Below are 137,358 nucleotides of genomic sequence, written 5' to 3'. Positions count from 1 at the left end.
GAGCGCGTTGCTGGCACTGGAGCGGGCGCTGTCCGAGCAGCAGCGGCAGCGGGGGGCCTGCGGGCTCTGTGCCCCCTGCCTCTTCCCACCCTGTACCAACATCACCAGCCGCTGCCCACGTGAGTCATGACCCCGTTACCCCCACTGCCCTGTCCCCAGGAGACCCTACCCAAACAGAGCCCAGGATCCCCAGCCAAACATAGCTCAGGGGTCCTATCCAAACACCATCCCATGCCCAGAAGACCCTACCAAAACCTCCATGCTTGGAGACTCACCCAAATATTTATTTGGATGCCTACGAAAGCATCACCTCATCCCCTAGAAATCCTATCAAAATGACACCTCAAAACCCTACCCGAACCATACTCTTCCCCTACAGGCTTAACCTACAGTCTTTTATCAAAGCAGTGCCCAGACTCCTGAAACATATCCCTAACTGGTAGAGACCAAGCCCAATCAGTTCCCATCTTATCTAGATTTTACTCAGTCTCCTGGAACTCTATCCAAATAATCACCTGATCCCATATGAACTTTTCGATATTCACCCCAAAAACATGCCCCAGTACCCAGAAGACCCTACCAATCCATGCTGACTCCACAGCCTATCATGCCCCCTTCCCAGCCACCCCAAAGAAGGGTCTGGGGTGGCCTGGGCAGAGGAGCACCGGGAGGACAGAGTGATGCCCACAGCCCTGCTGTCTTTACAGCGCCAGCCGTGCCCCCCACCATGCCCCCCAGCTGCCAGGCCCTGCTGGATGCCCAGGCACTGCCCGAGCTGCCCCAGCGCAACTGGGCACTGAGCCAGGCCTGTGCCCCCTACCAGCGCCTGTGCCCACCTGAGGGGGCTCTGCACACCTGCACCCCACTGAGCGCCCAGCTCTGCCGCCACCGCCTCCAGGAGTGCCGTGAGTGAGCACCCGCACCCCCCGGCTCCTCCCAGGGATGGGAGACCCTACAATAACAAATGGGGTATCCCTTGGGGAAGCTTGGAAGGATTATGGGGTGTTGGGGTGGGCAGAGGGCGATGTGATGGAGTGGGGAGATGATGGAAGTGGGGGTATTGATAGAGTGATGGGGATCTCTGGTGGTATGGAAGGTTGGGAGAGACAGAGGGATCTGGGAAGACAATTGTAGATTTGGGGGATGGAGGCATTTGGAGCAATGAGCAAATTGTGCTGGGATGGGACCTTGAGGGTCTATGGACGATCTGGGATGGCAGAAGTGGGCAAGGGGAGATTGGGGACACTGAGTCACTAGGGGTGACGAGCACTCCCTGGGGTGGTACAGAGGTGTTTGTTCTGGATGATGGGGGTGGGGGGGCACTGAAAGGAACTGGGGGGAATTGAGGACAGCAGGGCTGTGGTGGTGACATCGGGGGGAAGTGTCCCCACATGTCATGACAGCCTGTCCCTACAGAGGCGGTGGTCGCAGCCGCGGGTCCTGACGCAGCAGCGGAGGCGGCAATGCCAGGTGAGCCGGGGCGGCCCCGCCGTGCCCACGCCACCCCCCCACCACGCCGGCGGGCGCTCCCGGGCCCCGGCTGCCTGCTGGGCCGGGGGGCAGAGGTTAGCGTCGGCAGCTGCCGGGCTGCGGGGTGCCCCCGGCCCTCCGCCCGCTCGCCTCCGTGAGCACGATGAGGCTTGACAGCGCGCCCGACGCGCCTCATCTCCCGCCAGCCCCTCCACCTGCCACGGCCATCCCCGGCCACCCGTGCCCACCTGGGAGAGGAGGTGTCCCAGCAGCAGGCCTGCAGGACGTCCCGCTCACCCCGACTTTGTCCCCCAGGGAGCTGTGGGCGCCGCGGGGGCCCAGAAACCAACGCCACGGCCCCCCGAGGACGGATCATGGGCGGCAGCGTGGCCCCGCGGGGCGCCTGGCCCTGGCTGGTGTCGGTGCGGCTGCACGGGGAGCTGATGTGCGGAGGGGTGCTGGTGGGGCGCTCCTGGGTGCTCACCGCGGCACACTGCTTTGGCGGGTACGGTGCGGGCACGGCCGTGCAGGGATGACGTCCCTGCAGAGGGGCGCACGGCGTGGCACCCTATCACCCCTGTAACTGGCTGCCCCCACCCCGCCAGGAACCGGAACGAGCTGGCGTGGACAGTGGTGGTGGGCGACCACGAGCTGGACAAGCCGGGAGCGGGCAAGCGGGCAGTGCCCGTCCGGCGCATTCTGCCTCACCCTAAGGTCGGTGGAGGTGGGCACCACCCTCACCTCCGGGCGCATGCCCCAGTGCGCCCCACTGACACCCCCACATCTCCTTCCAGTTTAACCCCAAGACCTTTCACGGGGACCTGGCGCTGCTGGAGCTGGCGATGCCGCTGGCCCCGTCACCCACCGTCAGCCCCGTGTGCCTTCCCAGTGGCCCCGCGGAGCCCAGCCCCGGCACCCCCTGCTACATCGCGGGCTGGGGCTCCCTCTACGAAGGTAAGAGACACCGTGGGGTGTTCTCCTCTGTGCTCTCTCTGGTGCCCAGTCCCAGCGCACCGAGGCAGGGCAGGAGGGGTGCAAAAGAGAAGGAGATGTCCGGGCACAAGGGACCCTGTAACGAGTGCCTTGCCTGGCAGAGGGACCGGCAGCCGACGTGGTGATGGAGGCGCAGGTGCCCCTGCTCAGCCAGGAGACGTGCCGGGGTGCCCTGGGCAAGGATCTGCTCACCAGTGCCATGTTCTGTGCTGGGTATTTGTCTGGAGGCATTGACTCCTGCCAGGTAACACCAAGCCTGAGGGACTGCCAGCACCCTACTTCAAAAATCCTCCGTGGCACTCAGTACTGGGCGCGTACCCCAGCCCATCAGCGTGGTTGGGCTCCCAGCCCAGCCCAAATGAACGGGCATTTCCCCTGCAGGGCGACTCAGGGGGCCCGCTGGCGTGCCAGGACCCTACTTCGCACCACTTTGTCCTCTACGGTATCACCTCGTGGGGTGATGGCTGTGGTGAGCGGGGCAAACCAGGAGTCTACACCCGTGTCACTGCCTTCACGGACTGGCTGAGTGTCCAGATGGACCGTGAGTGCACCGCGGGGGGGACAGAGATGCCCCAGGGGGTTTTCAGCACTCATGGCAGCGCCGGTTCCCTCGCAGCTGTCCCTGGCAGACGAGAACCAAGCTGCTTCGACCTGCTGGCCCTGGCGCAGCTGCCCCCGGAGCAGCAGTCCCCAGAGCGTGCCCGTCTCTGTGCTTTCTACACCGGGTCCTGCCGGGCACCCCAGGGCCGGGCCACCTGTGCCCGCCTGGCCGAGGAGACCTGCCATGCCAGGACGAGACAGTGTGGTGAGCTGGGGGTCATGACAGGGCTGCGGTGTGGGGAGGGACCCCATTTCTGGCTTCGGGTCAGGGCCACATCTCTCCCTCTATGCCCACAGAGCTGCATTCCTATGCCCAGACCTTGGTGGATCTCCTGCGCAAGGCTGGGGACTTCATCCAAAATCAGTTTGATTTCTCCTTCCTCACCCGCACTCTGCCCCAGCTCTTGGGCAAGATCTACGGGCACTTCTTCCCTCCCCGTGTCCGCAGGGATGCTCCAGGTACTCTCCCAGGCTGGACCACCCCATGCCCTTTGGGGTCACATCAGCCTCCGCTATGCTGGTGGTTGGAGCATCAGCAGCCTACCCTGGCACCCCAATGGGGCTCCTCTAACCCTTATCTCTCCTGTCCTTTTCTTGGCCCCACAGACCTGGCTGTGGCAGGGAGCTACTCCAGCCCCACAACAGAGGGACCCCAGAGACTCCCCAGCAGGTGAGGCGTGGTGGGCTGGGGGGACAAGGAGCTAAAGGGGTTGGGGAGGTGGTCCAGATGCTGGTGGGCACTGACATGCCTTTTTGGGGACAGCCTGAAGCATTGGGGTCCTGTTCCTGCTGCAACCAGGGCACCCCCTCAAGCATGCCCAAGTGGGGTACAAACGGTGGCACTGCCCACCCAGCCTGAGCTCACTCATTGTGCTTCCAGGTGGGGCGACAGACAGCTGCCCCCCTTTGCGGAGCTCTTTGGGGCAGTGGGACCCCAGTTGCAGGACTGGGTGGAGGCCTTGAAGACCATGGCAAGGGGCAGCCACCTGGTGCCAACACCAGACAGGGAGCAGCTCCCTGGGGAGACGCAGCTCTTCCTGCAGGTATGTGGGGAGGGACAGGCTGGGGGACCCCCTGTCCTCTTGCGACTATGCCACCAGGGACCAAACCCCTTCAGTTCCCCTGTGTCCCCTCCTGACATCCCCTGGATCCATTGTCCTCTGTGCAGCCACAGAAGTGGCATCTCTCACTTTGCCACCACTGAGGGGGGCATCTCACCCTCCCCAGCTGAAACCAGTGCTCCCAGTCCAGCCAGTGCAGAGTCAGCCATGGGTCTGACCCCACACATCCAAAAAGCAGTTGCATGTCTCCAATGCCCTGTCTGACACCAACCCATCCATGCCCTGCACTCTGCCACCATGCACCTAGCTGTGCCTGTGGGTGTCCTGTGGGTGCCCTATCACTCATCCTGTCCCCTTCTTCCCTTCATCAGGGTGAGGATGTGGTGGAAGAGATGGTGGGACAAGGACGAGCCTTTCTCACCCAGCTGCGGACAGAGTTGGATCTCGGCACCACTCTGGAAACCATGGAGCCACGATGGGCATCTGGAGAGCTGGCAGAGACCCCGGTGCCAAGCCGTAAGCCCAATGAGCCTGGAGGGGCTGGGTGCAGTGGGGCAGTGGGGTGTCCATCTGCCAGATGGCTCTGTACTTGGGCAGTGTCCCCCAGCCACATCCTTGCCGGGGGTTTCACACCTCTCTTGGTGGCAGGGCCTGCACCGAGGGAGAAACGGGAACTGGTGCCCACGGAGATGCCCAGGGTGCAGGAGGAGGAGGAGGCAGGTGCGGGCAGAGGTAAGCTCCCACAGACCCTATGGAGTATCACTACGGGGACAGTGACAAGTCCAGCCTTGCACCCTTGTCCCGAGGCTGTCCCATTTCAGTGGGACAGTCTTCGGCTATATTGCCCCCTCTGCCCATGCTCCCCTCGTGTCCCCTGAGCAAGGGTGCTCCTCCCTGGGGTGGGCAGCAGCATGGTGCTCCCACGACTGACCCCTGATGTCCCCTCCATGTCTCTCCTGCCTATCCCCGGGGCCACAGCCTGCCCTGGCCTCAACGAGTCGGCGGTGCGGGTGGGCGCTGTGCGGGAGCTCTACGCCTGGGTGCTGCGAGTGCCTGCGACAGACCTGGCCATGACCTTCCAGGAGGTGAGCACCTCATCCAGCCACTCCAAGCCACACACCCTGGCAGCTAGGCAGTGCCACCCCCCAGCATACCACTGTCCCACTCTGCCCCTGGCTCCCCTGGGACTCACAGTGCTGTCATCTCCCCGCAGATCCTGGTGGACTTGGGCTCCAAAAACACCAAGGGACTGTATCGGGCACAGGTTCGGGCCACTGTAGGGGGCCGCCCCACAGCCTTCACTGGCCTCGTGGGGCTGGAGAGTGACTCGCTGGCCCGCAGCATGCCTGGCCTCGTCGCTGTGGCACTCGAAGCGCTGAAAACCTAGTGATGCCCCTGGGGCACCGTGCCTGCATGGGTAGAGAGCACTGGGTCAGGTGTCTCTTATGTCCTTCAAACACATTCCATTCCCTACCTTAGGCTCTTCCACCCTTTTGTCCCCAGTTGTACCTCAATCTCTCTTCCCACCAGCACTTCCTTACTTCCCCAGGGCAATGGGGCCCTGGTGGGTACCTGAAGCATCTCAGCCAGGAATCACAGTCCTCCTCTCCCCTGGGACCCCCACCTTGGCCAGCCCACCCTCACCCCATCTTTTCCAGAGGCACCTGACCTGTTATTTATTTGTACAGAGAAGGTTTATTTTTCAATAAAGAAGGGTTCTATTTTCCAGTAGCTGGTGAGTGTGAAGCGAGTGCTGTGCCATGCAGTGCTGGCAAAGTGGGTGACAGTGCAGGGACTTTCCAGGGGGGACATGACACCCCATGGCATCCTCCCTTCCCATCTCCCCTGTACTCTGAAGTGATGCCCCCAGCCTTGGTTCCTGCTGTTCCAGCCTGGCACAGACTCCCCAGCCCCCTCCCCAGGGGTCAGGGTGTCAACACCCCTCCTGCCCACACAGCACCCACAGCATAGCACTGGTGCTCACCCCACTGACACCCCATCAGGGAGCCACATGAAACGTCGTGATGCAGGGGCCGAGCATGCCCTAGGTCAGTGGTGGGTGGCAGGGTGGTGACTGGGTATCAGTGGGTGCCCTGGGGACCCTGCCATGGGGAGCCTGCCCCTCCGAGCAGAGTCACAGGTACTGCTGAGCGGCAGGGAAGGGACAGCTCCTCCCTGTGCCCAGAAGTGGCCATGCTGGGGTGCCCAGGCTCAGGGTGATGGGCTAACACCCATGGGGCCGGCAAGACCAGCTGTGCCTGTCCATCTTGCCTTCCCTGCATGTGGAGGTGCCGGAATACAGGGGTGGGAGCGGCTCTCTTGTGCCGGTACCCTTCCCCCGCGGCACCTGGCACCATCCATCTCCCCCTCCATCCGGCAGCCGGACATCCGCTCAGCTGGGCCAGGCGGGGAGGCAGCCAGGGCCTGGCACGGCGTAAGGCCACCACGGGCACCGCATGGGGAACCTGCTGCAGCAGCTGGCCCTGCTCGGGGCACTGATGCTGTCGGGTGAGCGGGGTCTGGGGCATGGGTGCCCTGTTGTTCTGCTGCATGGGGTGCCCATGGGGTTATGGGCCCCCTGGGTGGGGTTGGTGGGGGATGATGGTGGCAGGGTCCAAACTGGGCACCAGGGTCCCCAGGGCTGCTTTTTGGGTATTACCTGGCAGAGTCCGTTCACTGTGTGTCCCTTGTGCTTCTTTCCTGATTGTGCCACCCAGACCCATGTCCCTGCCAGGGCTATATGATGTCAGTGCACAGTGTCACTGCATCTGTGTGTCCCTGTGAGTGCCTGTCTGTGCCAAATCTGTGACCACGCAGCCCTGCATGCACTGGGTCCACATCCATGAGTCCATGTGTGTTCTGTGTATGCAGCTACCTGTGTACAAAGTTCCACTGTGTCTGTACCCAAGTGTCTCATGTGTGTGTCCCTCTCTGTGCTGGGTGCATATCTCTGTCCCTCTGTGTCTGTGCCCACGTCCTTGTCCTGTGACCATGTGTGACTACATGCTCCTGCATGCCTGTCATTCCTGCATGTCCATGTCTGTTCTCCTGTGCAGCACAGACACGCAGTGTGCTGGCCTGTTCCTTTCCCCTATATTTTTATACCACCCTACCCTTGCTGAGAATCCCTAGGGGCTGGCACTGGGCCCAGTAACCCGTGTGCCCCCTGGTTTGGCTGACCCCACACCCCCAGGTGGGCTCTGCGTGAACCACGAGGAGCGGCTCATCAACTACCTGTTCAAGGAGAAGGGCTATGACAAAGAACTGCGCCCTGTGGTCTCCACTGATGAGGTTGTGGATGTCTACCTGGCCCTTACTCTCTCCAACCTCATCTCACTGGTGAGCCCCAGTGGACAGGGTTCTGTGGGGTGCCCCCCAGCCATGCCTCACCCTGCAGGGCTGGCTGGGAAGGGGGAGCCCTGAGGCTCCTGCTCCAACCCTGGCTGGTGAAGGTTGGGGATCCTGGGCTGGGGTTATACTATGGCATCTCAGTACCCTACATTGCTGTTGCAGAAAGAGGTGGACGAGACACTCACCACCAACGTATGGCTCGAGCATGTGAGTAGGGACAGGTGTCACAGCATCAGTTGTGCTACCATGGGGTGGCCCAGTGTGGTGAGGGGGTGACCTGGGGATCCTCCCCTCCAGGGCTGGACCGATTACCGCCTGCAGTGGAACAAGTCTGAGTTTGGGGACATCGAGGTGCTCCGCCTGCCGCCAGACATGCTGTGGCTGCCTGAGATAGTCCTGGAGAACAAGTGAGCTGTGCCTCTGTTTCCACTCCCAAAACTTCTGAACTGTTCCCAGTGCATGCCCAGGGCTCCCCTGGCCCCTTCCCAGCCCTGCCATCACCTTGTCTCCCTCCTGGCACAGCAATGATGGGCTCTTCGAGGTCGCTTACTACTGCAATGTCCTCATCTATGACTCGGGCTACGTCTACTGGCTGCCACCAGCCATCTTCCGCACCACCTGCCTCATCAATGTCAACTTCTTCCCCTTTGACTGGCAGAACTGCTCCCTCAGATTCAGGTGCCAGGTGGCTGGGTCAGGGCAGCAGGATAGGCATCCCGTCCCCCCTGCGGTGCCTGCTGTCACCAGCTCCTCTCCTTGCTGTTGGCACACAGCAAGGTGGGGGTCTGCAGGTGATCTGGTGGCCCAAGTCCATCAAGCTGGAGGTCAGGGTGGGTTGGGTGGTGGGTGCCCACAGATCCTCACTGTCTGTCCCCCCGGCTGTGGTCCAGGTCGCTGGCTTACAGTGCCCTGGAGATCAACATGCACTTGAAGACAGACACTGACCCAGACACAGAGAGGTCTTACCCAGTGGAGTGGATCATCATTGACCCTGAAGGCTTCACAGGTAATGCTGGTGCTTTCCACCACATCCTATGCCAGTGGGACACCCTGTAAAGGGCAGGGAAGCACTCTGGAGTGGGGGTACCCTGCCATGGAGAAACCCCAGTAACCAGGACTTTGGTACCCTGGCACTCATCCCACCTTGGAATGCTACCCACACCCCAAGTGGGGAGACTGGTGCTAGTGGGGCTGGTGAGGATGGTCATGGCAGGTGTCCCCCATGCTGTGTGCTGTCCCCTGTGCCCTGGCAGAGAATGGGGAATGGGAAATCATCCACCGCCCAGCCCGCAAGAACGTCTACCCTGACATTCCCCCGGACACCAGTGAGCACCAGGACATCACTTTCTACCTCATCATCAAGCGCAAGCCGCTCTTCTATGTCATCAACATTGTCATACCCTGCATCCTCATCGCCTTCATGGTCATCCTTGTCTTTTACCTGCCTGCTGACAGTGAGTGAGCCCTGTGGCATGTGTGCCAGGAATGGGAGTCACATCCGTGTGTCACCTCTGTGTCCCACACCTGTACCAGGTCCTGGTTTTTGCATGGCAAAACCCTAATGCCCAACATGAGGACATCCTGGAACTGGGATATCCCCATGCAGGACACCATCACCCCAGCCAGGCATCCTGGCAAAGGTGCACTTGGGCACAGGATATCCCATGTGGGACCCTGGGGTACTCCCATAACAGAAAACCCCTATATTGCACTGTATGATGGGATGCTGGAAAGGCAACCCTAGCACTGGGGACACTGGGAAAGGTGCCTGGGGTAGGGTTTGCTCTGAGCTCACCTGTTCTCCAGGTGGTGAGAAGATGACCCTGGTAATCTCAGTGCTTCTGGCCCAGTCTGTCTTTCTCCTGCTGATCTCCCAGCGCCTGCCTGCCACTTCCCACGCCATCCCCCTCATTGGCAAGTGAGTCCTGGGCACTGCTGCGTGCAGTGGTGACATTGTGGAATCGCTGTGGTGCCAGAGGACAGCTCTGCCTGTGCTCAGCCCCTGTGGCAATGCCGACTCCAAGACCATGCTCCCTACCAGGTATCTGCTTTTTATCATGCTTCTGGTGACGGCCGTGGTGATCATCTGTGTCGTGGTCCTCAACTTCCACTTCCGCACCCCCAGCACCCACGTCATGTCTGATTGGGTCAAAGAGGTGCGTGGGGTGTGGGCTGGGGTGGGTGCCCTGGTGGGTACATGGGTCACACTGTGCCCCACGGAGGGCATGAGATGGCACAGCCCTGGCATTGCATCTGTGCCACATAGAGTTTGTGGGCAGAAAGTGGGGACAAGGTGGTGACACACTGGGGAGGTGGCCAAGGGACATCACACCCACTGTTTGTCCCAGGTCTTCCTGGAGAGCCTGCCCCGGCTGCTGGGCATGACACAGCCATCCGAGAGCCCGGCGAGTGCCCCGTGCATCCGGCGCTGCAGCTCTGCCGGCTACATCGCCAAGGCGGAGGAATATTTCAGCGTCAAGTCCCGCAGCGAGCTCATGTTCGAGAAGCAGTCGGAGCGGCACGGGCTGACCAGCCGTGTCACCCCTGCTCGTGAGCTGCAGCCACTCCATGGGAACATGGGGAAGGGTGGCAGCCCTTTGGAGCCCATCTCACAGTCCCCCTTTGTCCCCAGGTTTAACACCACTGGGCATGGACTCGGGTGAGGAGCAGCCCTACGAGCACATCAAACCCGTCATTGATGATGCCAACTACATTGTCAAGCACATGAGGGATGAAAACAGCTACAATGAGGTGGGGCCATGGGCATGGGGAGGGCAGAGGGGGCTCCCTGTGCCTACTGTGCCCCCACACTTCCTGGCTCCCTTCCCAGGAGATTGACAATTGGAACCGCGTTGCCCGGACCCTGGACCGCCTGTGCCTCTTCCTCATCACCCCCACGCTGGTGGTGGGCACCCTCTGGATCTTCCTCATGGGCATCTACAACCACCCACCACCACTGCCCTTTGCTGGAGACCCCTACGACTACCGGGAGGAGAACAAGCGCTTCATCTAGGGGGAGATTGGGGGCCCCATGTGCCAGCCTCTCCCCCACCTGTCTTGGTTTGGGAAAATAAAGCTGGGTACTTCTTGCCATGGGGACTGACCTGGTGGCTGCTCTTGGTGTCCCCTGCTGGGCACGATGCCCAGCCTGAGCACTGTGTGTGCTGGGGATGGTGATGCTCACCCAGGGAATGGGTGGTGTTGGGTGTCCTGAGCATGGTGGACCTCATCTGTGGCTGGAAGGAGTGATTTTCAGAGGGGAGGTGGTGGTACCAGCCCTGCTACCCCTGCGGGCTGAGCATCCGGGGCAGGATGGGCTGGGGAATCTCCCAGCATGGCACCATCCCCTGCAGACCCACTGCAGTGCCCACATTTCTGCCCTGCCCCCGTGATCCCCCAGCCAGATCCATAGTGTTCCCCCAGAACACCCAATCCCACAGTGCAGGGCTGGGGGCCCAGAGAGGTGTTTCCTTCCCTGGCTCAGCAGTGGGATGCCAGGGCTCTGGTTTCAGGGGACACAGCTGACGTTCCCCCTCCGGCAGTGGCCCCGGACAGCTGTCACATCCTCTCCACTGAGCCAGGAATCTCACCACACCCCCATCCTCCCCTCCCCTACACAGCGGCCAGAAGGATTTGAATCCCCGGGGAGGCATCACTTCCCAGACTGCTGTGGTGGGACTGTCCCTTCCCCACCCCATATTTTGGGTGCAGCCATTGCTATGGCAGGGATAGGACGTGCTGGCGGGGGGCATCCCTTTTCCATAACTATGGGCACCTGCACACCGCGAGGAGATGCATCCCTTTGTGGGAGACATAGGGAACCCAAGGCACGGAGCCCTTTTTGTCCCTTGTCCCAATTCCAACCCCTCCAAAATGCCAGAGGAGCTTCCCAGCAAACTGGCCTCACTCCACCGACAGGGGAAGTGGGTGGTCACCCGTCCCTCCCGGGCCCCCCTGGCTGTTGGGAACAGCTGACAGTGGCAGGGGACAGCTGTCCTGTCCCAGCGGGCGCCAGGCCCAGAAGACGTCGGTGCAGGGAGCTGAGTGGAGCCCCTGTGCCCCACGGCACCACCATGCGCGGCCACAGCCTCTTCCTTGTCCTCTGCGCCCTGGCAGGTAAGATCTGCCCACCCAGGGAGAGGTCTGGGGGGCACCTGGCCACCCCCACCTTTGCACTTGGGGTTTTGTCACCCCTGGAGTACAGCACCAGGCACTGCCCCACCGGGCTGTCCCTGTGCTGGCAGCCCACTGTCCCTGTGCCCTGGAGAGGTCCCCGGGTGAGCAGGGTGAGGGCGTGGGGGGACAGGACACACCCTCTGCTTGCGTGCAGGGCTCTGATGGGACTGTCAGGGTCACGAAGAGGGCACACACCCGCAGGGACACACACCTGGGCATCCCCGCCCCATGCACACCCTGTGCCTCACTTCTCAACGTATTAAGTCTTGGGGGCATCAGTGACCCCACTATCCCCACCCCGGGCTGTCCCCATGGCATGTGCCTTCTGCAGGTGTGAGCTGCAGGAACCAGGAGGAGAAGCTGTTCCAGGACCTCATGTCCAACTACAACAGGCAACTGCGTCCAGCCCTGCGGGGAGATGAGATCATCGACGTCTCCCTCAAGCTCACCCTCACCAACCTCATCTCCCTGGTGAGACACCCCCAGCTATCCCCAGTGGGACAGAATTTGCCCCCACATGTGGGGCAGCAGGCACCTCACTAAAGCCATCTCCCTCCTTCCTTCCCTGGCAGAATGAACGGGAGGAGACCCTCACCACCAATGTCTGGATTGAGATGGTGAGACCTCTCCCCTCCAGGCAGGACAGGGTGGCACCCCATGGGAGCTGGCACTGTAACCTGCACCCTCTTTTGTGGGCACCCCCAACTGAGCCCCTTTTGTGGGCAGCATAGCACAGGCAGCTCACAATCTCCTTTGTCTTGTGGAGCTCCATGACCCCTCCTCCTTCTCTCTTTCTCCCAGCAATGGTCTGATTATCGCCTGCGCTGGGATCCTGAGGAATACGACAACATACAGCTGCTGCGGTTGCCCTCCACCATGGTCTGGCTGCCGGACATTGTCCTGGAGAACAAGTAGGTGACAGGGCAGTGGGGACATGTTCCCTCATAGGGCTGGCAGCTGCCCTCCCAGGCACAGTTTGAGGCTGAGCCCACCCTTTCCTCCCCAGCATCGACGGGACATTCGAAATCACCCTCTACACCAACGTGCTGGTGTCCCCTGATGGCAGCATCTACTGGCTGCCCCCCGCCATCTACCGCAGTGTCTGCGTCATCCACGTCACCTACTTCCCCTTCGACTGGCAGAACTGCACCATGGTCTTTCAGTGAGCATGGGCACCATGGCAGCTCCCCCTGGGACCCGGGGATTAGCATGGGATGCCCACCTTTGCCCCTGGGCAGATAAGTGCCACCTACCTGTCCCCTGCCACTTGGCAGGAGGCACTGTGAACAAGCCAAGCACCTCAAAGCAGAGCTGGAACTTTGCTCATCCAGCCTGCTGCATGCCAGCCTGTGCCACCACCTCATCCCTCCCCAGGTCCCAGACATACAGTGCCAATGAAATCAACCTGCTGCTGACAGTGGAGGAAGGCCAGACTGTGGAGTGGATCTCCATCGACCCCGAGGCTTTCACAGGTAACACTGCAGCCACACCCACGGCAAAAGAGTGTCCCACCACAGGGGACATCCAACAGGTCTGCTGCTACACTGGTGGCTGCCAAAAGCAGGGCTGCAGGGACTATTAGCAGCTCCCACCATTACATGGGCACTTAAGTTATTAGTGGAAGCGGGAGTGTAGGAGAGATTTGTTTTTCTAACCCCCCCTGCTCAGGGCTCTCGCTGCCTGGCAGCCGCTCCCGGAGAGCACCGCTCCTGCAAGCTTGATTGATGCTGGGAACGTAGCTGTCATGGCCAAACAATGACGTTTTCCATCACATTTTAATTGCATATTGAAGGAACAAAATGCTTTTCGGGCAGTGAGATTTATTTTTTCATTACCGGCCTGAGTTGCGATCTTGACTGGGAAAAAATCTATCGCTCCTGCGGAGAGCAGGGGAGAGCAGTGTGCTGTCACCCAGTGTCATGCTTGGCTTCCTTCTGTGGCACTGTAGAAATGGGGAGATGGGGGGACCCCAGCCCCACAGCTGTAGCCAGGGAGCCCCCCAGGGGCTCAAGGTGCCCCATTTGTGCCCAGCTGGCCATCCAACTGCTTTTTGGGGTATTTTGCCAGGCACCACAGCACGTTCCACCGTGCTCATCTCCCTCACAAGTGGCTCTAGCACTGTGCGCAGCCCTGTGGGGTACATGCCCATCACCAGTCGTCCCCTTCTCCCCTTCCCTGGACTGGGGGCTGGAGCCCCAGTGCCCCCATGGGGACAGTGGGACTCAGGTGGCACCATTGCAATGCAGAGAATGGTGAATGGGCCATCAAGCACCGCCCTGCTCGCAAGATCATCAACTCGGAGCACTTCACCCCAGATGACATCCAGTACCAGCAGGTCATCTTCTACCTCATCATCCAGCGCAAGCCGCTCTTCTACATCATCAATATCATCGTGCCCTGTGTCCTCATCTCTGCCATGGGTGTGCTCGTCTACTTCCTGCCTGCCAAAGGTACACTGAGGCCATGCTCACTGTGTGTATGGGGATGTGCAAGGGCACAGCAACACTCTAGGAAGGGCTCCTTGTCCCCTGTGTACCTGGGGACACTCAGTGTCGACTCTCACCCCCTCCTGTGATATTTGGATGGGGGGGAGTGTGTAAATTTCTGGGTATCCCATAGTTAAAGCCTCAAGGCAGGACTTGTCTAACTCAGCTTTCAGGTGGGTTTTTTTGCCTGATGAGGGCAATGCCCACAGCACTGCTCTGTGCCAAACTCTGCCTTTCTTCCTCTTTGGCAGCGGGTGGGCAGAAATGCACTGTCTCCATCAATGTTCTCCTGGCCCAGACTGTCTTCCTCTTTCTCATTGCCCAGAAGGTGCCTGAGACCTCCCAGGCTGTGCCTCTCATCGGGAAGTAAGTGACACATGGGAATGGGGGTGCCAGCCCTGTTGTCACACTGTGTCAGCAGGGTGGGCTAACACTTGCCCGTGTTTCACTGCAAGTCACCAGCTTCCAGCCAGGGAGGACACTGAGATGGACCTTGCATGACTGTAGCTTGTGACCCAGCAGTCCCACTGAGGATCTGTGTCCTCTCCCCAGATACCTGACCTTCCTCATGGTGGTGACAGTGGTGATTGTGGTGAATGCTGTCATTGTCCTCAACGTCTCCCTGAGAACACCCAACACTCACTCCATGTCGCAGAGAGTACGCCAGGTACCTGCCATCCTCTCCCTACCCTTTATACAGGGAGAATGGGTTGGGTATCAAGGCCAGGTCCCTTGCAGAGCAAGGTGGCAGGCATGCCTTCATCTGAGTGCAAGTCCTGCCACAAAGAGAAGGCCCTCAGATGTCCCCAGTGGACAACACTGTGCCGCCAAGCCACTCCCAGTACAGAGGAGCAGCAGGTGCCAGCATCCCACACACCGTGCTCCAGGCAATGCCAGGGAAAATGGTTGCCCCCATTGGGTACCCTGGGAGGTGTGAGGGGGACAGATTCCCACAGGTGACGCTATGCCCAGGTGTTCCTGCACCTCCTGCCCCGTTACCTGGGCATGGCCATGCCAGAGGAGACCCCAGGGCCACCGCAAGCCATCCGCAGACGCAGCTCCCTGGGGCTCATGGTGAAAGCTGATGAGTACATGCTCTGGAAAGCCCGGACAGAGCTGCTCTTTGAGAAGCAGAAGGAAAGGGATGGGCTGATGAAAACTGTGCTGGAGAAGATCGGTGAGTGTCCCCAGAGGTTTGGCACCTCCCTGTGAAGTCGGGCTTTGTGCCAGGTGGCTGAGAGTTTGCTGGTGCCCACTGTGCTGACTCTGCTGCTCATAGGACGTGGTCTGGAGAGTGGCAGTGCCCAGGACTTCTGCCAGAGCTTGGAGGAGGCAGGTCCTGAGATCCGTGCCTGTGTGGATGCCTGCAACTACATCGCCAATGCCACACGGGAGCAGAACGACTTCAGCAGTGTGAGTTGGGGCTGGGGGGAGGAGGATTTGCATGGGGGGGCAGCCCTCACCCTTTTTGCACCACTGGCAGGAGAGCGACGAGTGGATCATGGTGGGACAGGTGATCGACCGCGTCTGCTTCTTCATCATGGCCTCTCTCTTCGTTTGTGGCACCATTGGCATCTTCCTCATGGCTCACTTCAACCAGGCACCTGCCCTGCCCTTCCCCGGGGACCCCAAGCTGTATCAGCCACAGTGATGCTCACAGGTGCCCACCAGCCCAGTGGTGGAGATGGGAGAACGGGGAACACAGGGTGCTCATGCTGTGCTGAACATGGAAATAAAGCCTGCAACAGTCTTGCAAGACTTCATGGCATCTCTACTTCATGCCCATCAGCCTTCGAGAGGCTGGATGTGCCACCTGTGCAGGCTAGCCACACACGTCTAAGCTGCAGTCCTGTGAGGTGAGACATGGGAGGGACTGGAGCAGAGTCAGACATCTAATGGCCATGCAGCAGCGCTGGCAGCAAGAGCTACATTATCCCACTGCAAATTTACAAATTCAAGCCCAGGACAAATGGGGACACTGGCAATCCTAGTTGTGGCAATGGGGCAAGAATCACAGCTACAGCTGCCCATTCTGGGGCAACAATGCAGCCATGGATGGAACTAGTGGTAGCTAATTCCTCCCTCCATTTATGCCTTTACTGTGGCTCCTGGGGACAGCTAAAGTGCTCTCCTTGATCCCTAGCAAGCAGCTTGATGTGGAAAGACTCTGGGCCATCAGGCACCCAAAGCCCCTCAGGGATGTGTGCCCCGTGGCATCCGTCCTGCTGGGAGCATCAGCACAACTCCCTCCCCCACCAGCCTTCCTTGCCCTATGGGATAATCTCTGTCAAGCACAGCCCCTTCCCCCCATCCCAGCAACGCTGCATCCCCCTGTGCCCCTCAGTGACCTCTGGGGCCCCCTGGCTTTGTCCCTGCTGGCAGGGAAGATGAGAGGGGTCAGCCTGGAAACAGTGGCAAGCAGCATCTGCTCCTCTATGATGCAGCTCATGCCACTTGCACCTGGCTCCAGGATGTGCATCAGCCCCACAGTCCCAGCACTGGCTGCCTCTGCTGCTGCTGGGACAAAACAAGTTACTGCCCGCAGCTGCCAGGGCACTGCCTGCAAGGGGTGAGGGCACTGCGGGCATGGATGGATGAGGGAAGAAAACACACAGCAGCTGAGACATCACTTCCTGGACGTCTGCAGCCTGGTCATGGCCCAGAACCACCCAGGGCTGTGCCAGTCTGCCCATGCTCTCTGCAAGGTGGCTTTTCCTGCCCTACCCCTGCGAGATGCGCAGGGCCCACAGCACCAGCACCGGGTGAATCTGGAGCTCCCAGCTGGCTCCTTGAAGGAACTGGGGATGGTGCTCCCCATTGCAGGCAGGGGTGCTTAGAGGACCTTGGCTGGGTCCTGCCCCTTGCCTGGGTCACCTCCCATGGCCTTGACCCAGGTGAGGTGACCAGGTCCTGGGGCACAGTACTCCTGGCCACAGTTTTGCTGATAAGTCATGACATTGCACAGCACTCCTGTCCTGCCACAGCAATGTCCTCTCAGTGGCTGAAGGGACAGACCCTCCTCATCCACTGTCCCCAGCCCTGTGAGAGCCAGGAGCTGCCATAAGCTGCCCAAACCAGAGCACCAGGCACGTCCACAGCCCCCAGGCTCTATGCCCCCAAGAAGATGGATGCATAATTAATGAGGTCTGATCTGTCTCTGCCTGGCCATTTCCCATTGATTACTGGCTCCCTATTGCCCTGCTGCCAGTCTAGAGGGCCTGGCACTGTCACCTACATCTTACCACTCCAGGAATGCTGCTGCTTCCAGTGAGCTCAGGCTCCAGCATGTCCATAGAGCACAAGTGGAAAGGGATGAGCTCTTCCAGCCTGCCAGGAGCACATGATCAAGACCACACTCTCCACCATCTCCAAGCAGTGGTTTTACCAGCCCTCAGGAGATCTCTGTGGTTTATCATTCCAGACACAAGAAAAAACCAAAAGCCCAAAAGCAATAGCTGAGATGTCACAGGTCTTCAGCAGCAGATGTGCCTTGCAGGATCTGGTGGGGGAAGACCTTGCAGGTCACCTTGTGAGGTGCTGGGGGAGTGGAGAGATAGAGGAAAAGCCTCCCCAGCCCACTGTCAGCCTCATGTGCCCACACTCCATCAAGAAGCACTAAGACAAGGCAACATAATTCTCCAACTGCTCCCCTCCCAAACTGGGGACTCCTTTCTCTCTGTGGGCTGGAAGAGCCATGAGCCCCCACTTGAGCAGCTGTAGCCAGAGACACCGAGGGCCCATGAGCCCGCCACAGCTCAGAATGCCCTTGGGAAAGAAGAGCCCAAGGGAATGCTGGTTTTGGGCTCCAGGGCTCAAAGCTCTTCCAGTTTCCTCAAAGGCCACTTTGCAGGATTTAAAGAAATTCAAGGGTGTGCAAAGCCTTCAGGATAAGAAAAGCAGGGAAGGTCTTGACTCACCACAGATTTGGGGCTCCCATGGCTAGAGGCTTCCTTCCTGAATGAAGAGGATCTGAAACCTTTGTCTAGAGCATGACAGAAGCTTCTTCCCTTCCCAAACAGTCTGTGTTTTCACCATTCTCATTAGCAGGACACAGCAGACCACAAACCAAAAGTTCAGCTCAAAAACCGGTCTGGCTCCATCCCTCTCCAGGCCACAGAAGGCACCTGGTGCTTGGCACTGATCAAACACTGCTTTTCTCCTGATCTCTGGAAAAGTAGCCTTAAAGAGGACAAACTCCATGCCCAGCCAGCTCACTCACTTCAAGGCTGAGCAAGAGTAACCTCTGCTGAGTTCCTCCAAATCTCAACCACGGTGGCAGTGGGAGGAGAGGCAGGAAGGGCTCTTCCACAGCTCTCTTGCAAAGCATATTTGAGGGCGAGCACAGCAGGACCGCAGCATTTTCAGATTTAATAGCAAGCCTGCACTCATCAGCACCAGCTTAGACAAGGGGCATCAGAGGCGAGAAGTGGGCGAGTACACGAAATAACAGAGGTGGATGTGACGCGCAGCTGGGCACAACAACAGGACTAAAGCCCTAAGTGATGTCATCTGCAAAAAGCTAAATGCGCTGTGATAAAAGGAGCCTGCAGCTAATATTTCAGGCCCGCCTTGCAAGGCTATTTTCGCTTAGATTGCTAAAACGTAATTACAACTAAATCCCTCCTAACAAACACTGGAGAGCAGCAGGGGAGAGCTGTATTTAAAAGGAATCTTAAGTAGCAGCCGTAGTAGTACCTGCTCACAGCAGAGAAAACAAACCATGCCTGGAAAAGTGCACTTGGTTGAGAGCTGGTGACATACAAGTGACAAAAGCAGGAACAGGACCATGGGTCTCAAGAAACACAGAGAGGAATGCCATTACAGCTTGGGGCACAGCTCTGCTCCCTGCCCAGCCAGGTCTAACTGCCTGACCCCATGGAGCACTTAGTCATTGCTGTCAGTGCACCGAATGTCTCTAGAGACAGCCTAGGACTGACACCCTCAACGCCGAAAACAAAGACGGCTGAATATTTTAAACTATTTTCTCTGCCAGTCCCGGCTGCTTTCAATCTAGACTTTAATAGTATGACAAGGAATTTGCAATTGGAGTCATAAGGCTTAAGGTCTCCCAGTCCCCAAGCCTGGTAATTGTCCCAGACATGGGCTGCTGGTTCTGCGGTCACGAGCAGATTGGCCCTAGCAGCCCCTTCTCCTGGGGGACTGCACGGAGCACTGGGGCAGGAGATGTGCCCCATCGCTGGCCACAGCTTCCCCTCCTGAGCCCGAGGCAAAGGCTCTATTAAAAATGAAAGGCAATTGTGCGATTCCCCAAGGAAAAGGAGAAAAGGCTGGAGCTGTTAATGAGTACAATTAGTGTTGTAGTCAAGCAGAATCAGAGGAAATAATTAGCTCCTATTGTTTCCCTCGAATCCAAATTGCAGCCATGCTGGCTTTCCAGGCAACAACCCATCATTCCACGCTCACCCTGGAGGACAGGGGGTCACTCTCAGCCCCTCTTCTGGTCACAGCTGTCACAAAGCTATGAGTGGAGGGCTGGGACATCACCCTATTCTGCTACACCCACTGTGGGCCCAGTTCCCAGGTGGCCAGAGACTTGCAAACCCCAGTGCACACCAGAAGTAGCTTGGCCCTGGATTCAGCCTTTCCTTGGATTCAGCCAGTGCTCCTGGCTCTCCACTGAGACAGAGTGAAGGTAACTGATACCAAACATCCTGTTCTGGTTTAAGAGAAGCTCATATCCCTCTCCCCAACAAACCAGAGGAGGTGCAAGGCACTGCTAACCTGGGAGTATGAAGAAGAGGCAAAGACAAAGAAAGCAGCCTAGAGAAATACCATCCCACCAAATTTCAGACAGAGTCAAAAAATAAGAGAGACTGAAAGAAACAAAGAGACCCAATAATTTATTGGCAGAACTGAAAAGGGGCATTTGAAAACCACAGGGCTGACTCTCAACTGGGATGCTCCTCCCAGCTGCAGAGAGATTTATAATACTGGTATCCCTCAGCAAAAGGCTCTGATGTTGAGGCAGAATCCCAGAGATCCTGCATGCCATGTAGAGAAAGAGAGGAAAGTGCTGCAAGATGTGGCCCCAAGGGCCCGCCGCTAATTGAAAGGCTGCCTCCCGCCCCACTGCTAAAAAAAAGTTTGTGTAAGACAAAATCGGCCTCTATTGTCACCGCTGCTGGAGGGCTTCAGATGGATCCTTCCCCCAGGGAGGAGTGCGAGAGTGGCCCATGAGTCCCTTCAGAGGTCGGAGGGCACTCTCAGTGCTTTCAACACGGAGAGAGGAGCTTAGTGCCAACTCTTGTTCTCACAATGTGATTTTTGTGTTTCGAAAGCTTGAGTTATCCCTGGAAAACAGAGGGAAGAAAAAAAGTGGTTAAAGATGTGCATTTCTTCATCACAGCACCTTCCCGTTCTCCCCACCACAGCTACCAGTGTTGCCATCCCAGTACATCACTCAAAATCAATGCTTGTTAAATCTCCTATGCAGATCTGCTTCCTAACTACAGACTTCTCACACAAGTCAGCTGTCACTCCACAATACTTGGAACAGAGGGAGATCCTGGTTCATCCCCATTCAGTGAGAAGAAAAAACTGTCATCTCCTGTGAGCAAAGCACATGATAGAATGTGGAAACCTCCCTGATAAATTCTGGTGTTTAAACTACTTGCAAGGTCTCTTCCTTACTGAACATTCATCTTGGGGATTCTGCTTGGAGCACAAATACACCATCAGACCAACCTCCCCCTGCCTCTGTCCCTTGTATTTAGTCACACTGTCAACAAGTTTAGCTCTTTGATCTCTCCTACCTTAGAAGAATATCTAATCTGAAAAGGGTGTTTCCCTCAAGTTTAAATAGAAGGGTTTCTTCAGCAGCTTCTACTCACATGAGTACAGCCACGAGCCTCAGGGGCTAATGACCAAGAGAGGAGTGCTGGTCTACAACCTCCCTTTGTACAGTCTCATGGCACTGCAGCAATTGAAGATGGGGCAGGTTACAGAAATCCCTTATTGCTTACTGCCAGCCTGTGAGCATCAGCAACAGGCAAACCATATTTCCACATTAATAGAAAAGTGGTGTGTTGGAACTGAATGAGATTACAATTACTTTGAGAAAATAGGTTTGGCAGCTCTTCCCATAAACAGGGACAGGGGTGTAAGTTGCCCAAGCCAAAACATCTAGGGATACCCCAGGACATACCACACCAAATGGTTGAAGAGCAAAGGCAGCAACTTCAGCAGCAAGGTGCTGTGCAGGACTGAAATTCCACTCAAACCTTTGAGCTATCATTGTGTGCTGCCAGGAGCTGCATGGCAGCTGTACCAGCACAGACTGGAACACCTCCAGGAGGTGGGCTGGAGAACTGGAAGAGCAGAAGGAAGTAAAAACCACTTTTTAGAGAGTTAAAAAAGTTACTCTGCTATGACATGACAGCAAAAACCATGCTGGAAGCCATCTGCAGAAGGCTGGGGTTCACCTTTGCACTTGCCAGCAAAGTAGGCTAGGCTGCCATTTGGGAACGTGATTCAAGATTCATTAACTGGATTTTGGCTAATTTGCAACAATAGTTTGGCTTTCTATCCCATACTGGACTTTCACCCACGCCATCTACCTCAGGAGGACAGAACACTTTAGTTAACTCTTTCCTATACAGATTTCCACATCTTCCCTCCTTCTGCATTTACTGGGGTGCCCCAAGTCCTGTGTTCATCCCTGCTCTCCCTGCTCAGCACAGGCCACCCAGTACAGCTGAGAGTTAAATGAACTCTGCCACTTTTTTCCTATACCCTTGGCACATTTGCTGCCTTCAGAGCCTGGCATGTCATGAAGTAAGCTGGTTTCCTCCTCCGGAAGGACACGTGAATGTCATCTAACAATAACAACACTACCAAGTGCTTGTGAAACATTTTGTAACCAGTGATCCTCACAAAAAGCCAAATCTGTGAGGAGAGAGAGATATTATTTTCACCCATGACTTCAGAGCAAGGTATGAGAACACTACTTGCCCAATGCTGTTGAGGGAGGTTTTGGGATCCCCAGCAGCTCCAGGGAGCTGAGCTGTGTTGGAGCAGCTACATTCCACTGCCCAGCTATGGGAACCAGGCAATGTAAATGCTTCCTTCCAGGGGATTTCTCTGCTCTGGTGCTCAGCAATGCAGTGATCCCACCTGGCTACAACCAATGCAATTCTCATGGCCAGGCCTCTTGGTGGCCCTTTTTAAGGGCCTGCTATCATGGAAGTGGGCACTGGGGGGGAAAACAACCTGAGCTGTGAGACTCCCAGCAGCCCTGGGCTCACCTTGGCTATTTTCTCTGCACATCTTGGCTGCCACTACCAGCAGCAGCACGTGGTCATGTCATTAACCACAACATTCTTGTTTCTACCTACAGTAGCTACTGGGTGTCCTTCCTGAACAAGCTTTTATTGACCAACTAATTTATTCTGCTTCAGCCCACTGTTACAGAGCTTCCAGGCCCTCACTGCCTCTCCCAGTGTCCCTCACCTGGATGTGCTTAGGATTCATTTACCACTCCATACCTGCTTACAGTCAATCCTAGGCAACACACCCAAGCTGAAGACATACCTCTCAGCCTCCTGGGACCAGGTCTGGGATACAAGTGCCTCATACAGAGGAAGAAAACATTACCAAAATAGCACACAGCACCTCAACAGAAAATGCTGGTGGTCTGGTAAAAAAAAATTAAAAAATAATTTTGACCTTTGGAAAAGAACAAATGGCAGAATGGGCCCACCATCAGGCTCACAAGGCAAGAGAACATGCCAGCCCATGGAAAGAAGGTTGGAAGCTGAGAGGTATGCCACAAAGTCACATAGGAAGAAAGATGAGGCCCTACCCTGGGTGTGACAGAGGGGGGGGAGCGTTCGATCAGCGGCCACTGCTGTTCACCAGGCCATGAAACTCCTCCCAGGCCCTGGCAAGCCAGAGGAAAAAAAAAATGAAATAAAAAACAAAAAATAGCACTTCAGATCAAAGGCTTCTTAACTTTTAACGAGAGCAGAAACATTCAATGGCGTTTGAAAGGCACTTGTCTTCAGAGAGCAAGGCAATATTCTCTGATAGCCCTAGTGGATAGAAGCATCCTTAAAATCCAGCCAAACATCTGACAGCACAAGGCAGCTTTAGCGTTCTGCACAGACATGAAGCGTTCCCACTGGCTGCTGGTGATAAAGCCACATTAATACCCAGAGACAGGTATGACCTTCCTTGTCACAAATGGAATATCCATTTCCTATTGCTAATAAAACAGCCCATGTTACGTCTTTCTGAAGGATTATCACATTCCTTGGCTGGTTAAACTCAGCCAGTTACTGGCCTCATGCTTCACCACATACTGCATACGCAGGTAATCCCCCCAAAAGGGGCTTCTTTTAATGCCACACAGCTTAGTTCTTATGCAGTTCTTCGATCAGGCAGCAGAATCCAATTGTTCTTAAGAAGTCTGATTTCCTATTGTAAACCTGCATTGTTAATGATGATCCAGTATAAAAACATCAGAGCTATTTGAAATGAAAATGTTTTTAGATAAGTTAGAGGGACAGGCCTAACGCTGCATTCCCTGGTGGAGAATGTTACTGACGGATGAAGGCAGCAGACTGAAAAATTGCTGCTGGTTTTATGAAGGCAGCATACTGAAAACCCTCTCAGGGAAAAGATGCTGAGGTTAATATGAGCATGACTATTATCTTCTGGGGTCAGAGACATCAAAGAACCTCATAGTTCTCCATGCCCAGCAAAACAGTACTGGTGCCCACAGTACAAGCCAAGCCATTTACTGAAGCAACAGAGCCCCACGGAGCTGGAGGGACCTTAAAGGGAGCCCAGGTCAATCATAAACTCAGATCACCCTCTAAAATTTTTTGCTGGTATTTTTCAGCTACTTCATATTTTGTTTTGTGCATAGCCTCATCAGGCCACTACAACACAACAGGAGAGTCCAGGAATGGAAACCCTGTGTTAGTCAGAACCTGTGCCAAAACCAGGCAACAAACCTGGCTCTTAGCTGAGCCTCAAAGTCAAGCTCCTGATCAGCATTTGCAAAAGCAGCTCAGGTGTCACAAGCTCTTTCCCAGCAAGTCATAGAACAAATATACACAGAGACCTCGGGGTTCAACTGCCTCTCTCCAGAAGAAAGTTAGGGAGAAACTCTGAATCTGAAGCCCTCTTAGTTGTTGGTAAGCTTTGCACATCTCCAGACTTGTCAAAAAGTCTCCACCTTCATGCCTTCCCAACCTCCCTTGTATTTCTATCACAATCCCATCACCCACAATCACATCTCTCTTTCCTCGTCCATAGTTCTCCCAAACTTCTACTCTTCTCCGTAGAAGGAAAACAAGGGCTGATTATTTGTCAACATAATTGATAATTTATTACCCCTTTCAAAATAAGGAGTTCCTTGTTCCAACATCCCAATAACATCATGCACACAGTCCTTCATCTCTGTCCTCATAGAGAAAAAGAGCTCTTCCAGCCAAGAATTTTAAATTCAAGACCCCCATACATATTATAGTACTAATGACTCCAACTATCTGCTGACTTGACTGAAAAATTCCACCAGGATGTGTCTGTCCTAATGTACCTAAACTGTGCTAGGAGAGCAAACTGCTCTCATTCCATACTGAACAAGGCTGCCAGTTAATTTCATCTGGCAGAATCTTTACGACCTGTTACATGCCAAAGGCACAGTGCCAGAGAGTCTAAGAGGTTATTTTTATGTATAGACATTTTTAGTACCTTATTGCCATACTGTCTGCACTGCGATCAGATACTCAGTGAATTGATCCCCAACACTTAGATTATTCCCATTGAACAGATGGGAAATGGAAACATTAGCAGGCTAAATAAAGCCATCCAGAGCTCAAAACTTCCCACCTTCTTCCCCCCACTGCCCAGGGTCAGGACCCAGACAGGGCTCCCTTTAGCTCCAGCCACTATCTCCCCAAAATGAAAGAAAGAAAGAAAGGGGAAAAAAAAAAAAAAAAAAGAAAAAAAAGAGGAAGACTCCAGCAAAAAGAGGAAGGAGGAAGGGTGGAAGGGCAATCATAGCTGCTTCAAGGGACTTTCCACACCATTATTGTGCAAGCAGCACTAGCTGTTTTCTGCAGACACCCTCAATTAAGTCCTAGCAGTTTGCTTTCAGTATTTCCATGTGCAGCCCTGCTCCTCAGCATCTCCCTCCCCGGCTAAGAAAGGATTCAGAGAGCTCAGAGTGCACTTATGGTACCTTACAAAGGGCACCAAGGTCTGTCTCTTCCACCAGCCCATGTGGAACCTCCCATCACACTGACCACTCACTACACTCTGCAGGTGTCCAGAGCAGCACAGCCTCTTTCTGGGTGCTCTCCCTGGGATTTGCTCACAGCCAGACAAGAACTTTGCGACTAATGGCTTGGAAAAAAAATAAAGCTAGGATAGTCCTCTAGCCTGAAATAATTCTTTCTAGCCTGAAATAATTCTTTCACATGAACCCTGGCAGTATCTGTAGCAAAGGCAATATAACACAACTAAATAAACACAACTAAGTTGACCTCCTTGAAAAGAAACACGAAATAAACAGGTTACAGACACTTTTTTGGTAAGAGACAGGCCACCAAGACAAGGAAGCCTTCCATGAAGTCATGGACACTTCTGAATAAAGCATATTATGGTGATGGAGAATGAATCAATGAATCCATCAACTGGAAACCTAGGTCTGTGCAAGTGCTCTTAGACTTGCAGCACCTGGAAACATTACTGGAATTGGAGAATGGAGTAATAAATGAATTAAGCCAGTATTGCAGAAACTCTGGAGAAGAGGACAGCTATCAGATCTGGAACCTTGCTGCTCTCCTCTAGATTTTATTCCTGCTCTGAGACTTGAATGGATGAGGGTGAAACAATGCAGCTCTAGAGCTGGCAAGACCCAAGGCAACCTACCTTTCCCTAACAGGCATCAGACTATTTGTAAGGGTCCCATCTGCAAACCATCTCTCTTGAGGCAAGGTTAACCCTGCCCACACTATTTAAGACACAGTCAAAGGCACAGGTGACACAAGTAGAACAGCATAGCATTGAGGAGTTCTCCTAAGGTTTTGGAAATTAGCAAGCAAGTGGAAACCAGTGCTATAAAACCACAACAGTTACAGAATTAGCTGAACTCTGCTGTGACAAGGGAGATCTCACAAGAACCCTGCTTGTGTAGACAGCTTACTGTCTCACAAACACTGATCTTCTTGCCCAACACCTGCCACTTCCACCAGGTTTTCTCTTCTTAATTTCTCACTTTTTTTGCCATTCCTCTCTTTTTGTCCTGAGAATATTACCCCTGCAGTCTTCTTACAGTGCGTACCCTTATTCCCTCCATTGGATATCCTCGTTTCCTATCCACAATATAGTCAGAGGCCATTTCCACCAACTGCCTGCAGTGAAATGAACCCAGTGCCAGCTCTATTAAGATCAACTATTCTTCTCATTTACTCGAGCCATCCCATTAGTTATCAGTGGTGACTTTGAAAGGAAAGGATAGTTTTATACTCTGCTCAGCTCTCACTGCAGCAGGCACTTACGAATAAGCGAAGCTTTGTTTTCAGAAAAAGCAGCCTTGCTTTTGAGCTGACAGGACGATCCATAACGTCATACAGCAATGAAAACATTTCCACACCAGCCCGCTCAGAGGCAACCTGCTGATGGCCACTGCTCTGGTCTCTCTTGGCACAGGAAGCAGTGTTGCTGAATTTTCCTGGGATTCCTGGATGGTACTGTGGGTGAGAGCTCTCAACAAAGGAGATGGTCACTGACCACACAGCTATCAGTGCAGAAAAGAAAGGCAGATAAGCCCAGGCAGGGCAAAGGTGTATGCAAGGCAGTCAAGAATTCCATGCTGCAATGCTCAAAAGTCAAACATGAAAGTGATCACTTCCCCTCCACCTTTCTCCCAACTGCAGTCCACTCACTACCGATACCTGAATATTTTCAGTGGCTTCAGTGAGACATGGCCAGGCTGTGGTTGGCAACAGTCTGCTTTCAAAAAAGCACAGTGCACCTCCTACAGCAGTGAAAGAGGTTGGGTTTTTTTTTCTTTAATTCCAAGCCACAGGAAGTACCACTGTCCATAACCCATTGCCACCTCTGGACCATGTCACCTCCAAGGCTAACAATGCCGATGAACTGAACCTATTAAGTGGTTCACTGCATCCAAGTGCACCTCTCTCTGTGCACCTCTGAGGGAACAAAGAGAAGCAATTTCTCTCCAGCTACTGAAACAAGGTAGCCCCCAAAATGTCACATATGTTTTCTTCAGGTGCTCAGCGCTGTAACATCTAAGGTGTTAAAAATCCCCTGGAATTAAGCAGAGTCCAAAAGATTGTTCTAGCTCTCTTAGCAAGATTGGAAATTCATACAGACTAGGCTGACCCTTCTCCTCCCTGGGATTTAGGCAGCTTGTCAATATCACAAGCAAGAGAAAGGACAAACACAGGAAAATTGCAATGAAAGATCTGCTTATCTAGCTAAATGCACAAGCCCCACCGAGAGCGGGAAGGACAGAATGCAGAACAGCTCCCTGGAATAGCTGTGACGCAACAGGTACTTTTCAGATGCAGCTTGGCAGCACCACCACTTTCTGAAACAAAGGGGGTTGCAGCCTCACTGACAACTCATGAAAAATGGTGTCTAGAAATGATTTAATATGAAATGCATCATCACAAAAGGAATATATAAAACCTGAAACACAGGGCTCAGGTTCCACAGTGAGAGGCATGGTAGCAATTTCTACAGAAGTGTTCATTTACAGTGTGTCAAAAGCTAATCCAGGTCAATTCACTACCTAAAAGTCAAGGTTTTGAGAAACGCCTGTTCTTTTCTTGCTAAGCATGCTCCCTTCCCTGAAGCACAATCAATGCCAATCAAACCCTGCACATGAGCAGAGCTCTAGTGGAGAGATGCAGCCCATACAAATGAAAAATGCCATGAGCCCCCCTCAAAAGGCAGCCCTGACAAAGCCTAGAGCACAGCTCTTCCATTAGAGCTTTTCATGAAACACAGCCAGAGTGTGAATATAGAGTGCTGGCTAGAAAGCCCTCCCGAGTCATAAATCACATGGTACATGTGCAGCATAAGTGGAGTTTATTCATGACGGACAGTATTTCAACAGGACTTGATAGATGGGCAAGGAAAAGCAGACAGATTTTATGGAGGATATAACTAGTTACACAAGAGATTCTTCATTAGTGAGAGAACCTTAATGATATGAAGCAAAGCCAAGCAGAGTCAGACTGAAAGCTGGGGCTGTCCTGCTCTTCTCTGTCACAAAGCAGCCACCGTCACCTCTCTGCAGCTGCTGCCCCTTGCTGCCTGCTGGTACCAGGCAAAAGAGGCACAAGAGGTTGGTCTGTGCATCACTACACAGAAACTCCACTGACAGCAGTTCTGCTCTGAATTTACACCACTGCCATTGGAAGGAGATGCTGGAGAGCACTGCAATCAGATTGCTGCAGCTCAAGCATGGCAATGGGAAAAAAAGGGGCTTTCATGATGGCCTGCATGGCAGAAGGTTAATTGCTTAGACCTACCTGACTGGGACATCATCAAAGCAATTCCTGACTAACCCTCCCACCCACAGAAGAATGAGTGGGAGACAAGCCAGTCGTCCTCCATTTAAGAATTGCTCCCAGCTGTAATCTGAGCCGCTAAACTTGATACTTCCAACACCTGTTATTCTCAGACAAGCTCATTTTGCACCACACGTCAGCAGCACGAAATAAAACTTGGATGCTATGCAGGAAGAGAGGGCAGCAAGCACAGTATGTTACACTGTTGTAGGGAAATGAGGCCACACTACTGGCTGCACCATCACTCAAGGCCTTGCACCTGCCAGAGCAAGAACAAACATTGCTACAGTGGCATTCTCCGCGCTAGGAAGTGCTGGTGGTGACAGCTCACAAGGGAAAGGCCAAAACATTCCCATTATTCTACACTTACTACAAGAACCACGACCACAGCTTAGGACAGCTTTTCCTACAGACACTGAGAGAAGTCAAACACCTCCTTCCTCTCACCAAAAAGCCACATCACCACAGTCCGCAGTCTGCTGCTGCACAGGAATAAAATACTCTGTTGTGTGTCCACATGAGCACTTTGCTATTTCCCAACATGGACAAAGAGTCCATAGTGCCCTCTCCTGGCAAAAAATGCATGAGAAACATTACTGGCAAAATCACGGGGAAAATCATCTCCTTCCCTTCTCTTTCCCACGCACATAGGAGGGAGGGCCACACAGAACACTAGATGCCTACTGGCAGTTTCATCGAGATCTCTGTATAATTACTAATGACCCACACTCAAAATTGGAAGGCAGCTGTCTGCTAGAACCAGGACTGATCCCATCAAACTGTCTGACAGCAGACTGATGACAGGGTGATTACACGGAAAGAACAAGCCACCAGGATTAAAGAAATTCATGAAAGATATTTGCACCCTCATTACAGGTGAGATTAGAAAATTCACTGCCCTATCAGTGTCTTATTCATTTGTTTCACTTCTCTTTCTGTGTGCATTTTCAAGTATTAATTTAACCAATATGACCTAATCAGTGTATTGGTTTATAATACACTTAAGAAAAAAGGAAAAACAACATATTACTCACCTCTAACTAATACCTATATATGCAATTTTTCGTCACTTTGTGGGAAATAAAATTCACCCTGAATGGCCTGATATGGTAAGCCATAATACATTTATTTAAAAATACAGCTGTCCTCTCTGTGTACCATGATCTTCTAGTCTTGTTAAAGAGCCTCTGTCACCAGGGCCTGGAAGACTTAATATACGACGTTTATTATGATTAGAAATCATTTGTACAGCACTGTAAATTCACACAGCACTTTCCCAAGACCATTTATAAGTCTAATGGCACTATAAATCCCCGTTAGCTTCCGCATTTTATTCCCCAGAATCTCTATTTATTCAAATGATTTGTCCCGTCCCGTCCCCCCCACTGCAATCTTGTCTTTGAATACATCAAGCCACAGTTCCACCCTGGGCTACCCATCGCCTGAGTGACAGGCTACATGGATTGTTAAAATAGCCCTGCATCACACACTTGAAAAGAAAAAAGGTTTTGCTCTTAGAACCAAACACCCCTAACAACAGCACGATAACACAGGAATTTGGCTTTCAAAGCACACTGGCAACAAACGCCGCTGTTTGCACTTCAGTTTGCAGGAGCAGCCCTAACGCAAACGAGCACTTCTGCCAAGTCCTACGCCGTGCACTGAGCTGCTCGAGCACACATGCAACCTGCAGCACCCCCCTGGCCAGCACACGTACTTGATGCTGTCGGTGTGGGTTTTATATTCCATGATGGTGTTGGGAGGTAGGTTGAGCACTCTTCGTAACGTGTCGCGTATCCGGGCTGTCGTGGCCTGGTCGCTGGCTGTCTTGTTCCATATGGAAATGATGTCCTCCTGCAGAATTGCACGGGAGGGAGGGCTAAGCATGGGGCACTTTTTGCAGCCCTGCACATGGAAGCAGGTGCCAGTCCTCAAAAGCACTCACCTGGAATCGGACAGAGACGACGGCCCCACAGATTTCTTCCCCCACCATGAACTGCTCTCCCAACATGGCCAGAATAAGATTCTCCCAGCACCGTGACGCTAAGCCCTTCCGCAGACGGATAATCCATTTACCACCATTTTTGTTGGCATCGTCCTAGGAAGAGGGGAAATAAATTGATTTGTTTTCTCCCAGCTATTTTTCTGCTATGCACAAGACAGCAGAGCCACAATCAGGAGCAGATATTGATTGGGTGGGGCAAGGGAGGTATTTTCAAGCAAAACCATTTTATTTCACTTATCCCCCACACAAGCAAAGACAAAGGAAAACAACTCACTTTGAATACAAAGTACTTGAAACAATGGCCCTCAGCCTTCCAAAGTTCAATGCTCTGAAGACTTGAGCTCTAGTGTTTTGATTCCACTAGCAAAGACTATCACCAGCCTACAAATCTGCACAAACAGGCCCAAAGGCAAGGACCTCAAAATTATCCCTATACCTGAGACTGATTTACCATTATGTAGTTCTGCTTGTAAAACAAAATCCCTGTAAAACAGGAGAACCCCCCTCACCACAGTGCATGGAAGGCCAGGAAAGAGTTTGCCAAGTGGTATCTTAAAAGCAAGTGAAAAACTCATAAACGTTTTCTTTCCACATTTCCAGGAACGGGCTCACTAGCTGTATTAACACAGAAAGAACCACCCTGTTCTCTTGGAACTTCTGACATTATCACACATCATACAGCTGAATGTTTGCTTCAGACTGTGGTGACCCAGGGAAATAACCAAAATGGGGGGAGAGAGAAAAAGAAAAAATTTATGCTAATCACCCAGTCTGTCACCTCAATATTGTGATTCTGTATCTTGAAACTGACAAAGAGCTCAAACCTGCTACAGCCTCCCCTGCTCCCCAGAACACACAGCTATGTCAAAGAGCAGCTCCTCCTCTGTGCAGAACACTGTGGCCTTCTATGGTACAGCACTTTAGCTGGGAAATCTTACAAGGTGAGAGGGGAACAAATTCCATCCAAAGGCTAAGACAGAGAGGTAGGAACAAGTCGAAGAGGTGGCAATTAGGATGGGTAGGGGAAGACAGGTCTAGGACAGAAACAGAGAACAAAGGATGACTCAGAGGGGACTGCACAAAACAGGACATTCCTCTCCAAATCACCAGCAATCTCCTCTGCCAAGCTGAGACACACCTTAGAGATGCCAGGCAAGGCAGCCCAACCCTGCTTAATGAAATAAAGTTAATTTTATTTTAGCCTTAAAGCTTCTCTAGGGCTCAGATAAAACCGAGCATTTGTGTGCTCTTTCAGAGACAGCAAGTGCCAATGAAGCAATCCTGAGAAAACATGGAAGTGTCAGCCTAACAGCAGCATTCACCTGACTCCTACTTTTCAGGTACATACTAAAGCCTGGACTGAATGGGGAAGGCATCAGCTCCAGAAAAACTTCAAAGCATGACAGGAGCCATCCAAATCAACACAAGTTCTAGGAATGTGGCAGACTGCTGTGAGAAGCAAACTACTTTCTGTTAAGTGCCCTTGTTTTCCAAGTTGTGAACATCATAGCCTTTAGACTGGGAGTTGGGTTTAACTCTTCAAACTTTCCACAATGACTAATGGGCATCAGAAGAGACAATGGCATTGCTAAAAACATCTTAAAGGTGGCTTAAGCAGGTTCAAGGCTACAGAGAGAGCACTGATTGGGAGGCAGATGCTGTATCATGTGCTTTATGGTTGTTAGTTTTCTTTCAGGTTAAACAAGCTTCAGCTCAGTCAAGCATTTGATTTTCCTTTAGCAGAATAGTAAAGATCTGCAGCCCAGTAAATCACCAGGGAATATTATGCTTAGTGCTTCCAACTTTACCAGAAAAGGCACAGATGGATGCAGGAAAAATCAGAGCTACACACAGGCACATATGTGCCTACAAGAATGACAGTAACTGAGTACTGGTTTGGAAGAGAAAGAATCATAAAGCCCTACAAAGCATGCAGCAATGGAAGGCCAGAAGTGAGATCTCAGGTCCTCTTCTAGAAATGTAAGAAGGAAGAAGGGCCAGAAGCAAAAATACCAAAGAATCTCTCCACCTCCATCTTAAAATCACTACCAGGAAATGTTTTATAGAAATTCTGGCAGCAATTACTTGGGGACTCTCAGGTTGATACATTGTCTGAGGAGCTTGCTCACCAGGAGTCCAAAGAGGGTTAAACGTTTTTTATAAATTGTATTTGCAGTAATTGGCTATAAAACACCTTGCTTAAAATAATTGCCAACAAGGGTCATATATAAATTTCTCAGGACCAAGCAGTGTAATTAGGTACTTCAGAGCAACACATAAAATCCTTATATTGTGAATACTATTGGTCATCGCTGGAAGCAGGCCAGGAACTGGAAGAATGATTTGCTAGGAAAAGATTTTTTTAAAAAAATTTAAATAGATTTGGATAGAAATAGAAGCAAACTACAGTGCCTTGGAAAAAAAAAAGGCAAATAAAAGGCTAAGCTGTTTTTCCATTTCCAGTTCTGTGTGTAGGCTTTTAACCATATGCACCTCTGCCTTCCTTGACTGAAAAAGGAGGGCTGGTTTTTATAAGATTTGTTGAATTCCATTTAGAGAGGTCCAGTCCTTCCAAAGGAAAGCCCTGCACTGCTGTCACTGGAGGCAGCTATAAGGGGCAAGTGCCTATACTGGGAGGCACAGAGCTTAGCTGGGGTACCCCCTCCCTTGGCATGGGCAGTTCAGCAACTTTTGTGGGGGTGCAGCCAGCAACTTTCCCACTTTCCTTCCCTCTCTGGCAGCAGGACTGTTAGGTTACATGGGACAGGGTTCTGAGGACAAGTTTACAGCAAAGCCAGACAAAAGCACTTCACCCAAGAGAAGCCAAGGGAGCACCATTTAATGACATGAGTCCCTTCACTGTGGAAGGTTCCCACCAAAATATTGTGGGAAAATATCAAGGCAGAAGTGAGAGCTCCAACTCACCTCCCACATGGGTTTGATGCCCTCTTTGAAAAGATGGAAGTCACTGTGGCCTGTCAGGTCCCCAGGACGTACCATGTGACTGTAAAACCGCCAGAACTGTTCCACCTGCAACAACACGAACCACACAATGAGGCTGCTCCAGCTGTCCACAGTCAAGATTCCTACAGACACAGGCTTCCACTTTTACACCAGCTCTCCAGAGCCACCTTCCTCTCTTCTGCTCTACTCTCTTGTCACAGGGGCGTTGATTAGGCAACACAAAAGGCAGCAGTAGGGTCAGAGCTTGGGTGCCAGTTTCTGACTGGCTCCATTACCAGGTGACCACTTGAAGTGTTCAACAGGTACCTTTAAAGTCACCCAGTGTTTGTCTGAAGAAATCTGTGCTAAGGTAACAGCTGCTCTGGAGAACAGTTCAAAATGTATCCTGTAAATCCTACTGACCAAACTTTCAGTCACTGGATATGTGTCAAATGCATCAGCTACAGCCAAGCCTCTCTGCTCTGCCTAACCACTGCCCTCTGTGGCCATGGAAACTGCAGGAGCCTCCTAATGAAACATTTTTCATATTTAATTTTACTGTGTCTGGATTTTAAGACAAAATACATATTCTGGTGCTAGTTTAAGGTCAAAAGGCACTATTCAGAGCTTTTAATTTAGTAACTCTTACCTCCTTTTGCAATCTGCCAAGGTACACTTGCACCACTTCACTCAGACCAGTTCCATTCTGGCACCCCTGTGTCTACTTGAGACAATCTGACCATAAGGCAAGGGACTTATCTTTTTTAGTTCTTAAAAATAGCGTATTTATCCTTTGAGAATCTCTGGGTAAGAAAGGATTTGAGAGAGGATGGATCTTTAAAACAAAACAAGGCAGCAGAAGAGATTGTACTAATTTCCATAAAAGACTCTACTCAGTAAGACAACAGCTATTAGGTAGACCAGCAGCGCAGCTGGAGGGGTCAGACACCACCCCAAGTACTTTATCAGAGACCTTAATGACTTGGTCAGCACTTGGAATTCTGCTCTGTGACCTCTGCCATCCAAGCTGGAATTTGCTTTTATAGCCAATAAAATTATGCACCAAGACTAAGAAGGGGTCAGAAGCAATCTATTTTTGTCAGGCACGTCCAAACACCAGTAGGGAAATCACACTCCCACAGTGAGGGAACGTGCCCTCTAGTGGTTCACATTTCACAGCTTTTAGAGCTTTCCATTGAAAAGCCAAGAATAAATCTGAATCCAGACTTAGCCCAGACAATTCTTTCTGAAGTTTGCTCTTCATTCTCCTAAAACAGAATTTGGATCCAAGCATATTATCTGATATGCTGGCCAGTCCCTCTCCAACCTAACAGAACTGTAACACTTCCAGCCTACAACAGCCCCCACAAATTCTCTGTAGCAAAGAGCAGACAACAGAATATGCAATGTGATATTTTTCCTCTAAGGAGCTAAAAATCAATGTTAAGTCTACACTGATTTAACAGACTGATTTAACAGAAAAGTTATTGCCAGATCATCAAGTGGCAGCCACATTTTTCATCTCCTGAACTGAAAATACTTGCTCACACAGGAAAATAAGAGCAGGAACTACCCACAACAACAGGCTCTTCTTCCCACTCTTATCCTGTGTGGATGCAATCACACAACCCAGCTGCTCAAACAGGCATATTTTTATGCAGCTTCCAGAAGAAAGAAAGGTGTATTTTTATAAATTGTCATATCACAGGGGATATGTACTGGTGGGCAAAATTAACATTTGCAAGAGACCCTGAAAAAACTGGGCAAATACCAGATTAAAAAGAAAAAGAAAGAAATTAACCAACAGACTTCCTGGTCTTTAGAATGGTAATGGAGACTCATTTTGCTTATGTGTCTTGGGCTCTTCAGGGTGGTTTTACACTGCCAGCACCAAGCAAAAACCCAACACTGCCTTTCCAGGACACACTCAAGCTTACTCCAGGAACAAGCAACCACAGAGTAGAAGGGGAAAGGAAAAGCAATTTGCCTTTTAATGAACTTGATTGCAACACCAAACTGCACCCTGTCCATCACTTCCAGACAGACAAGAGGCCACCAGCTGCTTGCAAATACAGCATGTCAGATGCTTATTCTAAACACAGTCTTTGTGGTAGGAATGCAGGTGGAGGGAAGTGTGTGGGGGACTGTACAGAAAACTAACAGAAAAGCTATTCCTTCCTCCTCCTGCTGACCTGTCCACTCCTGCTCCAGCCATAACTGAACTACATGGTTCCTCTTTTTGTTTTTCTATTATTATTCCAGCTACCACCATGCACAGAGGTCTAGCACAGGGCAGAGGTGAACTGCTAAAGACACATCTCCCACTGTAGGCAATTCAAGAGCTCATTTGCCTTAGCAAATCACTCACTGCCCTCTGCTCCTGCCAACACCAGCACGGCCTGGGTGTGCACAGACCCAGCACACAGGGACTGAGCCACGAGGGCCACACTGTGCCCAGGTGACACAGGGACAGCAGGGCAGTACTCACGGAGGCAAAGGTGCCAATCTGTTTGATATTCTGTTCATAACTCTGGGAGCTGGTGGGCCGCCCGGGGGTCCGTCGGGAGTACCAGAAGGTGTAGTTATACTGCAAGGGGTGCTCAGCTGGCCCCGGGACCACAGCCTGCAGAACACAAAAGTTTGGTTACCCCTTGGATGCTCCTCTAAAAAGGGAAGGGGAAAATTAAGTTTACAGCATATAAAAGCAATCATCCAAACCATCAGAGGCATCATTACTGAATTTTTTTTAGTCTGTAACTATGCCTGTCTCAAAAGAAAAAAAAAAAAAAAAGACAAACTAAAAAGGGCAATGTGAAACCTGTAACTTTTTCAAATTAAGAAGAAAAAAAAAAAGGCACTCTCCTCCTCTGGGAAAGATAAACCCCACTTATAATGAACCATGATTCAAAAGCAATTAAAACTCTTTGGTGACACCAACTGCCTTAAGCAACCAACACCCCAGTGCTCAGGGAGGATTAATATTAGAACTTGTTATGTCAGCTTTGGCAGAACCCATCACCAGCAGTGGGCAGAGATCACTTCTCAATTTCCAAAACACTGATTTCTGATTAAAAAGACTTCTAATGAGCACAAAAGAGGCTAATGAGAGCTCATTACCCAAGAGCCAAAACTTTGAGAGAAAAACCCAATCAAAGGCTTTATCTTGTATCACTCAATACTTTTACAGCAGTTACCAGCACTTAAATCTCTACTTTCCTCTTGTGTTTACAAGTTTACAAGGGTTGCATTACTTCAGACAGAGCAGTTTTCCTAAACACAAGATGAAAAAAACCAAACCAGGACAGATATATGCCTCATGCCTTCTTGCCCAGCCTATATTACACACAGGGACACATCTTAAAAGTTATTTCAACAGTGGCACAAACACTGCCTGCTAAACCACCTTCAAGCCACTACTGTCCTATGAGATGGGGAGTCCTTTCCCCATGCCCTCTTCCAAATTTGTTTCTTGAGGAAAATAAAGCTTTATTTCTCATTTCTATTCAAAAGGCTGGCAGGGTACTAGCTGTGTTAGTTAAGCAAGTTAACCCCTCAGAATACAGACCTCCAAAAGTTACATCAAATTATTGAAATCACAGTCCCTCTGTCTTCATTGCAGCAGCAACAGTGCACTGAGACCACAGCCCTCCAAAACATATTCTCCTTATACCTGAACTAAGGACTGACTCCCTAGCACTGCCACACCACACCCTGGCAGTGGATTGCAGATGCCAGCACCATACCTTCCTCTTGGTAGTACTCTGTGGTTTCTCACGATCATTCTTTTCCTTCTCACTGTCTTTCTGTGTGTTATTTTCCTCGTTCTGGTCATGGTCTCCACTATCATCATCTTTCAATCTGGTAAAGAGAAACAGCAAAGAAAGCCATCACACAGCTGAAAAGGTTCATACCAAGCCCAGCTCCAAAGCTCCTCCGTGGCACAAAGGCCACCAGAGTTTGGAAATCTACACTTGAAAATCCACACAGTAAAAACTACTACTTTCATGCTCATCACAGGCATCTTGGGCACGCACGTTTAAGCCGAAGTGAACAATGAAACAGCTTTTTGGAACAAACTCAAGTAGTTTGTGCTAGATACTGATCTGCCACAGGAAACCCCAGGTACTTGTCAGGGTTCCCTGCTGCTCGGGGGACCGACATGCAGACCTGTCACTGTAACTCTGCAAACTCTCTCCTCCCCGCTCCCCACACCCCCCAGCCCAGCAGCGGCAGCGCTTCGGGCGAGCAGACATCGCGCCAGCAGCCAGCACCCCACAGCTCTCCCCGCCTGCCCCATTCCCTGCCCAGGGCCGGGAAACACCAGAGACCAGCGGGGCCACGAGGCGGCCCGCGACTCCCCGGTGCGGGACAGCCGCCGGCCCACCGCCCGCACCCCTCGGTGCCGCGTCCCCCCGGGGCCGGGCCGGGCCCGCTGCAGGAACCGGGCTGTGCGCGGCCCCGTGACTCATCGCGTCTCGCCCGCCCGGCGCCGGAGCAGCGGCGGGAGGCGCCGGCGGGGCTCGGGGCCGGGCAGGTCCCGCAGCGGGGCTCGGCCAGGGGGCTCGGCGGTGACACTCACGCGTCGAATTTGTTGTTCATCGTCGCTCGCTGCCGCCGCCACCCCCGTCCGCCTCAGCGACTTCCGCCCCGCTGGGTCCGCCCGCGAAACCCTTCCGCCGCTTCCGGCGGCGCGGCTACAGCCGCCCGCGTTTCCCTCCGGAGCCATGGAGCGGCGCACGGCGGGCGGGAGGAGGACGCTCTGTGGCGGCCGCCATGTTGGGTGTGGCGTGGGGCTGAGGGGGAGTTGCGAGTTATTGCTGCGATTGACTTGGCTCCCCTAGACACAGTCTGAGGACTCAGTTACCCTTCAGAGGGTTTACCCAGCTTGCCTCCTGTGGCGACAGGGAGCCCCAGCTCGGCGCCCTGCCCGTCCTTGGTGTGCAGTGAGGGGTGGCACAGAAAGTGGGGAAAATATCCCACTGAAGATCCTGCAAACCCCAGTGAGTGATCAGGGACACTTCACAGAGCACAAAGGCGGCAGTGCCTCCTCCAGCATCTCCTTGAACTTCATGAATCTCTTCCCAGGTTACTCCACCAGCACAGAATCTTAGAGTGCTTTGCAAATCTCTGACCAATAATTTCTGCTTTGGGCAGAGTAGTAAGTGGATTTCTGAGCACTGCAGTTTCTGTTTCTGCATCAATTTGTGACGTGGAAAGAGTCAGAAAATTAATTGCCTGTGTAATCTGGGTATTCATGCTACGCAAGCAAAGCAAAGCAAAAAAACCATATTAAATCACACAATATTATAACTCTGTGTAACACAGCCTACTCAAAACTTACTTATTTCTGCCAAACAACTAATATCTCTCAATGGTCTGTTGACCAGGAACATGAAAAAATGGTATTCATCATAAATAAGGCACTACATGTCCTCTCCTCTATAGTGTATCCCTCCTTGCAAAGCACAGTAATGAGATGCTGGTTTTCCTCTCTTACTATTTGAAAGCAAAGTCAATGGATATCTCAGCAACATCCCTGAAATCACAGAAGCATGGCAGAACAGGGAAAAGGGTCCCCCCCAAGTCCTAGGCTAAATATCCTTACCACTGACCCTCCCATCCTGTTGTCTTACGGGCTCAAACCTGTGTTCACAACCTTAGAAGACATTAAAAAATATTTAGAAATAAGTAGTAGCGGAATTAGTTTAAAAACTCATAAAGAATTTCCTGGTTGGGAGCCAATGGGACCCCTAAATGGGGCCTTTGTGCTCTGAAGACCAGCAGTTTACCAAAATATCTCAGTAAGGATGTGTAACACAAATCACTATGGAGACCTGTTCACACAAAGATCCTTTTCACAGAATCAAAAACTAATGACTTAAATTGCCAAGATATCAATCACTCTCTTGAAATTGCCCAGTGTAAGTGCCAACTAATTATTATGGGGTGAGAAACAGGGTCACAGTCTGCTATCTCCTACTTAATAGCTTATTTAGAAATTATTAGGCACTCTTAAAGATTGATTTGAGAGCACCAGAGGATGCAGGAATTACTGTTATCAAACTTGAAAAAAAAGACCACTAAACCCCACTGAAATAAAGGCTTCACACTGATCAAAACCCCTGACTTGGATTTTTATTTGCTCAAAGACATCTTCCCCACAAAGCCACATAGGTCTCATCTATTGGGAAGACCACTTTCGTCAGGTTGGATAAAGATTTAAAGTATTCTGCTGATACAATAAATTACATAAACAGGCAGTGTTTGTCTGAAATTTCTGTGGGTTTTATATTTAGCTTGTACCAGTTTTAAGGAAGCCAAATGTCATTGTATTCGTACCTTTATGCACTGATCTAACTCTTGAGATCCTGTATGGAAAAATAGTAAAAGTAACATCTCTGCAATGGGAGAGGGAAACTGAGTACAGGTTTATTCATATTATAGCATGTAGACAACATCCAGCATCCTATTCCCAGTGAAGAGCTCCTCATGGGCTGTTCAAACTCACCTTTGTGTAGTTTTGGAGCCTAGAAGAAAATGTAAACACAAGATGTGATTTTTAAGTCGGTGAGAAGGATGTAATGCCTGACTTTGCTTTGTGTAAGGGTTGTTCCCAACCTTTGTGGCATTAAGAGATCTCAGTGACAGGGAAGCCTTGCAGTGTGGTGTCCTGGCTCCACACAAACCCTGGGTTCACTCGTGCTGCTGTAACACACTATCTCCTATAGAACTGCTTTTGAATATTGCAGGATTCTTCAGTCCTTGTATTAAATTCCACAGAATGGACAACTGTCAGCATCTGGGGCTTCTTGGAGCCATTCTGAATTAATAAAAAAAAACAACCAAAAAGCAAAACAAAACAAAACAAAAAAAAAAATGTGGTGGTTTTTTGGGGTTTTTTGTGTTTTTGTTGTGTTTGGTGTTTTGGGTGTGTTGGGTGTGGTGGTGGGGGGTTTGTGTTGGGTGTTTTGGTTTTGTGTGTTGGTTTTTTTGGGGTGTTTTACCCAAACCAAAAAGGACTAATAATGAGTATTCAAGAATTGTTGATGTGCAGACTCTATGCAGAAACTCAAAATTCCCAAGACACCTTACGCTGCAGGATTAGGGGAGCTGAGTCAACATGAGCCATGAGCAGGGACACAACACATCTAAGGGCAGCTACACACATTTCCCACCTTGCACTTCCAGATACACCGTCATGGAGAGCTCAGCATGAAGTGAAGTTGGTGTCTGAGCTTGCTGCAAAGAGATCTGTGGTCACTGCACTCTGAATGTAGAGAGCATGTCATGCTTTGCCTGCAGATAGGAGGCAGGCAGTGAGATTTAAGACTGTTTTAACAGCATAGCAAATTTCCAGCAGCAGATCTGTTTTTCATCACAGGCTCCATACTGGGCTGGTGGAGCTGGTAAGACAGCAGCCTGATTGTTCGGTTAAAAAAATATGATCTTGCTGAAGAGGAGGAGAGCACACAGTAAGTTTTCTTTCAGTCTAGAGTGGAACAACATCACTCTCTTTATATTTTAGGTTGAATTAAAAGAAAGAAATAGCTCAACAGTCTTCCAGGAAGAAAAGGAGGGGAGGAAGGAGGAGTGCAGCTGGAAATACCTTAACTACAAGCATTTGAAATACATAGCAGCTACCTAAGAGACAATTACTAGTTACCTTTAGCATCTCATTCAGGCATGCAGCAATGAAGTCCTATGTCTGTGCAGGCACCCAGCTCTTCTGGTGTTGCCTGATCTTAGCCCTAGCAAGAGTCCATAGATCCTGCAGGTGTGTCACTGCCAGCAGCCTTCTCATCAACAAAGGGCTTGAGGGCCTCAGCAGTGATGGGAAAGTGTCCTGGAGCTGCACCTGGAAATACAAGCAAGGGAACACTGCTAAAATCTTGGCTTCACAGTGCATTTAAAGCCTGAATGTTCACAGCTGAGCTGTGCCTAACCATTGCAATGATCCAGATTTGTTACTTGTCTGACTGTAGGAAATGAATAACCACTTAATTATTTTAAAAATTATTTTGTAGGGAACTGTATGTAGGATGACCATTACCATACATTTCTGGATTGCCTGCTTTCCTGTAGCAGCTTTCAGATTTGGCAGATTTAAATGCCCTTGAGTACATTTTTTCTTATATTTTCTAAGTGAAGTCTTTCCTAAATAACCTGTTCCTTCCTAAATTTTAAGTTAACACTTTTCTGCAGTTCTCAAAGCCACATTCATGTTAGCTGGTCCTGTTTTTCCTGGATGGTTCTTGCAGCCCAGTCTAACACAGGAAATCAGTGTTATTACAAAACCCTCCAAGGCACAAGCTAAGAGGACAAACCTGATTCTGGCCCCATGGCAAATTCGATGCTGAATATTATATATGTAAAGTCAGGCCAGTCTCTCTGAAGAGAGCTGTTACAGGAGATTCCAGGATCTGTAGGCAAAGCAAGCCAGGAATGGTTGTAGAGGGATCATTATTGAGAAAGAAGGGGACAGCAGTGAGTGCGGGCTGTAGCAGGGTTCAGTCTTTATTTAAGAGCTCTTCTTCCTCTCTGTGCATTGGCAAAGAACAACCATTCTGTGCCACAACTCACTGAGGAATGCTGCCAGGCTTTGATACAATCACAGGGAAGCCCTTGCTCACCTGAGGCCAGGAGGTGCCATGGAATTCTGCCATGGCCTGGGAGCCTCTGAGCAGCCTCTGGCACTCAACAGCCTCTGTAGTGAAGCATAGTCCAAAATGCACATTCACTTGATGGCAGAAGGGAGTGGAACAGACACATCTAGGCCTACAAACACAGCAAGCTGCATCATTAACTTCTTTTATAGGCTCTGACTCTTTGTTACACTGAGCTCTTGATTTGCATGAGATTACACAAATAGCTGAGCCGGCAGGAATCAAGATACAAACTGGGGTATTGTTCCTCCAGCACCTTTATAAAGAGTGGGGGAAAGACTCCATCCTACAGGAAAGTGCAGAGTCAGCACAATTTGGGAGCCCCCTCGTCTGTCACTTTCTCCCATAAAGGGTTAGTAGGAGAGCAGTGAGTCAGGTGTGATGTTGTAGGTTCCAGTGTGAAAGCATCAGCTGTGTAAACCTCTCATGACATATACTGGGGAAATTGCACCTTCCAGCAGAAAAAGCAGGGCTGGAAATAAGGAGAATGAGTCTATGCCATGAGCACATACAGATCTGTATTTCACCTCTTCCTCTGACAAAGAGCTCAGTGAAGCAGCAAGCTTTGTCCTGGACTCAGGCTTCCAGGATTTTCTTCTCCAGTCCTAGCTTTCTCAGAGTCACCACCCTGAATAATCTCTGCTGCTTCCAGATGTGCCCACTGGCAAAGATGATGCCTGCAACAAAATGGAGAAGGACTGGGGAGAAGATTGGGACTGGTGCAACCCTTGGCATTGACAAAGGAAGGGGTGGGAGAAATTTCGTCCTGCTGTAAGGAAAAAAAAGAAGCTGGAATAATGTTTCACTATTAAAATCTTAAAAGGCTTTCGCTGTTACTAATGCATTGCATTATAATTTATGGTGGTCATTTTTCATGTGTCTGCAGCACATGTAGCCATCATTGCAGCAACGGTGACATGTCACCCAGAAACACTTTAGCAGGATTCCTCCATTCACATTGCCCACCAGAGGTGATTGATGGATACTGCAAAATCATAAATACTGCTTTTATTATCTTTCCCTGATTATTTTGTTTTCCAATCCTACAGCCTTTTCAGTGTATCAGTACTTACACAAGGACCAGCCTCCACCGTTAAAGTAGGAATTATTGCTGTAATTAGCAGGTGCAGCCATTAGATGGTAATGTTTGCTCACTGCTGTGCTGGAGGATGTGGTGAGGCCAGTGGGGCAAACTTTTCAATCAGTCATTGATCTGAAGTTTTCTTTGGAGATGTGTTGAGTACCCTGAACTGACTGGGAAGTATTTAACTCCTACAGATCCTTCTGACTGCCAGTGGTGGTTGAGTTTTCAGTAGTTCTGCAATTTAAGTCTCTGGCAACTATAAATTAGAGACCAACTTTAAACTCTTTGACCTGGGTAATTGAGAAAGACCTAATTGCACAGAGGGAGGGAAGACGAGATAGCCTTACCTTGAGCAAAGATTTGGGATTTCAGATAGGAGCAACATCAGCTAGCCTGTATGGGATAGGAGGTAAGGATTTCTGATCATATGTTTCAGGGATTTTAAAGTATAAAGCAGAGAGATTAATAAAAACCGTGTCTGCATAATATGCATACTTATGTATAAAGTATATATATAAAGTGTGACCTTTTTCTGAGCAGTTGCAGCACTTTGATAATATATGCTGGACACTTGAAAGATGAAAAGGCACCTCTTTGCTCCAGGGATCTTCAAGCAACTGGTGAAAACATGGTGTTTAAGCTGTTACGAGTTTGAGCACAGCTTCAACACGTGTTGAGTTGTCCAGCTTGCTCTTAGGAATGCACTGGTAATGTGTTGCTGAACTCAGAACATCTATAAACAAGACTGCATCTCTCTAGTGGCATATTCAGGCCTCCTCCTTGGCAATTTTTGGAAACAAAGATGTAGCCAGGGATTCTGGAATATGCTGACCATACTGTAAATGCATGCAAATATGATCAGCCACCTGGTTGATATCACTTGCTAGGAGCAATGACTGTTTTCCACAAGGGAAAGTAATTTGAAGAATGTTTTTCACAGCAATTTCAGTCCTATCTTTTACCTTAATAGCCCAAGTAAGGTGGAAAAGGAAGAAGAAACAAGTACTTGAATCCCTGAACTGGATTCCAGCTGGTACCCAAAGAAACTGCAGAGCCTGTTTTTCCTTTTGTTCACTCAGGAAAATAGGAAGCCTCAATGATGCACTTCGTTTCACACACTTCCCAGGCTCCACTTTTTATCAATATAGCTGTATTTCCCAGGACAGACAGGGATGGAGGCATGGCCTGAATAATGAGCATGAATCCTTCCTTGTTCATCTTTGCAGATGCAGTGTGTAGACCATATTAAGGTTTGTCAGTAATATTATTAATGTGCCTCTACACTGTCAAACTTTAAAAAAAGCCAGAAAAGCAGTGTGATGATACCCTACCATACCAAAGAGTATAGACAATGTCACCTGGCTGCAGGTCTGTCTAACTGCTCACTTATGCAGTTAAATAGATTGGGACTTTAACCCATCCCCTTGGTTGTTTTGCAGTGCATGGTGGCTCTGGTGGTTATTGACACTTGCAACACGCTCCCAAAGCAAGCAGAACTCTGGGGAAAAAGAAATTTTGTCTCAAAATTACCTTCAGTATCAGAACACTGCAGGTAACCACACTTTTCTTCATCCTTTCCCCTTCGTTCCTCTCCTCAGCAGCAAGGACTGGCCTGGAGCAGTAGCACCTCCAGTGACCTGCAGTCTTACCTGCTCTGCTGCTTCTGCACTGCCCAGGCCAGGCCACTGCCAAGGAACATTCCACAGCCTTGTTGTGCCAAGACACAGCCATCAGTATTGCCAAAATAAGGGCTACAGAATTGAGTCCTTAAGCAAATAAACTTTGCTTTCTGCCTCTCTTTGAGGAGTTTTGTTTATTCTTCCTGTTTCCTTTCTTTTCCTTCCTCCTTGTAACTTGTGCCATAATAACAGGATTCCTCAGATGTTATTTTTGGCCAGGTGACTGTTCAGTGCTTTACACCACTTCCAGCTGTTGCTACAGGCCCATTCCACTCATTATTAGTCCTCTCTAAAGTCCATCACGGAGACACAGGGCTTGTGTTCTGCCTAGAAAGCTCATAGTTTACACTGAAGCCAGGGAGGAGAAGAAAGGTGCTTTTACATTCTAGCCAAGGACACGTTAGGAGTCTACAGCTGAAATATTCATGAAACTATAAAAATCACCAATACCTTCAAGAGTGTTCCATGGTGAGTTTGGAAGTCTGATGTCCACAGCTTGTTAAGGAGGTAAGTGTCAGTCTTGTAGGCAGCTTTCTTTAGGCGTTCTGGATGTTCAGGAATATCAGAGAAATCCAGATACAGAGGAAGACAAAAACACATACAAAAAGTTGACTTTTAGAAAACACTGCTGTTCCCATATCTCTCCTCACTCAGCAGTGACCTGCTAGCCCCAGAGCCTGCAGCCCTCAGATCCACCTCTCCACAGGCACTAGCCATGTTGGGGCACTTGGACGGCCCAGGCAAATTAGCCATGTCTAGTCCCAGGCAAGTGCATCTGGGCAGCAATGGAGTGTATCCCTTCCACCATGCTCAGAGTGAGCAGGAGAATGGATCAAGGGCACTGAGGTTGGTCCCTTTTCAGCTCACCCAGTGAAAACAAGGCTGCTGCCCTGCTCTGGACATTGGCTTAGACTTTCAAGACCTGATTTGATTCCCCACTGTGCTGCAGATCTCCTCTGTGATCCTGGTCAAGCTGCTTCATGTAGTTTCAAGTTATAATCTGTAGTTTCAAGTCTGTAATCTACCTGCAAGCAAGATGCCTTGAAAATAAAGAGTGCCATCCCCTCATTTTCCCTTTCACCAGGGTTGGATCCAGCAACACAGAGCTATAAAGTGTCTGGATTCATTTAGCTGATCTAGTGGAAAGCCTTTCAGTTTTAGTTTTCTGCTGGCTCAGCAGTCTGAACACACTCACCTGCTGGCTGCTGCCTCACTGAGCAGAGTGAGAACATGGCCAAGGACAAAAGTGGGCAGGACCACCCCTTTTGGCAGACTCACTGATCATTTTAGTTGCAGCACAGAGCCCTGGGCTGCTGCTGTCACAAATACATTCCTAGTTAACCACTCCAGTGACAGTAAACAGAGAACTGTCCTGCACAGAAATTATATTACACTCTCTGTTGATTGTTTCCTTCTAATGCACTAAAGCATCCCCAGCTATAGCCCTAATAAGATTTTGCAGGTATTAAGTGTATGGATGGCTCAGGAATGGAGAGATATAGTAATGGGAGAACTTTATGGAATACTGAAAACAAATCTAATGAATTTGTTATTCCTCAGAAACATTGTGAAAGACAATGAAGCATTGCAAAATACTTCTCAAGAGACCATGAAAAAGAGCCCAGAAGTTGCCAGTACTGTTTTTCTCCCCCAAATAAAACCTTTTTCTAACTGAGTATCTTCAGCATCAGGAATTTGAAGGACATTCAGGCTGTCTACCACAGCTCAGAACAGGCTGTACTGATGAACGACAGTGGTGGCCTGTAAGATATTCCTTTGATCCTGTGTTGCAGCTGTATGTTAAGAATGGGAGTTTCCCCTCTCTCAGTGAATGTGCAATTTGTCAACGCTATTGTCTCATCAGGACCACCCTGGGAGAGGCCTGGGGAACTGGTTGTGCTCACAGCACGTTGTACTCTCCAGTTACCTTACACAGGCTTGTTGCGTGCCTGGCTCCTCTGCTTCCATCCTGACTCTCACGACAAGGAAGAAAGAGTGGGTACTTTCTGCCGAGGTGCAAGGCAGCAAGACGAAGCTGAGGGGCCTGGGTGAGCCTTTGATTCTCAATAAATCAGGTGTGTTTGTCAGATCACAGAGAGTATGAATTTCCAGCTGGATGCAGTTTCACAAGTGTTTACCTTTGTGCTGACCTTGTTGTGTTCTCTGAGAAAGCACAATCCAAGCGGTTTTGCATGTGACCTCATTAGTCTCCCATCTTTTCTGGAATAAGTCAAAATATGGAGCAGTGCCCAGTGCAAAGTGGTCTCTGTGGTTTCTGTTCTTGCCAGAAAGAGGTCGTGGAGAACCCAGACCAGGTTGTCTTTGTCATATTGCAGAGCTGGGGTTGCCTTTAATCTTCAGGCAAGTGGGGGGTGAGTTTAGATTACAGCCAACATTACAGCATATACAGTCATCAACTCCAGATGACTTCAGCAAACAATAGTTTGCAGAATCTCTGATTTTCCAAACTAAATAAATGTGAAGAGCAGTAGAGAATAGTAATATCTTATATGTTTCTGTCTCTTCATGTCTGAACAAAGCACCTTGTCTCATAGGCAGTGTTAAAAACTGTTTTGAATGATAGCAAAATATCAAGATGGAAGTTTTTCAATGGTGAATGTGTCTTTTAGAGATCTGCTGATCTGCTGAATTCAGAACACTTCGTGGGATTTTTCTTGTATCAGTGAAAGCTTTATGACAGGTTTATGGAGTTCCATTACTCTACCACTGTGCTCCCATGCCATCCTGCAGGACAGAGCCCTTGGTGAATGCAGAAAAGGCAGCAGTTGAGTGTTTCTTCCTTACCAGAGAATGTGCAAAACATGCAAGCTTCTGACAAGTTAAAACCTTCTTTTGAAGATCCCAACATATTGAAGTATCCAAGACACATTTTGGCTGTAAGATCTACTTCTTAATTTTACCAAGAGATATGTTTTGACACCATGATGGTGGTTCAGTTTCAGGACAGTGATTATCAGCATTTAGAAATACATGGCTAAAGCACCATTAGGAAACATTCAAAATACCTAAACTGACTACAATAAAACCCCCTTGCCTGTATTTTTCTAAGACATGCACATCCCCTGTGGCATGCTGATTTCTTTCCCTAGGAACCATCTTCCTTATTGGAGAATCATTCAGTTCTGGGTAATCTGATTTCTCCTCTCCCAGTATGATAGGGCCCTTCTTCCAGATGATATGACTTTCCCTCTAAAGGTCTTCATGGTTTTTGCAAACTAGCCATATTGCATTAGAGAAAATACAATATGTGAAACACCCCTGATTATCTGACTCAGATTAAATAGGTTAAATACACTCAGGGGGCTGGATTGTGCCCTTGAAGACAAAACACACACCTTCTTGAATGCCAAAGTTGCCAGTCATTTTCCCCTGCTCTACAAATTTGAGTATCCAGGCCACTTCATGAAATCCTGAAGTCATCTGTCTCTTTTTTTCTCATTCTGGAGAAAATCTCTTACTCATAAGATCACACCAGTGTACCAGTGACTGTATGGGTTACCATCAAATATGACAAAATAAAGGTAGGTCAGTTGGCATGATTTAGGCTGGTGTTTTTTAAGAAGAGAGGCTTAAATAAATCCATATTCAGACTAAAAACCAAAAATATATTGGTATATAAATCCAACATGGATTTCTTTGTTCAGTACTGCTAAATATCATACCACTTTATATCTGTAACTCTTTTTGAACTTGGAAATTTCCTCATTAGCCTGCCTCTGCTTGCAGCAATAAACTAAAGGTTTTCAAATTGACTTAATTGTTCCCCGAGGATGAAAATACTGTTTTCTTAACTGGCTTTTGGCTGAGTCACAAACATTCCATTTTCATTCCCTCTCAGGCTTAGAAAGTTCCCCTAAATCTACTCTTTTTTCCATGAGCTCTGGCAGTGACGTTTGTTTTTGCAAGAGTAAGCTACAGATACACCATTATTCCACATATAACTCCCCTTATTTACATGGCATCTTTATATTATTTTATCATTTATCTGCTAGCTACTTTGAATATTCAAGTTGTATAACTTCCTGCAGATGTCATGCTGGCTGTGGTGCTATCTGAAGCCAGGACAGCCTCTTTTCAGTGGTGGGGAGAGGAGCTGGCTCAGGGGCTCTGCTCTCCTTTTCTCAGCACAGCTCTGGCAGTGCTGCAGAGGAAATTAAAATAGGAGCTGCTGAAAGCTCCCTTGCCTCCTTGCTGCTCCTTGTCTGTCCTCAGTGTTTTTCAGGACAAAAGCTGAACTCCTTTTTCTCCAGCAGTAGGAAAGAGATTTTTCTCCTTCCCACCATTTAGCTTCACTCGTTGTAATTTTACTTTTCTGGAACCTTCAGCAGGGCAGGGGTGGCTGAGATGAAATTTGTTTAATATATGACACTTTCCCACCAGCTATTTCTCACCTAGTGCACTGTAGTCTCTCAGCTCCTACTGAGATTTCCCCTTTTCCCCGAGGGGGGAATTGTAAAAGCTATTTTGAATGGAAATTTCATCTAAATTATTATTCCACTCAGCACATGGAGGGAGAAAAAATTTTAAATCCTTTTGATTCAGTCTAAAAGACAGGGTTCATAGCTGCTGTGTTTTTTAAATTTGATTGCTTTATTTCCTGTGGATGTCTCTGAAGCAAGGAGAAATCTATAGTGAAACCCACAATTTTTTATTCATTTCTGTAAGATATGTTTCCACGTGCATATAAAGTCATTGATTTGCTCTAGCTAATATGAGCTCTGTGAAATCACCTTAACAGATCATTCATACAGATTTATAGTGGCTCCTCAGAGCATCCTGGAGAATGACCCAGATAATTTAGGACTATTTTTCCTGTGTTTTATTGTGCTCACATTTGTCTATGCTTTATTCTATGAATTATTTTCTACATTGTGTCTTCATTTTTATGTTCAGCCAGACCCATAAACCCCTTTTTTCCTCTCAGAGTTCTGCAAGGAATTTAGAATAATTTTAAAATGTCACATTGCAAAGCATGTTCTACTCTTCAACTCTTCTTAATGACCAGGGAGGCTGGTAAATCAAGTCAAGCCTAATGCTAGATCCCTTTGTACCATCCCTGCAAATACACCTTACCTCATTCAGCGAGTATCCAGACGTGGCTGTGAGATTTACTGACATTAATTGAAATTAATTTTCCACACACGTACAGAATGTTACCAAATAGCCAATACAAAGCTGGCCACAGCAGTGAACACAGTAAAGGAGGAGGGTCTAGATGCCAGGAGGGTACTTGCAGCAGACAGTGCACTGAAAGCAGAGTTCCCCCTCAGCCTGTGGTACACCTTTTGGAGACCAGCTACCCCATCTCCCTTCTCTGGCCAAATGTACACCTGAACATTTAAACTTGAGCTCTCTGATGGGATCAGAAAGTTAAGGCTGTCCATTTTGAAGGATAAATTAAGATATAAAAATTGGCAGTTTGTTAATGGTTGCACGGGTGAGTTACATGGATCTTACATCTTACCAAGTTCACTGCTGGGGCACCCAAATCCTGCATGCTGTCTTGCAATTAGTCTGCAGTCAGTCAGGAACTTTGTGTAACATGCAGTCAAAATGTAAGTGATGTTTTGGGGTACTTGTACTCCTAAATAAAGCTGCACTCCTGCTCCTGACTGGTGTTTTTTCCTCTGAACAAGCTTCCTGCACCTGGCTAGTTGCCTCTGCTTTGGGTCTGTGCTATACCTTCTTAATGCCCATAGAATCATAAACTCAGCCCTTACTGTTCTTCTGTAAATCATGACTGTGATCTGGTTTGGACTCAACAAAAAAACCCACAACAATAAGCAAGCAACAACAAAAAAACCCAAACAAACAAACAAACAAAAAACCCCAACAACAAAAAATCAACCAAACAAAAACCACCCAAAATCCAACAAAATAAAAAAAACCAAAAAACAACAGCAGCAAAAACAAAACAACAAAAAAAAACAAAACAAAAAATCAAACCAAGCAAGCAAACAAAAAAAAAATTCACAAAAAAACAACCAAAAAGACCCCCAAAACCCCAAAAACCAGAAAACAACCAAATCAACAAGCAAAAACTCTTGGCTTTTTCAGATTTGCTCTCAGAGAAAGCACCTTCTTGGTAGAACTGATTAGACCAGACCTCTGGTTATGAGTTATTGTTAAAAGTAAGGTGTAATTCACCTCAGCAAATGAGAACTGTTTCTAACAGCATGATTTCAATCTGGAGAGACATCTCAGAGGGCTGGGGGACAAGGGTGAAGTGAAACTTGACCATGCATATTGGAAAAAGGTTAAAGAGCTGACCTTTTCTTAGGTACAATTTTTATCTACAAATCTAATCTAACAGGGAGACTTGCTGATTCAAATCATAGCACTTATATCTCCCACAATTTCATTTACACACAAAACTGCCTTTGCCATGTTTCTAGTGAAATGCCAAAGCTGTTCTTCAGACCCCATGTTTGCCATTTCTTGTGCTCCAGTCACTGTGTGATGTGGCTTATCTCATCTGCCTGGCCTATATCATTAGCTGTAACAAACACCCAAAGTAAACACAATATCCCTTATACAGTCCTACTTTCAAAAGGTTGCCTCTGTTTTATTCTAAAGGGCATATGCAGCCCTACACCTCTCTCTCCCTTCCACTGAATATTTGATTTCACAGTGATTTTTGCAGGTACATCAACTGTATTTTGCATATGTTGAAACTTAAATGTCTTCAAATTTCAAAACACCTTTTCTTATGTGACCCTCACGTTTGTTGTTACTTTCAATTTAATTCAGCTGCAAATGTTATCACTGTAGCATTTCACAATTATAGACATACTGGAGATATGGAAGATAAAAAAGAAGTGAGCATATAGCAACATTTCAGTACAAGGATTTTATGGGGAGGGATTTCTTTGTCTTGGGTTACTCACTGTTCCCAGTTCAAGGCTGCCCTTACAGCGTGGACTTAAATGCAGATATCACACATGATGACAAATGGCTCCTTAACAACGTGTTAAAGGAAGTGTATGTAACCCCAATTCAATTAGCATATTATCTGTCTTTTTTAAACCTGAAATATCGTTTCAGTACTGAAGAAAATCAGATTTCTTGTTCACAATGCATTTTTCTCACCTGAAGGCATTTGGCAAATGAATTAATTAAGCTTTGAAAAGTGATGGAGGCAAAATTTTAGTCAAAGGGAAATGAATAATATTTAATCCATTTTGGCTCATACTCCAGGATTTCAATTGCTTGGATGAGCATCTTTTTCTAGCTCCCAAAGTTATGTCTCAGCAGTCACTTGGTCATGGCACTGTCTGAAAGTAAGACAAAGTTATCCAAATGGAAAATATACAGCTGTGACATAATAGTGACAATAAATGTTCAAGATGAATATGAAACTGTTTTAATTCTGAGTGTTACAGAGCTCACAGCCGTGGTGTGTCAGGTGAAACTTCAGCCAGTCTCATGTTCTGTTTCTGACAGCACATGATTGCAGATGCCTTAGAAAAGTTTGTAAGACAAAAGCCAAACACTGTACTGTTATTAAACAACCTAAAGAAATGTTATTGCCAAGGATCCAATTGCTTTTTGAACAGAAAGAGATATTTAGTGCAAGTCCTGTGATGAGGCTCAGATTACCAACACAGCATGTGCAGTGCAACCCCCTATGGCTCTTTTGACCCATCTCCCTTTTTGTTACATTTGACACATGCCAGATCTTCCATTGGAGAGACAGCAAAAATTTCCTGTTCTTTCACCTCCTGTTTGTCCAAGAGTTTCTAGACTTCCTCAGAAGTACAGAAATAGCTTCCCCAAATGCATGTGCTGGTGCAACAGATAATTTCTTCTTTTCAAAATGTAATCCCATAGATGCCTGGTTCTCCCACTACACACTGTTGATTCACTGGGTCATACCATGAAGCATCCACAGGGACAGTTTAGCCTGGGCTTTCGAAACAAAACAGTTTCCCAAGCAACTTATCTGAACAGAAGTGAAAAATCTACTCTTGCTTTTAATCTCTGGATGGATGCAGAATCTACAAACTTTTACACAAAGCTGTCTTTGTCTTCAGTGTCTGCTTTTTCTTTTTTTTCCAGGGTAAATAGCTTCCCTGGAGTTTGGCACATAGCCTGCTTATGGCTGTGGCACTAACATTGCTACCCAGGAGAGCCCCACCATGAAAGAGAAAGAAAACCATAAGAAAAAAATTAGCAGAGGATCTGGGTGGGAGACAACTTGCCAGTGCTTTCCTGAACTCAGCTCTGTAATTTGCCAGAGCTGAGCACCATATAATGTTAGGCAGCTCTCTCATATCCATCAACATTAAATATTTTAGTCTTTCTGGATTCACACACTCCTGCTATCCTGCAAATATGAAACAAAGCAGCTCTTCTGCAGTTCTGTGACATGAACTCACTTTTCCCCGAAGGAATCACAGTGGTTCAAAAAGCAATACACCCAGTTGCACATCTTTCCCTGGAGTAGACACCTGCAACCTGATTTCAAATCCTTCTAAACCATATTATTAAGGATGACAGTTCTCCCTTACCTCAGAGGCCCGGGGCTGTGGCTGACACTAGTTATAAAATAAAAATAAAGATGGGGTGGAGGGTTAATCACAGCAATTAAAAGAATTACACCACTGCAGCCATCAGCAGCAGGGTGTGCACCTTTGAGCCTGGCAGCTCTTCGATGGCATAAGGCAGACTCGTGCCATGGGACTGGAACCTGTGGGCAGCCCAGTGATGACAGGAGTCAGGGGCTGGGCTCAGCCCTCCCTCGTTCTCTCTCTCCATGTGCTGAGGGGATCAGAGGGGACACAGCTGTGGTTTTGCTGCCAGGCTGCTGCCCAGAGGATTCGCTGCCACTGCAGAGTTCTGTCCTTCACTGCTTCTCTTTACTGCAGGTGTGCCTCTGCTTGCAAGAGCAGTCATTGAACTGGGACCTTTTCAACAGCCAGCCTCACTGGGAGGGACCCTCACCATCTGCTTGGGGCAGCCCGGGACCCTGACCTGCTCCCTCTCTCCAGAGGGAGAGAGAACCTCCAGGCTGCTTGCAGGAGCCCAGCTGCCATTGCCATCCCCAGGAGCTCACATGGGAGATGTGAGAGCCAGGGGAAAACCTGAAACAACCCACTCCCTCCACCTTCTCTCTGCTCCTGGGGCCGCCCAGTTCCCACTGTTTTCTGCCTGAAAGCCCTGTAATTTCGAAGTTGTTATAATTTGGAGAGAAGGGGGTCATACTCTCTATTCCAGGAAGGTTCCTGCCTTCCTTGGCAGACCTGTCTTTTAAACCAAGATACAGGGTTATTGGTGAGGAGCAGGAGTAGGAATTTAGGGTAGAAGAGAAGCTGAGCAGAAGTGTAGAGGCCCTGGAACATTCTTTGATATGCTGTGTGGAGTAACAGGCTGGATTATTTGTTACAGTTATTGCTTTGTGAAAGCCCTTGTTGCCCTAATTTCCCTTCAAGCCCTTCAAGCCAGCCAGTGCTGGGTTGTGCTGGCACAGGCCACTGCCAGAGCTACAAGGCATGCCCGGATCTGGTCAGTTCTCACTTCTTCATAGTAACATTCTCCTCCATTTTAAATTCAGGAACTTCAGATGTACCACAACGATTTAATTATAAATACTTTATATTCCAACATAAAAGCACTTTGGGTCTTCAATACAACTTTGATGCTAAGTTTACAGTAGTGTTTAAAGGCAGCTCTACTCAACTCCAACATTTGAATCCTTTCCAAAAGTGATTTACATACAAGAATTCTCCAGCACTTCACTTTAACAAAGTCACAGCTGAACTTGGCTGTCACCGCCAGCTGTGTGCTCAAACTGTCTCCTCTTGAGTTGAATCAGTGCCAATGAGCAGCTACTTTAAGTAACAGATATTTTAGAATTCCTGCACCACATCATTATTTATGTCTTTTCTTTTACTAGGTCACCTCTAGTGTGCCCTCCATAGTTACTATGCTCTTCTCTCCATAATCTGGAGCCTTAAAGAACAAATATATGAGGTTTTCCAAGCTCCCTGCTGGCCAGAAGGAGGTTTATACACTTGAGAGGAAATTTATGGAGATAAAGGTGACTGTCTCATACTGCTCTGTGGCTACTGCAGCCTAGCGTGGAATGGCACAAATCCTGTAGGGGTGTGGCTGCAGTGTGCCCCCAAAAATGGGCTCAGTGTTGATCTCTGTCACTCCCTCAGGGAGCTGGAAGGTGAATGCCCGCAACAGGTTGGCAAAGAAAATAAAGAGCTCCGTCCTTGCCAAGTGCTCCCCCAAACACACCCGGTGCCCTGCAGAGGAGAGAGGGGAAGGACAGTGAGTATCTAATAATTTTTCAGTTTCATAATCAATCACTTAGTTCAGTCCTGTTGTAAGCAAAGGTGGGTTTTGTTTTGTTCAAGGACAGGATCGTGAAAGCCACAGAACTAAAACTATGTGAATTCCTTCTCAAAAAGATCCCATGCAATGTCCTAGGTTAGGAGACACAAAAATGAAAATTTCAGTGAAAATCCATGAGGCGTCAACATAATTTCTTTCTTGACTCAACAGAAAATTATTTTGCTTTTAAAGAAGATGTTGAACTTCAGGACCATACACAAAAAATCTGACAGCTGTTTGTACATGCTTTAGTGAGTAAACATTAGCAGAAAAAAATTACTTAGTAATGGCATTTGAAGTTGAACAGAGGCTTGGTCACTTTATAGGCAAAGCACGAGACCTACTGTTCATTTCCCAGGATTTCCATTCCTTGGCACCAATGGTGTGAGCAGAAAAGGTGGATATTAAGTTCACATTTCCGGATTAGCAGACAAATAAAAGGAAAGAAAAAGGCACTTGAATTAAGAAACCACTTCTGAATGGACATTTAAGTGACTATCAACAGACAAGCTAAAACAAAACCAGGAACTTTACTGCTACACATGATTACTGTTTGTGTATTGTTATCTTGTTTCCTTCTTTTGCAACTGTATTTTCAGTTCTGTAAGTAAACTTAATCCTTTGTTCATAAGGACGCCTTCTGCTTTTCTTTCAGCTTATTTGTTTAAAAGAGATTGCAATTAACTCCAGTACACACAGGACAAATTACATCTCAGGAAAATAGCTAAGTGTAAAGAATACTACAGACAAAACCTGTGTATGATTGCAGCATGCAGCCAGCCCAAGAGGTTCAGGAGTTTGAGTGGAATTCCCACCAGAGTGTCCTAAGAACATTTTGGGGTGTGACAGCACAGAAGCCTCTCCCTTAGCAGAAACAAGCCAGGAATATTCTTTAAAAGCTGCAAGCAGCAGAGGTAGAAGATGTTATCTGAAGAAATACCATAATCTCATTTTTCTGTATTCATCATCTCATCTGTTGGGTCAGCTCAAGCTGTTAGTGCATTTACCTGCCGAGAATGGTAAGAAAGCTTCTCGAGGTATAAAGTTTCCTTCTTTATCCAGAAAATGGCCAGGGTTGAACTGTCGAGGTGTCTCCCACTGCTCAGGGTCATACAGAACAGATGCTATATTTGGTATAACAATGGTGCCCTGCAAAGAAGAAACTGTTGATTCAGTTCCACCCACTAGTGCCTGTCACCCATCAGTTTATGCCTGATGGATAAAACTGTTGCTTGTTGGCATTTGGGCAAGTGCCAAGCTGGGCAGGGATGTCTCAGCCAGTGCTTTGGCAATCCAGTTTCTCCTCTCAGTCCATCCCCTGCCAAGCAGAGCTGGTCTCTGCAGTTGTGATGATGGGCAGGAGGTTGAGGCTTCCCTGGCAGAGGCTTTATCAGCTGTGTGAGCAACTACATGCTAAGTAAAAGACTTCTTTCGTTCCTGGAGCCACAAATAGTAACACTTCCCCAGGCACCACATTCCTGGGTTTAATGGAGAGTAGTTTATATATGGAAAATGGGTTACAAAACTGAAATGTCTCTCTGCTGAAGAAGGAACAGAAGCTGAAAATGTGTCTGTACCTTTTTGACAGGGAATCCCAGCAGTGTTGTGTTCCTCACACACAATCTGGGGACGCCAACAAAGACAATGTTGCTGAAGCGCTGAATCTCATGAACCACAGCATTTGTGTAGGGCAGTTTTCTCCGATCTTCATAGCAAATTAACTGGGAAGGACCCAGAACAGCATCCAGCTCCTTCTGCACTTTTTCTGTGGAGAAATATTCACCGCTTCAGAGGAGAAAAATGCATAAGATACTTTAACTTGACATTTTTCTTAGAGCAACAGAAAAATGTATTATTTCAACATACTACATTAAGTTTATACCCTGTGATTTAATATTATTTAATGCCTGAGTTTGGTATAGGATAATAAAAATAAACAGGAAAACCCCACTACTCTCACCTTGGACGTCTGGATTCACTACCATGTAGAGCAGTCCCCAGTACAATGTAGTGCTTGAGGTCTCTGATCCACCGAGGAAAAGATCATTTATGACATGTACCAAATTCTCTTCATCATACTTGGGCTTGGCCCCCTCTTTAGACTGTAGATAGTGATAAAAAGTTGAAGTTAAAGCATAAAAATTAGGTCATCCTGTATGCCCTCGGAGTCCTGTGAGAGTTCCACAGCGGGCATGTGCACAAAGAATAGTCAAAGTCACAGTTTTTGATAAGAACTAAGCATTTAGCAGTTTCCCAAATAGGCATGGTAAGTCTGCATTGCTGTCTTTCATGAGATGGATTATTCTTTCATTAAAAAAGGCAATTCTGTGCCTGATGATTTAATCACAAAAACTTCAAAGCACACTACAAGATTGCAGTTAACCTAGAGTGTACTTATAAGCAAGTGCCCTACAACATGTCACTCCTTGGCCTTGGTACCTAATGGTGCTAGCAAATATCAAAGGATAACTCATCTGAATAAAAGGATTTCAACAGAACATTTTGAGAGTAATTTCTTTTCTCAGTTCAGGAAAAATGTTAACTGATGGGAGAGAGGTACCCAAGTATTTCCTTCTGAATAATAAGGGAGTAAAATAAAAATACTACTTGAGAAAATACATTAGGCAAAAACACTTTCAATAAACAGATGGCAATAAATTGCATCCCTGAAACCAGCATTTTTGCCTCTAAAATACTTATTTTAGTAAATCTTGTCATATTCACTCAGGTATTAAGTGTAAGATGAAATATCAGCTCCTTTCAGAGCCCATAAGCCAACACTGTGAGGAGACAGCAGCCTGACTAGCTGAAAGCTTATCACCAGAGGTAGAAGCTACATAAACTTCATCTACCCTAGAAAAGAGATGCTTCTTTTAGCTCCTGAAAAGTTTGAAGCAGAAACCCTAGTGCTTTTAGCAGAGCTTCTATGGCTCAGAGTCACTTCCTACTCTGGAAAATAGCAGCCTTGGCAGGGAGGATGATTAATGCTGATTATGGCATTGTTTGTGAACTTGTTTTCTAGGCTTGAATGTAGGTGCCAAGCCAGCCATGCCTCAAACTGTGGGGAAATTAGAGGTAACATAGGGATAATGATTCCCTGCCAGGGAGGAGCCAGACAGTTATGTGGCACAAGGACAGCCAGTGTTGGATCACACAATGGATCCCAAAGAAGCATGTCCACTATATCAGGGCAATGACTTGTGCATGTGTATTCAATCCCACTGTAAACATGAGGTGTCTTGCTGTAGAAGATGAGCTGGTCTACCAAAGTTACGTAACCTACAGGAATAAACTGTCTCATATTTTTTGTAGGATCAAAGTATACTCATGTATACTTATGGAAAACAGATGAGAGCTCATGGGCTCACCCCCTATCATACTTCATGGTAATTCATTAATGTAACCAAAATACAAAACTGGATGCCTTTCTGAGAGACATGAGTTAGTAAGTCCCAAGATATTGTGTTCATGTTAAGAAGCTTATGAAATGTAAGAAACTATGATGGAAGGGTCATGCTAGGTGATTTAATGGTCTGTATGGCCTTACACTTCTTAACAGTGTGAACAGCCAGAATGAACACTTACTTTCTCAATCTCAGCCAGGTAGAAGTCAATGAAATCCTGTGGTTCAGCTGGTATCCCTCTCTCTACATGTCTTCTGATCTCCTTCCTTGCAAAAGAACTCAGGACATCATAGCAAGCCAAGGTTGTCTTATGAGGCCCAGGGAGGTGACACACCAGCCAGGGCAGGATTTCATACATCTGCAGGAGTGACATACACAAGGTACTGTGAATCCTCTGCCACTGACAAAACTGCTTTTACACACACCAAAAGGCTGAATTGTCCTGTCCAGAAAGGTTGATAGTGGAGTAAACAAATTAGCATTGCTTTGAGCAGATTTTTGTTATCATGTGGGAAAACTTAAATTGATTCCTGGAATGTTTCATAATTTCATTTTGTACTATTACTATTTGTTCCATTCTCGTAACTCCAATCCACGGGGCATAGAAGCTCTTGCAGCAGGATACCCTAAACTCCTCTGTATGTTAAGGTCTCCTGGCTTTGATCATTCACAGATTTAACCTACTTTTGGATTTTTAACTACGGGAAAGTTATATAGTGCTACTCTCATGTGATAGATTTGTTGAAAAGCCTTACTGCCACATCAGCATTTTAGTTTGCCTTGTCTCATAAAACTCAAATGTCAATGAAATTTGCTATGCCATCTATATTTCTCGTTACACAGCTTGTCCCTATTTAAGGGTCTAAACCACAAAGTCTAATTGACAGGGAAAACTTCAAGTGCACTTCAAGGTTCTTCAAGTGCAAGGTTGGTCTATTGTGGGAAGGAGCTACAAAAAATCTCTCACAGAACTTAAATTGTGAGACCGTCAGAGAACATATGTATTGTTTTTGCAATGTGTGAATGGTGAGCTATAATAAGGTAAGGGAAATATTCATAATGAGTATTTTATTACTTGTGAGGGAGGGGAAAAAAAGAAAATTTTTAGCATACAATTTGCATAGTAATAAAAAGCAGAAGAATGAATTAAATTATACCCATTTTTGGAGGAGAGAAGCAAATAGAGGTGGGAGGAGCAGCACTGCAGAGTTCATTTTTATTACAAACTCCAGTCTCAAATTAAATTTAGAGGTTTCTGTTAATAGTCTCGGAAATACCAAAGGACTTAAAGTCCTTAAGCTTACAAAAAACCAGAAGAGTTCTTAAAAATGGCCTCAAAACCTAGGAAGCAGTAATAAGGTCCCCAAGGACACCTCTTAGCTCCCAGCCTGCATTTGCCTGTTGCTCTGTATTTAGTGAAGACCTATTTTTGTATCTGCTCTTTCATTTTCTACCTATTTCAGAAAAAAGCCAGTGTATGAGTTACTCACCTGATGAACAAAGCTGCCTGCAAACCTGAATATTTTCTCCGTAGCATGGATCAGTTCATGGAAGGTTTTGTCCTCATCAGAGAAGTGATATCCAAAAACCACAGCACAAATTACATTTGAAATAGAATGGAAAAGAGGGAAAGAAGGATCCACAGGTCTTCCTGCAAACACAGTAACTGGTATTCACTCTCAGTGTTTTCTTCAGGAGATCCTTATACAGATAGGACAAGATGTTACTAAAGATTACAAAAGATGTTCTCTTTATCCAGATGGAGCATGAATGAGAACAGAGATGGGGCACTAATACAAATTAATAAAAGTAAAACATAGTCTTAGAACAAAGGACACTGTCAAACTGTTTCTTCATAGCTCTAAAACAATTTCACAGCCCTTCCAGTGAAATAATGTTGTACAACTAAGATCTGTTCTAGGGCATCACATCAAATCTGCTGTACTCAGCTGTGAGGAGGAAGACAAATGAGAATGTGAGAAGGAAGTAGTGCCATTGGAGATGAACTAAGGGAAGTCAGTGACAGACATGTTCAAAAATATAAAAAACTAATTACAAGGAAAGACTGAAGGATTATGGGAAAGTTTAAGATGAAAGTTTAAGATGGACAGGGACTGCAAAGTAAACCTAATGAAACTATTACAGTCTCAGCTGTGAGCAGTAGATCATATCTCTGTCTGATGTTTTTTTCTGAAGTTATGAGACAGATATCCATAAAAAGTGATTTGGATAGAAATGATCCTGTCTTGGACTTTAGGATTAATCTGATAATCCACTGAAGTTCCCTCCCACCTCCTACTTTCTTTGTTTCTCTTGCCAATAGTTGCTTAGCCAATACTTAATAAGCCAGACAGACACTAAAATATCCAGGGTACCCAATGTCATTGAAATTTAGGGAATTACTAAGCTCTGCAATATTCTTCAGTTACCCATGGTAGGCAGCCTGAGAATGGTTTTTCTGTGCAGTTCATTGGCTTCATGTCATTGTACTGAAATATCAGAGACAAGTAATCAGCCCATGGAGAAAGAATTTCAGAAGTTCCCAGTGTCACTGAGTGTATAAACGGCTCTATAAGAAAGAAAATCTTGTGATTCTATTCTCTGTCTGCTCTTGGGCTCTGGTAAGTTTGGATACACCACCGTGGATCTACCCTGACTCTAGCAGGGGTAGGTAAGTTTGCATACTGAAGACATGGATCCATATCCAGACTGAAAAGTGCCTGATTTCTTAGCAGGTAGATACCTTTTAGGTTCACAAAAAACTCCACCAGGTGAGAGGCCTCCTCTTGCACTCGATGCTCCAGGCCCTTTTTCCCCATTCCCAAATTGCGTAGAGTCATTATTCCAAAGCGTCTCTGCTGCTTCCAGGAGCGACCACTTGCCAGTATAATACCTGAGGGTGTTCCCTGGCATGTTAATATTTGCCACAGACATGAACAATTCATGTAAATATATATTGTAAAATACATGGAGTAAATCAGAGAATACACTGTAATACAAGTATCTTTAGGTGAAATTATTGGTAACCAAAAAATCATAGCCAAACATACCCAAACTATAACTTGTCCACAAGTTCTTAATATTGAATGTAGTTAATCACTGAAAAGAGCAACCTAAGGATTTTCTGACTGCTCCATTTCTTGATGTCTTAAAAAAACCCAGAAACACCTTAAGATGCCTTCTTAGGAGAAGGCTTTAGCCATCCTCAAGTGATCACGCTCAAGACAGGAATAACTGGATGAATTTCCACAGAGTTGAGTACAGGGCAGGGTGTGTTTGTGGAGATATAGATCAATTAATGTGATGGTTGTAGGCTGAGGTGATGAAGGTGAAGGGTAATTGACGTTTGGGCTCTGTTTCTCCCCTGGAAGAGAGAACACTCCATTAATTGTTAGATTGCACTGGTGGTCACATGGAGAGCCCTGAACTGCTGCTGTGAAACTGAGGCTTCACCCAGATTTAAACCATCTGTGTCTGCTTTGGTCTAGCAAACCAGGGAAAAGAAAAGACTGCAACTGCAACTGCTGAAATACACTAAGAACTGGGATTTCCTGTGTTGGAGGCACTCTCACAATCAAAGGGTATGCACAAAATGCTTAGGAGTGTCTGCAAATACAGCAATGAGAGCTCTGGAGATTTTATAGGTCTCTTGCTCATGGTGGAAAATGTTTGGCAACCATAGTGTGTACAGTTACCAAACAAGCATTGCATCCATGTGATGTGCAGCAAAATCGTGTACCACAATGGATTAATCTGTGATAAAGGGCAAGATTGCTGGGTTCTGAGCTGGATCAGACACATATATCTTGAATACAGAAAAAAGGTCACCTAGAAACAACCTGGGGTGTTTCCCAGGCTGGGGAAAACTCGCTACAAAAGGCACCATGGCAAATAGTAAGATATTCTCAAGAGCTGATGCAGGACTTGCAGTATCTGATGGAAGGTAATTCTGAATGGGAGAGCAGAGTTTAACAAGGCAGAGTAGTTTTCAAGTCAACGTTCCTGTGCACTATTTATGGCAGGAAAATCTCACCCTTTCCTTTGGCCAGTGCTCTGAAGAAAGGTGACACCAGCCTCCCAGAAACATCTTCAGGGTGTGTGGTCATGCCATCCTTCACTGCTTGAAATCCATTCAGTATAATCACTGGGATCCACCCGAACCACAGGGTGTACATGTTACCATGAGTTTTTGCCAGCTGTAAGTGGAAAAGATGCCAGAAAAAGAGATGAAGCCTTGTATATAAATCTTGAGCAGACACTGCACCTGCTATTCACCAGCCCAGTGGACAGCTTTGTGCTGAAAACATCGTCCCCATGCATATGATTATAGCTAGAAGCAGGAAGAAGCTGTTGTTTTGCTGAGAACAAGGCTTTCAGCAGCCGATTTTATTTGCCCCAGGGGGAAGTGGTTTTGTTTTCAAAGCTCATTCTACAGAAGCTCTGCAGCAAAAGAAAGAAAACTTTGTACTTTACATTGCATCACATCCAACCCCAACATTTGCACCTTGGTAATTGAACAGACACACTCTGCCCTTCCTGTACTACAAGAATAAATACACATGCACCATATTACCCACTTGGTGATCAAATTAGGCAATACCAGTGAGAATTTTAAAAAGTATTGCATAGGAATAGCAGGTACAGCTATCACTATAGTGGACACCGCTTCACACTTAACAGTGCAGAAGCTTCTTTTAGATTATTGGTATTCTCCAAAAAGTCATAAACCCCATCCCCAATCAAGCCCATTTACTTGATTTTGAGGGCATTAAAGTTTCTCATGAAGATGACATATTCCACATAAAAAGGTGACCAGAATGTAGGAATCAAATTGATCTTTATATGTCCACATCTTGTCTTTAACTTTCACAGACTTAAAACCTTCACTTTACTTAATCACACTTTTATCAGTCATGGTTAGAAACAACAAATTAAGGGCATCTTAAAAGAAATACCTCCATCAGAAGATCCCGATGAAACTGAAAGTTCAAGTGCACCAAGTTTCCAAGCAATGGCAGAGGAGTTGGTCCAGGAGGGAATTGCTTGCGAGCTTTTCTCAGCCTGAAAAACTCAACAGTTAATAAAAAAATGATCAGGACTACGAAACCTTGAGTTACTGTCAGCATTTCTAAGCCAATTTATCAGCTGATTTGTAGCTGTGTCTATCAAAAAGGAGGTACTGGAACTAGGAAAAAGTAATCTTGCTTCTTGTTCCACCAGTTCTGTCTGCAGACTGTGTTCTACAAAGTCTCAGTTCCCTTCCCTCCCTCTGTCCCTCCCTCTTTATCACTGCCTGCCCTTTTCCTGCACCCCATCTATTTGCCACACTGAGATAGATCAAACTAATCCCCTATCAAAAGCACATCTATCTGCTTACAGCAAGCCTCAGCATGGAAACATGGAATTGCTTGTACTCAAGATATTTGTCCTGAAGCTTGTGTTAGGGAACTGCTGGTGTCTTTTGGGAGGTCTGGATTGGAGGGACACCAGGTGAGAGCCCTTGCTGACCACTGGATATGAGATGAGCGAAACTCAGTTTCCTTTGTCTCGGGAACTTTAAAAACATACTTAGTGATTCATTTTAGAATCACTGAATTCAGATTATGAGTGTTACATATAATTTAGACTACATAGTTACATAGAACATAGTTACAATAGTGTATAGTATATACTTAAAATAGGTTAGATTGGATATATAGTATATACTTAAAATAGGTTCCATTTTCCAGGTGTTTTAGTCACAGGCATTATTTAAATGTGGTTGTAAATGCAAATTTGCCTGCCAATACACACAGTTCACAAAGACAAAAACAAGTGTAGTTACAGACTGAAGATGCAATTAGAAGATTAGATTGCTACATGTGATTTCTGAAAAATTGGCCTTGAGTGTTCAGTCAAACTTTTTTCCCCAGCAAATGGAAAAATAAGCATTTCACCAAGTGAGCACTAATGACACAGTGCTTAAAAACTCAAAAAATTAAAAAATAAAAAATAATTAAAAAATTAAAAAATAATTTTAAAAATCAGAATGTTGCAATTTTTATATTCAAAAATTAATGAAATATGAAATCCCAATTCTTTATATACCTTTTCTTTTAATGTAACTTAATTGAAAGCTTCATGTACCTTGGTTTATTTTCTACTTCTTTTTAGTCAGTTTCAGAATCCTGGCTATTATTACCAGTTCTCAAGAAATTTACATAAAAAATCTGTCTTCTGATAATGAAGGAATTCAGACTGAGTTTGAAGCAAGGACAAGGGGGAAAGCATTGTGTGCCAGTCACCAAAGGATTCAATCTTGCACTGCAGAGAGAGTGTCTTCACTAAAAATGAGTACAAGTCTGAACAAGAAACTACTGTGCCATCCAACACAGACGTAAATGTGGTGTTTTGCAAGTCTTACAGCATGAAGAAAGTAGTGTGACTCAGGAACAGCAATCCATCTCCTTCAGCTGGCCAGACTTTGCAGCTATTGTGGGGACACAGATGCCTGTGCTATACAGTGAAGGCAACATGGACAAGTATCTTCTATCACTTTATCTGTGCATATACCCATTATGAGGCTGAAATCAGCAAAACGTAAAATCAGCAAAATGTGTTTCGTCAAACCAAAATAACAGTTTCAAATTTTGAAAAATTTTGAAAATATGAAGGAAGAAAGGTAGTTCTGTGTGCAGACAACTGAAGTCAGAAGAAACTACAGAAGTTTTATGAATAGACTGAATGCAACCATGTTCATCTCTTCTTTGTTTAGTCCAGATTCCATTACTTAATTTTAGATGTTCCATATTGGTATTGTATTAGTATTATTATTTTGATACAAGTAAATGAATTCACTTCTTTCAGAACACAGATCAGGTTCAATTGGAATCAAATCACCAGAATCAGAAGCAGGACGAAGCCAAACGAGCCAGCCAGCAATTCATCCTGCCAGATGTTACCATTATCTTTCTTTTTCCAGTGTTTTTAAACTCCCCAGCTGTTTGAAACCAGACACATGGACAGTTACTTCCACCAGCACCTGATGTCACTGGATGAGCTGTACTGGAAACAAAACCAGGATCTTGTGTTTACATGGACCTGTTCCTGTCCAATGCTTCCTCTTCTGGACAGACTATCAGCGACATTTGCTGGGTTTGTATTTTTGGCAGAAAACTCAGCTTTCCTAAAAGATGGTAAGCCAAGAAAAGAGCAGTCCAAATAGTGGACACTGTGGCAAAATCAGCAAGTTTTAATGAGAGTTATCAGGTAGCCAAAGTTAGGAGTTTTAGTGGACATAAAAACAGAGTGTGAAGTAAATCTCAGGAAGATTAGTAAAATTCTTGCAAAAGTAAAGCTGTGCAGGTAATGTGACAATTGAACAAGCATGGTCCTGAAACACTTGAGCAAGCAAAGGTATAATTTCAGCTCTGGGACATGGATATTTCAATACAAAGTATAAACTGTAACACATTTGGCAAGAGGGAATGTCAGATAGGAATTAGGATCTCTGAAGCACAGGAACTGTTCGTACACTGGGCACAAAGAAGCAGCCAATTGCCTTGAGTGAGGCTTCAAATAAATAATATTTAGAAGAGGAAATTGCACAATAAATTGCTATGCTTTTTAAATCCTCTCCCACAATTGTTTTCAGAAACTTGCAAAATTCACAAGGTGGAATGAGTTTAAAACCTGGGGGTGTTAAGGCTGGAATTCAGGTGGCACACAAAGTGAGAAAAAACAATATAATTGATGTTAATATCCAAAATAAAAACGAGAAAAGCAACAGAAATGGGACTGGCACCCCCAATCCTGATTGCTGCAAGGTCTTTTGTTGCAGTGGGCTTTCCTAAGAGAAGAGTAACTTAATGTTCTCTGGGTAGATTACTGGGAACTGGATGAGTTTTCTCTATGTAAGGAATAGCTGGATGAGTATTTCATAATGCTGGACAATGCAAAGTACCTGAGATTTTCTCCATGATTTCTGCAGAACAAGCTTGAAGATGCAAACAAAATCCTTCAAAGGGTTAAGAAAATCAACAGGAAAAGACCGTAAAAAGATGTTAGAGGACACACTTTCAAATTTAACATAAAGAACTGGTTTCTGTTTACACAAAAATAGGCTGAAATCAATATTTTTACATTAGGATCCTTTTTGTAGGGCAACAGCACTGTGTTACTGCTGCTACTAAGGGAGGATGTACAGGACTGTTGGGTAAAAATAGAAGTTCCAAGTCTGCAAATACCATCTTTTCAGAAATGTCTGAGAGAAGCACCAGCAAAAATAGGACAAAAAACTGTAAAATGAAATGCTGATGTTATGAGCTGGAGCAGTTTATCATCTCAATCTCTATCAGTGGTTCCTCACAGCATGGCTAATGACTACATATGAAGGCAAGAAATTGCACAGCACTACAGGATTTTTTATAATTAAAATGTATAACGGAGCAGACTTTCTAATCAGGCAAGTATTAATACTCCTAAATTTACATGGTAGGAATTTAAATGCAAAACATGAAAGGCAGAATCAGCACAACTCAATAATGTATTCTAATTACTACACTCAACTTGTAGCAATGCATTAACCCAGATTAATATAAATGGAGCTGTACCAACTCCATTACCTCCCTCCACCTCACGCTTCCCATTGTAATCCTTTGCAGCCAGGTGTTTTCAATTCTTCAAAGTCTTTAATTAGGGTGTGGCAAAGAGTCAAGCAACAGGAAGCAGAAACCAAGGGAAGACTGAAATAGAAGCAGCCACATGGCCATTTTGGAGGGTCAGGATGGCTCATAACCCAGAGGAGGTAACCCATCCTCTGGCCAAAACTGTGACTGGCAGCTCAGTCTGCAATTACACCATCATTCCTCACAGGCTTTTTCTCAAGGAGAGCTCTCATCTATAACATTTTAGATTTGTGAGCAACCTAAATAAGCATCCAAAAAATACTTTGGAGAAAGATTATGGGGACATTTCTGTATTTGATTTTCTATAGCTTAAGTGGGAATAAAACCCAAGCAGAAGCACAAAAGGTTAATAACTCTCCTCCATCACACACTCCTCAGTCTCCAGCATTGTGGCAGGGCAGCAGCCCTTTGAAGTATTACATTAATTGCATTTAGCTGCTAACAGAGAACATCTTTTATTAAAGTAGCAAAGTGACAATTAGCCATGCATAAAGTGCAGGGGTCAGAAGTCTGATTCATGCTTTTCTTCCCTATCCAGGGAAGGTTTTTCTTCTCACTTCCAAGGAAAGCTGAATGGTGGGGACTTGTACTGCAGTAGTGCTAATATGACCAGGGGGATTTAGGGTTATACACTGTGTGTGGCAGGAAATTCCCTTCACAACTGAACCTAAAACTGGGACTGTGCCCTGACAGGCCCTGTTAATCTGCCCTCTCTCAACATCTGCATCTCTGCTGGTTCTTTGTTGCTTTTCTACCAGCTCCCTAAGGGAGGGAGGGAGACATCTAGCCAATGCCCCTCCACATTGATCCAAATCTCCTATGGAAGAAAGCACTTGGACAATGCTGCTCACGGCTTTGTCATCCAATGCCTGCCTCCAGGAAATAACTTCCAGCACCTATGGCAACTCTGCTAGTGTGACTTTCCTGAAAGATGGCAAGCACACTCAGCAGCTTTCAGCATTTGACAATTACTTATGGATCAAAGGGCAAGCTGGGTGGCAGTGACTGCATATTAATTTATTATACAGTATCTAGGGATTAGCAGAAGGGACTAGCAAAGACAATGCAGACCTTTAGACACAAGTTTCCCAATCGATTGCACATGAAATAACTGCAGTACCTAGACACATGCCCAAAACTAAGCAAGAAAAATATTTTTTAAAAAATACCTAGTTTTTATTTATTGCTCCAAGAATGATATTAGTGCCTGTGCAATACTATAGCAATGTCTAGAAATGTCCTTTTCCCTCAAAACAATTCCATGGGTGTTGCAACAAAAAGGACTGAGAAATACCACCTCAGGTGAAAACTGTTACTTCTCCTACAGATATTATGTTGCAAGAAATTTTATTCCTTGCACTAATATTCCTGAGAGAGACCTCTGAGTTTCTCACATAAACCAGGACAGCCATCTACTACTACAGAAAACAAGCTGTGTCCTCCTAAATGTCCATCACTTCTACACATTTTCGCTGCCAGCTTCTCTGCATCCTCTGGTTATGTGTGACAGCTGGAGTGAGGATTTATGGGAGAGAGTGGGGAAGTCAAATACACATGGGACAGCACAAGGTCACAGTTCTGGACCTTGGGACAGAGGATAAAGGAAGCACCCTCAGAGGCTGCAGAACTCTTTCTTCAATTGTCAAGCAAGGCACTGATGTGCTGGGGCATGTCCAGAGAAGGGAAATGGAGCTGGTGACATGTCTGTAGCAAAAATGTGGTGAGGAGAAGCTGAGGGAGCTGGGAATATTCAGCCTGGAGAAAAGGAGGGACAGGAGGGACCTTATCACTCTCTACAGCCCCCTGAAAGTAGATTGTAGCCAGGTGGGAATTGGTCTCTTCTCCCAAGTAACAAGCGGCAGGAGAGGAACAAATGGCCTCAAGTTGTTCCAGGGATGGTTTAAATTGGTCATTAGGAAATATTTTTGCATTTGAAAGGTTGCCAAGCCCTGGGACAGGCTGCTGTGGGAACTGGTGGAGTCATCATGCTTGGAGATATTTAAAAGTTGTGTAGATTTGGCACATGATTTACTGGTGGACTTGGCAGCGCTGAGGTAATGGCTGGACTCGATAGTCTTAGAGGTCTTTTCCAACCTACAAAAACCTATAATTCTATAATTAGAGAAAAGCAGTGAGACATTTTGTACTGCTCAGATTCGTGGAGTACAGGGCTTTCTTTGATTGGATGATGGCACTGTTCAAAGAGAATCACTTTGGTCAACTCTGTGTAAAGCATCCTGTCAAACACATCATAAAGACAAAAGGCACTTTTAGTCCAAACTGATTCCCCTACTGCAGAAGCTCAACCTGGATAAAGACCACCAACAAGATAAAATTGGTGAAGAATATTATGATTTTAAGCCTCATGGATGTGATTCCCACATTTCAAATTGAATAATTACTTTCTTTTTCCAACATCTGGACCTGGTCAAATGCTGCTATCTCATCTAGAGAAAAAGAAAGTTAGTGCAAGGCACACAGTAATTCATTTGGGATTTTCCCTGGTGTACTGCATTCCCTTACATGGGAGACACTGCGAGTATAGAGAAAATTATGAACCTTTTATCTTGATCAGAGAGCAGAAGAGCACAGTCATGGTGAATAATACCCAGGTAATCAAGAAACCATGCAGTCACTGTGTTTTACCAAAAGGTCCAAGAAATCTATTAAGGACATTGTATTGTAGCATTTAAACTTCATCCTCAACCAGTCCCATGCTGTCAGCAGATGAAGGTGTGATGAATTCCAGCATCCCTTGCTAACATGGGTGTGTTCAAGGGCAGCTCTTCCCCAGCAGCTGATGCCCTCTGCTGCCCTCTGCCTGATGCTTGGGAGCTGCTGAAATACCAACATGGGATCATTTTGTGCGGCGGAATCCCTGCTTCATCCGTGCTGAATTAGCCAGCATGCTACCTGACAGCTCTTGGTGCTCTGCTTAAGCACAGACAGCTTCCTTAGCTGCTGCATCAGACCCAACACACATGTCAGGAGGAGATCCCTAAACAGGGAGATCCCTAAACAGGGAGATCCCTAAACAGGGAAGACCCTAAACAGGGAGCTCCCACAGAGCTGTCCCCAGTTCTGGCAGGAAAGGCCAATGCCACAGTAGTGTCAGAGAGTGGCAAGCATGGAATCCCTGAATGTACCTCTGCCTGCAGGTCTCATAATGGCCTGAATTTCTCTAGGATTTTGGTTGCTGTCCATGAGTGCTAAAGCTACTGATACCTTCAGTATTGGGGGTCAGTGGTGATATTTGTCGCTGCCCAAAACTGCCCACAAGCAGGCTAAGGGAAGCTGCCTGTCTTTCCTGAGAAAATAGTCATCCATAGCTTGTAATTGTCAGTCCAAGCTGAATTTACAAGGCAGAGCCAGTGCTCATGTGACTGCACCACTGAAAAAAGCACTTTTTATAGTGTTCAAAAAAGTTTCCTCAAAAAGAATTTCATATAAAACACTCCAACTGTTTGTTGGGGTTTTTTTTCATTTTCTCAGTAATGCTCCTTAAAATGCAGCTTTGTGGAATACCATATCACCAGCTGACCACAGAATATATTCATATTATTACTCATCTCTTGTCTCATCTGCTGTATCTCATAAACTTCAGGGAAGTTTATGTTCAGGGAAAGGACTGCAATTTTGTTATTGTTACTCCTTTAACATTAGAATCTCATATTGCAGGACAGCAAATAAATAGTTCCAGGAGTGTGTGGCAAAAATACCACAGGCTGAGATTTCTTTGCAGATATTAGGAGGAGTTCATAAAATTTTCACTAAGTAAAAGATATCCCAAACACAGCTAACATATTACTTCAAATTAATACAGTTCATTGGGATTTTTTAGTTCAATGATTTCAATGGATTAATACAGTTTTAAATAACCTGTCTCAGAAATTCCTAATGGAAACTTCCTGATTTTATCTCTAAGTCTTTTATTCAAGAATATCCCAAGTAAATGTTTTTGCTCAGGACAGCAAACTTGAGTTTGAATTCTATGGCTTTTAGAGGCATTTTGAGTCACTGCAAAACTAAAATGTATCCTTCTGCTTCAACTTACTGCTCTGTGAAAACAATGATAAAGAAAAAAATTCCAGAGAAATTTCCCTGAGAAAACTGTGACTCCAGGAAGAAAGGAAGGAGGGAATAACGACAGATGCTGGAGTAGCGTTGCCCTCATCTCTTCAGGTATGTGCCATTAAAATTGCTAAGGAGAAGCATCCATATTATGGCACTTTAACACTTTCACGGAGGTAATAAATCCAAATAAAATGGTCCTGCCTTTAACTTTCTTTGAATTTAGACAAGTTTGGGAATATCTCTTTCTTACTTTGCTCCAGACATCAATTTGGATCTGGTGGCATCAAGAAATTAGGCCTCACCTAGGTCTGGTGCTTTTACTCACTATCAAGGTCCTCTATTAAATATTGACTAGAAGAAGATGCAGGACAGAATCCCATTCAGTGCATCTTTCCAGTTTGACATGGTATTATTCATATGCCTTTCCTGACATTTTCATGAAGTTTTATCAAACTTCAGATACCCCACATTTCCACTGAGTTTCTGAGATTGTGTCAAAGAGCAGTAAATTACGTTAACAGCTTCTGTCCTGAAAATGGACCCTTAGCAATCATCAGACAAAACTAAGTAACTTTGACATTATTTGGTGAGCACTGACTCTGTTTTCCTCCCAGTGCTTACAATTTGATTATTTGCCGGATATTCTGAGAAGTGCAATCAGGCTGACTGATTTATAACACTGCAACTTCTCTTACCTTCTGAAGACAAGGAAATGTTTGACCTTTTCCCATCCTCCACAGTTTTTCGTAGATAATTGCTAATAGCTCTGAGGTTGATACTGTTCCCCTAAGTGCCCTGGGATGAATCAGCTCAGCCAATTTGAAAACATCATGTTTATCTAGCTATTTCCTAACTTTTCCTTCCTAACCTAGACAGAAATCTTCCCTGAACAGCAGTTGTGTTGAATGCATTGGCCATTTCCATTGACAATAAAAGCTCAAAAAGCCATTAAGTTTCCCATCTGCCAGAGAGCCTTCCTGATATACTGCAGTTTTCAGAAACCACACGTTTCCTTTTTCCTTGTCATACTACTTGAAATACAGAATTTTTCTTTACTACTTGCATCTGCTTTGTGTATAAACTTTCAGTGAAAAGGGCATCAGATGATCATCACAGATTCAGAAGCCTCTGAGCCTCTCCAAGAGCTACATGAACTGAAAATCTGCAGCTTTGCCTCTCTACATTTTTCTGTATTTTCCTGTATAGCCAGATCTTCCCCTGTATGCTTGAACAGGTGCAGCACCAGTACAAAAATGGAGCCTGAAGAAGATATCAGAAATAACATAAAAGAAATGAATAAGAGAAGAGAGAGGAGTGAAGGATGTGTGTGAAAGGGGCTGTTTCCAAGACACCACACAGCCAAAGCAGAGAGGGTTGGCACATACTTCATGAGTGGAAGCTGGGCTTCTCTCAAATCTGCTCTCAGCTTTGTTGGCCTGCTGTGGCAACATCAGACAGGCTTCAAAAAGGCTTTTAAAAGCTCAAAAAGACCAGGCTTTATTAGAAGATGAGCCAAAGTGACTCACTTTTGAAATAGGTCAGGCAGGAACAGAAATATGAAGGCTCTGAAAAGCACAGCTCTCCCATCTTGCTGCTGTGAGCTTCCCACTGACATCCTGCCGCTGCCATGGCTCATGTGCTGGGCTCTCATCCCCTGGACATTTCTGCACAAAGGAATAGAAACCACCCAGGAGCAGTTCCTGTCACAGACAGGCACCAATAACCTGTCCACATACGATGTGCAGTTTCCTTCTGACGCACCCTGCATATCTCCTCTTGCACATCTGCTCAAGTGCTGCTCATGCCCCTTGTTTGGGGTTGTGCCATTCCATGGGTTCAGGCAACTCAACGTTCTCTAGCTGCTTACAGGCTGTCCTGGCTGTGGTTCCATCCCAGGCTCATTTATGAGCTTCCCTTTTGGAAGGATATCTGGGGAAGCATGTGGCCATCAGGAGCGACAGCATCACAAAGCAGTGATGTTAATGCTTGTAATGCTTCTGATGTTTCCAACTTCATTTCTAAGCAGCAATTACAGCTCCAACATCCCCAAATCACAGTGGTTTAGGCTTTACCTTATCTACCCATGCACACATGCAAATCCACACAGACTTTGACATCAGTTTTTAACAGGGCACGGTTTTCTGTCATATAAAATGTCAGGATGTGATCTTCCATATTTCACTAGTGCTATCCTGCCATTTAATTTAATAACAGTTAAATATCAAGTGGTTACTATTTTGATGCTGTGCTCCATCAGCTACTGAATTAGAAATAATGAGACAGTTCTAAATTTGTGATTCATGGTGAACGGATGCAACTAATCTCAATCACGCAGCGAATGACACTGAGTGATAACAGATTTAACAGATGATCATCTGTTCAGCTGTCCTGTCCTCTCTCACAGGAACAGGAACATTAATGAAGGACAAGTTCATTTACATTTTACAAGACTTTCCCAGACAATATAAATACTTAATATAGGAACCATCTTTTTCCTTTTCTGCTAATTATAGACTCTTTAATTGCATTTGACGAGTATTTGTGTATATGGCAAGCCTTTGTGGCTTCAGGAAGCTGAGCTGAGCTCTGCTGAGGTGTTTAAAAGGTATCTCCGGTGTTTTCCATGAACATTTTTCAATTTACCATCATCTCTCACTAAAGCAGATTCCTCTCCCAAGCTGTCCCTTGGGGAGTCCTTACATCTGCTGTAGAAGCCTCCCAGTGCTGATCCTAACAAGAGTCAGGCATGGGAGTAAACAGTTGCCCTGTTAGAAAAGACTTTATAAAAATTGACTTGTCAGACTTTTAAAATGCTAAAGGTATGTGTCCTAAAAGAAAACTTCTCCCTGTGTCTTCACTCTTCACCAAGTTTCAGCCTCCACTTTTCACTGCTGGATTCAGTTATTCTCTGACAGTTTTAGAGATGGCTTACACATATTCTGCTGCAGCAAATCTAGAAATTCTCAGTGAGCTGGAAGTCATCCATAAATAAAGCCAGTTGTTAATTTTTCCTTCATATTTTTTATTAGTGACCATCAACAAAAAAGTTGACTGAAATGTTGCTATTGATGACAGTGACATCAAGAGGCAGAATTTTCCAGGTATGTTTTCCCAACTTGCTTTTGGGAAAAGGATAATGAATGAATACATTATCAGAGATAATGAATGAATTTTTGAAGTCTTGCAGTCAATTTTGTCATTTTCTCAGCAGTGTCATGGATTTATACCTACTAGACCAGACAGCAACTGCAAGATGCCTTTAGGGCTGAGATTATGGGTTCTTATCGATCAAAGGAAATTTTACCACAAAAAAGAACACGTTCATGAGCAGGTAAAGAAGGGTCTAAACAAAATTATCTACTAGAGACAAAAGGTGACTTCAGGACTAGAAATTCAAATCCAAGACAAAAAGCATTCCACGGTCTCAAGACATACATTCAGAAAAATAAGGGAGATATTTCATAGCTGGTGTGTGACACACTGCACATGTCCAGCCTAGCGTGGAATGGCACAAATCCTGTAGGGGTGGGGCTGCAGTGTGCCCCCTAGGATGGGCTCAGTGTTGATCTCTGTCACTCCCTCAGGGAGCTGGAAGGTGAATGCCCGCAGCAGATTGGCAAAGAAAATAAAGAGCTCCGTCCTTGCCAAGTGCTCCCCCAAACACACCCGGTGCCCTGCAGAGGAGAGAGGGGAAGCACAGTGAGTAAATAACCCTGACCCCAACAGCAATTGTGTTCATCCTCACACAGTGCAAAGGTGTTTTTGCTGAGTCCAGAATTTCTGTAGGACTTAATTCAATCAATGACACAAAGTTTCATGTAATTCTTCGTTTAAAGAATCTTATCTGCAGCTATAGATAACCATGTATCCCTTCTGCTCCAAGTATCCCTTCAATTACCTCAAAAGCCTCATCTTCATTTGAGTGACATCTTTAAAGGAATTCATTCCATCATGGAAATTAAGAATAAGGACTTGCTCTTCCTAGGAGATGTCATGTTCTCATGTTGAATACATAAAGAAACTGGACGGCTGCTTGCAAGTGCTTTCCATATATATGTCTGGTATGAAATGAATGCCCAATCATTAGCAGAGAATTTCCTTCCAAAAATAGGGCAAATTAGATGTATATGTTTGTCAGGACACCTCTGATTTTCCATGTTGTTATTGGTTCAGTAGTACATATGTTACTGAAAATAATCATGTAGATTTAAGTACTGTTTTCCACAGAAAGGTTTCAAATAGGCAACCAATAGGTTTTTAATAGACATCTTCATTCTACCGTCCCAATCCAAACTGTTGATGTTAGTGCTGCAGCCCACTTACCTATTGAGAATGGTAAAAAGGCTTCTTGGGCCACAAAGTTTCCATCCTTATCCAAGAAGTGACCAGGGTTGAACTGCCGAGGTGTTTCCCAATGCTCTGGGTCATACAAAGATGAAGCAATATTTGGAAGAACTATGGTGCCCTGAAAGGAGGAAAACATTCATTCTTGTCCTTGTTCACATTCAGACCATGACCCAAAGGCATCCAGCCCCCCTCCTATTGAGGAGAAGACCCTGGCACAAGAATATTTTAATCCACACCTTGCTCTACTGATGCAGGAAAGATCTGTAGCAACTGAGAAACTGTGTCTGTACCTTTTTGAGGGGAAAGCCGAGCAAGGTTGTGTTCCTCACACACACCCTGGGCATGCCAACTGAGATAATGTTGCTGAAACGTTGGATCTCATGAACCACTGCGTTTGTGTAGGGCAGTTCTCTCCGATCCTCATAGCAGATTAACTTGGAGGGACCCAGAACAGCATCCAGCTCCTTCTGCACTTTCTCTGTGGAAAATATTCACCATTTCAGGTTGAAAAACATGTCAAGTATTTTCACTAATTCCATTTTTAAAGATATTTCCCATTTAGAACTACGGGAACAGCAACAAAATCAATGTAAAATATTTAAGTTACTTTTTACAAAGAAAATCAAAGTAGCAGGGTGTTCTAACACCTTAAACATATGAGAAGTCTACTTCTGGGTCTGAAGTTATTCGATCGTGGATTAAGAAAAGATATTTGTTGCTCAAAAATTTAAAACTAAGTGTTGCCTTACTACCACAAATCCAAGAGATAATTGGATTTATCTTTGGGTTTTCTTTTGCCTAGGTGCTTCCAACACCTACAGCCAGTTAGAACATTAAGCTCACAGCTCTCTGAAACTTATGCCAGGTGAGTCTGAGCCTTAAAATCCTAATTTTGAGCCTAAACTAAAACACATCACAGAGTTAATTTAATACCTGGGTTTACTGATGCTGCCTAGGGCAGACCTACAAGTACAAAAAGGTACATGAGCCACTAGGCATGTACCAGTATCTAGGAATAATCTCTGATCTGTGAAAAAGTTATGACTTGGTTTTTCCATTGCGTGAGAGATATTTGTGATGGGTTTATCTGTTCACCTTGGATGTCTGGATTTGCCACCATATAGAGCAGGCCCCAGTTCAAAGTAGTGCTTGATGTCTCTGATCCACCCAAGAAAAGGTCATTTATAGAATAAACCATGTTGTCTTCATTGTATGTTGACCTGGGTTCATCTTTGGACTGCAAATGATGAGAAAAATTAGAGACTTATACATGAAAGTTAGAAAAAACAGAATATGTGATTTTATAACCAGTTCCAAGCTGCAGTGTCCTCTTCCTATAGGACAATAAGAGAGATTGCTAAGGAATGTTAGACCCCAAAGATGACTATCAACACAAAGATTAACATTTCACAAAAGACAAGCCACATTTATTCCACTCTTAACCATGAAGCTAAATCACATGTTCTTTGCAGAAAAATATTATTGGCTTAATTATGCAAATAGTGGTTAATTTAGAATGTTTCATAAGTAAATCTTTTCTAAAGATGTGTATCAGCATGTCATTCTTCACGCCTCAATCATAGTCCACCACTTAGTTATTCTACCAAGCAATACATTGACCAGGCAGTGAACATTGGGCTGTGTTAAGAACTTAGGTTTCTTCTACATGACAATGGCACAATGACCCACATATAGCTGCTCTGGGGTTTTACAGTTTTCAATTAAGAGTGTGAGGACATGTATGTATACACTGAAATTATAAAAACACGGTTATGGTTTGGGGGAATTCATTGTCTAAATTTAGGGAGGTTATGCTCAGAGGTGTTGAACCTTTATCTTGCCAGTGGAGCAACTGAAAAGTAGGAGGGATGTTTCTTCCTGCTGTAATATAATCTAGTATGTTTTTTATTGCCCCTGTGCATCTATTACAGACGGTTCATTTTTTTTAATAAACAAACTTGGATAATTTCCACCCAGCAGAGTCCCAGAAGATCTCAGTGAAACAATTTCTGGTGTACTGACATTCAAGTTCTCATAAATCTTAGACCAGCAATGAAAGGCTTTAGAAGCAGTCAAACACTTTGGAAGGCCAGATGTGTTACTGTGCCAGTATAAAAAAAGAAATTTAAAACAAGAGGATCCAAGGAACTAGAAGCCAGTTACACTGCACACAAGGACATAAGAATATAACAGCTGATGAGGGAATTGATCAATAAAGAATTACCAGGGAGAGGCGGGTGGCTGCCTGCAGCTGCCTCTGTTGCTGCTAAGAGCACATGACCTCTACTACACCTGCCTGACCAAAATGCCCTTATTTGTCCCAGTTCCTTTTTCTGCTTGAAACTTCACTGCCATGGCACTCTCCTCCAACCTTGTCTGAAGCACTGCTGACTCCAAGGTTATTTTCTGAAAATCCAACTATCTTGTTTGCAACATCTTTTGGCAAACGTTTACCAGCCAAATATTGTGTTCAGAATGTCCACTCTATCTTCCAAAGACATTCCTAGTTCTCTTGTTGTTCACTTAGAAATAGAGTATTCTCTCCTGGAGGTCTTCAATTATTTTGTAACTTGTGCTAATGAGAAAAATGCAGCATGTTAACCTGCCCTTTAATGAAGGTATTGCAAGGTGCTGGGGCATATCAATGATCAGAAAGGATTTAGCAAGATCCTGGTTATTGGACTCAGAGTATGGCATCTAGAAAGGTAAGAGACTCTCATGATTCAGACTGGCTGTAATGATTCAATGCTCCATGTTGACCTTTTTCCCCATGAATGTGTGGTTGGGCAGAACAAACTTACTTTTTCAATGTGATCCAGGTAGAAGTCAATGAAATCCTGAAGTTCCTCAGGTATCCCACGCTCTGTGTGCATTTGGATCTCTCTTCGTGTAAAGTTGCTCAGGACATCATAACAAGCCAATGCCTTCTTATGAGGCCCAGGGAGACGGCTCATCAGCCAGGGGAAGATTTCATAGAGCTGTGGGAGTGACACACAAGAGGTACTGCAAAGTCTCTATCACAAGAAAATGCACTAGGAAGGCCTACTACAAAGAGAAGTCACATTCATGTTAGCTTGGGATTTGGCCTCATTAGTAAAATATCCTGACAAAGACTGCTTAGGCTTTCAAGTTGTGAAAAGTAAACTATATCATATCTAGTTTTGATGGTAAGCTCAGAGTTCCACAGGCTTTCAGCTCCATCACAAGCCAAATTAGAATTATTATAACTAGAATGAACGGTATTCATCTGTGCAGTTATTCATGCCTTCAATCGCTATGAACTTCACAGTTCAACATTCAGGCATTTTACAAGTGAGCTCCTGCCCTCCAGTGGAGAATACCGGGAAGGGAGAAGCAAAAGTTGGAAACTGTCCTTGCCAGGGTACACAGAAGGAGTTGAGAAACCCAAAGCAAGGGCCAGCTCCTGGTGGCTGCTGTACAGGCTGGGTAACCCCGAGTGTACTCTCTAGGAATCAAGCTCTCAAGGGTCCTCAATAAAATTTCGAATATCTGAAACCAAGAAAAGCTAAGGAACAGCTACCTGACGATTTTGAGTGCTCTCCTCCAGAAAGAAAGAAGGGGTTAGCTGACAGCTGACTTCAGCCTATTTTTTTTCCTTCTCCCTTACCACTTCAGAAAGCTGGCCTAAGAAATAGCTGCTTTCTACCTATTCTGGTAGTTAGAAAGTTCACTCTGAGATAAGTAGCCACAGGCAAAACACTTTGGTATTTGACTCATTCTTCTCCCTGTTGATTGTGTATAAAACAGTGTCTAAACTTGGCATGTGAATCACACTTTTAGACCTGACATTCAATATTTAAGAATCATGATGCCCAAGGCAGGAATCTGTGGCACACAGGGCTTGAGAAACCAAGTAACAAACATGACCCAGGAGCAGTCCATGAGTTTGTGCCTTATTGCAAAGATTTAGGGGCAAACTACCACAGTATCCAAACACAGGACAGTGAACACAAATGGCCAAGGTTGGCATGTGGAGCTTCACCACCACATTTTAAGAGAGTGCACTGCCCAGTAAAGCTGCATGGGGCATCACTCACCCATTCTAAGACTTGCCTGACAGATACCTCTTCAATTTGCATTTGTCACTCTCTGTCTTATTCAGAAAAACACAACAGACAGGTCACTTACATGATGAATAAAGCCGCCTGCAAATTTGAACATATATTCTGTGGCTTTAATCAGCTCGTGAAAAGTCTCATCCTCTCTGGAAAAACGATGTCCATACACGACAGCACAAATTACATTTGAGACAGAAAGGACAAGAGGGAAAGAAGGATCCACAGGTTTCCCTGCAACCATAATAATAAATGTCATTGTTAATGTCTCCTGTTTCAGTGATATCAGAGAATGTTCTAGGTTACCCATAGAACTTTAAAGAAAGCACTGCATTTCACAGAGAAGCAGCAATATTCTTTCAAAATTGTGGTATCAAACTGATTCCTCACAACGATGTTGCAGTCCCATAAGCTCAGGAATGTGTGGCATGCTAAAGAAAAGCCAGATGTGTAAAATATTGCATCATATGTTAGAGCAAATTTAGAGGTACTGGGGAAAAATTCTATGCAAATTTGCTTTCTGACTAAATGAAAATATGTCTCAAGCATGGCAATGACTGAGAACACCATGGACAAAGGGAACCTGAGGGTAGAATAGCAAGAAGAGAGACAGCTTCATGCAGCAAAGACAGAGAGGCATGCAATGCTACTGTGTTTTTTCTGACCTTGCTAGATATTTACAACCTCCAGTAAGATAAAATGTTGTAAACTCCTTTCAACCAACCGTGTCAACATTATAGTAACTAATTTTAAAGCATTATTTGAAACCTAATCCCAAGAAAACTATTTTTTGACTCTGAAATAAGCAACTATAACAAACTGTATTTGTGTATGTATCAATGCAACTGCCCAGCAGTCAAGGCATAATTCTGATTAGCAACTTACTGTTCTGAGCTTTTTTCCTGCACATATGGTCACATCTCTATCTCTCCTAGTTCTCAAACCATGGAATTGGGCTAGATTTAATTATTTTTAATTTATACAATGCTAGCCACAGCATGTCTTGATTTATTGTGCCTTTGCATAAGGAGCAGTATTGGGAAATCCAACCCACACAATCCTAACTGGGTCAATCAGGGTAGAATCTTGTAATGAAGACAAGATGCTAGTCAGTGCTTTACAGAGTGTGTGCAAATGGCATTATAAAGCTAAATTCATCAGCATTGATTTTGTCTCTTAACTTTATACACCAGCACCACATACAAGCCAAAAATATGCCCTTGAGGCAAAGGCAAACATCATCCTGGGCTGCATTAGGAAATGAATTGCTGGCAGGCCAAGGGAGGTGATCCTTCCCCTCTGATCAGCACTGGCAAGACCCAGAGGAAGTGCTGATTCCAGCTCTGGACTCCCCAGCACAAGGGACGTCAGCATACTAGAACAAGTTGAGCAAAAGACCACAAGGACAATTAAGGAATTGAAGCATCTGACATAAGAGAGGCTGGTAGAAATGGACTGTTTAGTCTGGAGAAGGGAAGACTTAGGTAGATACCTAAATTTGTAGAAATGCCTGGTGGAGGGGTATAAAGAACATAGAGCCAGACTTTTCTCTGCGGTATCAAGTGAGGCAACAGGAAAAAATGTAAATACATTAAATTCTGCATAAACACAAGAAAGGTTTTTACTGTAGGGCTCATTGAACAATGGAACTGGTTACCCAGAAAGGTGGTGAAATCTCCATTCCTGTGGAGAGTTACAACTTAGCCCTAAGAAACTTACTTGGATTGACCCTTCTTTGAGTAGGAGTTAGACTAGACCATCTTCAGAGATCCCTTTCAACTTAGAGAGCTCTAAAATGTAAATAATAAATAAGCTCCAGTTTTCCTTCTCAATTTTAGTAGTTTTGTTAATAATTTTGAGCAATAGTCTCCTTGAAAACACAGGGGGAACTGGGGGCTTTGCATTTTCAGTCCATTCCACATAGACACTGTAAGACCCTGCACACTCTCATGTGAAAAAAAAGCTGCCCTCAATTTTGGGACAGGACAGAGAAGTTCATACACTAAATACTAATGACAAAGATGTATTGATATTTATTGCAGAGATACCTTTCATACTTGCAAAGAAGTCAACCAGGTAGTGGGCTTCTTCTTGAACTCGGTGCTCCAGACCTCTTTTCCCCAGACCAAGGTTGCGGAGAGTCCTCAGAGCAAACCTCCTCTGCTGCTTCCAGGTGTGACCAGTTGCTAACATAATCCCTGCACCCATTAAATGAAGAGCTCTTTATCATGCTAATATTAATCATAGACAAAGACTATATTAAAAGGATTATCAAAGGATTTACTAAGCCACAGAAAATAATTAAGCTGTTGACTTGCCTGTGAACACAAAGGCATGAAGGAGCAGGTGTGACGTGTAATCATGTTGGCAGGGCTGAAATGGGGAATCTCAGGTGGGTAAAAAGATGACTTTCAGGATAAAGTTTGATCCCAGACAACCAGATATCTCAGGATATCTCAGCTGCTTCTCTAGATACTCTCTGCAGTGCTTGTCTCACACTCTCTTCTATTCCTGAAGCTCACCTGAATCAGGGTAATGATTCTCATGAAGGGAAAACAGGAAAGAGTTCTGACTGTCTAAAATCAGGGAGAAAAGTTCCTGTCTGCAGAACAGGAAAGTTCAGTATTTAGGCTTTTTGACAGGCTTTGGGAATTTCTAGTGTCCTTGGTGGTATGAAACCTACAGGAAGATTGAAACAGAACTGAACCTCTGGTGAACCTCTAGGTGCAACCATGCCAGCAGGAAAATATTCACAAAAGGAAGGGAATGGGAAGAAGATCCCACCATCAAACTCACTCTTCAGAGGAAAATGTCACAGTGGGAGGCAGTTTGTCCAGGACAAAGAATTGGGTCATTTCCTGCTTTTCCTCCATTTCTCTGTAGCACAACTTAGCACTGCCTCATCTCATCAACTCTTAGTCTGCTCCAGTGAGTATTCCATAGAAGGTATTATGAATCCTTTTCCTCTTGCTGGTATTTTCTTCCTGCTACTCTCCAAAAGCTATTTCACATCTCCCTACCTTACAGTTCATCTGGGAGTCACTCCTCATAGACAAACCCTGCCTCTGTGGTACCTCTGAAAGTGGTCACAAGCCACAAAAGAGCTGCAATTTGTCAAGATGACACTTCAGTGTACAATTTATGTCAGGAAAATCTCACCCTTTCCTTTGGCCATTGCTCTGAATAAAGGTGACACCAGCCTCCCAGAAACATCTTCAGGGTGCGTGGTCATGCCATCCTTCACTGCTTGAAATCCATTCAGTATAACCACTGGGGCCCATCCAAACCATAAGGTGAATATGTTGCCATGAATTTTTGCCAGCTAGAGATAGGAGAGAAGCCAGAAAAGCACAGATGAAATCCCACACACTACAAACTAACAGAGGATGAACCAGTTTTTGCACTGATTGCAGAACCAGTCCTAAGGTGGAGTGATGTTCTCCCTCTTTCCCACAAGACTACAATTATCACTGAGAAAGCAGAAATGTCTTTTCCAGCATTCACTGCTGGAAATGCCTATGTATTCCCACTTTTCAGAGCCACAGGTCTATGTCAAGAAACATTCTGTAGCTTTTATTACTGTATATAAGCCAAGCCTCAATTCACAATTATTCATATGATAAAGGGTATTTTCTGTTCATTAAATTATTTCAAGAGGGCTTCTATCATTTGTACAAGTAAAGTAGCACAAAAGAACACAGAACTGTCAGAGAAGTAACTAGCTTGTAGAGATTGAACCAGTTACTTTCTTCTTTCCTGCCACCTGTTTTTGATCCTGTCAATACAAACAAGCTCATACACACACAGTGCAGGGAAATATTTATTAACTGCTCGAGCTAGAGAATGACAGTTTTCAGAAAGCTACAAATCCATGCTGTGAAAGTAAATTTTTAATGATGTTTTTTCCCTAACTACAAATCTGATATAGCATCCCTAATGGTATTTAATCCTAAATTATATCAATTTTCACATGAATTCATCAAATTTAGTAGCAAGGTGTAATATAAGGATATCAAGTTTCACATGCACTTCAGTGAAAATCAGTATAAAAAGGGGATAGGTTTAAGCATCAGCTTGATCTTCACACATTCAGAAATTTCAATTTCAAATTCAGTTTTTTTAACTTAGCAAACTATTTTACACCGTAATATCCTTTTCTAATTCTGCCAACCAAACCAGAAATTCTGAACAAAACCAAGTGTGATATTACAGTGGCCAGTGAACAGTTAAAGTACTACCAATGCAGTTTTGGGAGAGGATGTTTTCACACAGCAAGCAACATGAGAAAGGAGAAATCACAAAGACTATTAGACAATTAGGAGTATCTAAAAATAAGTACCTTCATGAGGAGATCTCGATTAAACTGAAATTTCAGCTGTATCAGGGTCCCAATGACTGGGAGAGGGACTGGTCCAGGAGGAAACTGTCTCCGCACTCGCTGCAACTTTAAAAACTGTGTAATTAGAAGAAATACAGCCACTGCTGCAAGAGCTTGACTTATGGTCAACATTTTGCCACCTGCCTTTACCAGCTTGCCTTAATTCAGAATAGTCTATTGAAGCTATTAAGGCTGGTTGCTAAACCAGTTTTTTCATATGAACTTAAATTTCATATAACTATTCCCCACCTCTAACCCTCCCTCTCTATTATCAACCACTCCCTTTTTTTTCTTATTATTATATTCTCATGCTTCAGCATATTTAATAGATGCACACCCTTCTCCTTCTTCTCATCCAGATTATATCTATCCAATATGGATCACAGGATTTGTAGGAATGGTGTCTTAAAACACTGGGGCCAAGATTTTCCAGGCAATGTATATACATGTAAATTCTCCATCTAGTTTTTCTGAGACAACTTTGAATGGTATGTGTTCCTACAAATAGTCCAGGAATGCTTTTAGAAAAGCAATAGCCATACATACAAATTAAACAGGCAAATGTAAGTGGATATTAAATCTTGGGGTTTTTAAATTCGTTTGTATATATTCCATACACACATTATATCTAGTGTAGTGGCAAGGCTGATAGAAGTTAAAAGCCCACATTTATCTTAAGATACATATACACTATCTAATGCTTAATACAAAAAGCAAAATTTGTTGTACTTTTGAACATAATTGAAAACATAACTGGATTCATATATGACCTCACTTTTTTTCTAACCTGTTAGCAATAGGTAAACTCATGGAGGGTTTTTTATGCTTCTGCATTTCCCTGTTGAATCTTGACATAAGGTGAATACCCTGTAGGATATTTTGAGAAATCAGCAGAAAATTTATGAGATAAATAATGCATATTCATACAGAAAATACATCTAGTATGAAACACACAATTAAAAAAAAAAAAAAGATAAAAAACATGGGAAAAATCTAGTAGAGATCTTGAGCTACAACCAGAATGAAGTGCCCCAGCAAGAACTAGTCATGACATGAGTGTGGATTCTTGGTAACTTGAAAACAGAGTGTGTAGCCAAGGCTCTTTGCCAAGCCTCAACACCAGCAAGAACTTCACATGCTGCAATCAGACCATGAAAACCTCATGAAAGGGATTCTGGGCACCACATAACAACAACCATTACATTCCCAAATTACAGATCCAGATATAAATGCTTCCCTGTCAAAAATGCCCATCCCCTGAGAGCAAAGCACTTGTAAAGGAAATATATTTTCACTAATCTGAGAAAACTGCCAAGACTTGTGCACCAGCTCTCTTCTTGCAAGATCCCCGTCTTTGGGACAGAAACTATTTCTAGGCTTTGTGGCTCTGGAAGGTGTTCTTGCCCTTATCCAGCAAGAGCAGCCTGGAGTCTGCCAGCCCAGAGTTTACAGATCTCCAGGTCAATTAGCCTCCAACAACAGCTCTTTGTTACCACTAATGCATAACTGATTAATGTGTACTAACCAAGGGATGTTTGTAGGTTTCCACATAAGCTTTATGTACACTAAATAGCTGTTTTTTTCAAGGCAGTAATTTCTAATTTATCTCTCTCCTTCAATGGGGAAAACAAAATCCTTTTTAAAAAGAATTTGGTACATTTTGCCTGCTCTGTCTCCAGTGTAAGCTCACACAATCTGCTTCAAATTCTTCAATTTATCAGATCTTTCAGTTTGGAATCAATGTAATACACTCCTTGTTCTTTTAGATATTAAATTATTTTCCATCTAAATGATTTTTCATCAGGAAAAGTAATTTTTGTCCAGTGGAAGTTAAGCCCTGGGGTCTTCATCCCCCAAGAGCTGCAGTCTCATACCTTTAACCAGTGTTCAGCTGGAGCTAGCCTGGAATATTGTTCTCTCACACTGGAAAAAGAAGATGACTGTGGGTTGGTTCAGACCTGAGGCATGGGGTTCATCTTACTTTATTTTATGGAAAATGTATTTATGAGATTGCCAAGGCTCTGCTTTCTTAATAATTAGTAACTGCAACTGGCAGCAGCATTTCTTCAGCACCATCTACCAGCTCTTCTTTAGGATTAGTGATTTTTAACTTGCTAAAGGCAAGCAACTGCTGCCTCCCCTCCTGGATCCAGATGGAGACAAATTAGTCACTCCCTTACCAGTGTGGAGCTACTGCCAGGGGGATGATTGCAGGTTCAGCATGAGGGGACATCATACCAGCCACCTACCTGCCAGGACATGCTGGACAGGGGTAGAACCACACCAAATAGGTAATCCTGGAGGGGAAGAAACTGGCAACGCAGGTTTCATCCTTCATGCACATCCCTGCCTGTTAGATTGGGGTGCTTTAAAACACAAGGTAGGCAGAGACACCTGAAATCAGTCCAGCTGTGATAATGATGTCAGTCCTGGAGATGGCACTGTCAGCTAATCAGAGTATAAAAATAATCCTTCCTGTGTTGGCATGCAGTATCCAATTTGTATCTCATACAAGAAGAATGTATCCCAATGCCATAAAAGAAAACCCCTTGTTAACTGGCAGTAAGCAAACCAGCAAAATGTTAAACATCCACTTTTGCCAAGTCCTTAGGCACCTTGCTCATAAAGGGTTTCAAGAATTCTTCAGTAGTGCCAAATCTGCTCTTAGTCATGGTGTGCTAAGTGAAGTGAGCTAACTGTGATAAAGAATCCATTTAATAAAATAGAAGCTGAATAAATTATTGGAGGATCTGGAGCAATCACCACCAGTAGACTACCTGGCATGAAGATGATGTTCTCATGTCTCTGGCAACCAGTGGGCTCATAAAAATGAACAAATTATCAACACTGTGCCAGATCACTGTTGAAATTTGTCTTCCAGTCCTTGCTCTTTGACTGTGTTACAAAAAGCTCTCCACAACAGCCTGATGACACCATTCTTGCATTTTCATCTAAAGGATTGAAATGTTACCTGGTTTAGTGGGGGGAGCCCTGAACTGTGTTTCCAAGTGTCAATGACAGAGTTGCATAAAACAAGTTTGTTCAACAGCAAACCATATCAGTCTAAGTGAATGTTATCTCAGATCATACTAACTGCCTCTAGAAAGCTTCCCCCAAAAGCTTCTTTTATCTCCTGCACCCACTTTTATCCCGAGACAGACTGGAAGACCTCTGAGCCTATCTCCACAAATGCAACAGTAGGTTATGAGAAAGAATCTTTATTCATGAGACTTCCAATTTATAGACCATGCTTCAAGATGGTTCTCTGTAAAACATCTTTCCAATTGGTAATAAGTGAGGCCAAATTCTAATTCTTCCTTTAATGTCTTTATTTGCTACACATCAGGAGAAATTTACCAATATTTTCCAAACAGAAAAAAAAATAGAATATGAACCCTATATAATTATAATCCTCAGGATGCAATTGTCTGTAAAGCATCTTTCTGGGTAATGATTAACCAAATGAAGAGGAAAGCAAAAATCTTAAGATAAGCTAAAAGGTATCTACATACAGAAGCAGTTTTACAGAGTAACTCATCCCTGAATCTGCCGTGTCCTACCGAGGAATGGCACAGAGCTGGTAGGGAGGTGGCTTCATTGTGCTCCCAAAAACAAACTTGGTGTTGACTTCCTTCACTCCTTCTGGCAGGGTGAATGTGAATGCCTGCAGCAGGGTGCAAAAGACAATAAAGAGCTCCATCCTTGCTAACAGCTCCCCCATACATACACGGTGCCCTGTGAAGAGACAGAAAAGGCAATCAACCAAAGGATTTCCATCACATCTCCCTTTCTAACCTGCCTGGGGTTTTGTTTGTTTGCTTGTTTTCTGCAGATTTTGTCCTTTTCTCTTAATTTTGTAATTTAATGATTCATAACTGAAAGGCTGCTTGTGTTTCCACAAAAAAAAATTTATCTATATTTACAGCAGGCAGCAAGACATTACAGAAATTGTCACCAGGGTGGCATAGTTTACATTTACAGTCTTCCTGGCAGCATGCATTTTCCTCCTACTATTTTGATGGCTGGATCTCTTCTCAGAGAGGGACTGGAACTGTTTTCCAAAAAAGAAATTACATTCTATATGTAATTTTTTCTCTTCCAATCTTTTGCATGTACAACTGGACTTCTCTCTTCTTGGAGATCTTGAAAACAGTGCAATGTTTGTATATACCCATCTGTAGGTGCCTTCCCAGTTATTTTGGGGAATGAATGGATCTGAAGGTGTTATCACAAGGAGTAAATAAATCTCTGTTGAGTGCACATACCTGTTGAAAATGGTAAGAATGCTTCTCTGTTTACAAAGTTTCCATCTTTATCCAGAAAGTGGCCTGGGTTGAACTGATCAGGTGTCTCCCATTTTCCAGGATCAGCCAGAACAGAGTCAATATTTGATAAAATTATGGTGTTCTGCAAAAAGGAGAAGTGGCTTCAACAAAAATTATGACCATAGAATCTTCTAATACGTAGGACAAAGCACACCTTTCCTGGTGAAAGGCCATCCACAGAGACTATCATATCTTAGAGGCACTGCTAGAACCCACAGGATACAAGAGTTCATGTCCCCAGTCAAGAAAACCCTCAAAAGCCTTTCTAAAACAATCCAGTTGACCAAAAATCAACTACATTTGAATATGCAGCACATTTTTACCTTTGGAACATGATATCCCAGCAGCTCTGTGTCCTTCACACTCAGTCTGGGCAGTGCAATTAACAGTATGTTACTGTATCGCTGGATCTCATGAATTACAGCATTTGTGTAAGGCAACTTCTTCCTGTCCTCGTAGCAAAATACGTGGGAACAACCCACAACAGCATCCAGCTCCTTCTGGACTTTCTCTGAGGAGGAATATATAGCTTTAAATATACCTCAAACAATCTATAAACGCTATACTCGTAATTTTTCCTATTGCTTTTTATAGCCAGAATGGCATCCAAAAAGATGAAAAAGATATTTTATAAAAAAGAATGCCTTCAAATTCCCATACAGATGACCTAAATAAATATTGTCATTGAGGTTGCATACCCAGGTAATACTTTAAAAATAATGGCAGCAGATGAGGTCATTCTATAGGAATAGGTTCCTGTTACATTTACTGCTCTAAAGTAATTTATAAAAAGAATTTTATTAATATTTAGTTTTACAGGCAGGGAGTCAACTGCAAAAAAATATTAATCGTATATTAGGGGAACAGTTTAGTAATTGATCAAGGATTGTTCTTCATTCAGAAGCACATAGATCTTGCTTGTCATCTACAGATGGCCTAACCGCTATTCTGTAATTACCCGCCTTGTGAAGCACTTACACAAATTAATTTTTCCCAAGGACTTCTTTTTTTTTAGTTACAATCTGAGCTGAAATGGTAATTTCTGATTTTTTTTTTTATTAATACTACAGCTTCCATAATTGCAATTAGAATTAGCCCCTGAAGGAAACTTCAGAATGTGTTAATATATCCTGAGAAGATGAAAGATCATGTGAAAATTCAGCACAGGCAACCCAGTCTCAAATTTTAGGTCTTTTGAAGGTAAAAAAAAATGGGACATCCTTTATTCTTAACACTTCCACTATTTTCTACTTGCCAGGCTCCTGCTCAGGAGTTTAAACTCAGCTTAAACTCTCAAATGTGAGGCCTTTGAAGTGATTTATGTACATTCTAATCCTTCCAATTCAGTACACTCTGCCTCTTTTTCTTTTCAGTCATTTTATTCTGCCAACCTGTACCTTTCTTCTGTGAATATCATCATTAAAAGCACACATTTTCAAGCTACTCACTCCAATATTTTTTCTGTCTATTTATGAGTAGATATTTGTGTTTGAAGCTTGATGGAATAACCCCATATATGAGCGACCTCACACTACATTTAAATTATTTCTGCTGCAAGAAGCCAGGAACAAATCAAAGAGTAGGAGTCATGGATTTGAAAGTATGACCCAAAGACTCCTTAGTGGGAGTCTAATCACTATTGTGTGTGATGGTGAAATGGCACAATTTATCTCATCTGAGAGTAAACTCCTCCATCTGATTAAATTAATCACTCCCTGCATTCTGTGTAGATCTCTTAAAACCTGGAATGATTTGCCTGTATGTTAGAAAGGATACAGCAAGAAACAAATGCATGCAGTTCACCTGATTCATACCATAATAATTGATTCATCTACTTTTCTTTGAACAGGCACTTCTACCATTTGAATTTGTATCATTGCTAGGGTTGCAGACCTCTTTGGATGCTCTTACCTTGAATGTCAGGATAAATCACCATATAGAGCAATGCCCAAAGTAAAGTGGTGGCTGTCGTTTCTGTACCTGCTATAAGGAGATCAGCAATAGTCTGGATCAAGTTTACTTCATCATAAGTAACATCAGCACTTCCTTTAGTCTGAAAATTTTAATTGAAAAAAAGTTATGACACACAAAAGAATCAGTAAACCACCTGGAAAATCATACACTTCTATATCTATATTAGACATCATTATAATCAAAGGAATACTTAAAATTCCTTGTTGTTAGTGAAGTGTGAGAGAAGTTCAGAGATACTCACTTTATCCATCTCATCCAAATAGTAATCAATAAAGGCTCGATTTTCATCAAGTTTTCTTTTTCCTTTGTGACTTTCAAGTTCTTTTGCTAACAGATCATTCAAAAAATCTACACTGGACTTAAACTTTTTAAATTGTGGTAGGAAATGACCAGCAAGCCAGGGAGACAATTCATATATCTGTAAAAGAGATATTTTAGATATGTAGTATTACATATAAATATGTGGCATTTAACAAACCGAATTTGAATCCTAATACAGCCTCCTGGGTAGTGGAAAAAGCAAATGAAAGACTGATGACTGAATCTTCAGCATCAGATTGAAGGGATAGTGCCTATCCCATGATTCATTAAAGTCTTTCTTAATCCTGTTTTTCCCTGGAGCAAAATTTCTCTCTGTTTTATACTACAAAATTATGTATCTATTTATATAACATGTATATTATGAAATTATATAAATATAAATGTGATGTACAAAGAATAAATGAAATTCCTCTCTACCCTGATTCTTTGCTAGCCTGAAATTTGTTCGGCTGAACCAAGAACCTCCCCCTAAACATGTCTCTGGTCTCACTATATCCAACACATATATAATTCCTATTTCATCACTTAAGAAAACAGATCAAGGCTGACTTCCTTGACACAAGTTAGCTGTTAACTGTTCACTTTCTTTTCACCCCTTTTACAGGCTGCATCTTGTCCTTCCAGTTACAGAACTACTCCAGCTAAATTATCCATTAGGCCATAACTTCTGGGCTCACCTATTTAAGTGACAGCTGCATCACAAAGATTTATCTCCTCACAAGCCTATTCAGATTCCTGGCTCTATTTCTTTTTTGCCTACTGCATAATTTTCCTTAACACTACCTGTCCTCTTACCAGGAAAACAGATTAGTAGAGCCCATCATTAAGGGATTGTACATCCCTGTGAAAGCATTGTGGAGAGCAGGACAGAATGAAATGTGGGACTAGAACGTTGTTGTTGGCTGTGGACACACTATTAACGTTTTAAAAAGAGCTTATACAAATACCTAGTGAGAGCAGTTTGGAAATAGCTGAACCTGTGTCCACCCTGATTAGAAGGTGGTAGATTAGGAATCATTCCACCAGCACCTTCTGGGATAGTTACTAATATGTAGTTTTATTTTAGCTTGTCTACCAAAAGTATCAAATTAGTCCTCAAACTCTCTAAGACCTTGCTTACAGCAGTTTCCAGTTTGTCAGAGATGGTGGAAATCATACACGACACAGAACTGGGTGAGTTTCAGCAAGTTCTGCAGAAGCAGCTGCCTTGTACATGGGTAAATTGACTTTTGGACTACACATGGCACTGTGGTTCCCTTTCAAAAATGATTCATGATAAAACTGCCCTGCTTTGGCAGCTGCAGTCACAGCTGCACATATAGAAGCAAGAGAGAATTTTTCTCTCCAGTGGACCAGATGTGAAGTTAAGAGTCTGGAATGGAGACAGATATCAATGAGCAGCTGAAGGAGAGTGAATTCCAGTGGGTCACTGTATTTGTGTAAGGATGTGGAGATGTGGTGCAGGTGTTGCTGCCAAAAACTACAGGGAAAAGCTGACATCAAGCAATTTCATGCCATGTTACCTTTGCACAAAACAGTTGCTCTGCTTCAGTTTCTATGAGGTTCGTTGGCAGTAGTGAAGGAAGCAGTAAAGACCCATTTACTCTTGACATTCAGTGACAGCCATATCATATCACAGAGTGAAGAAAGACTGTTTGCCAGACAGAAATTAGGATAAGCCTATTTCAGAGCTTTTCAGATAACTTTACCTATATTTTACATTTGAGTTTTAGGTATAGTTTCGAACACTGGAGTTGTACAGGTAGGACTTTTGCAAGAAAATTCCTTTGTACATCTCCCAGCCATGTAACAAATCTTTGCATTTTCATCCCTGTTCCCCAGACACAGGAAATTTCTGTGCTATGATGAAGCAGAAGCAATTGAAATAAGTTTTGAACTAGGCATCTGGAAGCACTGTACTGATGTGCACTTCAGCAGTTACCAGTCCACTAGTATTTATTTTTGTTACTAGAGTAACAACCAAGTTGCCTTTTTCACTATGTATCTATAGAAAGAAAGCAAAAAAAAGTGGTTTTCCTCACAAAAAAGGAGATGCTGTTCAAAAATGCTGCTACAGTGTCAAAGGATTCAATCATGCGGTGAAAATTCTCATCATCTCTGGAGAAGCGATGTCCAAACATCACAGAACAAATCACACTTGAGACAGTATGAACAACAGGCATAGTGGGGTCCAGAGGTTTTCCTGTAAACACAAATAATTACATTCACCATTAACACTTACTGTTCCTGCTTTTCCCACTGACAGGAGAGCTTACCAAACTTCATAAATATTTCTAATATTAATTAAATCACTGGATGGCAAATTGTAATTTATTGGTAAAAAGCCTGAGTAAAAAAGTGACTTCAGACATCTAAAAAACACCGTTGGTTAAAAAAAGGAAAAACTGCTGGTGGGAATGGAATTAGTAGTATTAATTTAAAAATTACACCGATTTCATCAAACCTTGGCATCAGCAGATCTCACATTTGGTAATAACCAGGGTATAAAACCAGTCAGCTGGGACTTTAAATACACAGATGAGTTGAGAAGAGAGCCACTTTCTATTCTTTGCTCATCTCTTTTTGCATTTGAATATTTCAGCCTACCCATGGATTAACCCCATTATTCAGCAGCACAACCTGAACTCCCTCTCCTACTGAGGAGTTCACCACAAACTGTGTGAGCTGAGCTTTTTCACCTGCATCTAGCACAGGGCTGTGCATCCTTGGTCAAAGCTTTGCATATTTTATACTTTCTCTTTTCTACACAGGAATATGAGGCATTGTGACACTGATTTTGTTACTGTTTGCTCTTACCCTGATGTTATTACCATGAGTAATGTAAAACTGACTCAGAAGTAATAACACTGATAGGGACCAGTACATATACACTGGTGTATATACACACATATATATATATACTGGTATATGATAACCAGACAGGAGTCTCTAGTTCCATGGTCACGCTGTGGGGGTTCACAATTCTGCAAGTAAATGCCTCATGCAGGTGGCATGATACAGACTTTTGAGACTCAGCTCTGCAAATACACTTCAAATCCATTTCTGTAATCAAATCGTTTCAAAAGCTACCAGTAGCCCATTCCCCAGCAAAGTCTCCCACTGCACAGACTGCCCTGCCCACCATCCCATACCATTTGTTTTCTGTAAGTACTCCACCAAGTGAGCAGCTTCCTCTTGCAGGCGGTAGTCTTGTTCTTTTTTCCCTACTCCCATTTTCCTCATTGTTGCAAGTCCAAAACGCCTCTGCTGCTTCCAGAGATGACCGTTAGAGAACATAACACCTAAGACCATAATGAACTAATGGTGTCAATACCACATAAATTAATGAATTGATACAGTTGATACATGCAAGAAGCATTCCCTTTTACTCTAATTTTTTCAAAATTTTGACAGCAGTCTGGCAACATCCCTCTTTCCTTTAATTTTGTATTTTAGCCATTTATCTCCCATACAGAAACTCTTATATTAACTCTGTGCTGTCATTCATATTTTGACAGAACATAAAAGAGAACTGTTTCAAAAAACTCATGAAAATAAACTTCTTTCCCCACTGTAAATTAAAGATTTGGAGGCTCTAAATCAGTTTCCAAAACTAGGGATAGAACACATGAAAGAAATCTCTGAGAATAATAATTACCATTTCCATGTGTCACAATCTGAAAGATGCTGCTCAAGGGCCTTCCAGCAACATCTTCAGCATGAGCAGTCAGACCTTCCTTCACTGCCTGAAACCCTTGCAGGACAACTGCAGGAGTGTTTGAAAGCCATAAGGTGAAGATATTACCATGAATTTTGGCCATCTGTAGAACAAAGCAGAATCAGAATAACATGAGTAAGAACTGGTACTTTTAAATCAAACAAGATGAATCAGATCTTCTCTCCAGGCAGATGCCCTGAGGGTGACCAGCTTTGAGAAGAGAGCATCACACATAAAATATAGTTTGAAGTCAGGTTTCTACATAAAGTCTCATTTATTAAAGAGCAAGATGTTTCTAAAATGCCAGCCAATATTGCCAAAGTCTGCAATGTCATTTATTGCATGTCTTACAATTCAAACTCATTTTAGATTAACTCTTCCACCCTCACCATTTGCTACAAGACAGCATTAGGTCATGAGTTTGACACAAACTATTTACAGATTCCCCTTTGGGTATCAAGTATAGCAAAAGCAGTCAAGGAGGTGAATAATGCAGCAATCACCCTCTCCTTTCTAGCTCAACTGTGACAGGCTTTTCTTCACCTGCTGAGCATGCAGACATCGCTACAAGTGGGCTGGACAGTCCTTTCCCTGGCTGCTGAATCAGGAACTAGAAAAGTAGCAAAATAGACTGGAAAGAGTGAAGTGTTGCCAAAACATCCCAAGAAATGCAGAACTAGAGGATTACAAAACTTTGCTGCCTGGTAGCAAGCAAGAGGGAGCAGGTGTGCACAGTGAGCAAAAATGTGTGTGCTTATGGTTGCACATTTGTGTTCAATTTCATTTTTCTAAGGACTAACAGCTTTTGAAATCTTAGGATGAGCAATACTACTCCTCAGGTTTGGAGTGTCAGAAATAGAGGAAAACAATGCAGACATGCACTGGCTATTATTTTATGTGGTGGAATAATATCACTTTGCCTTGAAATATGCAGCTTGGGAGGAGACAACTGGCAGGACAAGAGAGAACCAGGGAAAGGGAAGGTTGAGAACAAAGACAGAGAGAGGGGTGCTATTACTTATATATTTAAAGGTTAAATATTTAATATAGATGTGTAAGGACTATAAAACAGGATACAAACTCTAGAAATGCTGCACATTACAACTGGACTTAGAAAACTGTTTGAGCATAGGCACACAACGAATTAGTTCAGCCACTTAAAAGCTCAGTCATGTTAAGCAGATTGGAGTCTCTTGTGAAAATCTGAACAAATTGTGTGTGAGAAAATAATTGATTCTAAGATCTTTCAAAAATCTGTTGCATAAGTATAAAAAAATAATCATCCTTTCTATACTGGAAACACACTTTCTCTCAGTAGCTATTTCAAGGGATACTTAGAAAATGCCAGTGCAACAACAATCAAAACACAGAGATGTAAAAGACCACACAGAAGTAATGAGTCTGCTTTAGAATGCATCTTTTTCCTATGTGTAAGACAGGGCTATTATCATCATTATGGTTTTATTCATATGCACATAAATTTTTAATTATATGTTTCATAGTCAGTGTAAATTTTCATACCAAGAAACAGATACTTTAATTCTCTACCAATTTCCACATTTATGCAATTTAGAATAAATCTCTCCCTAGCATTCAAAATAAAACCATGTTAAATACACTGACTTTTCAATCAGCTTATAAGTCCATTAATTAATTTCCAGAAAATACATACTTTTTTAAGATGCTCATGATGAATTTTGAAGTTCATCTGCAGCAGATTTCCAAATAAGGGGTAAGGAATTGGTCCAGGAGGAAATCGTCTTCGCATCCATTGCAATTTCAGAAACTGTAGAGACAAGAGAGACACCACCAAAAATATCAGCACCTCACTCACTGTTAACATTTTACTTCTGATTTACAAAGCTATGTTGTCTCTCAACAACTGCTGTATAGACAGAGGATAGATCCATTTTATCTTGCCTTGCTGGTACCTCCCCAAAAAGAGAAAAAATACTTGAAGCTCCTGTGACTCTGTCTTTCCCTCTTTATCACTTTTACTTCCCCATCCCAGAGAATTAAGTGTTCTTTTTAAGCATATATTACATCATTCCATTACATTGCAGCTACAAATCTGTCAATGATTGTCTCTACAAGGGATACAAAATCTAGGTTAATTATACACCTCCTTGTGCCATGACAGCTGCTATGACAAATGTCTCTGCCCACAGTCCTGGTTTCATAAAAAACCTCTTGTAAGAATGAGAAATAAAAAAAAAATCCTGACGGTTGCCTGCACACCCAAGAGCAGTGGGGTTACTGAAAAGGTCAGGCTCATCAGCAGCCATCACATGCACCAAACATGTGCTGCTACTTAACTTGCCCCATACTATTGCTTGATTCTAATGTTCTCTGCTATTCCTTTAATATTTTTCTTCACAGTTTACATTGCAAGGTGTTTGGGGGGTGGCTCTACCTTTTAATCTTGTGCCTAGAGCCCATAAAACATAAAAGACTCCATAAAAGACTACCCACTTATCATTGGGTAACAGGAGTTTGATGGTTATAATGATATAACACTCAAGTGACCTCACACTCCCTGCTCAGCTGCACACAGAAGTGGGGCTGCACAGTTTCCTTGACCAAGCAGAAAGAAAAATTTCTTCACCCCTCCACCTGCCTCTGGCTAATCCCTCTGGATTGCCTGCAATAGGATAAAAGATGACATACAGCTGCCCCTGAGAACTGCTTTCACAAGTGCTCTCATGTAACTGAGCAACTCCAGCTCAGCAAATAGGGGACAACATGGACAACACAGCTTTGGTGTTTCCACAGGAGCAGCATTAACTTAGACTCAGTTCATCTGACTTAGCAGCATGTGGCATTCTGGGAAGTCACCTAGATGGCCTTATGTACCAAACTTACAAGAGCTGGCACAGCTAGAGCTAAAAGTTGTGAGGTGTGAAGCAATTGGTTTACTCCAGAAGAAGGGCAGAGAGATAACATTTACCCATTTTGCTGGCCAGCAACTGAACGGAGAGCCGGAATCAACTGAGAAACTGAATTATCCACTTCAGAGACCACTTGTGCCCGTGGTAGTTCCTTCACTGGTGTTGCATTTTCTGTGTCTCAAATTGCTTCCAACTTTGAGTTTAGTGTTTTCCAAAGTGTCCCTGGGAGGAGACTCACAGTCCCAGGGTTTGCCTGGCCTGCCCACTTGCAGTCTCATACGGCCCCTGCACAGTCCTGGCTGGCTGCTTTGCATCTCCTCTGGCTCTCCAGGCTCACTCTGACTTTTCCACACAGGTTAGCCACATTCTGGTGATTGCACCTTGCAGCCTAAATGTGAATGCCTTGCATGTAGAAAGAGAGCTGCCAAACAACTTTGCCAAGTCTTTGGCAGAGATGTTAAAGGGGGTACAAGTTGCTTTTCTCCTCATACAAGATGGTGCTCGAGAATTGGGAAGAGGGAAGTCTGGTAAGGTTTTGTATAAGGTTTGTATAAGGTTTTATATAAGGCTTTGTAAGGTGTATTTGCCAATGAAGAGACATGGCCAGCCTAGTCTGCTGTACATAACTGTCATTACAAACCCTACTGCATGAGAGGACTCCCTCTTTCATAGAAATGCCTCTCAAATGCATCACAACAGCATATGGCCTAAAAAAAAATTTTAAAAAAATTTTAGGCCATCCATTGCCACCCATCGTGTTTCACCATCAGTGGGGCTTCCCTCTGCAAGTCTCCAGCAGGCAATAGGAGGAGTTTGCTTTTGCTGTCAGCCCAAGTCACGAGCCTCACACCCCAATCAAGGGTTGCACTGTTGTCTCTCTGTTACTTCCAGTTTCAAGCAATCATCTGCTCATGGCTCTTGGCTAAATGGACAAAGCTGCTCCGAGCAAGCTGAAATGCCCCTCCACAACTTTATGTTCCCATGCAATCACACCTGGAGGCTCCAGCAATGCCCAAAGCCACCACTTCTGGGAACAGCATTCCCATACACCACCCTGGATTTGAGAATGTGTGGGAAGACTCCTCAACATCTGGCTTTAATGTTCTCGTTCCCTCCAGTAAGATTCTGCCGGGTTTCTAGTAAGACTAGACAGTGCAATAATTGTCTATGTTTATTTCATTTGTAACACAGCAAGGGAAGAAAAAAGTACAGACACTTTCCAGACATGGGAAAACCAGAGTATTTTTCAGGGCTGGCTTCTTGGACATATAACACAAGGACAGATTCACACTGAATTTGATCTAAAAATGAGAACCATGAAATTGCACAAATACCAGCAAACTACCAAACTTTTGGCCATGCCTCTTGAATCTCTAACACTAAGCAACCTGGCGCAGAACTGCACACAGCTTGTATGGATGGGGTTTCATGGTTGCCCCAAAAATAATGTCTGTGTTGATTTCCTTAACTCCTTCTGGTACAGTGAACTTGAATTTCTGCAACAGGCTGCAGAAGATGATGAAAAGCTCCATCTTGGCCATCACCTCTCCCAGACAAACACGGTGGCCTGCAGAGGGTGAAGAGAAAGAAAAGTCAATGCCCACCTAGGTCTGTAACCAGCACCTCTTTTCCAGATTTCACAGGAGCATTACTCATTAAGGAATAACGAGCTTTGCTCAGTTTGACATTTTCCTCCCAGATTGAACTGGTCCAATAATTGAAATGTCTGCAATCCATCTTTGCAGGATCTGACCAGATTATAGAAAAATATATAGATGCTTCTCAAAAGCTTCATTGTTGCTCTGCAATCTATAGGACTCCCCAGTTTTATGAAAGGGATTTCAGTCTTTTGATTCCAAATGAAAACAACAAGAAAGCATCTTTAGGTTCCTTCCCAGTTTCCACTAGTACAGGCTGACTTTTCAACACTAATGAAAAATCAAAATACAGAGGACATTCTACACCTGATGAAACATTTTCCTACATAATGGTTTCAGTGAAAATGATTTGTTAAGGAAAAATTTCTTCCCAATTTATCTTCCCAATTAACTTTGTCCAGGATATAATTCTCAGAGACAGACAGCGAAAAACTCTGAAATGTAGTGGTAAAGTAATTAAATTTCGATGTGAGAAACCAGTGTCCAAATTCCTCTTCTGCCCAATTTAGACCAGAAACCTGAGCCTGACATTTTCACATCTCAACTGGCAGTGCTGATAACCAGACTTTTCCCTCCTGGCATGATTCCCAAGAGATTTTGTTTATGCTTCTATAAATTCGCACACTGGTAAAAGAGTGACTCCCCCACAGGAAAGATATAGCCTTCCAGGATGTATTTCACCCAACTTCTGGATCTTCCATTCATTTTTCTGCACTGATGAATATTGAAGTTTTTTGTACAAAATAAATGAGCTCCAGCACAGCAGCCTGCCACAGAACAGCCACTGTAATAGCATATCCTGGCATACACAGAGGAGGACCAAGGGCAACAGTGTAAGGACTCAAGTTCCCAAGTGATTGGGAATTCTGTGGCCTTACTCCTTTTACCTTCTTTGCATTTTCCAAAAAAATCTAAGATTAGGTGTTTACAAAATTACCAAATAACTTATTTCTGCAGTCAAAAGTTTTTCTGGGCTGGGAAAACTATGTGCTCCTGCAGTTTGGGGTTCCACTCCCCTTTGGCATTCTCCACAATGAATGAAAATATCACAGCTTCATCTAACTCACACAGCCAGGCTCAGTTCTCAGTGCACCCACCTGCTGAGAAGGCTAAGAAGGCCTCTCGGGTCACAAAATTTCCATCTTTGTCCAAGAAATGACCAGGGTTGAACTGGTGAGGGGTCTCCCAGTAGGCAGGGTCAAAAAGAGCAGAGTCTACATTTGCCATAATTACAGTGCCCTGAAAGGAAGATGCAGTTGGCACAGTTCTGTCTCTCACACATCAAGAAGAAAAGGACACAAACAGGTTCCAGCTATAATTCTGCATACAGAGAGGCAGCAGAAATGAAAGATTACATAATTAGGGAAAAAAAATAATCTCAATGGTTCTGAGGGTTTTTATCTCAAAAAATAAATAAGAAAACAAATTTCAGTATTTTGGGTTCAGGGATTTCCCTGCTGTATTCCTCTGTGTCTCTTTTCCCAGTCTGCTAGCAAATGCCACAGAATGTGTGGTCTGCAGTCCTTTAGCACCTTATCCTAAACCCAGTGAAATTATCTTCCTGTCCTGAACTGGAGGGAAAAGGGATTTATGGTAAACCTTTACTCATGACCAAAGATCACAGTGGATTGGAAGGGATACCTGTACCTTTGGAACATGATACCCCAAAACAGTGGTATCCTTCACAGCTTCTCTAGGAATTGTGATTAAAATGATGCTGCTGAAGCGGAGGATCTCATGAACCACAGCATTTGTGTACGGCAGCTTCTTCCGATCCTCGTAGCAGATAAGGTGGGAGGGACTCAGAACAGCATCCAGCTCTTTCTGGACTTTTTCTGAAAAAGCAAAATAAAAATATCCATTATGGTTATAAGAACACTGTTTTGCATGAAACAGAGTTTTCATTGCCTTTTTGGAGTACAGTAGTGATAGAAAAAAACTACCATATATAAATAATTTATACTTACCATATCTTAAAGTGTAAATACATTTATACAACTAAGTAGCTATGATTTTACTATATCCTGTTTCCTAGTTGATAGGGTCTATGAACAAACCCTCTTTCCACATGCCCAACAGATTTACCAAGCATTGTAGTTAAAGGAAGGGGATCAAACTCTAAATAAAACAAGAGCTTCTTATTAAGAGATCAGTTCAGTTAAGCTGTTATTTTTACACCAGGTAAAAACAGACTCACAGCACACTAACAAGAGTGTTGCAAGCAAGTCATCACATCAAGCTGACACACATGTAATGGTGAGAACTGAAACAGGATCATATTACTAAAACATCACCAAGTGTTAATCTCTTTGGGCTGCTATCTAAGCTTTAGTAACTAACACAGCTTACACAGTCTCAGACAGTTTTGGGTCAGATTTCATAGGCTAGTAAGCTAAAACGAATTTTTTTCTTTATAATTTATCAGAATTTGAAATTTTTTACAACACTGGCTTATTAAAAGTAAAATTCAAAAATTATCTTACCAAAAAAAAAACTAAACCCCCAAAACAACTTGATCTTAAAAAAAACCCCCTTGAACAAAACAAAACAAAACAAAACAAAAACAAATAAACAAAAAAGATATAACAGAAAATTGTTCTATTTGAATCATACCCGTGTTTGTGTCCACAACTCACCTTGGATGTCAGGATAAACCAACATATAGAGCAGAGCCCAGCGCAGAGTAGTGGCTGTGGTCTCCGAGCCACCCAGGAAAAGGTCAAAAACAGACTGTACCATGTTGTCTTCATCAAACGTAGAATTTGGGACATTTTTCATCTACAGGTGGCAATAAGAAAGGAAAAATGGGGTATAGCTGTATAATAGCACTTAGACAGTGATCACTGTATCTAAAGGAACAATATTTTTAAAGGACAGAGAAAATACAGGTACTTGAGTCGAACACAGATATAGGCAAAGAGTTTACTCAGATGAGTACATTGATATTGTTAAATTACAGGTGCTGTTGAATGTGTCAGGTGTCTAAGTCCTGTAATGCTGCTTTCTAGAGTGGCATGTTGCCTTCTGTTAACTTCCACTGCAGAAAAACATATTTCAAGGTAGTTTTATTCCACCCTTGCCACTCTCAGCACATTTGCTAATTTCAACAGTCTATCTAATACATAATGTTATCCTTTTAAAGATTTATTCTTTTTTCAGAGCAGAGACTGCCAACATTTTAAGATTGTCATGATAATCATACAGTGCTACTAAGGACAAAAATAATAAAAGCAGATACTAATAAGGCAAAAAGAATCAGAATTAGACAGCCATCTAAATACCTGCACCTTTTCATGGTCCTCCCGACTGCCCAGCCCTCACTAAGGACTCCACAGTATGACAACAAACTAATATAAACAATGTGTATTCTAGAACAAGTTTTTGAACTAACTATTCAAAGTTCCTATTTTGAGTTTGGTAGCAGAGTTTTTAAGCTGCACTTGTAGAGCTCTGTAGTAATGTGGACAGACAAGTGCAGTGAAAGGGCAGGGAGCCTGTTACAATTGGATCTGTGTCATGTACAGCATTAATTACTCACTTTCTCTATCTGGTCCAGGTAAAAGTCAATGAAATCTTCTGGTTCATCTATTCTGCCTTTTTCCCTGTGGCTTTTGATTTCCTGCCTTACAAAGGAACGAACAAAATCCCGGGAAGATCTTGCTTTTTGTTGAGGTCCTGGGAAGTGCTCTGCAGCCCATGGGAAAACTTCACACATCTGGGGAACAAGATTTCAGCAGAGAGGCAGTAAGTGACACTGTAGAGAAGCCTTGTGATAGAGACATACCATGGACATTTTTAGTGCTAAATTGCTGAATTAATTTCTCTGGGAAAAGATCTGTGGCATCACAGAGAAACGTTGGGTACACATTAACCACAAATTAAAGACAGCACAGTTTCCACCCTGGATTCTTTCCTATACTTACTCCATAACTCCATTTCTATTTGTCCTGTTAATTCACTACAAAAATAGTCTGCTTTTACAGATAGATCTAATATATATTAATAAATTTAACATTAATAAACATTTATATCTATTACCTTCATACATAGAAAAAACCTCCATTCTCTTTGATTCTCACAAGTATCACCTTCTCACCTTAACAATATTAGTGTTTCCATTACAGAAAAAGTTCAGTATCCCAAGAATATTGCCTTTGCTCAGACATTCTAATAAAGATTATTAATATAATATTCATAATTGAACTATGTCAAACCCAAAGCACTGCAGGTCCAGTTCATATTCACAGTCAGTATTTTTATCAGTATTCAATAACACAATAAATATCATAATATATTTACTGATAAAATTATATTGCAATGAATAATGTGCTCAATAATCAAATAATCTGCATATTAAACAAGTAATATTCTCACATAATAAAAGTGGCTGTTCCCAAAAGCCACTATCATATTGTAGGCTTCAATCAGCTGGCGGAAGGTTTTATCCTCTAGGGAGAAACGATGTCCAAAAACCACAGCACAAATCACATTGGAGACAGCATGGACAATGGGGTAGGAAGGGTCGACAGCTTCTCCTTCAGACAGAGAAAAATATTCATTTCCAAAGCACTTCCTTCACCTCTTTTGCTCTTAGGAAAGCAAGATTACAATGATAGTTTATAACAGATGTCCTCCATGACATTTAGACTGTTACTCAGAAACACCCAGATTTTACTAGGAAATGTAACAAAAGACAAATCTCACTCAAAAATTAGGATGGAAAGGCCTCAAATCTTTAATTCCTAGCCTTGGATTTTTATTTGCTTTGCTTTTTTGCTTTCTTTTTTCTTTTTTCTTTTTTTTAATCTCAATCTTGGTGTTGATCCCAAAATACAAATTGCTGATGTCTGACAGGACAAACAGTTTTGATTGCATTCTACATCTGAGATGTGCTCCAAACCCATCCTGTTCTGGAGCAAAAGTAGTCTTCCCCCTGAGAGTCATGCAGACTATGGTGTATAGTGTCAGCCCCTGAGTACCATGTCAGTGCCATACCATTTTTTTCTCTGAAGAACTCGACCAGGTAATGGGCCTCAGTTTGTATCCCACGCTCCATTCCTTTATTCCCCATTCCCAGTTTTCGGAGAGTTCCAATTCCAAAATGTCTCTGTTGTTTCCAGATGAGACCATTTGAGACCAAGATACCTTCAGCCATGAAGAATGAATTTTATATCATGTTAATGTTCATACATCTGTAAATGATAAACCAGCAAAAACGAGAGAAGGAAAAACAGGCCAATCTGCAAACAGCTTCTTTCTAACAGAGTTCCTGTGGGACAGCAGGGAATCCCAACCTGCTCTGCTGTGAGTCTGTGCTCTAGCAGAGACCAACCAGCATGAACCATTTCATCTGCTTGGTGGGGAAGTTCCCTCCACCAGTCTAGCCTGCACTTCTGGGAAAGCCAGCTTGCTCCCCAAGACAGCTGCTTCACTGCAGACTGGCATAACCCTTCCCAATTCCTTCTGCTGCCCTGGGAACCTGGGCTACAGCAGGAAAGGAGCCCAACAGGCAGGTATTTGTGTTGCAGAGTCACAGACTTGCAGCTGAGCTGCAGTGGTTTGTTAAAGCCATCCCTGCTATAAATTGCAAGTTTTAGGGCACTTGTCACAACCGAGCTACTTTTCTCCACAGCACCCAGAAAAAAGTAGTAATACAGATCCTTCCAAATGGACTGAAATGGCCCCAGACTGAATCATTTCTATACCTTAAAGTGGCTTTTCTCTACTTACATTAGCTAGTATTATAAATAAAAACTTTCCAGACTGTAGTTCACATGAAACAAATCCTGACTGAGGATAAAGGCATCTGCTGTATATTCTCTGGAAAAGAGGCTGATGGAAGCAAGTCCAATTATTTCTGTCTTAAACACAGTTCTGTCTTTATTCTCCATCCACTGTGATTCTGCAGTGTCTGTGATAGCACAATATGAAACTCTGAACACAGATGTTGCATCCACACTCTGGCTAATAAACTGAAAGCTCCATTGACTTTTCTGTGACTTTGGAACAAGACTAGATCTTGTCCAGAGTTCTGTATATGCTTTGCTGTAAACGAACAACTGGGAGCATAAAGATTTACTTTAGTCTCAGCTTGCAGAGGAGGCTGCAAGCTCCAGACTGTTTCAAATCAGGACATGTACACAACACTAAGAATGAACAAACAAGACCTAGCTAGGTATAAATATTGCTGCTCTGATAAGATTCTGAAATACACGTGGGAAAGACAGTGGGACTTTGGAGACCACTTTGGGTAATGCCACAGAATTATATGATTCACCTAGAGCTGACAGAATAAGTCAGTTGGGAACTAAGGGCTTTTCAGTACGAAAAATATGAGAGGAAACAAAGAAAGTCAAGGATTAAGTCCTTCCACAGACATGAACATCTTACCCTTTCCATCTGCCATTGTGTTGAAAATGTACGTCTGTAGTCTCCCCGAAACATCCTCCGAGTTGTTGGTGAGACCATTCTTCACAGCTTGGAATCCATAGAGCACCACCACAGGTCTGTGACCCATCCACAGGGTGCAGATGTTGCCATAGGTTTCTGCCAGCTTCAGGTTACATTAATGCCAAAAAAACACCCAGGGAAGAAACATCAACAAACATGCACACACAATGGGCTGCTCTCTTCCAGCACAATGTTATTCAAGGGTTCAGGAGGTGAGAAGGGACAGTGGCTGTGTTTTGTGGTGGGGTTGCTTTCTGCAGGAAGGGTCTGGGCTCTCTCTGAAAACATACTACCTACAGATATGTGAGCAATGAAAGAATAAATGGCCTTCCCCTTTCTAAAGGTTACCTTTGCGATGCCAACCGTAGGGTAAATGCCCTTGAGTGTTTATGGATCTGTGCAAGATTTCATGTGAAATTTCACCTGTTCATTCCTGGTTACATTTTTCAACTCCTTATTTCATTCCCTCAGACAAAAACCAGAATTTCTTGAAATTATGAATTTCAGGTGTAGCTCTCCTTTTAGTACTGCAAATTTCAACTTTCAATGGCAGAAATGCTTCCCATCTTATACTGAAATACTGTCAGCTGAGGCATCTGAGCACAGATCCCATCTCTGGGTAGTCATGGGGACTGCTCTCAGGCAATGCTGTGGGTATTCTGTAAGGACAAAATCCCTGACTCTAGACAAAGAATGAGTACAGCTCTGCCCTCTCACAGTGATGAACATGAACCCACCAGCAAATTTTAGTATCAAGGTCATTTAAGTTCCTTTTTCCTGAAGCCAACATTCTCCAGCTGCAGCCAGATGCCCCCTGACCTACAGGTTGAACATAGCACATAAAGAAAGGTCCCAATTTGAAAAATACATTAACATATTGGGTCCTTTTGTGACATTTTGCCTCAGTGAAGGATGTTGAAAACTGAAAGAATCTCTATTAACAGGCTTAGCATGGACCTAATCTTCCCATCAGTTCTTTCCTTTCACCATCATTTACATCCTTAACTTCTCTGCAAAGTGCACATCCCAGACTGGACTTCAGAGAAACAGTGGATCAAAGGATTTAGTTGCATATGTGATATAATCTTGTTTCCAGCCCATGACAGCAGAAGATATCCTGGTGTGCTTTTCATATCTTCTGAATTCAAGACACCTTATTTTGAAAGATTTTCAATATGTGCCTGTGGTGGGAAATCTGAGAATCACTTTTTTTTTTTCAAGGCCAAAGATTCCCTTAAAAACAGAAGTCTTTTCTGAGGCAAAATTACTATCTTCACTTCTGTTTAAGTTGCACACACATCAGCTTTCATATGAATTAGACTGCAGGTTTTTACCTCAACTTGTTTAGGCACTTCACTTTCAAAATTCACCTTCTCTCAGGGTTGAGCTCTCCCTGCTACCACATCAGCATATCAACAACCATCACCATTTTTCCCAGGTTTTGCCTTAATAGCTCTTTATTTCACATCTGCAAATACATACCTTTTTCAGGGCCCCATGATCAGCTCTAAACTTTATCCACCAGATACTTCCAATGATGGGAAATGGGATCGGTCCAGGAGGAAATCCACGTCTCTTCCATTGCAAATTCAGGAACTGTGCACTCAGAAGAAACAAAATCAGGTATATGAGAATTACACTTATCATCATTTCACACCTCCAAACTTGTATTATAAAACTGCTATAAATCTGTCTGTTGAAATGACTCTGTATTTTCCTCTTAACTCTTTTCTATTAAATTGAAGTTTTCTGAATTTTCATCTCCCTTCTTTGCTACCACTCTTCCCAACCTGAGAAAATGAAGAGTATTTCCATTCTTGAGTGTATTTAATACATCACTATGCTGCAATATGCTAATAGATACCATTATTTTAAGATCCAGCAGAGGCTGGATCAGAGAAGGTGGGAACCTCAGCCAGAAATATCCCTTTGAGCAATCAGCTTGATGGTATGTGTCACTCAAAACACTATGTGCATGCCAAGAGCTCAGGTACAAAGGTGCAGCTGTCAGATGAGAATAGGAACACTCAGCAGGTAGCATTCTTGGGCCAGAGGTAAAAGGAAGTAGACAGTAGCCTTGTATAAGAGTAGGTGCAGATGCAGACTTGGGAACCAAGAGCAATGAAGTGTTGTCATCTGAATTTTCACAATAAACAATACAGCTGAACTGCTAATAGCACATTAAAGAATCAAACATAACTAGTACTATCGACAAAAAGCATAACGAATGTCACATCCCAATTCATAATTTACCAGAAGATACCACTGAACATTTTCTGGACATATTCTGGTGAAGGAAAATGTTCTTCCACCCACCAAAGGCCTGGCTGTATCCCTGATTCACGCTTTTCTAAATTCCCCAGCTCCACACAACAGAGCTCACCCATATCTGGCCTGAAAGTCCAGTGCACCTGTAAGTCCAGTGCCTTTCACACCCCCTGTGCTGCAGAGGATGCTCAGGGAACGGGAGTGAGAAGGGCTGTTTCAGACCCAGCATGGCTGGACCATGGATGAGTGTGCCCTGAACACCATTTTGGCTTTTCCTTCAGCCCCTCCCATGACTGGTCTAAGACTAAACTCCAGTGCAATAAAGGAGCTAAAGAAGTTAAGGATTTTACAAAGTTTGTTGTCAACCTGGAATAATTCAGAAATCCAAATTAATTTCTAAATTTTCTCCAGTTCCCACTAAGTGTCATAGACAGTACGCATGGCAAATTCTTTACCTGCCTATAAAGGCAAACAAAAGTGGCACATGAATCTGGATTCCCCCATGACAGCTTATTCCTATACCCCAACAAATGCTAATTCAATGAATTTCCCTCTGATTCGACCCTAGAAACCCCTGGCATTTTTTCCACAGCTGGAGCTCCCCTTTTGAACCCAGGTTAGATCTTGATAACACACCTCTATGTTATGTAATTACCTGAGACCACAGGCTAAAGGACAAGTCCAGAAAGATTTTGCCTGGATATTGTTAGATCCCAGAAGCTGCCTCTTCCCACAGCTTGCAGCAGCTTGCTGCCTTGCTGGATGCCTCCCTCAGAAGCCAAACTTTTCAAACTCCCTCTTGGGGCTGAGTTCTTGTCCCCTGTGAGGTTTCATGCAGTAGTTTCTGCCTTATCTCAGTAGCAGGAGTCCTGCTCAGCCAGAATTAATTCCTGAGCCTGTAATTCTTTCCTTCATTTTTAATTCACAGTACCTGAAGCAGCACATGCAAAGACCACCTCAACACAAAAAAACCCCAAAAAAAAAACCAAAAAAAAACCCTACAAACAGGAGCAGTTCTTAGGAGATTTGTAGAGTACAGCTATGGAATAGGCAGTTTGGGATGTTGGTACCAAGCTGCCTCATGGAAAACAGCAGATCTTTACAGAGATGGGGCTGCACAGTGCTCCCCAAAGGACATTATATGTTGGCTTCTTTAATTCCATCAGACAGGGTGAATCTAAATGCCTGCAAAAGGCTGCACAAGACAAAGAACTCCATGTGTGCTGACTGCTTTCCAAAAATATACATAGCCCTGCAGAAAGAGCATGAAAAGGCAATTACTTATCTTAATTGCTGTTTCCACCATGCCTGCAGTCTTGCCCTGTGCCTTCTCTGAGGCTGTTGCTCCTCTAAGAGCAGAGATGTCCCTGAGGGCTATCATTCTCTCTCAAGATTTGCAGTCTAAAAAAACTCAACTCATCCTCGCAACTCCTCTTGCATAACCCTTTGGTGTTACTTACAACCTGGCAGAAAGGACATCAGGCACATTTTGAAAGCTTTTTTCACATTTTATTCATTCATCCAAGTTCTTCAGTAGCATTAAAGGTATCTATCTCAGCCCATGCTGACAAGGGCAAGAACACTTCCCCGGAGGAAAAAAAAGAAATCCTTCCTCACACAGTAATTAATCTGGGTTGGACTCCAGAAATTTCTTCCAGTGCTCAGGAATCAGTAAGTACAGTATATATTTGCAATAACCATACTGTCCTGCAAGAAAAGAGGAGTTGGTCCTAGACTGCCTCTAAACCTCTGCCCCTGGCAAAGTCATCCAAACAAGTCTTACTGCAAATTTTCTGCTCTATCCACAACTTCTGACATTCCAAGTGCAGCATCTGGGTTGCTAGATACTGCTCCAGAAAATTGTCAAAAAGAATGCTGAAGCTGCAAATACTCAAACATTAAGAAATGCCAGAAGTAAAACTGTCTGTAAAACGTTAATTACTTCTTCCTGACACGTCAGTGAGAAAAGGGTAACTGATTTGTGCTGTGATTTAGCCTATAAAATTCTTGTCTCTGTTCAGCTCCTCTGCAGCTGAATGTGGAGCACTGCCAGGATCACACAGCATTTCACAAACCAGAGAGACTAAACAGGCACCAGGCCTTTGTAGCTCCCTCACTGTGTGGATATACAGTACCGCAGCACCAGTGTCTGCATTGCTTTCACCTAAATAGTACTGCATTACAACACCAAAACAGACAAAAATGAACCAACCAAACAGCCCAAAAAAACAAACAACAAAAACAATGGGAAAACAAAATGAGGAATGTTTACAGCAGTCACTTACATTCCTCATAGCTAGAGCTCTTGCTTTTACTAATTCTGCTCTCATTACATTTCATTGATGCCAAAAAATTGGTAAATTTCAGTAAGATTACATATACCAATGGGTTTTACTTTGAGAGGACTGGGATGACTAGGTATTACTAGCAGGAAGAGAAAGTGATGGATATTACAATTCATTGTAATGCAGAGTGATAGAATTTAAATGAACTCCACTAATGTGCAGGAATTGCAGGACTTAAGTGCACGAATTAAGGACTAAAATACAAATAAAGCAATTGTGAGATCAAGCAAGTAGAGGCACATGTTTACAGAGAAGCTTTCCACAAGCAAATCGTTTTGGGGAAATCAGCTTTTCAGGTCCCAATGTCTTCATTAGATGTGAGCAGCTCCTCTCTGTGCAAGCCATGCTCATTATTGCTTGACAAATACTGTCACAAGAACTCATTGGCAGAGATGGGAGATGTTTAGTCAGCTCAAAAACCTTCTTTTCTAATGAAGGTTTCAGACCAGAGGAGTAGGAAGAAAATACAGGGAAAGGACAGAACAGAAACAGTCATACCTGCCATCAACAACTTGACTTTCTTAGTCAATCTTCAAGTTCTTTTGGAAAGTGAAGGAATCACGGTTGAAATCAGGGTGAAATCAGGGTTGATTAGGCCAAGAGAGATACAGCAAGTTCATGAGAATCACAGACAAGCTATGAACAGATCTAGGAACAGAATTTGAAGTTTCAAGTCCCATTCTAGTATTTTGTCTATGCAACCTAAATAGCTCATCAATCTTCAGGCAAAAACCTGTCTAGTTTGTTTATAATGCATGTGAGCAAAGTTCTCTTTCCCTGAACTGAACAGAAACACAGAATGGGAATTTCTTTCCCTTACATTTCCCAGTTTCATGCTCACTCTAGCTGTGCTCCAATCCATGTTCTGTCTCTCTCAGTGCTTGCCTGGACACAGAGTGTCTGTGTAACTCTCTTCCATCAGAGAAATTCTGATGCCTTTGACCAATTAACAGCTCCTGTTATGAAGATCTTGAAAGACTGGGGAGAGCAGGGGAGGAAGGGACAGCTAAGTTGAGAAATACAAATTAATGTCTCTACTGGGTGGAAAAAAGGTAACAACAAAGAAACAAACCCACAAAAAAAAAAAAAACAAACCCAAAACCTGCTTAACAATCCCCATGCTGTTTAGCTTGAGGACAGGCCAGGCAGCAAGACCGTTGCTGTGCCAAGCAATACATGCACAGCCAGGAACCAGGCAGTGTTTTCTAATATATGCTGAGCCTGTCTCTGCAACAGACGAAAAACAAGCCCTGGTTTTCTGGCCAAGCAGATGACACACCCTCTGGGCACAGGTGTGGCAGCAACCCTTTCCACCCCCAGCATGCACATTCATCATTTGCTTCACACCTTCCTAAAGATGTGCTTCCCACTCCTATGGCCTGAAACCTTCATTACAAAAGCAGGTTTCCTCATCTGCTCAAAACAGCCAAACACAGTATCTGCCATCTTAACTGGAGAGCTCTTGCAACAATATTTGTGTGAGAGGAGATCGTGCAAGATTTATGTGAAGAGCTACTGCTCACATATACTGAAAACATTAAAATACACAGCATTGAAACAACTTCCTTGCTTTTCCTTTCCTTGCAAACTTCAGCCCAAGCTTTTGTGAAATAACTTTGCCTTGCAGTACTTCAGCATGCCCACAGCTCTCACGTAGGAGCAGGAAAACACACTGCTCACAGTGTCCAAAGGGTCATGCTCAGACTAATCCTCTTGGTGGGTCCAGACCGACTCAGCCAAACCCAGATTTCTCTCACCTGAAGCATTTCTTTTGTTTGTTTGTTTTCTTAAGTTGAATCATAATCACTGTTATTAATAGGCAACTTCAAGGCTTAACTCATCTTACTACTGGTGATTTTAAGTGTATAAATCATACCCTCACTGATGGGCATGTGAGCATCAACAGCTTTCTCTGTTGCAAAACTTGCAAACTTAACAAATTATTCTGTGCACAAATAAGAAGCAGAACAGCACTCAGTTCTTTTTAATCAGACAGAACCAGCTGGATGAAATGGGGAGAAATAGAACGTGAAGAAATTAAGTTCTGATGCACACAAGCAGCAAGTGAAGTTAGATAGTTTCATCAGGTAGCTCATTTTAAAGTCTCAAATAGCATCAACATCTGAAAAATAGAAGGTGGATAAATGACTGCTCAATAGCATAACTCAGTAACACTGCAATTTTTGATATACATACGGAACTGTCAGAATTGGCTGTCAAAACCATAAAAGTTGTTGAATTTCAAATTGCTTCCCTCGTTTTTTTGTCTATTTAACTCTTCAAGTATAAGATTCATAGAACCATGCTGCTGGAAATGATGCTTTTCAAATTTTTCTGTCTCCATTTGTCTGCTCAAAAACCTAAACAAACAGATAACAAAGGCACACAGGCATGCTTCTTGCCCTCTGATGGCTGCTTCACTTCCATAGTTCCTGGGAAACCATCTGCACATGCAGCACACTAAAGCAGAAGAGCTGCACAAAACTTCACAGAGAAGTCAAGGTGTGGCTGCTCAGAAAATTCAGCCAAGAAAATGCTGCAATATCACTGCTTCCCTGTGAAACGGCCCCTGTGTTTCCTGTTGGAATGTGAGGTTATGACAATCCACCAGAGCAGAAACAAAAAAAGACAAATTCTCATCCACACATTTTTCGAGAATAATGTAAGATTGTATTTAACACATTTTCTTTTACTAAACCACACACACACACAAAAATGGAACTTTTTAGAAAACTAACTGAAATTAGTGTCCACACCTGTAATTCTCCATTTCTTGAAGTTTAATTCAGTTCTTGAGAAGTCCATGGATAGCATTAAACCTTTATACTTCAGGATCATAGCATACACGGAGTCCAATCAATGGTTTTGCTGAAACTTTTTGAGCTGAAAACTGCAGACTGGAAAATTCAGCAAGCCTGCTCAGAGAAATTATGATAAAATGTTGAAACATGGAACTTGTACAATTGTATGAATTTCCTTAATCTCCTAATCTAATTCAGACTTGAAGATATGGCATTAGCTGGGTTCTTGAACAAAACGTTGAAAAATACTGTGTAATATATCAGTAAGTATGATACATATGTCTCAAGATAAAGTTTGCTACACACTGGTACAAACCTCTCCTGAAAACCTAAAGGGTCCACAAATCAGTAAGGATTGAAAGTTTTGCCATTTTCTTTCATTTATTTGTTCTTTTTCACAGATCACATAGAACCTGTGCATTGTTTCACCTCCAAAATTTGCACCAGAAGATTTCAGAACTTACATAAAATTAAAAATTAAAAAAAAAAGTCAGAAAACACCATATAATCTGATTAATAGAAAAATAATCTCTCACAAGCATTCACATAATATCATAATTTAACCTAAAATCTGATAAAAGGGGAAAGGAGATGCTCGCCAAATTATTAAATTGCCTTTTGTTTTTCATATTAAAGGCATTAATTTAGCTTTATGCTGCATGAATTCATTCTTTTACACCTCAGAGACCTCAGGTATTGTGTAGATGTTTCTTCTTCTATAAAGAAACCACACAATAATTGTAGTATTGCAGAATAATAAGTAATGCACTTCAATGTTTAACTACAGGAAACTGCCTGAGGTGTTACCGTTATGCAAAACTCTTGATAACCTTGGACAACTATTCAATAATTGGCACTTTGACCTAGTATCAAGACTAAGAAGGAAACAAAATTCTAAGTGAAAAAAAGAGATCACAATTACAGATCCCAAAAAAAGAGTGGGTGTGGCCAGGCTAAGCACAAAGGATCACATAGTTAGGTTTTCTAGGGACTTCAGCTTAAGAAAACTGTAGATTGTCAGAGAGAGATGGCTACAGGAAGGATAGTCTCAGAAAGAGTTTGGATTCAGTAGAAGAAACTCATCTCCACAAATCCAAATTTTTAGAAGAAATCATACACACACTCACAAAAGAAAAACAAAAAAAAAAGCCAAAACCCAGGGAGAAGTTAAAATTTTGATAAAATGTTGGGAATTACTGAGACTTTTATAGCTGTAGTAGTATGTCTCCTGATTTTGCAGTTCCTAAAGCTGCAATGGATGCGCACACAACTTCCTCCAGGACCAGTTCCCCTCCCCATCATCGGAAATTTGTGGCTGCTGGACTTCAAACTTCGCCGGGAAACCCTCAATAAGGTATTTATTTATGCTTGAAAATCAGTCTGAATTTATTTTAACTTAAATTGTGCATTGCATAGGAACAGCCTAAATTGCTATTTTTTTTAAACTTCAAGCTTGATTGCCAGCCAATGTCAAAGATTCCCAGGATCTTCATTTTTAAATATACTTCTCAGTAATAAACACCACAATTGCTTTAGTCCTCATTATATTTCTCTTTTTGTTACATTCTCACCAACACTGTCACAGAATGCTACTTCATTGGCAGTTTCATTCTGCTTCTGTTTTTATATGCAGCCCTGTAAGCCACCTCTAGTAGAACTCTCCTTGCCTGACACCAATGTCTCTGGAACAGCTCCATTAGAAGACCAAATATATACTCTAAACATATTTTTTTTTCTGTTTTTACAGCAAAAAGATTTCTTGTCTGCCATAAACTGACTATTACTAAAACGAAGCAGAAAATCTGATTGGTGTTATGTACACAGCACAGCTGCTTTATAAACCAATTAAAACTATTTTTAAAAAGTAAGCAACTTGCTTCACAGTATTGCAAGGTAAAATACAAGCTTGATCTGATGAATGACAATAGAGGAAAATAAGAAAAATCCTGTGGAAGCTACAGAAAAGAATGCAAGAACATTTCTTTGTTTTCTTTGTAAGTTAGAGACAAGAAAATATGATAATTTTGCTTAATTAATAAACAAAAAAGCTCTGAGATTTTGCCTGTATTCATTTGTTCTTTGATTCAGAGCTGAGAGAATAAACCTACTGTTTTTCTTTCCGTGAAATTTTCAGAGGTGTGCTTCTGAAAGATGTCCTTAGCATCTATTCCATAAAGACCAATTATCTTCTGTTCCCAAAGCACATTAGCAACAGAAGGATAAATTTTTCCAAAACCTGCAATTCAATTCAATGTCAACAAATGGGTTTAGTTACAATTACAGAAAACTCTTAAATAGATTGATATCTGAGTGCATGCTTTCCTGGTTTTATGGTTACTAATTTCCTGTTACTAACGCCTCAGTTAACCAAAATCTATGGAAACATCTACACGCTGTGGATGGGACAGACACCTCTGGTTGTACTGAATGGATACAAAGCAGTCAAAGATGGCATTGTCACCCACTCAGAAGAAGTTTCTGGAAGACCTCTCACCCCTTTCTACAGGGATATGATGGGCGAGAAAGGTACGAGGTGTTACATAACACTTTAATAGCAATAAGGTGTAAAGGAGGAAGATGTTTTCTGTGCACACACCTGAGCTCCTGCTGCACAAGGGCATAACTGGGCTTTCACTGCAAAAAGGTTTCATGAAGAGCTAAGCATATTAAGAAAAAATCAAAAATTTCTTGCCTTATAAATACATCGGTCAGTCTTTTTCCTTCCCAATAGATCCAAAGGAATACTTGCCTGGAGAAGTTGCCCTTCAATTGTATAATTTCTAAACCGGAAGACTGTTCATGTAGAAGAAATCTATAGACAAAGTTCTTCTGTCCTTACCAACACCCACTCAGTTTCCAAGGACACATTTATGAGCAGCTGGGAGTCTCAAAATCCTCAGAGATCAAAACTCAGCTTCTAAAATCTAAGATCATTTTATCTGATTAGTGAAATATAACCTTATCTAAATCAAAATTTGCCTCCCACAGTGACAGGATTTCCCTTGCCAGCAATGAACTAAAGGTTTCTATGTTTTTCAGGTATTTTCCTGACAAATGGCCACACCTGGAAGCAGCAGAGACGTTTTGGCATGACAATTATAAGAACTCTGGCACTTGGGAAGAACAATTTAGAGAATCAAATTCAAACAGAGGCCTGTCACCTTGTGGACATCTTTGCAAACACAAAAGGTAAATTCACTAAAGAACACTTAGAGCATTTCCTGAAATATTAGAGGTGGTAAAAGTTTCACAATACATTTTTACAAGTAATATAGATATTTTGGATATTAGTAGAACTTTCACTGGCTTCTTAACTGCATTCTTTGCAAAAATGTTTTGTCTGCACAGTGGGCAATATAAAATTGTTTTTTTAAAATAAGGAGAGTTTAAAAAATGTTTATTATCAACACAGTCTTGGGGACAGCTGGTAATAATTCTTACACTCAAGAAGTATAGAAAACCCTCCATGAAATACACAATGTGTGACTTGCTGCAAGTCATTCCAGGACAGCAGAGTTTTAGGATTTGGCACAGAAAGAACCCCAGCACAAGGAATGTATCTTGCAGTTATCCAACAAAACTTCTTTTTAAGGTTTGGATGAAATAGAGACCAATAGAGTTTTAGCAAGATGCCAAAATAAAGCAATTAAATATAAATATTCTGAGCAGCCAAATCCTTCACCCACATTGTGTTCCATACTGATGTGAAAACACAGAGAGGTTGCCTGAGGTCTCTCTCCAAATCTCCTTGGATGAGGCCCATCTCTTTTCTGAGAGCAACACAGTCACACATTTTTAAAACGTAGATGAAAAAAAACCATCTACCTCAAGTCTCTGTACAGCCCAAAGCTTTACCTATCATGCAATCCTTTCTCAATTTTAAACTTAATAAATGTATTTACTCTTTCCAAGAACAACCAAGAGCACTGGACAGAAGTCAGGGCTGCATTTTCCATAGGAGTATACTTCAAAGGTTGTCCTTGCCATTGAAATGTGTGTCTAATTTTTTTATTTTCTGGATTTAATTCTTTTCAGTGGAAGATGTATCCCACCCTATTATGTGAGCTTTGCCTTTTCAGTCTGTGGAAAAAAATACATATATGGTTGGATTGTTAAGCTGCTACTTGAAAATCATAAAGAGACAAGTCATTTCAACAGAGCTAAGAAAATTAAAATCTAAAATATTTTTTCTGGGGATTTTTTTTTTGGCGGGGGGGGAGATGTTTGTTTTGGTTTTTAGCCGCCAAACTTAAATATCTACCTCCATATTTGAATGCATAAGCTCTAATTAATTGCTTGTGTTTCCACACAACCCAGACCACAAGTCAAAGAACGGAAAAGAGACTTCATGTTTGTCTTCTCAAAACCAATAATCACTGTATTTTACAAGAGTAAAGAGCAGACTGAAAATTAAGATTCCCTGTACTTACAATTCATGTAGTTAATATGCATTAAATCAGGCTTCACTTATGTGAAATTTATCTAAAAGTAGTCTGATCCCCCATTGTTTTTACCATTAAAAAAAAAAAATCCTTCATCAATTTTCTGGCTGCAGTCTATTCGGAAGTTCTCACAATACCTCCCATATTCACAGGCAAGCCTTTTGATCCCCACACTTCCATCGCCTGTGCTATTGCAAACATCATTTGTGCTGTTGTTTTCGGCCATCGCTTCTCCAGTGAGGATGAATCTTTCAGCAAACTTATCAAAGCTATTTATTTTGTGATCTACTTTCAAGGTACTATCTGGGGCAGGGTAAGAACCTAATTTTCTTGTTCATGTTCCTTAAGGTGCATTTGCACTTGACAAGTCAAAACAAATTAAAAGTCAGTAACAATTATTAACAAACACTTTCATTTCCAAATACACCATTGTTCTACAAGCCACTGGGAAGTAATAAATCAGTACATACCTTGTATATGTCATTATTGGCTTCTAATCCTTCTTTATGTCTGTAAATCACATCCTAAAATTTAAATTCTAGATCATCACTGGTTTTCACAGATGTCCAGTGAGCAATCATTTGCAGAATACTGTGTATTTAAGATTCTCAGTTCTTAAAATGAAAGCAACTTCTAAAATTGCATGTCTTGCAAATCCAGAAATGCAGTTAATAACAACTAAGTCTTCAAGTTCCTGTTCTTTTAAAAAGATACCTTGCTTCTTATGTAATTCATATTATCACCAAGATCTGAGTTATTCTGAGCTTCCTATAAGATACGGGTTACAATTTCATCACATCAAGAATATTTTTTAAGTTCTTGAAACCCTAGCTATTGCTTAAGTTCTGCAGATTTTGGCACACTGCCATTCTAAAAGACTATCAGGTTCTCCATAAAGAGATGCCTAAAAAAAGTTAGAGTAAAAAATCCAAGGCTGAGAAAATGGGTTTATGAGCCAGATTCAGCACTCAATTACTCACCCATTTTCAGAACCCCTGTTGCATTATTAGGTATTGATCCAAAAAGTAGAATATAATCGCATTCCCAACATTTAATCTCTCTTGCTTGTGTCTATTGCCTCTCATCTGAAATTGGTTTCCCATGTGTGGCAGTGACTTCACAATAATCAGGAAATCAGCACTGGGATCTCACATTTCTTCCTCTCTGTTTAACACCACAGCTGTACGATGCTTTCCCATGGCTCATGCAGCATCTCCCAGGGCCTCATCAGGAGGTGTTTGCATACAATGACTTCATGCACAGTTTAGTCAGGGAGGAGGTCCAGGCTCATGAGAGACAGAACACAGGTGATCCACAGGATCTCATTGATTTCTACCTGGCTCAAATAACAAAAGTAAGTATCTATTTACACACTCTCCCCACCTTGGCTTCAACTGCCTACAAACACTTGCTGTTCCAGCAATTGACACAGAATTTTTACATGCACATTCTATTTGCGTAGAACTGAAGAGGACTGTTTTGGTGAACTGCTCACTGTTTTCATCAAACAATGACAGTTTCTATGTGACTGATGAAATGTCTGAAATCATCCATTTCATAGTCTTCTCGTGTATATGCCCTACAGACCAAAGACGACCCTACTTCTACATTCAATAAAGAAAATATGGTTCAGACTGTGGTTGATCTTTTGCTGGGAGGGACAGAAACAACAAGCACCACCCTTCTCTGGGCACTGCTCTACATGGTACAATACCCAGAAATACAAGGTGAGCAAAAGCATTATCAGAGAGAACTGCATTCAACATCATAATGAACATCATTAGTATAAGTCCTAGTTCAATCACTAGCAAGACATCAAAAAAAAGCTATGCACAAGAACGGGGGTACACCAACAACTGAGATCTAGAAAATGGAAGGTCAATAAATGAAACAAACAGGTGCTTCCCTGTCTGGTTCATCAGCAACACTAGCAGAAATCAGTGATAGCCACTGTTTTACATCACTGGAAGGGGCTGGCAAGACAGAATAATGAGTTAAAGACATTTCAAATGCAACCTAGCCTTCTCCTAACCTGCAAAGTGGAAAAGTTTTTAAAAGATACCCCCTCTGTGTATTTAAAAAACAGAAATTATACCTCTAATTTCAAATTTTAATACCATTCTATGTTTCAGAAAATGGATTATCCTCATTACCAAGTAGGATGTGTCTCAAACAAGACATCATTCTGTGTTTTAAGGATAGCACTTCCTTGACGAACTGAAACTTACACAGCAGTCAAACCACATGCCAATGCATTTCATAGCAACATAATTTCTTTCATTTCCCCAGTCCAGGACATTCTCATACAAAAATCTGCTGGGGAAAAAAGGGGGTGAAGAGTTAAGATATTTTCATTTCTCTGCAGAAAAAGTTCAAAGAGAGATAGAGACTGTTCTGGAACCCTCCCATCTCATCAGCTATGAAGACCGTAAGAAGCTGCCCTACACAAACGCTGTGATTCACGAGGCTTTGCGCTACAGCAATGTCACTTCTGTTGGGGTCCCTCGACAGTGCCTGAGGAGTACAACCCTGCTGGGTTTTCACATTAAAAAGGTACAGAGGAGACCTCCATGTTTCTTAATGAGCTGTTAATATTTAGCATTTATATGACACGGAGAGAAGGAAAATACCAAAAAAAAAAATAATTAATCATTCATAGAAAATAAGATCTCTGCTGCTTCTTGCAGGGCACGCTTGTGTTGCCAAATCTGCACTCCGTGGTGTATGACACTGAGCACTGGGCAACCCCTTGGAAGTTCAACCCAGATCATTTCCTTGATTTGGATGGCAACTTTGTGAACAAAGAGGCATTCCTACCTTTCTCAGCAGGTAATAAAACACTGACCTTGAACATTCCTGTTCACTGTGTTTTGCAGCAAGGTTAAAAACACTGTTCTAAAATTTTAAAAGCATGCATTTATAAAAATGTATTTGGCCGAAAGATTTAAAGTTAGGTCTTCTGCTGTAAGAGCCACAAATATCATCATGCATTTTGCATTTTTTATATATTTAAACAAGGACAAGTATGGCTGGGAGACATGATGCTCTTTCCTTCGCATATATAGGGTTCGCACCATAAGGATATCTGAGCTTCATAGCTCCAAATGGGTTAAATCAAGGTTATTCCCTTAAGTCAGAAAAACTATTTATTTTCTCTTTACAAAGAGGAATGCCAATGATAAAAGTAATATCCTTTTTCAAAACATGCAGAGAAAATCTGTGATAAAGAGGAAAACCAAACCTCAGTCTCCCAAATCCTACATTAATAGTCTGGCACCAGGTTTTCTTGTATCTGTAGAAAACTAGCAAAATCCAGTCTTTTTAGTAGAATATTATTATGCAATCAAACTTTTCAAAAGCATATTACAATGTACAACTTACCTAACTTAGACTGCAAAACACAGGGATTCAAAGAAAGAGGAGAGGGGAAAAAAAAAAGAGTGAACAGCAGTATAAAACATAACTAGCAAGTTGCTCTAGTCTACCAGTTTCTCCAATACACTGATTATGAAAAAGAGCAGCACAAAACAGGAAACTGGTATTACTAAAAATTAAATAACAAAACCACTTGGAAACAGCTGAGGCTTCTTTTGTGTTATTGTGACATTATACCATTACACACTTCCTGTAGAGAAAAAGTAAAGAGCATACTGAGTAACACATAGTCAGATTAAATGAAGTAAAATCAGATTTTAAAACAATTTGTCTAAATTATCTAACTCCTAAAATCATCTTTGCAAAACATGTGTTTAGCATCTTACCTCTTTCACTCACCAAATGGCCATGAATGGAGACCACTAATTTGGGCTCCCATTTCAACCCTGGCACATAGGACTGTTTCTTTAACTTGCTCTGGTTGTTTTCTGTTTATATAATCTGAGCATTTATAGATCCTGAAAATCTTTTTTTTTTTTTCATTCTGGAATATATAGATATCCTGAAATATCCTGCGAAAACAATATGCCAAAATGAGTCACTGAGTCTATACATCACATTTCACTCCCTTAGCTCACATATCTGCTCCTGACAGCATTAGGGCTACAAGGACCCAATAATCCCTTCTGACTTTGTTAAAGAAATCCTAATTACATCCTTCTCCTTGGCTTTAGAACTGTATTCCTCCCTTCTCAACAACCAAAATAAGACTCTGAAGTATAGGAAGCTTTTTGAAGTCTGGCTTAGCTGAGAAGCAATTCATGGCTCTCACAGAACAAGAGTCAACAATGGAAAGGGAGAATCCCATACATGCTCCATGGGTGGAAAAAAAAACAAATAAACACAACAAAAACACCAAATCCAACACTTGACCAAGATGTACAGTTTCTCAGTTAAATGCTTTCCCCCTTCCTCCAAAAGCATCTTCTATCCTTACAGAAGGAAATAAGAAATAATTATCTTACATTAACAGAATTTATGGAGCTCAGTAGAATTTTGTGTCAAGTTCTTTTACAGAATTTAACTTCACTCAACCAACCCTTTTGGTTTTCACCTGCAGGGCACCGCGTGTGTTTGGGGGAACAGATGGCACGAGTTGAACTGTTCATTTTCTTTACCAACCTCCTTCGGGCATTTACATTCCAGCTCCCTGAGGGAGTGAAGGAAATCAACCTGGAGTATGTTTTGGGTGCAATACTGCAGCCACATCCATATAAACTCTGCGCTATTCCACACTAGTCTGCACCACACCACAATGCTGAGAGACTTCAACCTGTCAATAATTGCAGATCCTTTAAAAACACATTTCACTATCTCAATTGTATTCAAATGTAGGTAGCTCAACATAGCAAATTAATAGTGGTTCTATTTAGGAGGTCTGACCTCATCGACTTAACTTTCTGAAATGAAAACAAGTGTACTTGCCAAAGATCACATAAATGAGTCTTAAGCATATGTAAACACACAAGAATACATTTCCAAAAAAAAATGTATTTTCACACTCACAGTAGCAACGAATTAGCTGTAGGATTTTAGAGAAGTGACTTATATCGAGCAGTTTCCTACTATATGCTCTGTCAGGTATCACACTTAAAATGGCGCAACTGTTCAGTAAGGATTCTTGAACAAACATAAAATTCTCTTTAGTAAGCTGTTACTATTCTAAGTTCACATGTCTTTTCTTACTTCTTCTTGCAGAAGGTAACAGAGTACACAGAGTGTTCACTCCTTTTCCTGTCACTCTCTCACAAAGCATTATATAGTGTAGCAGAAACTTCACACACACAAAAATTGTAGGATGGGGCCTCTCATAACCACGGTCCATTTAGAAATCCTTACATCTTTTTTTACTTCCTCAGTATCCAATTTCTATTTCATCACAACTCAGGTCCATGCACTTTCACAAACCTTTCCTTCTGTTTAGAAACATTATTGTGTGATGCAATAATTTCCTATTTGAAGAGAATGGAACACCTTTTCAAGAAATTAAGAAAATAAATGAAGGTGTCAACAGTTGTTTTAGCAGGCACAGTAGAGATTTATTACTCATGGTGCTTTCTTTTGTTCTTTTTCCACATCAACAGATGTGGAAGTTTTTGATTCTTTAAAAATCAGCTGAAAGCATCCTAAATCCTTTCAATTTTCAAAGTTCAACAGGAGTTAGCAGAAATTATGGCACAGTGTAGTTAAAAGCAAGAGTAGAATACTACACATTTCTGGGACATAAAACCAATGGAAGACGTGATTCTCCTTGCAAATATTTCCAATTATTCCCTTCCACCAAGCAAAAACCCCAGAGTTCTAACACACTGTAATGCTTGCTACCACAGAACAAATGCAAACTTAACATCACTGATATTTTTCACCTTTTTAATAAAAGTCATTTTAAAACTTTCAATGTTACTTTATTTTTATTGAGGAAAATATAACATTTAAAAAATCCTGCTTGAATAAGAAATACTTTCAAACATAAATTAAGAAAAATCTCTTAAACTTCACATTTCTTGCAGCAAGGGCAGATCTTTTGTAAAACACATTCTTACAGATTTACAAAAGCAGTCTGACAAAATAGTTCAAACATTTTCAAGTCTTGTCCTTTTTGTTTCTGGCATTTTCATTTATCAAAGAAAAATTCACCAAAAAAAATCTTTCCTTTCAACCCACCAACTGCTTGGTTCCATAGAGAGCCCAAGGTAAAGTGCTCAGCAGCAGGACTGGCAGTGTCAGATATGAGCTTGCACTTTTTCTACTCCAATGTATTTTGATGGTTCTCGAGGTATGTCTTACTTAAAAAAAAGGCTCCAGTTTTAACTCTGTGTTTACCACCCCTTTGGCCACCTGAAGTTATTCTGTCAGGTTGATTTTTTCCCCCACAAAATGTTATTTCATAATCATAGAATGTTTATAGCTGGAAGGGACCTTAAAGATCATCTTGTTCCAATCTCCCTGCCATGGGCAGGGACACCTTCCACAAGACCAGGCTGATCAGGGCTCCATCCAAGCTGGCCTTACACATAACTTTTCTGGCTTTTCTTCAAAACTGTAGCTTGGGTTAAAACATGCACATATTCTCAGCCTGTATTTTTGAAGAACTGAGGTACATTATAATTTGCTATACAGTGCTAAAAATGTGAGAAGACCAGAGTGTTCATGATTAAAAGAGGTATTTTTTACTAAGAAGTCATCATAGGCATGACAGTTGTACCAGTTAAGAACAGTTGGGCTAAGAGCATCTTCTTATTATTCCATTTAAAACTGAGAAGAGCAAGAGGTGAGGCATTCCTTGGCTTTCCGATGTTTCTTGACATGACAGTGTGAGAATTCCACATTACCTTTTCATTACAGTTGTAAAGGAAACCTATAAGAAAATGTGCAATACAGAGAAAAAGAAGCTAGTTCATCAGTTTGTTGGGGTTTTTTTGTTTGTTTGGGGATTTTTTTGTTTGATTTTTTTGGGGTTTTTTGGTTTGTTTTTTTTGTCAGGAGGAATTCAAGTGACTCAGAGAAAAGAAGTATTTGGAAACTAAGGACAAAATGCCAACTTTTCCTCTGAAACACCTTTAAAAAAAACAAAAAAAAAACCTCTAAGACTCATCAATCCCAGCACTTCAGTAACTAGAAAACATAGTCAAACTTTTAGGAAAATACATTGATATCCAGCCCTGCTGTTGTTATGCATCCCTCAGAAATCACTAGCCCAAAGTGAGGCAGACTGCTTGGACTCCTCAGGAGCTAAATCCCTGAAAGCACAGGATGATTTGAAGTCCAGTCTTTAGAAAAGCCCATATTGTTGAAGATTAGATTCAGACATTAATTTCTGCCACTGATAAGAAAAACATAACCACAATTTCCAGATTCTTGAAGCTTTCAAGTCCTGAAGAATGTTTGTTCCCTTGATTCAGTTTTCATGAAATAATATTAAAAAAATACATGTTTTAATAGATTCCTTTTGATATAATGGCTTTGCAATGTTTTGCTCCCAAAACAATGCCAACAAAAGACTTTCCTTACATAGTTCAACTCTTAAGTATCAAAATAACAGGAACTGTATGGAAAGTACACACAGGTCTGTGCCCATTTTGTGAAGCACACACAATCCATACTGTCTGTGTGGTTTTAAGAACAAAATGTAATCATTGGTCAAAATGACCCAGATTAAGAAAATGCATGAATAAACTTGGTGAAGAGATTTTCCTACAATTTTTGTTTTGTTCAAACCTCAAAGGGAAATACCCAAATGTCTAGATGGTCTTGTTCCACCTAATAAGCAGAGTGTGATCAAAGCCATGTTTTGATCAAATCAGATATCTTTAAATCACTGTTAAAATAATACTTTATTTTTTAATTAAACAAATTTTAACCAAAGTTCTCCTCTGCACCCAGTAAAAACATCATAAATATTAGTTACTCAGCATTCACATCCAACCCTTCCATACTACGTGCCTATCTAATCAAGCAAAACAAAACCAAAATCTGAAATAGCTATCATTAACTTGATCAAAACAACTTGCACGTGAGGAGGGATTATAATGGTTGGATTCTATAGGGGCTGGCTGTAAGAAGGCAAATAAAAAACTAATCTTCTCTTTTTGTTGTGCTTTCTTAAGCCTTTACAACACCATAACATCATTAGAATTTTAAAATCAAAATACAGAGGATACCAAATATCAAAACCAATCAGATGGAAAAAGGATACAATACCTAGTTAAAACAAGCAGACCTGTGGTGACACCAAAAATGAATACATCAAAATATATCCATCAAAATGTATCATTTACCTCTTGTAATACTTGTCCAAGTGTCTCCTGGCTGTGAATGCGCTTCCTGTTGAAAACCCAAACCACACTTATTTCTGCAAAAAGCATTAGGAATCTTGCAAATATCAATTATTTATCCCACTTCCAAAAGAGAAGTTTTATCAGTCTTCATTCCACATCCTTTCCCTTAGGAAATCTTTCTGCAATTCTATGGAGTCTTACTGCAGTCTTATGGAATTTACAATTCTGATTCAGAGCTGAAGCTATTCACATCAGGACAAACTACCTGGAATGAAGCTGGCTACTCACCGCATTTTCTCAAAAACAACCCTGATTATTAAAATAATAGTTGTTAAATTTCATCATAAATCCTAACATTGATGATACAGCTGGTAATTAATTACTTTAGTGTCATCTTCTCCAGCACTAGACATCTGTTATTCAGCAACTGATGCAAGAAGATGTAACAAATACTACCTTTTTTTTGTCATTCGTCCAACATAATCAAAGTGGTAAGCAGTGCATGCAAACACAACAGAATTACGAAGACTTTAAAAAAAATTTTCATCGAGGGAACATGTTATTGCAGTTATTGTTTCCAAGCATCCTGTGATACATGCACTAAAAAGACTAGAAATACAAATAGAAGGCAACATCATTTTACCTGTCTATTTTGGTTGCTACGACCACTGTAAAATTGCCTTCTGTATTGGGTAAGTACGTAGAAGGTATAATGACATAACTTCCTGCAGGAAGCCTGCAAAGTCGGCTGACTTCCTGGGAATAGCAGTGAGGAACACAGCTCACCAGCGGCTCCAAGTGTAGGAAAGAAGTAGTTTGTGGTTTCCAGCTGCTGTTAGGCACCTGCAAAAAAGAATGCAAACATGTCTACCTCTTCTTCTGTTTCAGGTCTCACAATGTTTCATTCCTAGGACACCACAGTATGATACAGTCCATCTCTATTCCACTCCAAATACTCTGCTGTACAGAGCTAGAGAGAAGAGGAATGGGAAAGCTTCCAGAAAACCCAAATGACAGTATTAAATACAGAGGAATTATTCCTAGCATAATGGCATAGTTATTCCATATATCTTTCATGGGCATTATTTCCCAGAGTCAATCTGTGTTTCTCCTAGAAACAGCAAATCCCTTACAAACTGCAAGAAGCCCTGTACTGACAGGCTAACCTTCACCTCTGGCAAATGAGCAATCAAACTGACAAGAAGCCTTACCTGGAAAATATGGAAACCTATTGGACAACACTTGCTATCCAGACAGTGCTGACGGAGGGTGACTTTCACACTGCTTTTTCCTGGTCCTGCAGGGATGGAGAGGGGAAAGCAGGGATTGGTATGGAAGGAGGGGAAGTTCCTGCTACCTCCAGCACTTAGCCCATTTTTCCAGCATCCATGCAGTTGCACTGTCTCCCATTCACCAGCTGGGAGTTCTTCACAGAGGGTAGCACCCATGGGTGGTGGCTTTAGCTCACTATCAAATGTAAGAGAGAAAAGAAACTAAAATGAATAAAACATGTGCTACCAGAATATAAAAAAATCTCAGCAGCTTTTAAACAGCTGCCTACAGTACATTTTGCACTGCATATAGCACTAAGCTGCAGTTCAGAGTCAAGAGGCTACTCATGTGACTACTTCTGATTAGTATTTTAACAAGAGGTAACAGCAGTTTTGTGACAGAAACAAGGCTAGAGCACTACTTGCATGACATCACAGAAAATACAATGCTGTTACCTGGCACTCTGTACAATTCTTCAAAATATTTCTAACATTCCCACTTAATGCTACACTTGTATTTATGTCAACAATTATAAGAAATAAGAAATGTTCTGTTTTAAACCTACCTGAGAGAGATCCTTCCTGTTGAAAATACACGAAGCAAGAAATTCCCTACTGCATCTTTCAGAAAAGTGCTGGGAACAACAAGATAAAAGCCAGGTGAAAGGTCACAGCACACATGGACTTCTCTATCGTAGGAATGGCAGACAGTACCTACAACTGGAGGAGCAGAGAGGGTCTTTGGAAGGTTAAATCGTTTCTTCTCCACCTAGAATAGATGCATAATGATGTGTGGTGGTTTAGGGAAAATGAGTAGCTTTTAATAACACTAATAAATATCAAATATTGTTTAAAACATTTTTAAACCTTTACAAAAGGAAACAAAGACAAGACTATCAGCAGAGAAGCTGAACATCCAAGAGAAGTAGGAAGAGTTAATAGTCAGGAGGAATAAATTTAGGAATGGCTTCAAGTAATCAGCCTGAAATGTCATGCACTAGTTCAGAACAATCCCAAGTGTTCAGTGATAAGAAGAAAATACTAGTCCACTAATAGTTTGTACAGACAGTAACTGTGAGATAAACAGAACCATGCCAGCATAAATCAGAGACAGAAAATTTGTGACCAGTTGAATTGTACCTCTGCCATGGGAAATGAATGATTTTACTCAAATGTTTCAGTAATGCTTTTAAACTTCTATTTGCAAAGAGAAAAATGGCACTTGTGTATTACCTTCCAGACATGCAACCCCACAGCCTGGTAATTCTTTCTCTGTAAGCCTTCAGCTGAAGATGGATTTTTCTCTGCTAAGCGAGTTGGATTTTGAATCCTTCCAGCCCAATCAGTGCTGTATTTCCTGTGTTTCTGCAGCAGAGCAATGCACACCTCACTCGATTCACAGACCCTGAGCCAGAACTTGGGGTTGATAGGGAAGCTGCTGTTGTTGCGGCAGCCACCTGCAGACTGGCCTCTCACCCAGGATCCAAAGAGATTCTGTGAGTGACTCAGCACTTTCTCTAAGAAAATAAGAAAAGCATGGTGTGGATTTCAGACAGAGGAGGCTACTCAATTTTATGATATATGGCAGAGATTGCCCAGCCCAAGAAAACATGCTGTCATAGCCTGACACTTTCCCTAAGCAGAAATTCATGACCAAGATTTTGAGAGGCATGAGAATTAATGTCACAGTTGGTAATGGCAGACTGATGACATGATTTTTACAAGAAACCGTTACTAGAAATCTCACTTATATCTGCCATTAAAAACAAAACATCACAGGGCTGTCCAGAACAACAGCCTTCTAAACAGAGGATACTAGTTTCTCAACCAACTAGCAAGTAAATAGGTTTCAGAGAAATATCAGACTTCTCTAAAGATCTTTAATTTCCTCTTGTCCTTCTTCTCTTCCCAGTAGAGACAGAAAAGGCCTATGGGTCTAAAGGAGAGGGAATAACTGAGAAAGCAAAATTATGGTCTAGTTGCATCCATATGCAATTCAAATCAGTCCTTCCCATTGACATAGTATTATTTGCATGAGAAAGACGTTTTTTCATTCCATACCTGTGTAGAGGCTCTGAAGTTGTCCTTCCTCATTGACTGGAAAGCCCATGGTAATCTCATCAAATTCCCTGAAAAATTCCTCTTCATCAACCCAGAATTCTCCCTCTTGGATCTGTGAGAGGAGTTCTGAAGCAACTACTGGATCTAGCTGGTTCCATCCTTGACCACTGCACATAAGACAAAAGTTACCATTCAGCTCTTTGCCGAGTAGAGCTCCAGAACAATGTTCTGCGAAATATCTTACAGAACAGGACAGTAAGAAGACATTTCTTCCTTTTATTGTGAAGTAATTGCATTCAATATTTCTCTACACAATACTAGCCAGTGAGAGGGATCATAGGAAATACAAGTCATAACTTAGCTAAGAAAACTCAGAAACAACCTAACACCAGACTGGATGCAGAACAGACTTCTGGGTGAAATAGGTGCTTTGTTCACAACAGTCACTACAGTCTGAAATCTGAGAGCAAAATAAAGATTTTTTTTTTTTTAAAGCAGTAAAAAAGTAAAACAAACTGCACTGTGATTGTTCTGAAAGAATTGTAATGCTTTAAATCAAAAACTGCCATTTGTATTAAGCAGCTGGTTACCCCCATGAATCTGCTTGCCAAGTCATAATAAACCAAGAATTTAAACACCTCATTATTTAGGACTCATTAAAAGCTAGTAGTTTCAACATTTTCCATTGTTTCACAACAACGAAGAACAGTTCTGCACTTGAATAAAACAGGGCTCTAAGGCCACCCAATGAAACACTATGCTCTTGCAACTAACTATATGGGAACTTCCTGTTTGACAAAGAAACTGCAAGAGACCAAGTGTATAACCAAAACACTGTCAAAAGCAAAAAACATCAACTGAAGTATCAATTAATGCAATCAAATTATCTTTTTAACTCAGGGAAAACAAACATTTCTACAAAAATGTTCATTAACATCACCATATTGTTACCATATTTTAACACTGAATGCTTGTTCCTTGGGTCAAGAATTGCATGTTCTTTTGTACAGTCAAAACATGCTAACATTTTTCAAAATAAGCTAGTAGGGTCTGCCCTTTCATTCTTGTTGCTTTGCTACTTGAGCTGCCTCACATATTTCTGCGTGTCCTTTAAAGCAGTTCTCTTCTTTATTTCTACTTTATATGGACTCAGTTGCAGCTTCTCCTACCTATAGCAATATACAGAAATGAGAATACACAAGCAACAAGCATAAGCATCCTTCCTTCTGCTATATTTGGTTTTTTAATTACTCCTTTGCTTGTTTTCTGCAGCCAAGCCAGGATGAAATGAGAAGAGTCAAGTAAAACCGAGTGACTACAAGTCACAAACACCATCAAAATGACAGATCAATGCTTAGACCAATGACAGAACAACAAAAAAGCACCACAAAAATCAGAAACAGAAAATCAGCCAACACCTTAAGTCTGTGTCTATAAAAAGATATGATGATTTGATAAACAGGAGTTATTTTAAAAATGTAGATTGCCAGAACTAGGAGATCAAAATTACCAGCATCAGAACCAGTTAGCTGTGTGAACTCCAACTCTCTAAAGGACTCCACACACACTGAAGTCTCTCTCCTCTGCTACAGACTATTAGCAGTGTTTGCCTATGCAATACATAGATAAGCTTTGTGCTTCAGAACTTTCATAAATTACTTTCCAAATGAATATAAAACTGCTCACCCCTCACACCAGGGCCCTTTCCAGCACCGCCTCCCCCAAGGATTTCGTATTCGTAGTAGGAAGATTTCCTTGCCTGACACTTCTGACAGATTCAATGTGTCTATCACAATAAAGGCATGAAATTCTCCTAGTTCACTTGCACCTGAATAGAAAAAAAGCATTTGAGAACAAACAAAAGAATCTGTTCCACATTTTACAATGACATTCAACTATCCTGTGAAAGAAGACAATTTTGAGATACAAAGGAAATTGTTCTTAAATCTGTATTAGAACAGCACAAAGAAACTCCAAACAGTTCATTTTAGTTGTGCCTATATAGAAATAAAGTAACATTTCAAAGTCTATTAACTCACCCTTTGATCTCAAACACCTACAAATTCACTGTGCTGAAATTCATTGGAGTTTTCAAGGTTGCTTTTGAGGTGCTTTTTTGAGGGAGTGCATTTGGGGGTGGGGGGCATGCATTTATTTTTGAGACCTGACCATATTAGCATTCAATATAAAAAGCACTCCTCAAAAGCACCCTCCCATCCTGAACTCAGTAATATCCTTAAATATTTCTTTATCCAAACTTACATAAAATTGCACCATGAAACTGGCACAATACTAGAACCAGCACTTGCATTTGCTAGCTGCCTTGTGCTTTGAAGCCTGTTAAACAGAGACATTTATTATCACCTTGTCTGGAGTTGAGGACTGAACAGCTTATTACACACTGTTCTTTCAGATTCATTAATCTTCTAAACACTGCTTTCTCCAAAACCACGCCAGTCTTCTCTTTCTCCACATTTTTTCCAGGGCCTTTCAAGGTCCATCTTTCAGCAATTCCTCCAGTCAGATCAACCAAAGCATCTGCCACCTGTCCTGCCCACAACTGCTCATAAGATCCATGCACTCTAAAAAATTTTAAAAAATAAATTAAAAACACCAAGAAAAAGTTTGTACAGACAGCAGAACTAAAGACACATGGTTCATGCACACTTGCAACCTCACCATATATCACAATCATGAGTGTACTCTACCTCATAATACAAAGCAGGTAAAATAAAGCACATACTGTTTTATTTACACAGAGTAAAACATCTAAAGAATATGTAAGCCATTGGACATTCCACTGTTTGATGGCAAGTTTATTACATTCTCTCCATCCTATACAAAAACTGCTGTAGTCTAGTACTAATCATTTGTACCTTATTATCCATGCTCTACATTATCTTTTGGGACTTACTAACTGCATTCTGTATAAATAAAAATATTTCTTCCTCCTCAATTATTCTTCATTCACTCTGCACAAATAACCAGAGCAGCACTTCCCACAATAACGTAAGCAAACCAAGAGACTGCACTACCTGAGGTAGCAGATGCAAAATAAATCAAGACTATAATAGAATTATAAGATTGAACAATAAGATCTCTGCAGAAAACAAAGAATATTGCATTTCAAACCACAGAAAAGCTTTAATATGACATTGGTGCTTCACAGTTTCTGCTCAATGTATCTACAGCTGAATAAGTTACTTCATACTTGAAGTCTCCCTCTGCCCTCTGCTGGGAACCACACAATCTTCTATTCAGATTCTTTTGGACATCAGATGTCTATCTTACCACTGTATTTTGTCTCCAAATTGCTTTGTCCATCTGGACAGCTTTTCCATTGATGAGCCATAAACCATAAAATAGCTGCATTTTCAAACACATTAACAATGCAGTTGTCTCTTCTTAAAACTATCAAATAATACAAAAGAGCAGTAAAACTCACTCAACCAGAGCCTCATCTAGGACAAACTTACATAATGTTGTTGCTTTCCATGAAAATATCTGCATGCTTTCTGCTTTTTATTGAGCTCTCATCTCCCCTAGTAAAACATCTTCCTTTAATAAATTAGATAACCAATGGACAGCGACTTAACAAACATCATTTGAATCCTGAAAATTCATTGCCACTCTTACTTTTCATCAGAATTCTCTCCCTGAGACTGTCTTTACTTCATATGCAACTGGAAGCACACCTGACAGATCTACAGTTTAAAGAGTAACTTCTGCACAAGCCAGGATGGGACCACCTGCAGCCACAACACTCAGATCTATGCCCAACGCAGCCAGGTAAAATAAGTAAGCAGAAGAAATACACAAGTATTGTACTTCTGTTTCCATCAATAACTGTGTTCACATACTTTGCATAAGCCTTTTCCAGTAGTGGAAGCCAAAACAGATCCTCTGTCTGACACTGGGAAAAGCAGAGTTTGCCCCCAAGGCAAGGCAGGCGATCATCAATGGTCACTTCCACCCAGTGCCCAAACTGCCAGATCCGGCATTTGAAACAGCCTTGGTAAGACTCATCTGTCCAGCTGGGCTGACCTGGGGGGATTACCTGGAGGGCAAAAGCCAAAATAAAGACAAACAAATAATAAAAGATTTTTTTTTTAACAAAACCAGCTTAAAATATAGTAAATATCAACCATTCGTAACAAGCAAAATAAAATATGATAAAAAAATCAGTGAAACTGAGCATAATGAAGCCAATACTCATATGGCAGCCTGGGACTCTGGAAAAACACACAAATGTCAATTAGGTGAAGAAAACTTCTATAATATAAAACCTCTCCATACCTTGTTCAGTAAGTATTTACTCTTCTGTAAAGCTACACAGGCACACAGGAACCAACAGTCTCCCAAAATTCCTTGTTTTACTTGCACATCCTGCAGATTGTTTGAAAATAACCGAGGAGAAGAACAAATGTCCTAAAATTAAAAGAAAGGAGTTAAAGCCAAATCCTGCATGACATTCTAAGCAAGTCTGTGTTTCAGGGACTGGGAGGGCTCCAGAGATCTCTCATAAAATAAGAGAATTTTTACTTCTAGAAAATTTCCTTTTCAGACACAGCCTAAGTAAAAAATTAAAAATAAATAGCTTGTGGGGGTATTTTGCATGTACTTTGTGAATGTAAATTTAGTTTTCACATGAATTTTAGTACACAACTGTCATCATCAGGTGCAACCTTAGCAGAAGCAGTAATAAGTGAAAGACAATATAATTCATTAGCTCCTTGCTAGACTTATGATCAACTGTGACAGGGCTGATGCCATCCACATTGAACTGCACATCCCAAGTTACAAAATTCTCCAAATTAGAAGGAGGAAAAAACCTTTCCTAGGGCACATAAAAATAGATTAGTTGGTAGCACAATAGGGAATTTCAAATGCAAAGTCCTGAACACTTAATCAGATCTGAAAGTGAGGTTTTAAACTGTTTCTTATATAGAAACACTGCAAGAGATGGAAATTAACTGATCAGTCCTCAGTAGCAATCAAGCTGTAAAGTACAAAAGCAGGAAGCTGCACACTGGACTCCATAAAATCATTTGTTTGCCAATTACACTTGATAGCCAACAGCTCTGTCACTGTTCTACAGACAGCCCCAGACGCAGGGGAGAAAATACAACTCAAGACAGCACACTTTTTTCCTCCATTACATTTTTATAGCCTTTTTTTCCCTCTACACAAAGGAAGTATCATAAATACTTCACTTTAAATGGGTGTACTGCAGAAATGCATTCTAAAGCTTTTAGCTCTAATACAGCTTGCTTTGCAACCCAGCTATAAGTTTAAAAGCAATAGAAGTCATATGACAAATTATAAACTTCGAAAGTTTTCTTTCTTGTATCCAAGACATCAACAACTATAAAAAAAGAAGCAATAGGCTTCTGAAAAATTCTAAAATCCAGTTACTTCTTTTCAAGACAGTTATGCAACATATCAAAACATTGAGGAATGACATAATGCTGCATTCTAAATTGGTATGCACGTTATTTGCATAATGAAACATACTTATAATAAAATATCTGAATTTCTACTACTGCCACGGAATTTAAAAACTCTGCAAGACGATTTAAATCAAACCTACAAACGAGCACCCAGACTTAAAAACTGTAACTCGTGTATTGTTAACACTGACATACATTGGTTTCATCACTTCTGTATTTCTAAACAAGAAAACCAGCCAGAAGTAGCCATCCAATGCTGGCTTGCATTTACTACCTGAAAGCCCAGTTCTGCTAAAATCAGCCTTTTATACCTGAAAACTCACCTTAGGTCTCAACCAAGATATCTCGCCTCTGAACTGGGCAAGCGGGGTACAATAATCAAAAAATATAGAGGTATCGCTAGCCGGAAACGTGGGGTCTGTGTAAAGGTCTCTTGTCACCATTAACTGCTTTTTCTCTCCCAGCATTTTCAACACAATCCTAAGCAGCTTTGCCGGCTGTTGTTACGACTTTATATCGCCAGGCACCAACCTGCAACAAAAGCATCACCGGGGAATTGCGACAGAGAAACAAACAGGCAAGGGGGATTTATTTAGGGGGGGAAAGCCTCTCACACTAACACGGAGCACCTTGAATACCACACCGCTGGCTTCTTCCAGCACCTGATTCCACCCTACACCGCTCAGCTGGAAGAGAAGCCTCTGAGGAGAGCTGCACCCACTTACGTCCCTTTCCCCCCGGTCTGCGCACTCCCTCCACCCAAGGCTCTCCCCCCACCACCCTTTTCCTCACACGCAGGTCCCTCCGCACAAGCCTCCTCCTGCCCACCAGCCCCCGTCCCCTCAAGAGGTGTCGGCCCGGCCCGGCCCCGCTCCACCCTCACCGCGGGGCGGCCCCGCCGCCATTGCCCGGGGCGGCCGTAACCCGGCAACGCAGGCAGGCGCGGCCCCGCCCAGCCCGCGCGTGACGGACAGCACCGCTGACCAATCAACGAGCGCGACGTGACACGCGCCACGCATTGGCTCCGCCTCTCCCCGGCTGAGGGGAGCTGAGGGGTTCTGGAGGTCTGTGAGGCTCCCTGGCCGGGAATACCTGAGGGAAACGGGAAACTGCCCGCGTGGAGTGCGAGCCATGCTCACCTGAGCTGCTCCTGCAGGCGGAGGAAAATGAAAACAAAGTGTTTTCGTGAAGATTGGGACCGAGAAGCTCAGAGAAATTGCTGAGCCTCTGACATAACGGCAAAGGTCACATTTTCGGATAGTTTATCACCATCTAATCGTCCACAGGCTGAATTGACAAAGGAGATATGTTACTGATAGCTACCCCTGATCAGTGAAATACAAAAAAACCGCCTTAAAAATACTGACTTGCTCAAGAACAGTGAACAGAAATACAGAAGTAAGGGCCCCACGAGGCTGTCCTTTAGCACACCCAGGTTTTGGGTTTCAGGGCACACTGAAGGAGGCTCTTGTGTTTTTCATGTTTCAGCCTTTCACATCAGTGTTTCTCAAGGAGCTCAGGTATGGTCAATAAAGCAGCTGCTGAGCCACTGTGGAAGGACAAGGTGTTTACCAAAATATCTAATTTTCACACTTGCCTGTGGTTATGTGTTTAAGTCACCTGGTCCTTAGGTAGAGAGGTCATCTGAACGAGAGAGCTCCACAGAAAACACGGGCCTGTCTGGTTTCTATCACACATGAATGCAGAAATCCTCCTCTCAAGCCAACCTTAGCAACTGGAAACGCTCTCAGGTAACTACAGCTGCTGTCCGCCTACTCACTGGTTCAGAAATAGGTTCTCTGCCCCTTGGTCATGCCCGTTGTACAGACACAAGGCTTCTCCCCTGCATACTGCAAATTTAATCAACAAACAAGACTTTTCACATTGGAGCTTTGACCCTTTCGGGAGCAGAGGAAACACTGCTGGCAGTAAGAATAACCCTCTTGTCCACGGCTCATGCGAGGGAGCTGCAGCTGCCTGGCTGCGAGTAAGTGACACAGGAGAGGTCTGTTGGGGGAGGGAAAGGGGAAAAAAAGGCCTCTGTGTCAGGAACAGTGAGGATCTGATCTGTGTGATTTCACCACTGCATTCTTTAGGAAACAGCGATCTCACTGCAAAAATTCCATTAGAGGACTGATTCTAGAAAGCAGGATAAAAGTTGAGCCCTAACTGTAAATACAGTAGGTCCAGCCTGCAACAAATACCTAACTATATATTTATGAATCTATTCGAAGAAGGAAAGAGATGGGTATTATCTTGATCTCTCAGATACTGACATGTTTTCCTTGCCCCACTGCAAGGTTGGAAAGGGTCAAATGAATCCACTACACAGTTAATGATTTTTTTCTGTTAACCCCAAACTCTTTGGAACAAAAGCAGTGGAGAACTTTCCCTGTTGCGTCTTGGCAATCCTGCTGGATTAAACGGTTCCTGAAGACAAAAGACAGGTAAATTTAGACAGGATGTCTTGAAGATAATATTTTAATACAAAATGACACTTACCTTGATGTCATCCTGTTTCTCAGTCCATTTTAACATAGATGCTTCATTTCTCCTTATAAAGGAGGAAAGAGGACTGAGAGAGGCTGAGTCCTGTTACTATAGAAATTTAAAGAGTTAAAAGAGATTTGTGTCCAGCTAAATAACCAGCTCATTTCCATGTGAATGAAGATAGTCCTTTAGAATAGTGTTTGATATTTTCATGACTGTTTGCCAGTTTTTGGGTTTCATCAACCCCATGTTTGCTTTTGTCTCCAACTCCCGGTGGTTCAAGGATAGGGAG

The 137,358-nt window shown here is 43.5% G+C and overlaps 9 protein-coding genes and 1 long non-coding RNA gene across 23 annotated transcripts; 3 read left to right on the top strand and 7 right to left on the bottom strand.

Annotated features, from left to right (window-relative positions):
* The first annotated feature begins 1,353 nt into the window (after positions 1 to 1,353).
* PRSS56 (serine protease 56) lies at positions 1,354 to 6,062 on the top strand. Of its 2 annotated transcripts, XM_085069259.1 has the most exons (14): positions 1,354 to 1,470; positions 1,786 to 1,975; positions 2,076 to 2,184; positions 2,265 to 2,424; positions 2,565 to 2,707; positions 2,845 to 3,004; positions 3,080 to 3,268; positions 3,361 to 3,522; positions 3,670 to 3,733; positions 3,944 to 4,106; positions 4,496 to 4,640; positions 4,773 to 4,856; positions 5,103 to 5,209; positions 5,338 to 5,963. In XM_085069259.1, the coding sequence occupies exons 1-14, from the start codon at positions 1,464 to 1,466 to the stop codon at positions 5,509 to 5,511; spliced, it is 1,857 nt and encodes a 618-aa protein (XP_084925385.1). In that variant the 5' UTR covers positions 1,354 to 1,463; the 3' UTR covers positions 5,512 to 5,963. The 2 variants fall into 2 exon arrangements, with proteins under 2 accessions (XP_084925385.1, XP_084925384.1); XM_085069258.1 differs by having other exon boundaries at positions 5,103 to 6,062.
* Positions 6,063 to 6,480: 418 nt separating this feature from the next.
* CHRND (cholinergic receptor nicotinic delta subunit) lies at positions 6,481 to 10,574 on the top strand. The gene is made up of 12 exons (XM_085069260.1): positions 6,481 to 6,632; positions 7,318 to 7,463; positions 7,638 to 7,682; positions 7,773 to 7,882; positions 7,998 to 8,153; positions 8,366 to 8,481; positions 8,729 to 8,929; positions 9,282 to 9,393; positions 9,517 to 9,631; positions 9,824 to 10,025; positions 10,108 to 10,226; positions 10,306 to 10,574. The coding sequence occupies exons 1-12, from the start codon at positions 6,581 to 6,583 to the stop codon at positions 10,486 to 10,488; spliced, it is 1,557 nt and encodes a 518-aa protein (XP_084925386.1). The 5' UTR covers positions 6,481 to 6,580; the 3' UTR covers positions 10,489 to 10,574.
* An 891-nt stretch (positions 10,575 to 11,465) lies between these two features.
* CHRNG (cholinergic receptor nicotinic gamma subunit) lies at positions 11,466 to 15,895 on the top strand. 3 transcript variants are annotated; one of them, XM_085069263.1, is made up of 12 exons: positions 11,466 to 11,591; positions 11,983 to 12,122; positions 12,224 to 12,268; positions 12,453 to 12,562; positions 12,658 to 12,813; positions 13,026 to 13,123; positions 13,898 to 14,101; positions 14,389 to 14,503; positions 14,690 to 14,804; positions 15,110 to 15,314; positions 15,417 to 15,550; positions 15,621 to 15,895. In XM_085069263.1, exons 1-12 carry the CDS (start codon positions 11,549 to 11,551, stop codon positions 15,786 to 15,788), a joined length of 1,533 nt encoding a protein of 510 aa, XP_084925389.1. In that variant the 5' UTR covers positions 11,466 to 11,548; the 3' UTR covers positions 15,789 to 15,895. The 3 variants fall into 3 exon arrangements, with proteins under 3 accessions (XP_084925389.1, XP_084925391.1, XP_084925392.1); XM_085069265.1 differs by lacking the exon at positions 12,224 to 12,268; XM_085069266.1 differs by lacking the exon at positions 12,658 to 12,813.
* Positions 15,896 to 19,972: 4,077 nt separating this feature from the next.
* EIF4E2 (eukaryotic translation initiation factor 4E family member 2) lies at positions 19,973 to 38,392 on the bottom strand. 4 transcript variants are annotated; one of them, XR_014854019.1, is made up of 9 exons: positions 38,238 to 38,391; positions 37,402 to 37,516; positions 36,147 to 36,281; positions 33,641 to 33,745; positions 30,656 to 30,808; positions 30,428 to 30,564; positions 22,959 to 23,036; positions 21,303 to 21,465; positions 19,973 to 20,448 (listed from the first exon to the last, which is right to left on the bottom strand). XR_014854019.1 is itself a non-coding variant. In XM_085069267.1 (8 exons), the coding sequence occupies exons 1-7, from the start codon at positions 38,255 to 38,257 to the stop codon at positions 22,991 to 22,993; spliced, it is 711 nt and encodes a 236-aa protein (XP_084925393.1). In that variant the 5' UTR covers positions 38,258 to 38,391; the 3' UTR covers positions 19,973 to 20,448; positions 22,959 to 22,990. The 4 variants fall into 4 exon arrangements, 2 of the variants coding, with proteins under 2 accessions (XP_084925393.1, XP_084925394.1); XR_014854018.1 differs by lacking the exons at positions 21,303 to 21,465; positions 22,959 to 23,036 and adding an exon at positions 26,668 to 29,918 and having other exon boundaries at positions 38,238 to 38,392; XM_085069267.1 differs by lacking the exon at positions 21,303 to 21,465.
* Positions 38,393 to 40,067: 1,675 nt separating this feature from the next.
* LOC146433198 (uncharacterized) lies at positions 40,068 to 45,626 on the bottom strand. Its single transcript, XR_014853927.1, has 4 exons — positions 45,535 to 45,626; positions 42,849 to 42,998; positions 41,322 to 41,513; positions 40,068 to 40,478 (listed from the first exon to the last, which is right to left on the bottom strand). It is a non-coding gene; the product is annotated as an uncharacterized LOC146433198 (long non-coding RNA).
* A 9,004-nt stretch (positions 45,627 to 54,630) lies between these two features.
* Positions 54,631 to 64,086, bottom strand: LOC146433197 (cytochrome P450 2J4-like). Its single transcript, XM_085069253.1, has 9 exons — positions 63,806 to 64,086; positions 62,884 to 63,046; positions 61,594 to 61,743; positions 60,341 to 60,501; positions 59,032 to 59,208; positions 57,407 to 57,548; positions 57,024 to 57,211; positions 56,454 to 56,595; positions 54,631 to 55,358 (listed from the first exon to the last, which is right to left on the bottom strand). Exons 1-9 carry the CDS (start codon positions 63,974 to 63,976, stop codon positions 55,180 to 55,182), a joined length of 1,473 nt encoding a protein of 490 aa, XP_084925379.1. The 5' UTR covers positions 63,977 to 64,086; the 3' UTR covers positions 54,631 to 55,179.
* Positions 64,087 to 74,607: 10,521 nt separating this feature from the next.
* On the bottom strand, positions 74,608 to 86,775 carry LOC146433196 (cytochrome P450 2J4-like). 4 transcript variants are annotated; one of them, XM_085069250.1, is made up of 10 exons: positions 86,641 to 86,775; positions 84,353 to 84,457; positions 83,173 to 83,335; positions 82,062 to 82,211; positions 80,087 to 80,247; positions 78,739 to 78,915; positions 77,033 to 77,174; positions 76,228 to 76,415; positions 75,914 to 76,055; positions 74,608 to 75,264 (listed from the first exon to the last, which is right to left on the bottom strand). In XM_085069250.1, the coding sequence occupies exons 1-10, from the start codon at positions 86,650 to 86,652 to the stop codon at positions 75,086 to 75,088; spliced, it is 1,419 nt and encodes a 472-aa protein (XP_084925376.1). In that variant the 5' UTR covers positions 86,653 to 86,775; the 3' UTR covers positions 74,608 to 75,085. The 4 variants fall into 4 exon arrangements, 3 of the variants coding, with proteins under 3 accessions (XP_084925376.1, XP_084925377.1, XP_084925375.1); XM_085069251.1 differs by lacking the exon at positions 86,641 to 86,775 and adding an exon at positions 85,179 to 86,570; XR_014854017.1 differs by lacking the exon at positions 86,641 to 86,775 and adding an exon at positions 75,489 to 75,648 and having other exon boundaries at positions 75,150 to 75,264; positions 84,353 to 84,577.
* A 751-nt stretch (positions 86,776 to 87,526) lies between these two features.
* On the bottom strand, positions 87,527 to 97,212 carry LOC146433195 (cytochrome P450 2J6-like). Its single transcript, XM_085069252.1, has 9 exons — positions 96,402 to 97,212; positions 94,670 to 94,832; positions 94,164 to 94,313; positions 93,054 to 93,214; positions 90,932 to 91,108; positions 90,628 to 90,769; positions 89,040 to 89,227; positions 88,657 to 88,798; positions 87,527 to 88,126 (listed from the first exon to the last, which is right to left on the bottom strand). The coding sequence occupies exons 1-9, from the start codon at positions 96,570 to 96,572 to the stop codon at positions 87,948 to 87,950; spliced, it is 1,473 nt and encodes a 490-aa protein (XP_084925378.1). The 5' UTR covers positions 96,573 to 97,212; the 3' UTR covers positions 87,527 to 87,947.
* Positions 97,213 to 97,687: 475 nt separating this feature from the next.
* Positions 97,688 to 121,835, bottom strand: LOC146433194 (cytochrome P450 2J6-like). Its single transcript, XM_085068779.1, has 11 exons — positions 121,827 to 121,835; positions 120,399 to 120,476; positions 107,208 to 107,321; positions 105,666 to 105,828; positions 104,271 to 104,420; positions 103,650 to 103,810; positions 102,814 to 102,990; positions 101,912 to 102,053; positions 100,923 to 101,110; positions 100,373 to 100,514; positions 97,688 to 99,184 (listed from the first exon to the last, which is right to left on the bottom strand). The coding sequence occupies exons 1-11, from the start codon at positions 121,833 to 121,835 to the stop codon at positions 98,997 to 98,999; spliced, it is 1,512 nt and encodes a 503-aa protein (XP_084924905.1). The 3' UTR covers positions 97,688 to 98,996.
* Positions 121,836 to 123,030: 1,195 nt separating this feature from the next.
* CAPN10 (calpain 10) lies at positions 123,031 to 135,548 on the bottom strand. Of its 5 annotated transcripts, none has more exons than XM_085069243.1 (13): positions 135,460 to 135,548; positions 134,900 to 135,107; positions 133,423 to 133,554; positions 132,987 to 133,183; positions 131,491 to 131,708; positions 130,813 to 130,954; positions 129,127 to 129,293; positions 128,299 to 128,582; positions 127,632 to 127,834; positions 127,006 to 127,261; positions 126,438 to 126,637; positions 125,795 to 125,840; positions 123,031 to 124,374 (listed from the first exon to the last, which is right to left on the bottom strand). In XM_085069243.1, the coding sequence occupies exons 2-13, from the start codon at positions 135,041 to 135,043 to the stop codon at positions 124,345 to 124,347; spliced, it is 2,019 nt and encodes a 672-aa protein (XP_084925369.1). In that variant the 5' UTR covers positions 135,044 to 135,107; positions 135,460 to 135,548; the 3' UTR covers positions 123,031 to 124,344. The 5 variants fall into 5 exon arrangements, with proteins under 5 accessions (XP_084925369.1, XP_084925374.1, XP_084925370.1 ...); XM_085069248.1 differs by having other exon boundaries at positions 127,006 to 127,091; positions 127,780 to 127,834; XM_085069244.1 differs by lacking the exon at positions 135,460 to 135,548 and adding an exon at positions 135,191 to 135,262.
* Positions 135,549 to 137,358: the final 1,810 nt, after the last annotated feature.

Source organism: Lichenostomus cassidix, chromosome 9 (genome assembly GCF_008360975.1).
Source record: "Lichenostomus cassidix isolate B80296 chromosome 9, HeHo_3.0, whole genome shotgun sequence".
In the NCBI taxonomy this organism is placed as follows: Eukaryota; Metazoa; Chordata; class Aves; order Passeriformes; family Meliphagidae; genus Lichenostomus; species Lichenostomus cassidix.
The sequence above is the reverse complement of the archived record's forward strand: the minus strand, read 5'-3'. Positions and strand labels throughout refer to the sequence as shown.

What these genes read in the sequence shown, in the direction of transcription:
- CHRND (XM_085069260.1), top strand. Translation starts at nt 6,581, where the DNA reads ATGGGGAACCTGCTGCAGCAGCTGGCCCTGCTCGGGGCACTGATGCTG. An exon ending in CGGGGCACTGATGCTGTCGG is followed by an intron (nt 6,633 to 7,317) that starts GTGAGCGGGGTC and finishes CCACACCCCCAG; the next exon opens with GTGGGCTCTGCGTGAACCAC. An exon ending in TGACCCTGAAGGCTTCACAG is followed by an intron (nt 8,482 to 8,728) that starts GTAATGCTGGTG and finishes GTGCCCTGGCAG; the next exon opens with AGAATGGGGAATGGGAAATC.
- LOC146433194 (XM_085068779.1), bottom strand. An exon ending in TTTATTACCTGCTGAGAAAG is followed by an intron (nt 107,322 to 120,398) that starts GTAGGAATGCCT and finishes CTGAGTGCACAG; the next exon opens with TTCCTGAATTTGCAATGGAA. An exon ending in CACAATGGCAGATGGAAAGG is followed by an intron (nt 104,421 to 105,665) that starts GTAAGATGTTCA and finishes TCATGGCTGAAG; the next exon opens with GTATCTTGGTCTCAAATGGT.
- LOC146433196 (XM_085069249.1), bottom strand. Translation starts at nt 84,523, where the DNA reads ATGTTGACCATAAGTCAAGCTCTTGCAGCAGTGGCTGTATTTCTTCTA. An exon ending in CTTCTTTGCAAGTATGAAAG is followed by an intron (nt 80,248 to 82,061) that starts GTATCTCTGCAA and finishes TTATGGTTGCAG; the next exon opens with GGAAACCTGTGGATCCTTCT. An exon ending in GGCAAATCCAGACATCCAAG is followed by an intron (nt 76,416 to 77,032) that starts GTGAACAGATAA and finishes TATTTTCCACAG; the next exon opens with AGAAAGTGCAGAAGGAGCTG.
- LOC146433197 (XM_085069253.1), bottom strand. Translation starts at nt 63,976, where the DNA reads ATGCTGACAGTAACTCAAGGTTTCGTAGTCCTGATCATTTTTTTATTA. An exon ending in CAGGCAGCTTTGTTCATCAG is followed by an intron (nt 59,209 to 60,340) that starts GTGAGTAACTCA and finishes TCACTCCTGCAG; the next exon opens with ATGTATGAAATCCTGCCCTG. An exon ending in AGTGAATCCAGACGTCCAAG is followed by an intron (nt 57,212 to 57,406) that starts GTGAGAGTAGTG and finishes ATTTCTCCACAG; the next exon opens with AAAAAGTGCAGAAGGAGCTG.
- EIF4E2 (XM_085069267.1), bottom strand. Translation starts at nt 38,257, where the DNA reads ATGAACAACAAATTCGACGC. An exon ending in AGAGTACTACCAAGAGGAAG is followed by an intron (nt 36,282 to 37,401) that starts GTATGGTGCTGG and finishes TGTGTTCTGCAG; the next exon opens with GCTGTGGTCCCGGGGCCAGC. An exon ending in GCATCAAACCCATGTGGGAG is followed by an intron (nt 30,809 to 33,640) that starts GTGAGTTGGAGC and finishes CCCTCTTCCTAG; the next exon opens with GACGATGCCAACAAAAATGG.
- LOC146433195 (XM_085069252.1), bottom strand. Translation starts at nt 96,572, where the DNA reads ATGTTAACAGTGAGTGAGGTGCTGATATTTTTGGTGGTGTCTCTCTTG. An exon ending in ATCATGAGCATCTTAAAAAA is followed by an intron (nt 94,833 to 96,401) that starts GTATGTATTTTC and finishes TTTGTTCTACAG; the next exon opens with ATGGCCAAAATTCATGGTAA. An exon ending in TGAACAGCATCTCCTTTTTT is followed by an intron (nt 91,109 to 93,053) that starts GTGAGGAAAACC and finishes TCTCTTTTACAG; the next exon opens with ATATATGAATTGTCTCCCTG.
- CHRNG (XM_085069263.1), top strand. Translation starts at nt 11,549, where the DNA reads ATGCGCGGCCACAGCCTCTTCCTTGTCCTCTGCGCCCTGGCAG. An exon ending in CCAATGTCTGGATTGAGATG is followed by an intron (nt 12,269 to 12,452) that starts GTGAGACCTCTC and finishes TCTTTCTCCCAG; the next exon opens with CAATGGTCTGATTATCGCCT. An exon ending in AACTGCACCATGGTCTTTCA is followed by an intron (nt 12,814 to 13,025) that starts GTGAGCATGGGC and finishes ATCCCTCCCCAG; the next exon opens with GTCCCAGACATACAGTGCCA.
- CAPN10 (XM_085069243.1), bottom strand. Translation starts at nt 135,043, where the DNA reads ATGCTGGGAGAGAAAAAGCAGTTAATGGTGACAAGAGACCTTTACACA. An exon ending in ACTTCAGAGCCTCTACACAG is followed by an intron (nt 128,583 to 129,126) that starts GTATGGAATGAA and finishes TTATTTTCTTAG; the next exon opens with AGAAAGTGCTGAGTCACTCA. An exon ending in TTGGACAAGTATTACAAGAG is followed by an intron (nt 124,375 to 125,794) that starts GTAAATGATACA and finishes ATTTTCTTATAG; the next exon opens with GTTTCCTTTACAACTGTAAT.
- PRSS56 (XM_085069258.1), top strand. An exon ending in GCTGAGTGTCCAGATGGACC is followed by an intron (nt 3,005 to 3,079) that starts GTGAGTGCACCG and finishes GTTCCCTCGCAG; the next exon opens with CTGTCCCTGGCAGACGAGAA. An exon ending in TGCCAGGACGAGACAGTGTG is followed by an intron (nt 3,269 to 3,360) that starts GTGAGCTGGGGG and finishes CTATGCCCACAG; the next exon opens with AGCTGCATTCCTATGCCCAG.